The 127,500-nt window shown below is 36.9% G+C and overlaps 2 protein-coding genes across 2 annotated transcripts; both read left to right on the forward strand.

Annotated features, from left to right (window-relative positions):
- The first annotated feature begins 8,984 nt into the window (after positions 1 to 8,984).
- On the forward strand, positions 8,985 to 64,822 carry MS3_00004172 (uncharacterized protein). The gene is made up of 2 exons (XM_051212072.1): positions 8,985 to 9,609; positions 60,326 to 64,822. The coding sequence occupies exon 2, from the start codon at positions 60,382 to 60,384 to the stop codon at positions 61,303 to 61,305; it is 924 nt and encodes a 307-aa protein (XP_051072211.1). The 5' UTR covers positions 8,985 to 9,609; positions 60,326 to 60,381; the 3' UTR covers positions 61,306 to 64,822.
- Positions 64,823 to 75,899: 11,077 nt separating this feature from the next.
- Positions 75,900 to 84,249, forward strand: IAH1 (isoamyl acetate-hydrolyzing esterase). The gene is made up of 7 exons (XM_051212073.1): positions 75,900 to 75,937; positions 75,990 to 76,160; positions 76,337 to 76,392; positions 76,434 to 77,967; positions 78,606 to 78,693; positions 78,955 to 79,073; positions 79,932 to 84,249. The coding sequence occupies exons 4-7, from the start codon at positions 77,950 to 77,952 to the stop codon at positions 80,118 to 80,120; spliced, it is 414 nt and encodes a 137-aa protein (XP_051072212.1). The 5' UTR covers positions 75,900 to 75,937; positions 75,990 to 76,160; positions 76,337 to 76,392; positions 76,434 to 77,949; the 3' UTR covers positions 80,121 to 84,249.
- Positions 84,250 to 127,500: the final 43,251 nt, after the last annotated feature.

Raw genomic sequence — 127,500 nt, forward strand, 5'->3', positions numbered from 1 at the left:
TATTAGTGAAAAAGAAACCTCATTATGATCGTTTTTATTGAATCCGTTTTTATTATGTTGCATATTAATAACAGTTGAAAATTCTAAGTAGATAACTTCAATTGATTGATGTTACTGATTTGCATTGTATTTGTTTCAAGTCTAAAAGCATATCCTGAATAAATTGTTTATTAAATAGTGCATAAAAATAAATAAAAAGTTAACTCGTGAAGAAAGTGTATAAAATTCTTATTAAGTTTGTAGTGTCGGTTACTATGTTAAGCAAGTATAAGTTATTCGAGCATCTGGACAGGCCAATCTATTCATTCTTTCTGAGTCACATTTCGACCTTGTTAATTATTCGCTTATCAGCCTTGACTGTTTTCATATGAGCGTATGTGTGTATATCTTATCCTACTCATCACATATCTGTACCTTATTTTTGAGTGACTATAAATATGAATTCACGCTTAATTAAATGGTGTTGGCTCACACTCTTTCTCCACCGTGCGTCGTTTCGTTTCACTCTCTTCTCTTCGATTCGTTCCTCTGATTGTCTGTCCAGACCAATGAGCGTACAAAATATATGTATTCGAAAATCCATTCTTGTATTTGACTTATTTAATTCCGTTATTCACTAACGCCATTTAAGTCGATAATTATATATATATATATATATATATATATATATATATATATATATATATATATATATATATATATAACTCCGCCTGTAGCTCTTATAGGGTTGCTGCCGGTCCCAAGCCCGGGTAAAGGAGGAGGGTTGGGCATGGGGTTAGCGTCCCCATCCCGTAGAAAACTAACTCGCTAAAAAACGCTTACCAGAAAAAATAATCCAAACCATTTTAACTCTGCCCTGGGAGTTAGAAGGTCTTCATTTACAAGAATTATGACGCTTCATGGTGAAAGCCGAGTTCCTTCGGAAGCCACGAGGCCGATGCCCCTTCTAACAACCAGAGCAAAAATTTTTATAGGTACATGGAACGTTCGAACAATGTGGGAAACCGGGAAGACCAGTCAAATATCAATGGAAATGAGGAGATACAACTTAGCAGTACTGGGAATCAGCGAAACCCACTGGACCCAAGCTGGACAGAAAAGGCTAGCTGCGGGAGAGATGCTGCTATACTCCGGTCACGAAGAGGACAATGCTCCACACACTCAGGGAGTCGCTCTTATGCTGTCCAAAGTAGCACGAAATGCACTTGTAGGATGGGAATCTCACGGATCCAGAATCATCAAAGCATCATTCAAAACAAAGAAGGAGGGGATCTTAATGAATATTATCCAATGTTATGCACCCACCAATGATAGCAACGACGACATTAAAGATCAGTTCTACGAGCGGCTGCAGTCAATCATTGAGAAATGCCGAAGAAAGGACCTAACTATTCTGATGGGAGATCTAAATGCCAAAGTCGGAATAGACAACACTGGATATGAAGATATTATGGGATGACATAGACTGGGAGAAAGAAACGAAAATGGAGAAAGATTTGCAAATTTGTGTGCATTCAACAAATTAGTCATAGGAGGCACAATATTTCCACACAAGCGTATACACAAGGCTACATGGATCTCACCGGACCACACTACAGAGAACCAAATAGATCATATTTGCATCAACAAAAATTCCGAAGGACAATGGAAGATGTGAGAACCAGGAGAGGTGCTGACGTAGCTTCAGATCACCACCTAGTTGTAGCCAATTTAAAACTGAAGCTAAAAAAGAACTGGACAAGTGGACAAACAGCAATACAAAGGTTCAATACAGCCTTCCTTCGAGATACTGTCAAACTCAATGAATTCAAGATAGCTCTCAACAACAGGTTCCAAGCCTTACGAGATCTACTGAAAGAAGAAGAAACTACTATGGAGGACAACTGGAAAGGCATCAAGGAAGCATTAACTTCAACGTGTCAAGAGGTTCTGGGCCTCAAGAAGCATAATCATAAGGAATGGATCTCTACAGAAACACTGGACAAGATCAAAGAAAGGAAGAACAAGAAGGCAGCAATAAACAACAGTCGAACACGAGCAGAGAAAGTCCAAGCACAAGCTGAATACATAGAAGCAAACAAACAAGTGAAGAGGAGCATTAGAGCCGACAAGAAGAAATACGTGGAAGAACTAGCAACGACGGCAGAAAAAGCTGCTAGAGAAGGAAATATGAAACAGCTTTACGATACAACGAAGAAACTATCAGGGAAATACAGTAAACCAGAGAGGCCGGTCAAAGACAAAGAAGGCAAGCCAATCACCGAAATTCAACAACAGCGTAACAGATGGGTAGAATACTTCGAGGAACTACTGAATAGGCCGGCTCCAATGAATCCGCCGGACATCGAAGCAGCACACATAGATCTTCCTATAGATGTCAATCCACCAACTACGGAAGAAATCAGAATGGCCGTCAGACAAATCAAGAACGGGAAAGCAGCGGGACCCGACAACATACCAGCTGAAGCACTGAAATCAGACATCGAAACAACCACAAGCATGCTTTATCTTCTATTCAAAAAGATTTGGGAGGAGGAACAAGTGCCGATGGACTGGAAAGAAGGACACCTCGTCAAGATTCCAAAGAAAGGAGATCTGAGCAAATGTGAAAACTACAGAGGCATAACACTACTGTCAATACCAGGGAAAGTCTTCAACAGATTGTTGCTGAACCGGATGAAGGATGCAGTAGACGCCCAACTTCGAGATCAACAGGCTGGATTCCGTAAGGATCGGTCGTGCACAGACCAAATTGCAACACTACGGATCATCGTCGAACAATCAGTTGAGTGGAACTCATCACTATACATCAACTTCATTGATTATGAAAAGGCATTCGACAGTGTAGATAGGAGGACGTTATGGAAACTTCTTCGACACTACGGAGTTCCTGAGAAGATTGTCAATATTATCCGGAACTCATACGACGGACTACAGTGCAAAGTAGTGCATGGAGGACAGCTGACAGATGCATTCCAAGTACGGACCGGAGTCAGACAGGGCTGTTTACTCTCTCCCTTCCTCTTTCTTCTGGTGGTCGACTGGATTACGAGGACCTCGACATCTGAAGGAAAACACGGAATACAATGGACAGCTCAGAACCAATTAGACGATTTGGACTTCGCAGATGACCTAGCCCTCCTATCACGTACACACGAACAGATGCAGATGAAGACAGCCAGTGTAGCAGCAGTCTCTGCATCAGTAGGCCTCAGCATACACAAAGGGAAAACTAAGGTCCTCAAATTCAAAGCGGAAAACAGCATTCCAATCACACTTGATGGCGAAACTCTGGAAGATGTAGAGTCCTTCACATACCTGGGAAGCACCATCGATGAACAAGGAGGATCCGATGCAGACGTAAAGGCGAGGATCGGCAAAGCAAGGGTCGCATTCCTACAATTGAAGAACATATGGAACTCAAAACAACTTTCAACCAATATCAAAGTGAGAATCTTCAATACGAACGTCAAGGCAGTTCTACTGTATGGAGCTGAAACTTGGAGAACTACAACAACCACAATCAAGAAAGTACAAGTATTTATAAATAGCTGTCTACACAAGATACTCAACATCCATTGGCCGGATACCATCAGCAACAGCCTTCTGTGGGAGAGAACAAACCAACTTCCAGCTGAAGAAGAAATTAGGAAAAGACGATGGAAATGGATAGGACATACATTACGCAAATCGTCAAACTGCATCACGAAGCAAGCCCTAACTTGGAATCCTGAAGGGAAGCGAAAAAGAGGAAGGCCAAAGAACACATTGCGTCGGATAATAGAAGCAGATATGAAAAGGATGAATTACAACTGGACGGAGCTAGAAAGGATTGCCCAGGACAGGGTTGGATGGAGAATGCTGGTGAGCGGCCTATGCTCCTTCACGAGGAGTAACAGGCGTAAGTAAGTAAGTAAGTAATATATATATATATATATATTTCGACAGCAATCATTCATACGACATAACTGGAGTCAGATACTGAGCCACAAAAGTGGTGGGTCCGTTGACATCAAAATGAATGGTCACACAAAATGTTGTAGAAAGAATCCATGTATGGAAGAGGTAGAAAACAAAGAATTTATTTTTCAGAAAGTTTGGCGTATTTAATCTGTTTTTCTTAGTTTTAAAGAGTAATATTTAATTAGAAGTTGATAGACGAACGGTAAATGTGCACAACAATTAAACAACCAATTATATTAAATAATCAGAAATATAGGAATAATTATATTGTGTTTTTTAAGAAATCTTGGAATTTGTGCTTAACAATATATCAGAAGAGAAAACGGGGAAAGAATTTCCATTTCTTATTGTGATTATAGTCGACTCTGTTAACACTATTTTGTTAATGGCTTTTAACTAACTACTGAAAAACATATTCAGATTGAGCTTATGTTTCTGTTACCTTCAAGAAAACAGTCAGTCAATAATTCAAAATTTCCATCGTAAAATAAAACTTAAGGACTAAAAATTGATTAGTGTTAGGTAGTTGTTAGCAGTCGATAGGAAGTTAAACCCAAGCTTCGCGTCAGCTGGAATTCGTCAGTATACTTCTAACCCCGAGTAGTTTTTGATCTCTGTACGGTCCAAACTCGTGCCATATAGTTTTGCAGTCGAAGACTTTACAACTAAACTGTATAAGTAGCAAATGATCTCCGACGTCATGCCTTTTTAGTCCTTAATGCTGATCATATTCTACTGATTGGTTATTCTCTCAGTTGAACCAGTCTTGTGCAAAACATTTAAGTTTTAAATCTAATAAAGTGTCATTTTGCAAATTTTATAACCTTGAGATCATAATTTATGTAGTTACTTCTATTTCTTTGGTCATCAGAATTTAAATTTAAATAGATAACTTTTAACCTATTTTTCAGCGTAAAGCGTGTAGGGAATTACAATAATTGAAACCTAACAATTAAGTGATATAACATATTTGCCGCTCATAAAATATTTGACAGATGTTCTCCATAAGACCTTATTTTTATTATCTGAAGTTATCAAGTAGCAAACTCACTGGTAATACCTACATGAAGTCCAACGAGTTCAGAAGCTAATGACCCTAATATTTTCTTCCTTCTAAAAGGATTATTTAGAATATAATATACTGTTGTTTTTGATACTGCATTTTAGTCGCTACCTGGTTAGTTAATTTATGAAGCCTATTAGATGTCTTGTATTTCTTATATCATCTTAATCCCATCTTGTCTACAATTAGTCACAAAAGGTATACAGTTTCCGTTTATTATACTGACTAGATATACATTTTTTAAACTGTGTTATCAGCCAAAATTGTGTTAGCTTTCATTTCAAGGTGATTCACATATAATATCGAACGTTATAAATGTTTCTAATATTCTCCTTCCATATCTTTAAATATTCTCTAAGATCTATGGTTCAATTAATTAATATCGTAGTGAACGAGGGATAACCAAATGTATTTGATCACAGAATTACAGAATCTGTTAGTAAAATCTCAGAACCACACAATAAGTGCTTCATTTGTAAAATGTCAATCAATTGTCTCAAATTTCATTATTCTTTCGTTTCCATGCCAATCATTCTCTGTTCTCATTGTCTTTTCTTCTTCTATCTTCTTAACTTTCTGATATCAGGCATTTAATTTTCGACTGATAATACATACTACTTATAACGGTCGATATCAGTAGCATACACCGCATTATTACTCAGATAAATATACCTTGAAGGGAAATTTATATTATTTTAATCTCTATAAATAAAGAATTCAGATGATAGAAGAAATTAATTTATTCGATACATTAAACTCATTTTCATTATTTCCTCTCATAGTGATCTAAAGAGAAAAAAAGCACTAGTGTTCATGGTAAAAAAGGAAATTTGTTTTCTTCAATAAACGAAAAAAGTAACAAACACACACACACTTCTTTTACGATTAATTAAAAATAAACTAAAGAAAAAAAGAAGTTAAACGTATTAATTAGCCTCATTTGCTCATCTACAATTGTGTATTATAGAAAAATGTCCTATAGTTCACATTAATTTCCTAGAATAAGTATGTTACTACTTAATTGAAATCATTTTAAGGTCATTAATAAATTCTATTCTGTATTTTGTTTTCTTTATCCGTTTTTTTTTGCTTTTTTTTCTCTTCATATAAAACAAGAAGAATTATGAATAGATTTGAATTAAGAATGAAAAATTTAGTTGTTTTGGAGAGAAGACAAATGAAACAAACAAAAAAGTCATTACAAAATTGTACAATTAGATTTTATATTTTGTCAAATAATAAATTGCCATGTTTTTTTTGTTGTTTAAAATGTAATACATATAGAGAGAATTTTTATAGTTTCTTATTATTTACTATAAGATTAATATAATCATTTTTAGATACTACTGATTTGTGTAATATATTAGTATGATGGCTTGGATACTGTATATCATGTTAATTAATTAATTAATGAACTAAATTGTGACTTACCGTTTTAAAAGACTAGTATTTGAACGAAGAATATTCGTTTCGATAAATTCTATTCAGGTTCTACAATTATATATCCAAATTAATGATCTGAAAAATGATTAGGTTAAGGGAAAAGTGGATCGTTTAAAGTATGTGAATTTAGGATTCTTAAACAAAATACAAATATTGAAATCATGAGTCAATTGAAGTAATACCACCATGGAAAATCTGAAAGCACTGGACGGCCGTTTCGTCCTAGTATGGGATTCTTCAGTAGTACGCATTCACGATCCCGGCCCCAGCGAGATTCGAACTCAGGACCTACTAGTTTCGCGTGCGGGCGCTTAACCATTAGACTACTGAGCCGGCATCCAACGGTGTTAATGTCTAACTTCAACCAATCCACGAAATCGCGCCACCGTATACCATTGGGGGGCAGGATCGTGGATGCGCACTACTGAGGAGTCCCACACTTGGACGAAATGGCCGTCTGGTGTTTCCAGGTTTTTCATGGTGGTCTAGCTTCAATTGACTCATGATTTCAACTATTGAAAAGACAATAAAATTGTTAATGTTGATATAGATAGAGTTTTAACTTGAATCTGCGTATATGTTAAGTGAAATTTAAGATCCATGATCAGAATAAATGTGGGTCGGATAGGGTGAGAGAAATAATAGTGCAAGGCTATATTGTATGAAAACTTAGTAAGATGTATTAAGGAGGGATAAATGCGAAGTGGATGAATCATGTATAGGGGAGATTAATAATGATGTCTAACCATTAGTAATAATAATAATACGAAGATTTCTGAATAAAGATAACAGAGATAATTATAATTGACTACGAAAGGTCGCAGTCAAATTTGGTCATTCAATAGCTAAGATTACTATTGATTATCGTTTTGTCAAATAAACGTTTAGTAGAAAATCCGATTTACGCAAACTAATACGAATTCGAAATCATAAAGTCTTACGCGTTTATTAGAAGTATATCAACGTTTTGTATCCCGCGATACTAAACCGTTAAATCTCATTATTTACTTTAAAAAATGCATTTTATGTAGACAACTGTCAAGGTAATGTTTATTAACATTTAAAATTTTAGCCAAATAGTACCTTTTTCTTTCTATGCTACTTAATCAACAGCTTTTAAAACCTGATTTCATACAGTCAAAGTAATCTGGATGTGTTGAATTAACATTTAATGTAACTTAATCAAAGTACACTAAGTCAGCTAGCTTAAAGTAATAGGTTTACTGTCTTTCAGGAAAGAGATCCTATACAATAATATGTAATAATATTTGATTTTTTTCGACCACTTTCATTTGGATGGGAAAGCAGGTTTATACACTTATCACCACTCAATAAATTCTACTGGAGTAATTCAGACAGTATAAATGTATAAGTATCACCAAAATCCTACTCCATCTTGATCAACAATGAAGAAACTAAGAAAGCTTGCTTCTTGATATAATTATAAAGAATAAGTATTTTTATACTATTTTATGTAGTAAATAATGTTCTTTCAATATATGGAACATCTAATTACATTGTGTAAACGTTACAAACATTGTGCAAATTATTCGTTTTTGATTAGATTTTTTCAGATCAAAAATTGTAATTGCATGAAAAGTATTTATCAAGTAAAAAAAATGATAGTCATATATAAGTTTTCTAAAGAAAATAGCTATTGAATAAAATACTACCCTTCGAATAAAAATATCGATTATAGTTATTAATTCTTATTTATTCATTAATTGACATTCACAGTTATAAACAGGTTCACCAAAACTATTAACTTGTAACTGAATTAAATTCACTTGGTGCTGTTTACTTATATCTTCCTATTGTTATTTACGACTGAAACTGATCAGTCACTAGTTGACATATGTGCATCCTGTGCGGATTGCCTCGATATAGCCTCAAATCACAAGCTTCTTAAGCAAAGACGAGTTCCAAATAGGATGAAACATGCGTTGTGAACTTCAATTCTAACCACTATCCATCTTTGCTTATAAATCGTGTAACTGAATTATTCTATTACATACAATAAGGTAACATGAATACAACTTGTAATTACATAAAACATTGACTATTAAAGAAAGGTATAAAAAATAATCGATATTCATCATTTTTATCCCTTTTTTTAGTTTTAAACCTATAAATCCTTTTAACTAAAGATTATTCATATTGACACCATGTTAAATAAATGATTGAATGATTGGTTAATAATTGATAATACAACAACAAAAAATGAGTGAAATATTTTAAAAATCTTACATGGAAACATCATATCATATCATAAATAAAATTTAATATCTACCTATCTATCCAATCAGAATATAAATATTAGTTTATTGGGAAAGATTTATTACTAAAATAATTAACCAATCAAAAAGAATTGTTTATTCATATTAGAATAATATTTCTCTTTATGTTACAAAAATATATTTTTTAAAACAAGGAAATACAAACAAATTTGTTACTCAACAAAAAAATAAACAAAAAAACACGCAAATAGGTTAGATTGATTTCTTATTGATTTTTGGATTATTGTTATTTTAATGAAACAATATTGATTTTGGGAAAATATTTCTGTCAATAAATGTATCCAAGTAAGTGGATCAAATTTGTCATTTTTCTCTAATGAATACTGTCTATTACTTTTCTGAAAATATTTTAACTTACATACATTGATCAATTCCTGCTACATATTCTTTTTAATGCTTCAAATTACAAGAGTTAATCAATAAGATGGGGAACTGATTACAGAATTTATAAATTTTTATGGTTACATTATTTACTCTCATAAATTTAAACAAAAGATAAAAGACAATATTTACAGAATATTCGAACCTTGTATCTATTATATTATATTATATACTTGGAAATCTTTAGAAAAAAATGAGTTGTCCAACAACAAGTCTTTGAAAGATAAGTTATTCTTGTATTGAAGTTGTCGTGGTGAAACTATAATTTATGGACGACCTTTGAGTGATGCCAAAGTGACCTGGAGAGTGTCTATCTACTTAATAGTGCTAAATGAAGGTTATAAAGCAGTTTGAAGAATAAAGAATGATTTACAGTTGATGGTTACGGCTAGGATTTAGATTTATGGTTTTCATCACGAATTGACATCAGCTAAAATGCCAAGACTCTATTTGGAAGAATAGGTAAGTGAAATTCACGCCAAAATCCAAGATCTGTTATCCTAAATCTGACTGGTTCGTTCATAAATTATAGTCTCATCGTTGTCGCTTTTTAAAATTTAACATTTTACTATTTAAAATCGAGTTGTGCAATTTACACTTTGTTGTCGTTTTCCAATTTATTTGTATCTAAAATGAAAGTGAATAACTAGAATAAGTTAATCACATAATGGAATACTTTTTACACTTGTTTTGTTGTAATAAAAACAGTGACGTTTTATTTTTATCCAAAGATGTAACTAACTGACTTTCTAAGCACAGTAAAAATGAAATGTCATTTCAACACTTTAATTCAACCTATCACAGTACATTTAAACACGACACTTTTATAGTTTTTGTGTTTTATTATTAGTATATCTGTACGGTACTTGTTAAAGTAGTCAATTGATTATCGAAATTAAATTTCTTTCCTTGGAGAACAGTATATCATAAGTAGAGTCAAACTGTAAAGTATGCAAATTCTTCTTGAAAGAGATATATAGCGTGAAACTTCAAGTTAGTTAAACAATATAAAGTAGTAATATCAAGATTACTTTATACGTCATATTATTTTGATATCGTTTATTATTACTGTATGTATCCAGAAAATACTATGGTACACTTTAATAATGCCACTTCCATTTATACTTGCATTTCATGTTTCAAATTATTATCAGCTCTATGATAAATGTTCAGTTAAAACAATTTATGAATCTCTTTATTCTACTAATGCATATTTACAGAATGGCTTTTGTGGAGATTTTAGAAATCTCACTGATTGAAATCATGAGTCAATTGAAGCTAGGTTTGTTGTGAGATATCAACTTACTGTCGACCAGCTCAGTGGTCTAAAGGTTAAGCGTTAGCGCGCGAGAGCGATAGGTCCCGGGTTCGAACCTCGCGGAGTGCGGGATCGTGGATGCGCACTGCTGAGGAGTCCCATACTAGGATGAAATGGCCGTCTAGTGCTTTCAGGTTTTCCATGGTGGTCTAGCTTCAATTGACACATGATTTCAATCAGTGTAATGTATAATTAATTTTTTAAATTTCTCTATTGGTTTATATCAATCTCACTATCTCTGCAGACTAGTATGTTTCATCTTACTGTATTAAGATTATATATATGGATAATTCTTCTTGTTTTCTCTATGTAATTTTGTTAATAGATTTTGCTGTATTTCACTACCACTTAGTAGATTTACTATCATGTTTCATCCTTACTTACTAAAATTAAGAAAGTGTATGTGTAACAGTAAACAAATTAGTTCTTAAACATCACGTCATTAGATATATACAAATAAACAAAGTGGTTATTCTTCTATGTGATTTGTAAGTTGGATAACGTATAAAACATTAAGTAACGATAAGATCAAATTTGAAGAAATGTTTTATTTTTTAGATTATCATATTGAAAGTCATTATATGTGAAAATCATATTTGAAATAATCTTAGCGATTGAAATTTAAATAATTCCAACGTTTCGTCCAGCTAACTTGTCTGGACTTCTTAAGGGTAATAATCAAAATCAAAATCATCAAAGAAGTTCAGACAAGTTAGCTGGACGAAACGTTGGAATTATTTAAATTTCAATCACTAAGATTATTTCAAATATAATTTTCACATATAACGACTTCTCTTTACTCGGCGCCCAATTTCTGTCAAACTATTCGTTCTCATCTTGACGAATATTCACATATCATATTTAAGTTGTATAGATAAGTTAGACTATGTATATCATCAATATATATTATCATATTGCTAAAACAGTCATTAAATCTTATTCAATTTAAATCGACTTGTTTATTCTCTATACAGAAATAGGTCATTCACTTATTATTTCATGCTATGAATCATTTAGGCTTAAATTTCAATGTTATTTATATGAGGTAAATCTAATCATAAACTCTATTATTTTTCTATTTTCACTTTTCTACTAATAAACTAAACACCACTTAGAGCAACAACATATTACTTAATTACAGAATATCTTAGTAAAATCTGTGAACAGTACAGTAAATACTTCATTTGTAACATGTCAATCAATCGACTTAGACTTGATTGCTTCTTCGTTTCCACCTCAATCATTTTCTGTTATCATTCTCTTCTCTTCGATCTTCTTAACCTTCTGCTGTTAGGCATTTCACTTTCGATTGATGATACATACTAATTATATCTATCAAGATCAGTAGTGCAAACCACAATACCAGTTGAATAAACGCGAGATTAAATGGTAGTTGAATAATTAAGTACTTACAAGCATATTTAGTTTTATTTACCTGATGAGAAATTCATATGTACACTTACTTGTGATTATATTTTACCAACTAAATCAAAGTACATTTTCATTTCAGTAAACCAATTGAGATGCATTTTGTTCAATTTAACGACTCACTGTAATAAGCGTTCATTCATTCTTATCTTAACATAGTTGTTTAAGTGTCATTTGCGCATAGTAAACCCATTCAACATTTTAAAGATCAAGAAATAGTTACGTAAATAAATATATTCAAACAGATAAGTGCTAGAGATTGGTTTAACCTGGAGATTATTTTCATTACAGAATAAACTCCATCGTAAAATTTCTAAACACTACAGAATATCAAACAACTTATCAGGGCCCACATCTATTGTGTACAACACAACCTCGTTTGAAAGTCAACTTAAATATATGAACGGTCAATTATCAGAGTAGTTTATGTGATCAGACCTTTTATTGATACAGTATGAGTAATAATATTCTTTAGTATGTTTTATCATCATAACCTCTTTTAGTATTACGCTCGTTATTGTATATTCGAGAGTAGAAATAACATTTTATTTTTCTATATAATTTATATACATATAGTGATAAAAGTTGGAATTATTGACTTGAAAATATAGTGAATACCATTTAAAAGAATCGCCAGATGGCAACTGAATAAATATTCTAGTTATTTTCGATAGTTATCCTGAATAAAGTAGAAATACATAATTATAAAAGTATTTACGTAACAATTAATGTAACTATGCACATATGTTCATCCAAAGAATTCACTTTTTTTTGTTGTTGTTATTATCGTTGTTGTTGTTAGATTGATAAGACTCATAAAATGATTTTCTTAACTATGCAAATACCTTCAATATTGATCGAGAAATGACTACTACAACATTTGAATGTTGTTCAATGTTATTTGAAAGTTATCAATTGTTTCCCCATTTTTCTTTTCTTTTCATAATAAACAACTGGTTTTCTTCATTGTTATGTTTCCGCTGAATGTTTCCTGTATTTTTCTTTAATACAATTCGAAATAAAATGTAGAACTGAAAATCACCAAAGAAATTATGGTCTACTGAATTTTTCAAGATTTTAAATTCTTCAAAAGTTACAATTAAATTTCACTCTCAACATATTTCATCTTGATAATGTAAAGAAAAATGGACAGTTGTTTAGTCTGCTAATGCAACTGTATTTTTTTTAAGCTTTTATTGTTTTTCTTCTTTGTCATTTCGTGGTTTCCATAATGTTTAAAATCCAACTTCAAAATTCAAGCTCACAGAGAATGCTTACTTATTTCTGAATAAGAATGAGAAGAAAAACATTTTACAGCTAATCATAGTGAAATTTGAGGTTAGAGATAGCGGAACACCTGTAATGAATTTGCTTGATGGTATTTTGGTAATAATAAGAACTAATCATCGTGATGTGTTGCTTTCACTAAAAATAAACTGAAGAATTATGAAAATAATATTTCGTAAGTAGAACTATACATTTCTAATACATTTGTATGTTTAATGTTTGGGATTTTATTATCACTTAAAGAAGTTCGAACTAATTTCCATATAAATAATAGTCCTCAAGCTGTCCCCAAATCCCCTGCTATGGCTGAGGGTGGGGGAGAGTCCGTTCTCCCTCTCGAAATGCTTTCATATGGCTACGCGTATACAGCCTCTGTCAGGGAAGTCCTACTCACTGCCTTCTCGTGTCGACGGTGTTTTTTACATAATCAACAGGACGAAAAGCGAATGTCCGGTGTTTTAACCGGGCCGGTGGACACGGAGAGTTTACTTAGGGGAGTTGGAAAACCCTGACTCTAAAACAATGATGTACATGGGCTCCAGTATCCTGAAGGAACAAATGGCGTATGAACCAATTATTGGTCACCGGCTACCGTGGAACTGCATCTCCGGATGTTGTCCCATTGCCTTGTGGATCAGACCTTTAGGTCGAAGGCTCCGAGTGTGGCTCCCTAAGAAGACTACCTGTTTTGGTCTGGGTACCCTTGGAGTATCACAGCCCACACAAAAATCAAATGACATGCGTGGCGCATATGTATTGGGTGGCCCTCTGGACCAGTATTTATGTGTTCAAGTAAATAAATAATTATTAACAAGAGGATGGATCATAATTTCTGATTATAGCTATAGCTAAATATATATTCACAAGGTTGATTATTTACAACAAGAAGTTATGAAATGTTACATGTTGAAATGGTTTGTGTTATTTGATTGACAGATCAACTATTTGAGTATTAACCACTTGTCATTATCTAAATATTGATTGGTAGACCTATTCAGGCTTAAATTTAATTTATAGCCAATTGTTTAAGAAAAAATTTGACATAACAGGATAAATTGGTGATATTACGTTTTTTTCTTAATTCAATTTAGTTGTTGCAAAATGTTATTTTCCTTTTTAATTCAGAATGATAACTGATAAGAATAATTTTTCCTTCCATTTTTAGTGTAATTATTAACTAGACAAAATTGATTTCATTCACTTGGTATTGTTTTACTTGAATCTTTCCATTGATATTTAGGACTGCAATTGAACAATCTCTTATTGGCATATGTGCATACTATGTGTATTGCCTCGACATTGCCTTAATTTACAAGCATTATAAGGAAGAACGGATAGTGGCTAGCACTGGAATCCGAAACTTGCGTTTCATCCAATTTAGGACTCGTCAGTTGGATATACCTGCATCCCAGAGTTGATGTTCACTCCGGACTCGAATGCAGTTTTATTCAGTATAATATGCCGCATGTTATTCTGTTATAGTTCTGAGCATTTTTGTGACTTTATTTTTTTACAATTAATAACCAAATTGGTTTGCATACCGGTATATAAATGAGTATGTGCGTGTTTTCGCCTACAATCATAGATGTTTGAGGGAATAATCCTTCACTTGTACTAGTCTTTGGTATTCCTAATTACTATCACGGGAATTGTAGTGGGTTCCCTATTTCAAGTACAAGTATTAAGCGTTGCGGACATATCAGAATTTTTAGAAATTTAGATCGTATATTTCTATGTTAAATTATTTGAGTTAAGTATTTGTTGTCTAGTTAAAATGTACCAGCATAAAACATGACAATTAAGATTTAGATGGTGGTTGGAGGTAGTCAACAGAAAACCCTGGACCCGGGTTTCGTGCTACTTGGCACTCGTCAGCAAGGTGTACCTGTAATATTGAGGGAACTGGTGCTCCCTGGGTCCAGGGTTTCCTGTCGACTACCTCCAACCACCATCTAAATCTCAATATATAGTGCCCGCAGTGTTGAGCCACCTAGACTGGTGGCCACATTGCAACATGATCGATAGCATTCGATCTGCACTAATAAGGACTAGACAAGCATGACATTGATCACCACCCAGTGATCAATCAATTGTGATGAATTAATTAAACTCTTTTAAACTTACATTTATCTTCATGTTAACTAAAACAAAATGGAAATGAAAAGAGTTCGTTAATGGTCTACATTGCATAAGAATAAAAACAATGAAAAAAGCTAAATATTATTAAACTATCATTAACTGAGGTGTATAACAAATTCCCTATAGAAACTAATTGATTTGATATTATATTTATACATAAAAAATACTTGAAATTGACAGAATTTTGGAGAGGTACCTTATATTTAAACTTTTTAATGTTCAAATATACACGTTAATATTCAAATAGTACATCAATAAAGTATGATTTATCATTCAAAATATAACTTATAAAGAATCATCACAAAGATTTCACTCTTGGACTATCATTCCGATGGTGAACATTTCTTCGAAACGTAAGAGTGTTCTGTCAATTTTTTCCCGAAAAAAATATTTTATGTAACACCTTCCATGTGAATTTTTGTGTAAATTTATCTATATTTTTTTGGGATAATGATTATCGTCCAAAACAGTTACATAATTCGAAGAATTATTTAGAAGTACAAATATTAGATTACTGTCCTAACACAAAAATTCAATGATTCGAACGATTATGTATGTGATCTTTTACTGTAGTTTTACAAAGTTTTCATGTATTCGACATTGATTCACAATAGATATTATTTCATATCTAGTAAAAATGTATTTAACTCAGCTTTTGTTTTACAAAAAAGATGATTTTATATTATTTGACCATTGTCTCAAAAACATAAATTAATGTAAATAAATTTCATTGATTGAAATCATGAGTCAATTGAAGCTAGACCACCATGGAAAACCTGGATGCAGTGAAATCAGTGAAATTTCTAAGATCGCCACAAAACCCGTTCTGATAATAATCATCTGCTCACTAGTGACTGACTTCAAGAGATATTCCTGGAGTTCTAGTGAGAAGCTGTTACCAGTGGGGTTCAACCAGGTCTGTTGTGAGATATCAATTCACTGAAGACAATGATGTAAGGTGGCGCAATTTTGTGGATTAGTTGAAGTTAGACATTAACACCATTGGATGTCGACCAGCTCAGTGGTCTAGAGGTTAGGCGTTAGTGCGCGAGAGCGAGAGGTCCTGGGTTTGAATCTCACGGAGTGCGGGATCGTGTATGCGCACTACTGAGGAGCCCCACAATAATACGAAACGGTCATCCAGTGCTTCCAGGTTTTCCATGTTGGTCTAGCTTCAATTGACTCATGATTTCAGCTATTGAAATTACTAAAATCTCCACAAAACCCCTTCTGATAATGTAAATAAACCGTTATTCATACTTAAGATCCGATCCAAATTGAAATCATCTAATGGAAACTAAACAAAGTGGTGATCATAAAAGAAATTAACTATGTAATATGATAAAATAAATTCTTTAAATGTATTTCATGTATTCGAGAAGCTATATTAGGGCTCTTAATTTGTTATCAGTTCAACAATTTTCATATCTTAATAAGTGAGATCATGAGTCAATTGAAGCTAAACCACCTGGAAGCACTAGACGACCATTACATTCTAGTGTGGGACACCTCAATAGTGCGCATCCACGACCTTACCTCGTGAGATTCGAATCCAAGACCTTTTCATATCGTCGACGCTCATAGGTTTCTTATTAATTCCTTATTTTGCAACAAATTGTTACATATTCTGTTTAAAGATGATGAATTTACAAAATCTGTAAACGGGCTAGACATTTTCTCCTTTTATTTGAATTGTGTTTTATTGCCTGTTAAGTGATTATTATGATTTATGTAAATAAAAATAATTTCTTAGATTACGTATGCCAGATTATCTATGCAGCTTGGCTGACAGCATATATATTCATACTTATAGATAGTTTAAAAGTTCAAAAACCTTATCTTAACAGTATAGTCCCATATGTTTTATAAACAATCTTCACTTCAAAATAATACTCAAAGAAAATCCATATAAATATTTTTGACCAACTGATGCAAACGTTGTATAACTTAGTTTATAAAATTGAAAGCAAAATTAATGCTTTTTACTGTAAGTTAACGAATTACTACAGAGGATATGCTGAAACATAAATATAAGATATTCCTTATTTTAAAGGAATACTAATCGAAAGATCACTGAAATCAATTGTATTGGAAAACTATTTAGTCAGGGTTTTCTACACTTTATAATTCAATAATCATTAGGATCTATTAAAAATGAATTTTATATGAACCTCACAAACCGAGTCAGATTTCAGTAGTCTACCTTTTTAGAGCTCAGTCGTAAACGTATCCATCATTTAATGTCATCATTGACCAATCAGAGTCTTCTTGCGTTTAAATGGTTAATATTTAGACAATAAGACGATATTTTAGTATAAGTCTGGAAACGAAAGAGAACAAGCTTCTGTCGGTCAGCAATAACTCTACCTTCGAATTACTTAATCACACTGATTTAATTAGACAACGAACGTAATTATGGGATTTTATAATAAATTATCTTGTGAAAAAATTAGTCAGTTACCTTCTTCAGTATTTTTAACAGTCCAAACAAAGTTAATATTACTTGGGCCATTGATTGTTGAATAAGGAACAACACGGAATATTTATTGTGCTTTCATTTTACTTGTACAGTGTAGTATAAAATCAGAGTAATGTTTGCTAATTGTACTGAAGACTGTCCATTTCACATTGGATAACATCAAACAACTGAGTTATATTAAGAGCAATCTTGTTGGAGACGTTAGATCCTCATAACTCATATTTTGTAATTTTATCTTTGTGGAGCTTGTATAAAGATGTATGCTTAGGCATTTCTTACCACCCACGCACATAGTCGATTGACGAACTTATCGATTAAATGTTTAAAAACTTCTATGGCAATATCGATTATATATATTTGTATAAATACGCTTGATTTGTGTGCCTGATTGACCTGGTATCTTCTGGTTGCCTGTAGAATACACTTTCTACATCTTACCAAGACTTCTGGATCGAGTTAGCTGAGTTGGGGATAATGGACCAGTATAGCCTATCGAGTCTCTGGTTGCTTAATTCTTCGTTCCGTTCTGAGTAAGACGAATTAGTAGTAGCATTGAAGCTTGACGAACATAACAAATCTATCGATTGAATTAATAAATCATTTAAGAGAATTATTGAATAAAATAAATAATTCTGACATTTATTCATTTCATAATTACCCTTTCATTATCTCTTTGATTATATCATTAAAGAATATCACAATTATTTTCTCTAGTATAATATAATATTAACCTAATTAGAAAAAAAGCAATCCCATTTTCTTTTAATAAGCAACATTGAATCAAAAACATATTTATTCACTTCACCTTAGAAATGAAACAAATCGTTTTTTTTTTCAAATCTAGGTCAACTATTTAAGTTGTAAATTGATGCATCGGACAACTTTGGATATAATTAGTCTAAAATACATTAACCTTTATCTTATAGAGTTAAAACATTTAGGCTTTAATATGTCATATTTATTTGTAAAGTCTACTAAATTGAATAAATTGTTGAATTCGATAAAACAATTGCTTACCATTAAATCTAAAGTTTTTTCATTCTCTTGATCAAATACAAGGTTATGGAAGTACACTACAATAGATTTCCTAAACTAGGACAAAACAGTTTTTGAGTATTTACTAACTTTCAATTACAAATAAATATATTGATATCATACTGTGATGAGTAGAATGAAAAGATTTTCTAGATAAGTATAAGGCGGCCTGTTTGAATATCTGGGCTACCTGTTCCCACCATTTGGATATTTCAACAAGTTATCTGTTTTCTTGTTTGTTTTAACACATTATTGTGCCTATTAGTCTCATAACCTATTCACATGCGTTTGTGTAAAGTTTATGACATTTCACCGTACAAAATACAAAAGAACCCAGAGACATCATGGTTGCTAACGATATGCATCGAAAAGAATATACATTATTCAGATGTTAATTCCTGAACTGCTAACATTCAACTGGCGACCATTCAATATTTATCGTCAGGATCGACCAATAAATAAGAAACGGAAACTTGTTGAAATACTTTGTGCTGAGAATTCTGTTGTACCAAAAATAAAATATCGAATAAAGCCACTAATAATAATAATAAACTATGGATTTAGTTATATAAAACAGCGAATTTGACTCAATAATTTCAGCAACTTAAATATTTTTATTCAAATGCTAAGTGTATTAAATTTCTATAAAATCATATTGAAATACAAGCAGATTGATCGTTCTTTATTCAACTAATTATATTGATCCGTCTCCAAAATTACTTTGATGACCATTATTCCTTCCCATTTAAACGCCTTCTAAACAAACATCACCATATTTAAATATTAAATAAATAAATTTATTAAAAAAAAACAAAATTGTAATGTAAATTAGATAAAGCAGTAGTTATTAATTTTATTTCAATACCACGACAGGTCTATTTTGAATGATTATAATCAGAGAAGGGTTATTGTGGATACTATAGTAATTTAATAGTTGGATCGATGAATCAATTGAAGCTAGACGACCATTGAAAACCTGGAAGCATTAGATGGCCGCTTCGTTCTAGTATGGAACTCCTCACCTGTACGCATCCATGATCCCGCCTCGCGGGATTCGAACCAAGCGCGAACGTTTAACCAAATTAGAACGAAACGGCCGTTCAGTGCTTTCAAATTTTACATGGTGATCTAGCTTCAACTGACTAATGAATTCAACTATCAAATTATTTTGAATGAACTACTTATTAGATCATTTAATCCTGATAAATAAAATATGTTCGAGTTTTATTATTGAAAAAAATTATGTACTTTAGTAAGATAACCAAAGAAGGTTAAACAAAGATACACTTACCTAAATATCATTTCCATACTGTAGCCTATTCTTTAAACAATATAATAAAGCATAAATGGATAGTACAATTTCAATTATTTTTTATTAAAAATAACTGGTTTTTAAAATTCTTTTTCAAAAACAAAATATACTATTTACACTGATTGGAATTATACTCAGAACAATTGAAGTTCTGCTTCAAAGTAAACCTTAGAATAAACATTTTCAAATTGTTTAACATTTGAATCTTATAAAAATTAACTTAATTATTTGAGAAAATGGGATTAACAACCTTTTCTAGGAAGTTTTCATCTTGAAACAGTTCATTAATATATCGGATTTAGATACTCGAATGTTTACATGAACTGTCAGGATAAAATATTCAGACTGTTAGTTTTTATTAAAGAAAATGAATTATAAAATAAGTATCAGAAGGGGCTTTGTGGAGATTTTGGTAAGTTCAATAAGTGAAATCATGGGTTAATTGAAGCTAGACCACCATGGAAAACCTGGAAGCAATGGACGGCCGTTTCGTCCTAGTATGGGACTCTTCAGTAGTGCGCATCCACGATCCCGCCCCCACCAAGCGAGATTTGAGCGCTTAAACATTAGACCACTGAGCTAGCATCGAACGGTGTTAATATCCAACTCCACCTGCTGAGAAGTCCCAAACTAGGACGAAACGGCCATCCAGTGCTTCCAGATTTTCCATGGTGGTCTAGCTTCAATTCACTCATGATTCCAACTACTGAAATAAAAATAAGTGTCAAATTAGTCACGTACGTGAAATTCTTTTTAACAAATTTTTAAACACTCAATTTTAAGATTGAAAAACGTGTAACTTTATCCAGAATAGAGTTGAACTTGAGAAACTTCACTAAAATGAGTAATTTTGTTTAGAAGATCAAATTCTTAAGTGAAAAGAAGTGCATAAATATGACCGATTCGAAGTAACCATTAAAGTTCACTTACACATCTTCCTTATTGTCATGGCGATTATTCAGATGTGGCTAATATGAAATCTGAAAAAGTTCTCCAAAGCAACTATCTGTAATGCTAAAACATGTTGGTTGTTTGGATTTTCTCATCAATGTTTAAGACTTCACTCGATCAGTCTCTTTCAGCAAATATATTTAGCTAATAACTTTTGAATAAGACGGAACACGAATACTCGGTTTCATTACTCACCAACATCCACCTCTACTTACAATGCGTACAAATTTGGTCGCCCTTAGAAAAGTCTTGGATTTGGCTTTACTTTCATATTCGTTTTGAGGCCTAATAAAATTCAGAAAATATGAATGTTTGAAATAGACAATTTGTTGTACTATTGAACAAGTACATCAAAATCATACACTTTCCCAGATTTCTTTCCTAATATTTTAATGTTTTATCTCAATACATATGACACAAGTATTGATTATACATTTGGTAATCTGAGTTTGATTTTCATTCAATTTCATACCAATATGTAAACAACTTTTGTGTTTGTTACTGTGTCTGTTATTTACCAAACTGATTTTTGTTTTTATGGTTAGTTTTTTTATTTAAATGCAAAATAAAAACCTATTGAAAATAGTTTGACCTTCAAATATGACATCAAAACAATCCAAATTTAAAAAGGCCATTAACGTAAATAAACAACTGTAGGTGTTACTTTCATGTCTTTTTTCCTAAAGACATTAGTGTCACACATATGTTGTTTAGTAGATTGTAGAGATCTTGAAATGAAAAAAATATGCATTGTGAGAATTAAGTATATTTTACCAATAATTATTGCTTCAGTCAGACAAAAATTTCAAAGTACTTAATACCCCAACTAAAACAAAATGTGCAAGACTTAATTTCATCTTTGATTTCGTCCAAACTTTGTAGACTTTTCATTAAACTTAAATCCTGTATTTATATATGCCCCATTTGTGTTTATATTATTTCAGAGATGATGTAGATTCAAAACCGAACATGTAGTAAGGATATGGTTTACCGAATTCTTAGAAGAAATAGTCATTAAAATGACTATTATTATTATTATTAGAAGTGGAAGAAAAACTAAACTAGAATGTATATCGAAAGATTGGAAGTCTACCATGGTCATCTCATACCGTAGTTAGACATCGGAATAAATTAAGAGGCTTCTAAACAACTATGATATAAGAGTGTATTTTTGGGCTTGTGACACCATAAGGTCGGCATTAGTCAAGGTTAAGGATGGATTTTAAAAGGAAGAACAATAGAATATTGTCTATGATATCAACTGTCATCATTGTAATGCAGTTTATGTGGGAGAAACTTCAAGACAATCGAATGTGAGGTTGAAGGAACAGAAACAGTGTTCGAAAAATGTTCCTAAATTCTCGTTTGATCTAAAGAATCTTGAGAATAAGTCGGTTATAGCGTTACATGCATTGGAATCAGGACACAACATCAATTTTGAATGGACCAATATACTTCAGAAACGTTTTGACACACATAAAGAATGATTGACAGCGAAGCGCTGTATATATGGGCGAATAAGATCAGCCTGAACAGAAGGATGGTATTCAACTAGCAACTACTTGACAAGTATTCGTTAACATGTAATTGGACCCTTTTACTATCTAACCTGTTGATTTCACATACATCGTTATCCTGACTGAAATTAGTGTGGGTTATTTTAGCAATACAATTATGTATTCGATGATTCTCACTTTACATACACATCGATGATTCAGAAACAATTTTTCAACCTTTAACTTGCACTTTTATTTTTCCTTCATATAAAAACAAAATTAACATCTAATACCAACTACTAATAATTCAATCTAACACATACATACACACAATTCGTTCAATCATTTATATTCACATCGTGAACTTTTCACATGATTCACATTTAACCGACTCATGTTAAAAGACTAATATTTGAACGAAGAATATTCTTTTCGATAAATTCCCTTCCGAAAAATGGCCAGGTTAAGGGCAAAGTGCATCGTTTAAAGCGTGTGAATTTAGGATTTAAAGCAATTAGTCCCCTTGATAAATTTCGATAGTGTAATAAGAAGACGATTATCAGAACTATATGATATATTAGCGCAATACATTTCAAACAATCTCATACATAAACGTGTTAAGAACATTTATATATAACTTCCACAGGTTGAAATCACCAGTCAATTGAAGCTAGACCACCATGGAGAATCTGGAAGCAATGGACGGCCGTTTCGTCCTAGTGTGGGACTCCTCAGCAGTGCGCATCCACGATATATAAAATTAAAGGTCAGCTAGACTAGAAATGAACGGTAAGAGGAGACAAGGATAATAAAGAAATAATGTGAAAACAATATGAAACCTCATCACGTGGTTAAAAGTTTGCAGCATCTGTAGGCATAGTACAAGGTTGTACAAGAACTTTGACTTCACCGACGGCCTGTTCTTTCCAGGCTTTATCGACATGACGGTAGGCACGGCAACGTCGAAGGAAAATACAAAGCTCCTCTTCTTTTCCAGTCTTAATCTCCGAACTATGCAAATTGAACGAGATCAAGCTTTATTACGTCTATTTTCTAATCAAAAATTACCTGTTATTTATCCGTCAGAACTTAATCCATCCATTTTACCCGAAGGTGAAACTGTCAAAGACCAAAGCCAATCATTTTCCGATGTGTAGTCAGCAACATTAAATCTTTCAAAGATGAAAACTACCTCGTCTCCTGGAAATATGAAGAATTCCAAATTAGAACAGTTACTTGTTGTCTCAGCAGAAATTGCCCCTAACACAGAAGTCTCCATTGTTCCCGAAACCCCTTCTAAGCCATCGACTGAGAAAAGTGTGAAAGTTGTCAATAAAAATGAAGCTGTTCCATCATCATTATCTACACCTCTTTCTTCTAATAATCCTACTTCTATCATTAGTAGTAAACCATCAAATATAGCTTTTAATTTGACAAGAAATCAGATTGCTATCAGTTCAACTGTATCATCATTAGTAAATTCTACATCAGTTTCAAATGTCAAAGAAGATTATCCAAACACTACTACGTTCCAACAATCTTTCTCACTAGGGATGAACCCAATTCAATAGCCCTTATTCACTCAACCAAATATCACGTCAGCTTTCACTGTATCTTTAACTGCCAATGATAGTGGTAATCTATTCGTAAAATCTACTTTATTTAAACCGCAAACACCATCATAATTGCTGATCGTGAGTACATCTAGTGGCGGTGCTTCTATAGCTCAATCGTCTGCACTATTCGACCTAAACAGTTCTAAAGTCACTAATCCAGTTTTTCAAAATACTGAACCTACTATCACTACGACTAATAATTCTATTATAACATCTGTCACAACAATCAATGAAACAAGTTTCATCAATTCTAATCCAGTTATTCCTACTATCAGTTCATTGTTCAATCCTTTAGTTATTCCTAAACCTATTGTCACCAATCCATCGAATGATTTCAATAATGCTTCACCATGTAAAGAAACAGATGAAATTTAGAAAGAAAATCTTGTTCCAAACATCTCTTCAGTTAACTTGCCTCAAACTACTACTGTTTCTTCTAAATCACCTGGACTATCCTCACTTTTACTAGCTCCAGTATGTGGTAGTTCAGGTATAATGTTTGGGTCTGGACAAAGTCAAGTTATCAGTACTGTCACTACCAATACTGCGATAAGTTCTTCATTAAGTTCTCTTTACACTGGTATACCATTGAACACTACAAGTACAATAATTACAAATTCAAATACTACAACAAAGTCCAATGTTACATTCAACAGTAGACCATTATTCGGTGCACCAAATTTGGTTACAGCCACTACTGTTGTTTCATCAACCTGCAGCACTGGTACAAATATCTTTTTGTTTGGCAATGCAAATCAGTTGTCTTTCTTCGATTAATACGGAATATGTAACCACCGTTTCACATGCGAATACTGTGATTTGTCTCACTGGAATTCCTATTTCGAAAAGTGAGGCTTTCAATAAAACACTGACTAAATCCGTCTCTTCAGTTTTCGGTGGTCTTTTTGCGGAAGCGGCGACCGTCAATTCTCAACAGATTACATCTAATTCAGCTAATTGGGGTGCTGGCCTCTTAGGCTCACCTATGGGATCCGATACACAACCTACAAATAATTTATTCTCTGTGTCAAGCTGAAGTCTTGGTGGAAATTCAACACCTCAAAATTCTGCACAAAGTGCTTTTGGCAAAGCATTTAGTAATACAGCTTTTGCAAATCAAGCTACCTCTACTTTATTTCGCTCACCTAATTCAAGTACCCAGAATAACATTATTTCTGGAGCGAGTCCATCATTGTCAAATCCTCAATCTAGTCTTTTCAGCAGTTCAATTTTAGGTTCATTTTTGTTTGGTTCTCCTACAGCTGACATGTTTTGTACTCAGTTCTGGATTCGTTTAATTGACCTTAAAATCCAAACCATTGTCACTTATTTCCTGTCACCTTTTGTGTGAAAAGAATATGTGTGGTTTCGTTTGAATCAATGAATTTTTAATCAAAAATAAAACGTTATATTTTCGATAGCCTTGAAAGATAAAACGTGACCAAACACCTCATAACAATCAATACAAACATAAATTGATGAGGAATTTTATTTTCGTGTACTATAATGTCAGTTATCTCCCCTTTTCAGAGACAAACATTGTTTAATGGTCTCACTGGTAAAAAGTTAATCTAATCTCATCAAGGATGAAAAGTCACATTTCTAAACTTAATTACTTGCAAACTGAATTATTATTATTATTATTATTATCATTATTGCTACACTAGTTGTATAATGTTCATTCATAGCAATTTTTCAGGTACTCTGCTGTACTTAATCGTAAGACCAGTTTACCAATTATATTTTAACCAGTTAGTATTTCATTATTAATTTTCACCCAAATCTACTTTATTCTATAACATAGTATCTAAATGTAAAATGATAACTGTAATCCTAATTCAGTTTCAAGAGCTGAGGATTAAACAGTAATATAATGACTTGCATAAAATCCATGTAATAAACTAAGCTATTCTGATTTAGATGGTGGTTGGAGGTAGTCAACAGGAAACCCTGGACCCGGGTTTCGTGCTACTTGGCACTCGTCAGCAAGGTGTGCCTGTAATCTTGAGGGAACTGATGCTCCCTGGCCGATTCGATCTCGTGTCACCCAGCTTCACAGTCAGAGACGTTACCACTGAGCTATCCGAACCGCGACTGACCTCCTGTAGGACTGAGATGTAATCACAATTGATTGATCACTGGGTGGTGATCAATGTCATGCTTGTCTAGTCCTTATTAGTGCAGGGTTTCCTGTTGACTACCTCCAACCACCATCTAAATCTCAATATATAGTGCCCGCAGTGTCGAGTCACCTAGACTGGTGACCACATTGCAACATGATCGATAGCATTCGATCTGCACTAATAAAGACTAGACAAGCATGACATTGATCACCACCCAGTGATCAATCAATTGTGACTAAGCTATTCTTCTATTTATGTGAAATGCGAAGGATGATTTATGAAATATTTAACAGGTATTATGGTTACTATCTAATTCGAAATCAATGATTATTTTACCATGATGATGATTTACATGAAAGCTTAGTTATATACACTTGAAAAATTGAGAATAATTTTCAATCGTACATTAGTCTTGATTTAAGTGTAACATAAATCTACTAAACATTAAGTTTATTTTATAATGTTTTTTTGTTGCTGCTAATATTAACTCTATAAATAAGTGTTGACCGAATTAAAACTTCAAATTTTAAAAATCCTTTAGTTTTAGCGTAGATCCATGTTCTTCACATGTGATTTTTTCTCATTTAATAAAACAGTATTTAGAGCAATAAGCTCTTTACACTAAATACTATTTATTCATCCAACAACTAAGGTCATTAAGATAAAATCTAGGTTAATAATCAGGCTACAATTAAAAAAGAAAAAGATTTAACTCTAATCGACAAGAAAATTATGTGAATGCCAATTAACCTCATTTTGGGATTTAGTTTATTATTTGGGTTTATTACTAATTCTATTGTATTGAAATGTGAATAGTATCATTAAGGTTATGAAATAAATGTTTCAATTAAAAATGCTTTGATAATGAGTAGAAACTTCATATAATTTTTCATAAAACGTTCATCCTGTTTCGTGTTATACCTTTTGATCATAGGCAGTATTGTTTAATCGTGCAACAATATAGGACTTTGAAAGTAGTGTTTAGATAAAAAGCAAAACAATATAGAACAAAAATTTTCTTATCAAGTTAAAGGTATCCCGATGCTCGAATAACTTATACGTGCTTAACATAGTAACCGACACTGCACAGGTATAAAGTCCTTAATAGGACGAAATGAGTGTTTTAGTTTCCAATACTAACCTCAAATCAAATATTATTAGTATTTCTTCATATTTATGTGGATTAAAACAAAATGTTACACTAGTAAATTCAAACCTATTGCAATGTTATTTAATTAGATAATTTGTGAAGATAAGTTCATTTTAGAAAAAAAATTGTCTCGAAATGAATTGATGCAATAGTAAAAATCAAATAAAACTAGAATATTATCAGAAGTTAGTTATGTGGAGATTTTAGTAATTCTAAAGTTGAATTCATTAGTCAATCGAAGCTAGACAACCATGAAAAACCTGGCAGCACTGGACGGTCGTTTCATCTTATTATGCTTAATCGTTCGTGTACGAGACCGATAGGTCCTAAGTTCGAATCTCAGAAAGCGTGATCGTGAATATACACTCCTGATGAGTCCCATACGATGACCTAAATGTCTGTCTAGTTCTTTCAGGTTTCTCATAGTCGGCTAGTTTCAATTGACTCATGAATTCAAGTATAAAACTAAAATATATTTTGAAAGACACATTTCTATATATTTTGTATTTACTTATCAAAATATTTAAACATTGATTTTACACATCATTTTTGTTTTGATAGAACAATTCTTTTTTAATCAATATACCAAAAGAGATTTATTTTAGTGAGTAAGATGGTTATAAAATGAAATTACATTAAGAAAAGCATTTATGTTTGTTTGTATTTAGGGGTAATTGTTTTTAATGTATATTCATAAGCCTAAGAGTACAATCATAATATCAGTAAATTGGTTTAAAATGATCTAAATATTACTTTGTTATGATATATATACTCATAAATAGAAGTTCACTGAAATCAATTTTTTTTCCTTAGTTGAGGTCATTCAAAAAATGTTATTAGTCAAACGTTTATCTTTTCATCTTCTTTAGAATATTCATTCAATAATACAAAGAACCTCATACGATGTTATAACTCTTGAGAGGGTTCTAAACGTTTTTATTCAATTAGTTCATTTTACTATGGATATCAAAATTTAGCTTACCAAGTTATTATTAGGAAATTCAAAATGATATTCTACCCAACTACTCATGTTTTACAAGTCATTGATAGTTACTTACAATTAAAACACATAATGTATCCATCGAAACACCCCCACCCAAAAAAAAAATTAATACATACTTCATAATAAAATAAAAGAACAATAATCTTGGATTCCATTGATGACCACTATCCATTTCTGCTTATAGTAATCTTATATGCCTATCGAACACTAAAAGTATAGCAAAAATGAAAAAAAAAACATTATTTCAAACTACTCAATAAACCAGTATGTTTGTACTGAAGGGCATGTGATTATTGCTGACATTCTAGCCTATTGTAAAATAAGTTATTAGACTATAAATAAAACGAAATGTATATGAAGATAACTAATTTGGATATGTCCACCAGGTTAGTATGTTAAAAAGAAAAACAATTCAACAATTAAACTCAGTAGACATTTGTTTAAAGGAGATTGAGTTACTAAGTATTGTTTTCTCTTCACATTAATTTATATGATATACGTAATAAGATCTACTGACATTCAGTAATATGTAACGACAATTAAGAATAGTCATATAAATGTATATGTACTATGAATTAATAGAAAAGATTTTTAACAAATGCTTTTGTTAGTATTCCACTCTTTGAGCTGGATGATTTACTTGCAAAGCAATCATTGTCATTAAAGCAAACAACATAGGGGTCTACTTTAAACTTGAACTCTGGATAATTATTCTTAAACGTTTTGAAAATTAGCAGAATTATTACTTCAAAATGAGAACAAATTATTAGATTGATAGATCAATAGATAGATAGGTAGACGGAAATAAATTACATATGCCTTGGTTTAATCATCGCACAGCATACCAACACATGAGATAAATAGAGGTGATTACATTAATGTTTTTGGGAACACTGACGTCAGGAATGTAATCGAAAAATAAAAATATTCCGAAATGAACACTAAAAGTGGAGGATAAATAATGGACATTGCTAAGCTACTGGTTTCGAGTTTTGTTACATAATTTGAAGAAATACAGATTATACTAATCTGATATATCTTGACCATAATTTTTCATTTTGCACAGTATATCAGTCCAACTGGCAATGAATTTAAGAATCGGTCCCATAACTTGCCAACTCATGATGTACTGATGACATTTAAGAAAATAAATACCCAAAGTACTTGAAATAAATTGTTTCAATATCCTCAATAAACTAGCTACAATACACACACTGTATCAATGATTGTTACTGAGTTGATGAATATTCTTAAAGAATTTTACGAAAAGATTGAATTTTATGCACATTCACCCCTAATATACGAATATAAAACTTTAAAAGTTGTCAACATGGCACTTTTTCCTCTTTTTGATGATTTATTCAATGACATCGATATCACTATGGCACTGACATTATGATTTTCAATTTTACTAGATCTAGCTTACAATAAAACTGGTGGAAAAAAAGTTAAATTTTATTGACATTGAACTTAAATCTTTCTAATAGCTGTTTACGCTAAAATATGCTTATGTTTTTCATGTTCTTTTATTACTTATTGTACATTTTGATATATTATGACAACCGTTTGACATTACTTTTAGTTAAGTAAGGATATGAATAGTTTAGAAAACGTTATTAGTCTAATTCCTCTAGTTTTAGGTGCTTTTTCACTAGTACACAAGCTAAAAATGAGAATTGTTAGGATATATGAGTTTCTTTCTTTTATCTCATCACTGTCTTAATAATGAGGAATTCTTGTCCTTCATAGTGTCTAGCTGAACCATTGTATACCGATAACATTACACTGGGTGACTTGAATCTAGTAAACTGAGAAAGTCAACCTTACGGCTATGATGATGACCTTAACTAAAGCTAACGAAAAGGTTATTATACTTCAAAAGTAAGGATTTGAAGACTAATAAATCTTTGTTAATCTGTTTATATTTATACTGAAAAAGATGATAGTATTGTAACATAACTTGAACTGTACTGACTACCGATCGAACAGCAAATGAAATACAAATTATATATGAATCGTGTGACCATATATATGCAATTGGTTAATATTTTTCCACTTGAATAAATAAATCAGATTTACATATATATTTCTGATCAGTATGCTTCTAGAAATTATGCGACATTTCAGGAAATTTTTAGACTCTCGATTTTGATATATTTTAAATCAAATTTGTGTTGTATTTGTCTATTTGAACTGATATAAGTGTGTGCATGTCAAACCATTCACAGCCTGTTTGTATTCATGCACACGTCAGTGAAGGAGGCGTCAAATTTATTCAATACACTGTTACAAGTGGTTGACATAAATTCAGTTGTAAATGATGTTAGGATATATTTTGCTATTATGTCTGTCAGTCAGCGCTGAATAAAATGAAATGATTTCATTTGCTTGGAAGATTCTGAAACATTTGGAAATCCAAGTCCTCGTTTCTGGAATTTTATTAAGTGGCAAAGTGACACGAGTTTCGCTTTTTTATGATGATTTTATAGTGATATGTCGATATACTGGACATTTTTTGTTGAACAACCAGTTTCATAAGAAGCAGATATGAAATTAATTTTTCTCAGTTTTTTCGCGGTGCAGTGAGTTTGGACTCTTCTACATGGTATTTATAAAGACTCTATTATGCGCTAATTTGTTGATAATATTTCAACTTATTATCTCATCTAAGTGGCCGGGATTATTTTATGCTTGAGTTTCCAATGTTCTTGTATTTGTCCTGCTAGTTAAGTTATCTAAAAACGTGATCTCATCTTCAATTCTCTATTTCTTGTGAATTTAGTCATGGAATATATTTTTGATCGACTCATGAGTATTTTCCATTTCATTTCCTTTGACAATAACAAATATTTCATCTACAAAACTTACACAAATCTATGGTTCAATTTTTTTAAGAACTGTAACATCAACTATATGAGTAATTCAACAGCAGTTTCGTTTTTCTGTTTATTAAAAAATGTGCTATGAGCCCCACAAAGCTGACCCATTTGATTTCGCCATATATTATTGAGCAGTTGTACTGGAATGAAAACCAATGACATCAAAGGGCACACTTATTTCATCATCGTTAGCCTAATAGAAATCCTTTTAACTTTCCTTAGAATTGTGTTAGAGAATCAGTGAACTTGTCAAAGATTTTAGTTAAATCCTTCCAGTATCTGTTAAGTTGTAGTCTTAAGTGTTAACATAATTGGGGTGAAAATCTGACCCACCTTAGAGTCGAGAAAATAAAACAGGTCCATTTGGATCTAATTCGTCATTAATTTTCAATATATATATACACCTCCCATTTCAGTGCTGAATGAGTGAAGACATAACTTAGCAAATTAACAGTAGTTAATTTATACAAAACTGATCATTGCTTTGAAAACGGAAATAGTTTATTTAATAATATTTCGATAGGTCTATTTGACTTTAACACGTCATTTTCTTAATATAATCTTTTTTTCATCAGTAATAAAAGCTATTAAAATAATCAAAAAATGATTTATTATTCAAGCAATTGAAGTGATTAAGCGGATAATCAACTAATGGAGGAAATCTTAAATTTTATACTACTGAATCATTGTCTGAGTACATTCTACTAAAATAATTGAATTATCAAGGATACCAATTAGCATTCACATAGTATAAAATAGTTCGATACTTTTCCTAGTACAACACTTATTAAACACAGTACTTTCATTTCTCTCATTTTTCTATCGTTCTTATTAATACGTTTTATTACATTTTCTCCAGCTATCGCATTTTGACACAGAACTAAAACTCTATAATTTCCATTGTTGAAAATATATATTCCAATAGTTGAGATCATGAGTCAATTGAAGCTAGACCACCATGGAAAACCTGGAAGCACCAAAAGGCCTGTAGTCCTGTCATGGGACTCCTCAGAAGTGCGCACCCACGATCCCGCCCCGCGAGACTCGAATCCAGGACCTATTGCTCTCGCGCGCTAACGCTTAACTTCTAGACCACTGAGCTGGTTGACATCCAATGGTGTTAATGTCTAACTTCAACTAATCCACGAAACTGAGCGACACATACACCATTGTCTTCAGTGAGTTTCTATCTCACGACAGACCCGGTTGAACTTCACTGGTCATTACTTCTCACTAGAGCTCCAGGAAATACCTCTTGAAGCCAGTCACTAGTGAGCATATGCTGGTTAGTATCAGTGCTTCCAGGTTTTCTATAGTGGTCTAGCTTCAATTGACTGATGATCTCAACTACTGAAATTACTATAATATCCACAAAAACCCCTTTTGATACTAAATATATATATGTTCAAATTTTTCTTGACAGACCTCCTACTAACTAAAGGTGAAAAATAGACAGGAAATGACATAGAAATTATTTTTCTGTTAAATTATATTGACTATTGTATTAATTTCATTCCATTTTTTATGCTAACATGATTCAAAATAAACATTACTGAAGAATTATTCTCTGATTTGATATCTCCTCACATTATGAGAATATGTATGAGGAATGCAACTGTATGTATATTTTCACGAGATTTATGAGTAGACATCTGCATTCAACAGTAATGTTGACATTCATTAGTATTATAAGAAATTAAATATAATTTTAATCATTTCGGTTGATTTAAAAACTCCTCCTGTAGCTCTTCTAGGGATACTACCGGTCCCAAACCCGAGTAAAGAAGGAATCATTGGGCGTGAGGTCCGCATTCTTATCCCGTAGAAAACAACCTTGCTAAAAACTTTAACCAATTGATTTAAAAACTATTGCCGTGTCGTGATCAAATTTCAATAACATGTATTCATCAAATAATGTTAGCTCGATAAATCGTAACTCTTGATTATTCAGTGATCAGTCTTCATTTTCATTGTTTGTCAGATGACATGTCTCCAAAGTATTCGTTTATGTTGACTGTACAGTGATTTTGATATCAAGACTAATGACAGAGTAAATGCAAGACTTCGAAACTCATCGTAACTAGTGTAGGATGAATATTTCACCAAATAAAGTGTTATAGTTTATTTAAAAGCAAATTGAAAAATGATAGAATTTCCAGCAAACAGTGTTTAAGTATTTATTTTGTTTTTCCAGTCAAGAAGAACATAAAGCTATCAATGTTTATTTATTTAAATAATTATGTTGTTCAATATATCTAATCCAAGCAAAGACTTGCATAATGTATGATAAACCAGTAGAATTATTAGTTTTAATTATACCTTCTATGTCCGTTAATCTTCATCTTTTTAAGAATCTTACTAGTAATTTAGGTATATTAACAATGCCAAATAAACATATATCTGCCTTTTGAGATTTTATTGTTGGCGTGTAATTTCTAAGCACAAACAAAACCTAATTGCCATGATTTGGGATAAGCCTAATTTCCCGTGTGTTAAATTGAATAAATTATGTTTTCATTTATAGTCGATTACTAAGTAACAGTATCAATACATCAAATGAAGTCCTTTTTGTGTTTTTATTAAACACTATGTAGTTACATCAACTCGCCTATATTGTTTTCATAACTGTTCAATTACTACTCAAATAAGTTAGAATTTAAGGATTCATTTTCGCTATAAAAAACTTTGTTAGTGTTTTCTCACTACCGATATCACAGTTTGTATAAATTAATGTTAAACATTTTCAAAAAGTATTTAAATCATGCTACTTATTTTTAAAAAATGTTATTGCGAAAAACGATTGTTTTGAAATCAAATTCCCCAAGGAGCATAAGCTTTTTTAAGATAACAACCATACCTTGTGAACGAGTGCTAAATAGAAAGAAACCTAAAGAAATGAGCGTAGAATAATTTTAGTATATTTGGATTGCGACTAACAATGAAATCTAAGTCTTGTGCTTTTTCCTATTTATGATTTATTGATTGGATTTACCTATATCCCAGAATTAAAATGAGACTGCCAAGACTATGATCTAGTGCCTTTCTTTCTGAACACTAAGGTATATACTGTGATACATAGGCGAATTGTAAAACTTGCTTTGTGTTTGAGGGCGAAGACACAATGCAGCACAAAAAAATGAAGAAAAATACCCGAAGACAATCTTTCAGAAGAACGGCTACCCAATCAACTTAATCAAAAAACACCAACCGTACACATCATCAGAAAAAAAGTCAAGTATAGAAACCAACAAACGGATCACTCTACCATGCAAATCAACGAAATCACTACAATGAGTCCTATGCAAACCAAACGACAAAATGACAAAAGAAGAAAAATCGACAATCATCTACAAAATAAATTGTGACAACTGCTAAAAACACTACATCGGACAAAGCGGACTCCCTCTTCATGTTAACCTGCATGAACATCAATTAGCGGTCAAACGCCACGACATATCCTCACTTATATCAATGCACGTGGACAACTGCGGACACACATTCGACTGGAAAAATGTAAACATCTTGGATAGAGGCAATTTTAAAAGCACCAAACAATTTTTAGAAGCTTGGCACTCAGGTCAATCGGCAATCAACAAGCACATTGAAATCGATCCAATTTATCAACCAATCAGGAAAATTATGGACAAACATAGGACCAAAAATCAAACCAGTGGGAGATACAACCAAAAGAATGAAGTAAACAGTGACAGGTTTAAGGTCAACAAGAACTAATCAACATCGAGGTCTACAGGACAAGCTGTGAACCATATGTGTAGAAATTCGAACACTTTTTGATAGAGTTTTGTTCTCTGAGCTCCGTCAAAATCATCCGCCTGAGCTACAAATCTTCTCCACCATCTCAAATTCGAACACTTCACTTCACTTCTACCTGAATTTGGTGCTGATTATGTCTTTCAGAAGAACGATAGAAGCTCCATGATCAAATCATCGAGTTCAGAGGACAAAACTCCATCAAAATCATCCACCTGAGCTACAAACCTTCTCCACCATCTCAACGAGCATATCTTTTGCAATCACCATGATAAATTAACAGTTTATGCCGATTCGCAACTAACATGCAGAAAAAGCTTTCAATTATTTATTACAAAGCTATCATTTCTTAAGTTATTCATACTAAATAGAGATATTTTTTGCAAATATAACTGCATGAAAAAAAGCTTCATATTGTAATTCAATTTGAGATGTGAGCCATTGTATTCCTGACAATCGGTATTTAGATATCGTGCTTACCATAACATATTCAGCTGCTAGGCATAATCGAGCAACGAGATATCCAATTACAAAGTTGAAATACCTTATATTAGAAGAAAATGTATGTTTTATGCACATTGGTTTGAAATTGTTTACCAAATGACTTGTAATTGTTATCATGTTTATCATGAAAGTAAAAATCATATCGTGAAATAATTCACATGAGTGTCAACATATATATAGAAATGTTTGATTCCTAACATTCATTGTTTCACATTGTTTAACAATTAACGTATTTTATATGTTATTAAAGACAAAATGGACATTCATTGTGCATTTCAAAAGTAATTCTTTGAGACTAACTTCAGGAATTCCAATATTGATTTGTTTTTCCTGTAGTTGTTGGCACACAAAATCAAGTCTCCGTTAAATAGGAAACGGATGATATCTTTAGATGTTGCTTCCCTGTCCACCAATGTACCGTTAACGAAGACTCCTGATTTTGTGTGCCAAGAACTACAGGAAAAACAAATCAATATTGGAATTCCTGAGGTTAGTCTTAAAGAATTACTTTTGAAATTAACGTATTTGTCTGATAGAATATTAGAAATAAGGTATTACATAGTTTTATTACAATCAAGTTAGAATTAAAATTTTGAACGTTCTGAATTTTCTCAAGCTAGAATATAATTTTATCCGGTTTCATTTAATTCAATCACTTTAGTAATATATGATTTAGTTTCTTAATAAGTTCATAAATAAACATGATAAATTTTTCTGTAAAGTTATGAAAGCTGTAATAATGTGTATATAAAGTAAGATTTATGGATTGCATACATTTACTAAACTGTACTGATATATGTTTATACAGTAAACAATCCTCAGTTAAAAGAATTGAATAGCAAAGACATATTACAATACATAGGAGAAAGCCCTTTATATGTTCATTATCATATAAAATAAAATTACACTTAATAATTATAATCTGAAATGACAAGTTGAAAGTCGTATAATTACCTTACATACAATCAATTGTTATCTGTCATTAATTTATTTACTAAAGTCATGCGAACATATTTTGTCTTTTGTAAGGATTGAAACATATGGAATACCCACAAATATGTATTATAAATTGTATTCTAACCTGAAATATCTCTACTGATTATTTAAAAAAGTACTATTGTGGTGAACGAGAACACAAGTGGGGACAATCAAATGTATTTGAATAGAAAATTACAGAACATCTTAGAACTATACAGTAAATACTTCATTTGCAACATGTCAATCAATTGTCTCAGATTTCATTGGTTTTTCGTTTCCACATCAATCATTCTCTGTTCTCGTTCTATTTTGTTCTTCTATCTTCTTAACCTTCTGCCTCCAGGCATTTCACATTTGATTGATGATACATACTACTTATATCTGTTGACATCAGTAACACACACCACAATACTATATTTGATGAATTGTTAAAATCAGTTATTAACTCATCGTTCATAATGTGGCATATGCAACTGATGCCGACAGATATAAAAACAGTATGTATCATCAATCCAAAGTGAAATGCCTGAAGGCAGAAGGTTAAGAAGATAGAAGAAGTAGAAGAAGAAGAAGAAGAAGAAGAAGAAAAGAGAACAGAAACAGAACGATTGGTTCGGAAATGAAAGAGTTCAAATCCATTCGATTGTCCCCATTTATGTTCTTATTCATGATTGTATTATATTCTAAAAGTTTAGTTCAACAAGAAATCAATTTACAATTAAATAATATAGTTCAATGATTAGTTTTATAAAACAAAAGATTAAAAATGATCAATATTTTAATGATCTATTATCATTATTATTATGAATATAAATGAAGAAATGATTTCATTTCCGGTCACGCAATTGAATTATTTGAATGGATTGAATTTTCGAAGTTATTCATTATAATGGTATGACGTAGTATTAAGAAACAAATTCTACTATTATTCAATTTATGATAATATAAAGAATAATTTACATAAATAGATTTTTCTTCTTAGAATAGCCTGATAAAATTGTTTGTTTAGTTTGTTTTTTTCCCCTTTTTTTAGTAGTATCCATCTATAAATTAAAATTTCTTTTCTTTTATTTGATATTTAATATGTAGATCATTTATGTCAATCTATAAGCTAAATCTATCCAAAAAATAAGCGTTCATATTCATGTTTATGGCAAGATATCAAAAAGCAACATACTGTGATATTAAATATGAAAATTTAATCGATTAATTCAAAGAGTAAATATTTGTTCAACCAATAAAAATGTGTATTTGAAAGTGAAGTTCATCTTCATATGATAAAGTAGAGTAAAGTTACGCCTGTTATTCCTTGTGAAGGAGCATAGGCCGTTCACCAGCATTCTCTATCTAACCCTGTCCTCGATAATCCTTTCCAGCTCTTTTCAGTTGTTATTTATCTTTTTCATATCTGATTCTATTCCTCGACGTAATGTGTTCTTTGGCCTTCTTCTTTTCCGCTTCCCGTCAGGATTCCAAGTTAGGGCTTGCCTCTTGATGCAGTTTGATGATTTGCGTAATGTATGTCCTATCCATTTCCATGGTTTGTTCTCTCTCACAGAAGGTTGTTGCTGATAGTATCCGGCCAATGGATGTTGAGTATCTTGCCTAGACAACCATTTATAAATACTTGTACCTTCTTGATTGTGGTTGTTGTAGTTCTCCAAGTTTCAGCTCCATACAGTAGAACTGCCTTGACGTTCGTATTGAAGATTCTCACTTTGATATTGGTTGAAAGTTGTTTTGAGTTCCATATGTTCTTCAATTGTAGGAATGCGACCCTTGCTTTGCCGATCCTCGCCTTTACGTCTGCATCAGATCCTCCTTGTTCATTGATGATGCTCAGGTATGTGAAGGATTCTACATCTTCCATTGAGTGTAACTGGATCACTGTTCTCCGTAATGTATTTGAGGACCTTGGTTTTCCTTTTGTGTATGCTGAAGCCTACTGATGCAGAGACTGCTGCTACACTGGCTGCCTTTATCTGCATTTGTTCGTGTGTATGCGATAGGAGGACTAAGTCATCTGCAAAGTCCAAATCGTCTAATTGGTTCTGATATGATACTGGCCACATAAAAAAACTCAATGATTAAGCGTATTCCTAACAAGTTTATTATTATGAAAGATAACTTTGATGCCCATTTAAGAAACGTTTAAACCATCAAGTGTCAATTTTTTTTTCTTTTATTATCTCCTGTCCTATTTTTTGCATTACTTAACTTTTTAAAACATAATTAAGTAGTGCCATATTGCTCTGTATTATTTATAACATGTATTGAACCGATTTGGTCATAATTCTGTTACCTATAAGTAGGTAATGAATTATTATATTTATCCTATTCAACTTTCTAAGTTTACAACACATAATTTTTAGAAATATTTTTCATTGTGGAACACATCATTCAATATTTAAAGACAATTGATAAGTAGTTCTTCATTCAGGCTTCCTTATCAATCGGTGGTGATGATTAAACCATAAATGTAAATTCCAACGTTTTTTTGAATAATACGTGCTGATATGTTCAACAAAATAATTAGTCTGTTTCATATGTTTTATCTAAAATAATTAGAATGTTTTCATTCAAGTCATTTGAAAAATTACACAACTATTGTGTGTGATGTGCTACTTATATTGATATAAGTAGTATATGACACGAGTTAAAAACGTAATGTTTGGTAGCAGAAGATGGGAGTAGATCAAGAAAGGAAGAGCGGGAACACAGTGCAATTTGTAAGAAAACGCATAAACAATGAAATGTGAGACAATGGATTGATGTTTGCAACATAAACAGTCCGGTTTGATCTGATGGATTAATATTTTGCAAATTAACGATCTATTATATGGTTTTTTCTATTTTACCGAGTAACTCTGTAATGGTGTGTTAAGTACATTCGGTTGTTTACACCCGTGTTCTGTTCACTACAATATACATAATTTTATAATAAATATTAACTCCCACTAAACTGGATATTGAACCAAATATGTATTTAATGAGTGATATTCAATAATTATAAAACAATGACTATTACCTATATATACATCGAGAACATTTTACATTATTCATACCCTTAACTAAAGAAAGATAATTGTTTTATTGACAACTACGGATAACACTAATTAAAAGTTATTTCCTTTTATACTGACTAAAATTTCTAGATGTATTCTGGCATATATTAACATAAATGTTAACTTTGTACTAAGTATCTATGAATATCTATGGACATTATAGTAACCTAATAGTTGAATTTATGAGTCAATTAAAACTAGACATTAACACCATTGGATGCCAGCCAGCTCAGTGGTCTAGAAGTCAAGCGTTCGAATCTCGCAAGGTGGGATCATAGATGTACACTGTTGAGGAGTCCCATACTAGGATGAAATAGTCGTCCATTGCTTCCAGGTTTTCCATAATTTTCTAGTTTTAATTGACTCATGAATTCAACTATTAAATTATTAGTGAATTGATGAATAATTATTAAGTTAATTAAATAAACCTGTCCATAAATGACATAATGGAATTGTAAATAAAACACTTTTGATGACGTTTGTATAAATAAAATCAATAGTAGACAAAATGTATAGATAAGAAAATAATAAACGGAATGTGACAATTGAAAATACAAACTTATTGTATACAATAAAAAAGGGAATATTTTCATACATGGTATCTATGTCGAGAGGATGAGAATCTAAAGTTAAAATATATTGTACACTTCAGCAAATTCTAATATGAAAGAATTAAAAATAGTCATAGTATTTACGGAATTATTTTAACTTACATATTTATTTAGGATGATGATATATGCTTGTCATAAAAGCTATAATTAATTATTGTTATTGTTATAGTTTATACTATTTATTCATTTTGTTCTATGTCCAGATATTTCTGTCAAAGATAGTAAATAAGAGAACATAGAGATAATTGGTCTTTGGATTGTTGGATATTTATATTAAGAATATTAAGCTTCCTATTTTGTATGGGAGAAAGCTTTCTGTCATAATCATATTGTTTTTATTTATTTATTTATTTGAACACATAAATATTGGTACAAGGGGGCACCAAATATATATGCACCACACAAAACGATGAAAATGGGAAGAGAAAAAAAGGAGGGTAAGGAGCGTAAAAGAAAAAAAAGAAGAACAATAACGACCACAGATTAGTGTAAGGTAGTGTAATAATAATAATAATAATAACAATAATGGGGGAAACGAAAAGGTACAACCAGAAGAAATCTTTCAGTTAAAGAAGATATAACCACTTTTTACGAAGAAAGTAAAAGAAGGTTACAGTAAGATCGCCACTGGCTTCTATTCTGAGTCATATCTGATAACGTCTCTAGCCACTGTGTCGCACCATCTCTCAGACCCCAAACAGGGAGTCGTGAAGGACTAACACGACCCAGCTTTCTTTCATACCACGACACCATGTCATACACTGACCACCTCTCCGCTTTTCCCAACCAGTCCCAGCGTTGGCAAATAATGCAGGACGTGGAATTCTTTGGGACGACATTCGTAGAACATGTCCAAGCCACCGAAGTCGGTGTTTCAAGATGGTGACACCAATTAGATTATCGTCTCTGCTCCCGAACACACGATGCCAAACCTCTGCATTACTAACATGGTGTTGCCACTGGATGTCAGCAATCCTTCTCGGACAACGATGATCAACCACAGAGAGTCGTTTAACATCCTCAAATCGAAGAGGCCAGCTTTCACAAGCATAGAGAAAGACTGCTTTCACCGACGCGTTGTAGATCCGACATTTTACAGCCAGACTAAAATCACGAAGGCGCCAAAGATGACCCAGATTGGCATAAGCCACTCTGGCTCTCACTATACGTGCATTGATCTCATCATTCACGCCACCACCAGCACTTATGCAGCTACCTAGATACACGAACTTCTCGACTATTCCTATCTGTTCACCATCCAGAGTAAGTACAGGATTAGGATCCTGCCAGTCTTGTAGAAGTACTTTGCACTTGGAAGGTGCAAATCACATACTGTACCTATAAACATTGATTGCCAACTGATTAAGTGCGAATCGCATGGCTTGGATATCATCGCACAGTAAGACAATATCATCCGCATACTCAAGGTCGAGGTCATATTGTTTTAATCGTACACAAACTACGGATGACAATAGATTCGAAGTACTTTAACTTTAAGTTTTATATATTGAGTATCTATGATAACAGGTAAATAAAGACAAATTTAATATTAGGTTCTTGAAACTAAGTAAGGTCATCCACAAGTGTTATAGATTAGCGATAAATCAAAAAAAATTCGAATGGTCATAAACATTAAAATTTACCAAATTTCATACTATAAACGACTGGTTAGTATTAGTGACTTGAACACTAAGTTTACTAACTTTCTACAACTACAAGGTGAGCTATATAAACGTCTGTTTATTCAAAATCGCATGTACTGTAGAGAATTCTCTTTCTTTCAATTTATGAGTATAAAACACGGTATTTGCTGGTAAAATAATTAAATATTATCCATAGAAATGTTTTGAAAAATACTAACGGGAAATGCTAATTCTGAAATTTTGTATTATATCAAATTTCACACGCTTCTATATGTATATTTTATAAACCTTGCAAAATCCGTTCATTGGCAAGTGCTGTTTCAATCTGATAGAATGCATTCTACATTTATATTTATATTTTATTGAATGAATAGTCACTAAACCACACTCCAGGAAGCCATATTACTGAAAAGATTTTTCAAATGTATATTACTCTCATTTATTCTGAATTTTATCAAACGTTCTAGTATCAAGAACTTTAGGCTGTTTGGTCTTTTCCAATTTATATTCTTTATCTACATAACATAAATGACTTTCGGGAAAGTTGAACCACAACTTCAATTATCCTACTAACCGACTGTTACAACAAATGTACCACATATTTTGGCCTCCGGCATTGATCAAATAGGGATGTCTTTACTTTCAATGAACAGGAAGTGTGATTCGATTTACATCCATTACATTTAGTAAAATACTGTACTTATGCTTACCTCTCACGATATGTACATCTTATGTGGAGCCTATACTGTTATCTAAGTGGTTTATAAGAGGTTTATGGAACCTACAGGTACTTACTTTGCTCAAATAATTTTAGACACAGAATCACTAAAGATCAAAAAGCATTAGATATCTGTTTCGTCATCGTCTGTATATATTATTCTGTTTTACAATTCTCAGCCCTCTTTTCCACAATATTTCTCAAACTGAATACGATAGAAATAATTTTAAATGCTAAACATTGAATAACGTAAATCAAAAGTTGCAATAACCTAAATTTTTAACAAATTATATAGCGATATTGTTTAGCTGTTCTATACGTTTCTCATTTATTAATGTCAATAATTTATTTGGCTTATTTAAAGTGAATAACTTATAAAAATTAATTGTTGAATTCATGAGTCAATTAAAGTTAGATCACTATAGGAAACCTGAGAACACTAAACGACCGTTTCGTCCTAGTATGAGATTCCTCAGCAGTGCACATCCACGATCCCGCCCATGGGATTTGAACCCAGGACCTATCGGTCTTTACAGTACAGTAATTTGATCATCTAATATTGTTCATAAAATGTTTGTTTAAATTCCGTTTTATAGTTGCTTATTTCTTTTCTTTTTAAACTCAAAAGAATCTATTTGTCTAAATCGCATGATTGAATGAAATTCATGACTTCATGAATTAAATCTCTTCACAAATAGGATTATTTTCCAAATATAGTAATATAAAAACAATGGTATATTTATTGTCAGCTAAGATCAAATTGTTTTGTCATTAAAATCTCATTGTAAATTATTATTTATTATTTTCTCTCTCTTTTTCAAATCATAATAATATAAATATTATAATTATAGTTATAAGCAATCTTAAACAGAATCTCTCTATGACGAATTCTTTCTAAATTCGTTCAATGAAATCTACTGTTGTACATTCATTTATATTTATATCGGATAGTTTTAAAATAAAACACGGAATTGAGAACGATCGATATGATTCGAATATTGAAATTATGAATTGTTAATGAGATGTAGGTAGAAATTGAGTTATTCACTAAGAGTATCATGTTGAGAGATTCACAACAAATGATGACAGTTTGTCTGTCTCCGTTTAAGAGATCAGTAGGTGTTATTATTAGTAGTATGTAAAAGAAACAATCACTATTTATTACAACTAAACTATTAGTATAACTATGGATTTCAAATTGTTTTGAGAGAAATTTATATCCTTAAAAGCATTTGTTCCACTCTATTGTAAATTGACTAAATTTACAAAAAGGATAACTTTAAGACAATAACTAAATGATCTAAGATAATTTTATCCTTTCCAAAACTTTGATGTCATAGATTCGAACCGATGTAAGCTATTCAACAGTTCACTGATGCAGATCTGGAGAAAAGTCATTGCACTGCCTTATATAGTTAATGAATTGATGATTAGATATCATGGTTACTGACATTAACTAATAGTAATGGTAATGAGTAGAATATGAATGTGTTTATCAGTCCACTAAAATCAATGTTGATCTATTCTTGATTGGCTAAACCCCAACCAATCATAACATGCCACTGGCTATATGATATCAACATTTAACTATTTCAGATATTCCGGCAACTTAGGTACTGTGACAGTAAAAATCTTCCACTAAATTTTATAGAATTATTATTCTGACAATTAATCCTGTTTATTCCATACATCTGAGTACAGAATCATAACAATCCAGATAGTAACAGGTTATATGGGGTTATTCATACCTTAGATCACTAGATCTACTTAATTATCCATGAGGTTTTGTTTGATATTCAAGTTATTCTATGGTTATTATAAAAACTTTTAATTTCACAAACAGTAAAAACTTATATTTTATGTTGTTGTGGCTTACTGACTTTGCAAAAGTCTGAAATGAAACTTTAACTCATTCATCATCTTGATTTGGAATGTTCACATAAAATGTGGAAAAAAATGGTATTGAAAGAATGTTTAAATATTAGATACATTAGTGTTTTCTTTGCAACAATAACATTAAACAATACAGTATAGTGTTCAAAAGCTTGAATATTTTGTTCACCTAATACCTGATACTTTTATTTGCAATCTTCAGAGCTGATTTATAATAACTAATATTGTTTACAAATTAATTGTAAAAAGTTGATGCCAAATGTTAAGTGACTATTATATGGGTAATTTGTTTCAATCTCCTTAAGTCATACATCAAAATAACTCATGCTTAGATGAATTGCCTAAATGTTAAAACTATTATTCTACCACATTTTACATAAATGATCATCAATATTTACTTATTTCAAAATACTAGAATGTTTCAACAGGACTGTTTCCCTGACTAACTGTAAGCATTTTGATCAAAGTAGAAATACTGACTTTTAACTCACCAGTCTTTAGTTTCAAAAATTTTCTGGAATATTTTCCTTCAAATAATATATGTACTTAGAATTTAGGAAATTGTTTGATAGAAATTCAAAATGCTTCCATTAAGCTAATCACTGAGTAACAAATAGTTATGTTTACCAATAATTTCAGTTGTTTATAATTTTTGCAAAAATATAAGCAAGTGTTAGTTTCAAATGCATCGTCATCAACCAGTTAATTTATCAGATTAATTTACCGGAATAGACTGAATGTTATGAGTTAAGACAATAATTTAGGGTTATTAGTATTACTCTGGTTGAAATCATGAGTCAATTGAAGCTAGACCAACATGGAAAACCTGGAAGCACTGAACGGCCGTTTCGTCCTAATATGGGGCTCATCAGCAGTGCGCATCCACGATCCCGAACCCCGCGAGATTCGAACCCAGGACCTATCAGTCTCGCGTCAGGTGCTTAACCTCTAGACCACTGAGCTGGCATCCGACGGTGTTAATGTCTAACTTCAACCAATCCACGAAGTTGTGCCACCGTACACCATTGTCTTCAGTGAGCTGATATCTCACAACAGACATGGTTGAACTCCACTGGTAACGACTTCTCACTAGAACTCCAGGAGTATCTTCTGAAGTCAGTCACTAGTGGGCTGGTGATTATTATCAGAATAGGTTTTGTGGAGATTTCAGAAATTTCACTGATTGAAATCATGAGTCAATTGAAGCGGGGGGCGGGATCGTAGATGCTCACTGCTGAAGAGTCTTATACTAGGACGAAACGGCCGTCCAGTGCTTCCAGGTTTTCCATGGTAGTCTAGCTTCAACTGACTCATGATTTCAACCAGTGAAATTTCTAAAAATCTCCACAAAACCCATTCTGATAATTATTAGTATTAGACAATTTTATATAGTTTGTATAAGCTAAAAGCAATTTTTTGTTATAGGTTTAAAACAGATTAAACCACCTGATACATATCTGTTTCGTTTGCTAGTAGGAAAACGTTGTTCAAAATCGAAGAGATACATAAGTTACATTCGAAATCAGTTGCCTATACGTTTAGAATCTAGCTGAAAAGAAAACCGGATCTTAGTTGTGATTTTTTTATCGATTTTTGTTCAATCGGTTTATTCACTAACTGATTAGTTTATTAAATCTACAAATATTGTCACCTAAATAAATAACCTCATTTTTTAAAGGTTGATTAACACAATCGATAACTAGTTGCTAATTGTAACTTAATAATCTTTAAAAACAAAACGGTCCTTTCAACATCAAGATTGATAATTATTATATAAAAAAGAAAAGTGACTAGAAGATTCAAACATGACCTTGAGAAAATGTCAATAGTGTATCCTTAGAACATAAATGACTGAATAATGGAATTTCTAATCTTGACTTTCATAATGACCACCATAATTATATTAGTTTAATTCAGATTATACTTTTTCACAATAAAAACATATTCCTAGATGTTTCCTTACCGTATAACGTAATAAGACTGTACTTCCATTCACGTCGAAAAAGCCTTATTAAAATATTTTACATCATGTTTTTGCTAACGAATTTTTTCCTTGATTATTTATCTGTAATAATATATATGTAACATAAGATATACTAAACCTCTTATATTCTGTAATCATGAATGTTTTCAATTCAGTTTAAAATCTTGACTATCAACCAACATCTTACAAACAAAACTGATGGTTGATATAAAATCGAGATTCATATCTGAATTAATTGTTGAGAATATATAACTATAAAAATGGTTAATGGATTACAATCAAATGGTCTAAGGCTATTATTCCATGCTGTTTATAGAGAAAAACAAATCTCAATGTTTTGAATTACTCGGATTACTCTTTCCTAGCGTTTGTACTCATTTCATATCAAATATGAAAACAAAGCATTTTATTAGAGAAAACTGATTTTTTATTTAACAGGTAATTAGATTAAGATAAATAGAGTTGCTATTGATTAAATTTTGATCAATCTGCTTCTAAATTAAACCACTTTCCTTCCATAAAATTGGACAGATTAATAACAACCAGTTTAAAACAATATAACAGAATTGTCAGATTATTTATTATAACAAAGAAGAAGCGAATCACAATGAATGTTATCCAGTGTTATGCACCCATCAATCACAACAATGAAGATATTAAAAAACAGTTTTATGAAAGGCCGTGGACGACAGTAAGGAAGCACTCAGAGAAATACCTGACCCTCCTAATGGGAGAATTAAAAACCAAGGTTTAAATGAACAGCAACGGGTATGAATATATTATGGGACAACATGTACTGACTGAGAGAAAAGAATGAAAATGGGGAGAGATTTGCAAATCTACGTGCATTTAACAAGGTGGTTATAGGTGGCACAATATTTCCTACAAATGCATACACAAAACTATATCGGTCTCACCGGATCACACTACAGAGAAGCATACTGATCATATCAGTACCACTGAAAAATTTAAAAGGACAGTGGAAGATGTACAAACAAAAAGCGGAGCTGACATAGCTTCAGATCAACACTACCTGATGGTTACCAAGACGAAATTGAAGCTAAAGGGCATTGGACAATCTCTTAAATTAATTTTACATTTTCTGAGCTTTTTTATACAAAATTAATTATCATATTTTGCCTGTTTATCGAATTCACAGTACATTGTTAGGTAGTTTGATAGCTACAGCAAATTGAAGGTATATGGGCTTAAGTGTTGCTTACTGGCAATCAAACATATTCCAATCTCTGGAGTAGCATCTAAAATCTTCAAAACTTTATGCATTTAACTACGAAACTTCAAATACTATTTCAATGAACATTCCAAGTTTTCAAAAAAAAATTGTATTTGTTGCTTTAGCTTTAAATATTCATCTTGAGATCTTAAGGAAATGAAAAAATGTAACCATGGAAGCCAGATGAATAAATTACCTTGAAATCAATCTAGTGTGTTTCAATTTTAAAAACTGAATTATTCATTATTTTTTATTTGTATAAATGATCATTCATTCTAGAACTTTATAATTCATTCAACAGTAAAACAAATAGCTTGAATTGAGATTGATTGAGTCACTTTGTATATTATTTAGGTAATCAAATATTGTTGCAAAAGCTTACTCAACAAGTCATATTTTAATTAAATTTAGAATATGTATGTATTAAATAATGTCTAATAGTTAATCCACCATCTAAGATAAAAACCAATCCTCCAAGGGAATAAGAATTCTGTTACAAAGAAAAAAAGAGTTAAAGTCAATAGATTGTAATGAAAATCCATAATAGCAGATAATGAAGATCTAAATATTTTGCCAAGGTCCTTATCATTCAATCAGAAATCATTTTATTTCTGAAAACAGAATATCATGATTAATGAATTCTTTACTGTGATCGATGTGTATTTTTTCCGATTTCATTAAAACAATCGACGTATAATCTGTGATTCATGGGTTGTCATATAGCTAGTTAAAAAAAAAGTAGAATAATACAATTTGAAATGAGATGTTTCAATGAGCGCTTAATCTTGAATACATTCAGGAAAAAATGGAATTTTCCACTATACATTTTACAAAAATGATACTTTGTCCAATACTGAAGGTGCTTATAAATATTTTGTTTCTTTTTTTGATAATATATCAAGTTTTCTAAAATTTCACACAAATCAGACATTTCATAGCAATATACAATTATTATATGATTTGAGCGATAGACCTATCTTCACTAGGTGGAAAGTACCTCCAGCCTGAGCATGTTTCCATAAGTGCTCATTGATAACTATCTTTAAGGTAAAATTCTTAAAGCGAATCGTATCGCAAAAAAGAAGAAATTACTTACCTATGACATCTGTTAAGAACAACCAAGAGTTGATTCAAAATGAAATAATAAGTATCTTTGAACCCATAATATTGAAACATACCTCTTGTGCTTAAAGTCTGCATATAAATTTATAAAGGTTTCGTATTATTAAATAATTTTGAAAGACGTCGTAAACGATTCGCTCAATGGTAAGTGATACAAGTAAATTTTAATTATGTTGCATGTTTATAAAAGTCCCAAAACCTTCGGTAAAAATTATTATTATTAATGGCTTTATTCAATATGATATTTTAGGTGCAATATAGAATTTTTAGCACAAGATATTTCCGCATATTCCCTTTCCTTATTTCTTGATCGATCCTGACGATAAATATTGAGTGATCGCCAATTAGATGTTAGCAGTTCAGGAATCAACATCTGAATAATGTATATTCTTTTCGATGCATATTGCCATATTGCAACCACGATATCTCTGATTGGGTTTTTCTGTATTTTGTACAGCGAAATGTTGTAAACTTTTTACAAACACACCGGAATAGGTTATGAGACTAATAGGTATAATGATGTGTTAAAATAAACAAAAAACAGATAACTTGATGAAAAATTCAGATGCTAGGAACAGGTAGCCCAGATATTCAAGGAGGCCGCCTCATATCAAACAAATTTCTAATCAGTTGTTAAAATCTTGTGACTTTGATCTGTAGCGATAGTTTCCCAGTTACAATATAATGTACATATGTTATTCCGAATAGACTTATCTGCAAGTAATATGAATTTACTAAGAACTGATTGGTGGTTTAAGAATTACGGATTACCGTCATGATATATATGAAACTAGCTTAATATCCAGTGAGCAACTGAATACACTTGTGACAACTGAAAAGACCCTTTAAATGATTATCTATTTTCATCCCTTTGTATCTTGCAATTTTTTGGGTACTGATGTACATTTTGAGTAAGATTTTTGTTAATTCTTCATCAAAGACCACATCAAGCGATACATAAAATATGTGATAAGCAATTTTAGTTTGATGAACTAATTCAATGAAGCTATGGTATAAATAACTAATATGACAACCAACAATAACAATACAACCGATTCCTACCACCCTGATTTAAGCTATTGTTTGGAATAATTAGTTCTTAAATCAATATAATTCAGAATTTCCACTGGTAGTAATCCAGTCTAAATTCTTTGGTTGCTGTATATTTTTTAATGTGAGGAATGTATTCAACTTATTAAAATGTTAGATACTTTTATTTTTATAGCTAAGATATGTATTCGATTGAGGTCATAGGCCGATTGACGTTAGACCACCATTGAAAACCTGGAAGCACTGGACGGCCATTTCGTCTTACTCTAGGACTCCTCAGCAGTGCGCATCCACAATCCCGCTCGCGGGATTCGAACCCAGGGCCTTCAGTCTCGCGCGTGAACGCTTAACCTCTTGACAACTGAGTTGGCCGTCATCCAACGGTGTTAATGTCTAACCTCAAACCATCCACAAAATTGCACCACCATCTTTCGTTGTACTGAGGCAGATACCTGTCTTTACCCGACACGGATTAGCTTCAATGGTCACAGTTTCTCACCAGAACTTCGAGAATTCCCTCACGAAGTTATTCACTAGTGAACACATGATAATTATCAGTATACGATTGTGGAAATTATTAAGCTTTTGATTGTGATCGTAAATTAATTGATGTTAGACCATCATTGAAAACCTGGAAGCACTGGACGGCCATTTCGTCCCATTGTGAAACTCCCTAATAGTGCGCATCCACGATCCAGCTCGCGGGATTCAATCGGTTCATGATCTTAATCAAAAACTTAATAATCTCCACAACCCTATACTGATAAGATAAGTATTCTAATTCATTTTACCTATATTATTTGAATCGTTTATTCTTTTCGAATGAGACCACAGTTTCATTTTTTTTAAGTTTTTATCTCATGTCCCATTTGACACTGATTCATTTTCTATGAGAATAATCTTGTTTATAAAGAATTACTTGTCTATAAAATATCATTTTAATAACATTGATCATTTTTCTTATGTCAGAGAATTCATCTATCATACAAACACAAGCTACATTTCTTTAGGTAAATAAGTTCACTTTTTGATCAGAATATTCTTGTAATCAAAATATAGAAACGTTTTTTAAGCAATCATTGATTGAAGCTAAAAATACAAATTATTATGATCCAATAGTTTAATGTATCATCCTCTTTACTCTAATCTAAATTCTAGGTATATTTATAGTTCATTAGTATGAACATATAAAACAAAATAGAGTAAGATATTTGTCCAGAACTTATTGTTTATATCAGTTATTATTATTATTATCAGCTTTATTCAATATTATATTTTTGGTACAATATAGAATTCTCAGCGTAAAGTATTTCAACAAGTTTCCGTTTCTTTCTTGTTGATCGGTCCTGGCGATAAATATCGAGTGATCGCCAGTTGGATGGTAGTAGTTCACTAAATGAACATCTATATAATGTACATTCTTTTCGTTGTATATTACCAGCAACCACATTGTCTCTTATTGAGTTTTTTGTAACTTTGACAGCGAAAGGTTGTACACATTTCAGAAACGCAGCAGAATAGGTTATGTGATTAATAAACATAATGATATATTAAAACAAACAAAAATAGATAACTTGCTGAAATATCTAGATGGCAGGAACAGGTAGCCCAGATGCTCAAGCAGGCCGCCCTTTATCAATTTAGAATCTTTTCTTTTAAAACCTTCAAATTGTTTAAATCTTCTCATTAAATTATTTGACTTACAATATATAATGTATGTGCAAATCACTCATTAGTTTACTGTTAAGCTATGAACCAAATTAGGGTTGATTGACGTACTAAAGTTAAACAAGAAGGAATAAATTCTCTTTTTAGTTGATTCTTTGTTAAAACAAGAAGGAAGTATGATATTATTCATCTCTTGTTAATAATTTCGTAATAATATTATCATTAATGAATTATCAGAAGGGGTTTGTGGAGATTTTAGAAATTTCACAGATTGAAATCATGAGTCAATTGAAGCGCAACTTCATGGATTGGTTGAAGTTAGACATTAACACCGTTGGATGCCGGCTCAGTGGTCCAGTTGGTTAAGCCCTGAGTTCGAATCCCGCGGGGTGCGGGATCGTGGATGTGCACTGCTGAGGTGTCCCATACTAGGACGAAACGGCCGTCCAATGCTTCCAGGTTTTCCATGTTGGTCTAACTTCAATTGACTCATGATTTCAATCTGTGAAATTAATGAATTAAACAAACATTAATTTTCTAAATAAGCTATTTACTGACAAATCACAAGTAAATCATTGTTTGTTCATTATTCTTTTAAATTTGTCGTGAACTTTAGAATAGTTCTCATTAAGTGTCAGATTTCAATAATTTTACCTTCCTAATCTCTGTTGACAATTCGGTGTAAATTTGTGTACACTCGCTTATTGCAGTAATTAAACATTAATTTAATCGGAATTTTTTATTATTATAAGATAGAAGCTTGGATTCGATTATAATGAATCTACAGATGATGCAATAATACCACTTAAAAATTATGTAAGAAACCTTTCTGATGAGTTACTGAAAAATAGATTCATTATCACCTCAACCTCCGGTGATCTCAAAAACTCAGTATTTATATATGATACGACTAAAAGTCGCTAACCCAATATGCCATGGGAAAGTATTTTATCAGGAATGAATTTATCATTTTACCAGTTATGTTGCTGAAATGTACACACCTGCAACCTATCTAGAGAAAGTTATGAACTCGAAATTTCAAAATTTTACTAAGGTTCCTTTTAGTAAAATCTACTGTCCTTATTATAGACAAAACTACCAGCATAGGTGACTGTTTACGAGCATAGTTGTAATGATTTTTGATGCAAATGGTTTGAATGTCACCCCATCTTTTATTTTAACAATTATTTAGCATCAGTGCTGTCTAACAAAGTTAATAGCATGTGACCTGTTTATGAATTTCAAGATTAATTATTGGTAATTTGATAGCTCTTTACGTCAAACATATATCAACGAAGCATGTTTTGACAAATACAGAAAATGTAACTACGTGAATAAGAGTAAAATTTACTCCAAGATACAAAGAGCAATATGATAAACAATACGATATGTGTACAATTAAATGATACTTGGTTACACAAAACTCATAATAAAGTTGATTTCATTGTTTCATTAGGTTTGTTTATCGGTGCGAAGTTACTAATCATCACTAAATCAAACAAAAAAAAACTCATCTAAAGGTCGTGGATATAATTGAAAGACGTTGCCTCTCTGGCAATAGAATATTTTCATTTGATTTACTAGGTGAAGAATAGCAGACAGTTTAGCTGAAAGATTTCAAAATATTGAACAGACAAAAGACTCCATTCATTTTCCAGTACGATAGGATTGCTTAATTTTTAAAAAAAAAAAACTTGAAACTGCAGTTCATTGTTCGAAAGGAAACAATCATTTACCCTTAATTATTTTTTCAAGTCATTTTTAAACTCATATGTCATTCATTTCCATTATCTTTACAGTTTTAATGTTTGACAACTGAATCTATTTTGCTTTACTGAAGACATTTTACTTTTTAACCACTCTTAACCCAACAATTTATTGAATGACTCAAAATGACGTCTTTTTTTTTAGGATATATCCGGTTTTACCGTTATTTCTAATGAGGCAGCTTGAGTAATTACAGAAAACTGGGATGTATTTGAATTTTACGCACCATTGTCTACTTCTTCACTGAGATGTTAATTTTGCAATAATCAAGTCAAATATTCATGTTTTTGAGCGATTGATAAAAGAACTTTAGTCATTATTCGACATTTGTCATTATTTTCAACTTCATCGGGTTAAACGTAAACTACTCTAACTATTCTATGAATTTAAGTACAGTTTAGGAAATATTCATATCTGTATCATGATCACTACAACAGCTGGAGGTCATAGGTTTGTAGGTACAAGCCACTTTCAATAAAGGCTTCTACAAACTTTTCTGAGGATATTCCTTAAACCTTGACCCTGAAAGAAAATGAGTGGAAATACAAAATATGTAATGGATACACTATATACAATTATGATCTACTTAGTTTACATAATAAATATCCATAGAACATTTTTACTGTCAGTTCATGTGACCTGATTTCTGTATAAAGAATTTTGTAAAGATTTGGGAACTTTAATTTGACTTTCCTAGATCATTGCATTTTTAGAAACCTACTAATTTTGAAAATTTTCGGTTACTTTCACTATGTCATCATACTGACCTGCGATGTTTTCTGTCAAAACGAATATAAATCTTAGCATTTTTCTTAATTTTATTGTTTTCTTGGGGTTTAAATTTTTCACTTATAGTGATTTACGCATAAGTATTCTTTTTTATTATATCAAGATGAACTGGATTTCTGTAAACCATCTATTTACTGATGTAACGTAAGTTCAGTTAAAGTATTTCTTTGATTTTTTAATATCATGACTAAACCTTGTGACGTAATAATATTTGTAACCGACTCAATGTCACAGTATACGATGAATTAGGTCAATTTTGTTGATCATGTCATGTTCAAAATTAGTAGTTTTTAAAAACTGGCCGTTTTTTTTTCTATCAAAAGTGAAGTTATACCCGTTGTCCTGTTTTATACTACAACTAGTTAATGATACTTTAATTAATACAAGGTTTCATAATTGATCATTGATTTAACTCACATAATATCAATCAATAAATTGAAAGACATTGTTCACTGTAAGATACACAGTGGGTTTACCAAAATATTGAAGAGAATTAGGGTCTCACATATCAAAAAATATAGTATAATGCATTTTTGAGCACTTACTTGATAGAAGGTTTATAATCGTATAATTTTTCTTTCTTCATTGTACTTCACTGTACGTAATCGTCCAAATAACTACCATTTATAGAGTTTTAAATAATGTGAATAGTTGGAAGCCTGATAAGAGTACTTGTGAAACGTTAATAGGGTGACTTACTTTCCTGCAGGTAATAATAGAGCTTCCAGAAACCTGAGAATTGTCAACAAACAGAGTAAACCTCAGGCAAGAATAAACTTAGGTAGTAACTCCATGAACTAAATCTCAGTAGTATTTACAGACATATTGTTTACAAGTATCCGTAATCCTATTCCATTCAACTAGTGTAGTAGGAAGAAAATATTATTAAACTTAGATTGCTCTAAATTTTTACTAGATTTTGCAACTAAACTGGAAATTATTCTTGGTTTCAATTATCCTGTCCATGAAATCTGATTTTCCTATTATGTCATCTTTCAATGCTGTGTTTGGAAAACCAGGTTGTTTGTTCTTTTTTATTAATCATAGACAAATAAATGACTTAATTAGTTTTTAATTCTAAAAGGATTAGTAAAATTACGTTCATAATTTCTCCTTATCAGTCCATCTTCTTCACTGACATTTTGCCTCAATGCTATTTGATCAAATTAGGTTGCAACCGCTTACCTACTTTGGTAACCTTGTGTTCAGTTTCCGTGTATAATATTTTGATGTATCTGTGTTGCACTTTTGTGATGATTATTTGCTAAAGGATACTTTACGTAGTACATAGCTAAACAAAAGATTAACAAAGAGGAACACCTAAAAGGTTACAAATTTTAAATGTTTGAGTACGATTACAAATTATGACATAGTATTATTTAACAATAGATCTTAAGATTTTCAACCAATCTATCGTCAGTTTTTATTTTTAAAATTGTATGAGAATAGAGATGTAACACAAAATGAGTGACGAGATTTCTATCATATGATTTAGCTAGATTCAAATACTTTTAACCTTTGCTAACTACCTTGATTATGCAACCAAATATTTTACGTGTTCTATATAATGTTTGAATAATTTGTTAGATTTTAGTTTATATTTCATAGATGTAATAGTAGTTATTCTGGTTACAAATACTCCTACATTTGCTTCATCTAAATATACAGTTTTTCTACACATTAGGATAAAACAAAAAATATATTTATTATTAACTCTCTATCCAATGCTCAATTTATTTTAAACTATCAAGTTCAACATTGACCTTGATACCTATAAACTCATTAATAATCAAATCAAATTATCCAAGTGCAAACGTAACTGATACAATCATCGAATATTTAATAAACGTTGTCTAAACAGTAACATTATTCCCAGATCATTGATTGTTAAACTACTAGAACGTTCGTATCAACCTATTCCTACTGTTCAGCGTGCATCACGAATCGTTTTGCAATACCTTCTGGTTAACATGCCAGTACCCAACAATGTTTTCTTAATTATATCCAGTCATTTTTCTTTAGCCCGTAAGAATTAACACTTTCATAGGTTCAAACTGATTTAATGAATGTATGAGATTCCGATATCTTTTTTGAATGTAATACAATATATTTCAGTGTCTTCAAATTACTTTTTATGTTTTAAACTTGATTGGTTATTAGCAGTGTAATTTGTTATCAATTAATTAGTTTCTTTTATATTACATTGTAGAAAACCAGTTTGACATTTACTTATTCTTACCAAAAGAATTTGCCAATGCATATACATATTAAAAAGAATGGAATAGTAAATATAATTAGATATTTACCCTTTGGGAATGCGATGCTACGAATCATAACTTAATCGAATTGTGAGTTATTCATATAAGTATATCAAATTAAAAGTTATATATTCAACTTCTAAGTATCTCATTTTTTTGGCTGAATGTTATGTATAAAATAATTTGGTTAAATAAAACCGAAAAACTTAGGGATGGATTTTCCTATGGGAACTATGAACAAATGAATGTTAAAGCAATAAGTCCACGATGAGTCAGTAAAGCAAATAATACATTTGAGACAAGTTATTTTAATAATATGTGTAATAAAGCCTCCACTTGGAACACAAATCTATTTAAAGGAAAAGAACGATTATATCTTTTACACCAAGTAAAATAATATTAATAATGAATGTTGTCATAATCTCTCAAACGGAAGATTACAGGTTATTAATTATAGATTCATGCAAATAACTTATAAACACAATATTAGTGAGGGTAAATATCGATACAATTTAGTATCTAACTATAATCAAATAATCTAAGTTCACTTTTTATGTCCATTTAGATATCGAAAAGTGACCTTCAAGTCATAAATAACAAAATAATAATTCATTTTTTAGCTCAATTCATCATATTTAACCATCTGGTCAGAAAAAATTGTTTTTATTATATGAGCATTATTGTATATCACTTCTATTGGGAAATGAATTATCTTATATACTACATTTCAGCTTAATTTGTAATAAAATGTCATCAAATATTTTTTTGCAGTATAGAATATTGGAGATTATTGAGTTTTAATTGAGATCTTTAATAGATTAATGATCCCGGCTCAGTGGTCTAGATGTCAAGCGTTCACGTGCAAGACCGAAAGTCCTGGGTTCAAGTCACACGTGCGGGATGCGCATTGCTATAGAGTCTCATACTAGGACGAAACGGCCGTTCAATGCTTTCAGGTTTTCAATAGTAATCTATCATTGATCAGTTCATGATCTTAATTAAATACTTTTCTAATCGAGTGCTACTTTGGAATATGATAATGTTCAATCAGTAATTATTGTCTTTGTGCCAACCTCACTAAATAACCTATAATAATTCTAGAAGAATAATAAAATCCATGGGCAAGACATTGATAAAAAGTTAAAAGTGAAATACTTTAAAAACTGATGCATAAATGTCTGTTTGTATAAATTAGAAAGCTAAAAGTAAATAAATAATATCTGCTTTTAAGTACCCGTGTAGTGACAGTAAAATAAACAGTTTTGCAACTAAAGTAATCAAGTTATATTCCGTTTTCTTATCGGGTTGCCTCTGTATTCATCCTTTAGTACTTCTGAATTTCTGAAGCACAATAAATCGACTGAAATCAAACCTTCTATATGAAAGTAGGATTCAGCACTGATGTAAAAAACTCATGAGTTACTTTGTTTGAATCCTGTGAATTCTATTTCATTAAATTTGAACATATAAATGAATCAGATGACAATAATCTGACTGTAAGATATAATTTATTTATGCCATTTGAATTTCATTCAATACACACAAAAAAGTTGAACTTCTATGATAGAAATATATCCAGTTTTTATCAGTACTTTTATTATAACTTTCCTAAAATTTATTTATCTTTATTCATTAATTGAAATCATGAGTCATTTGAAGCCAGACCACCATGTAAAACCTGGAAGCACTGGACGGCCTTTTCGTCCCAGTACGGGACTTCTCAGTATTGCGCACCTACGATCACATTCACAGGATTCGAACCCAGGACTTTTTGTCTCGTGCGCGAAAACTTAACCTCTAGACAACTGAACTAGCCGGGACCCAACGATGTTAATGTCTAACTTCAACAAATTACCGAAATTACGCAACCGTCTACTACAATCTCCACAGAATCCCTTTTCTGATAATAGTCATTATGTGCTCACTAGTAACTGGTTTCAGGAGGTGTTTCCTGAAATTCTAGTAAGAAGCTGTGGTCAGTGGATTTCAATCGTGTCTGTTGCGAGGCAACAACTTACTGATCATGCGAACGGGATCATGATTGCGCAATACTGAAGAGTCCCATAAGGGGACGAAACAGGTGTTCAGTGCTTCCAAACTTACCACGGTGGTCTAGCTTTAATCGACTCATGAATTCAACTATTAAACTCATAAAATCGTTATTTGTTTCTCATAATTTTTTATTTCTACTAATAGTTTTACATGTTAATAGAGATAAGAAGAGATCATTCTAATTAGCTTTATAATTAATTTTGTATTTTTATTGATCATATATAGTCTCTTTACTGATAGTCTACTTAATACCTATACATAATTTCATTTAATTTTTAATAAATATACTCTTTTCAGAATACATATTGAATAACTTCATTTATTATTGATTTGAACTAATCACTGAAATTATTCTAAGAATCAATGAAAACTCTAATTTGAAACTCCTTAGGTTTATGAACCTGTAATTCCACTAGAGATTAGGCTCTGTACTCTTAATTCTTTTAAATAACACAATACTTTTGGACTATTTCACTGAAAGACAATGGTTATGTATTCACAAATCAATAAATAGTCTCTGATGTAAAGAAATGAGATATTCAGTAGTTTTTTTCTTTTTCAAAGGTTCTTTGACTAAAATAGCTCTGTAATGAAAATTTCCTGTAAAATATATAAACATTTCTATAATATCAATTTAATGAGTTAGTATTTCACTTATTAATTGTAATTTGTTTTATATTACATAATTTTGAAGTATATATGTCGTAACAGATGCAATCGTTCACCTTTTTTAACATATAACATTTTCAAATTCTTTATTTCATGGTTTATTTTGACCATTGTAAAATATCACAATAATTATGAATTTATAACTGTAGATCCTGATAATAAAGTTATTGGAAACAATTGTTCACTCAAATATTCTTCATTTTTGAATATTCTATGGGGATTTTTAAAGAGCCAAAACTTTCCGATAAGCTATAAATAACAATTATGTAGTGAACAGAACACTAGCTGGGACAATCGAATGTATTTGACACGAAATTACAGAACAACTCACTAAAATCTGAGAACCATATAGTAAATAGTTAATTTGCTGAATATCAATCCATCGTCTCAAACTTCACTGTTCCTTTTGCAAATATCAGCCCATTGTCTCAGATTTCATTGTTCATGTATTTTGATGTCGATTGCGTTCCGTTTCTGTTCTTTCGTCATCGATCTTCTGCTGAAATACATTCTGTGCCTCACCACAGTTATATACTACTTATATGGATATAAGTAATCTACATCACAATTATAGTAAGATTCCGTATAAATAATTTGAAAATTATAGAATTTGTGATAAAATTCCACTTACAGATCAAACATACTTCTTGACTTTTCTGGTAAAACAATGTGTTTCACAATTAGCAATTGAATAGGCTTTAAAAAATATGTAAGTCATAGGATTACTTATCTTAAAGAATCAATGAAAATAGTTAAACATGAATTATTTTCTTTTTTTTTGAATAGTCTTTAGTATTAACACTATTAGTAGAGAATCTTTATTTCAGGGTGATAAACAGTACAGTAGTTACTTAATTTTACTGGTTTCATAATTGTAGTACAAGTTTCCCATAAGCCTTTTTATTACTCAAATTTATTTTTTTTATTCTTGAGTGCTACTGTTATAGATTATAGTATCTTATAAGCTATTACAATGTACTCTCATTTATAATTTATTCCAATTAATTATTGGATAAATGCAAGTTTTACACATATTAATTAGTCAATGAATAATGAAAAGAAATTCTTAGGCATTTTTAAAATCTCATTTTCTAAAATATAATACAAATTGATAAATTGAAATTTGTTTTTCTGTTTTATTTCTGTTTCACCCTTATTATTTTCCCTTTTTGTTTCATACTTTCAGAAAACATTTGATCAAAAAAACTGTGAAAATTTATACATCAAGTCAATGTCGCAATAATGATTACTCTAACTGATATACAGAAAACAGGTACACAAAATATCTCGATAAATAATTCGGTAAATATTAACAATTCTATGGTATTCATTATTAGTCCAGAAAAAGTAGAACTTCAACCTGGTTTAATTGCCTTAGTATCACTGATGGCCTTAATATTATTAATTATGACTGCTATACTATTATTACCTAAATCAATTCAAGATAACGTTTTTCAACTTGTATTACATCAGACACCAGATCAAACTTTTAATTATATCGATGTAGGTCTGTACAAAACTAGACATTCGATATATCGTAAAGAAGTATATTCATTAGCTATGCAAGGCAATCAATCTAAAAAGAAATTTGAAGCGCATACATTACTTAGTAGTAATAATAATATCAATTCAAGTAGATCCAAACATAACAATCAATCAAAAGAAACATCTACAAAACCTATCATTTCATCAGTTTCAGTTTCAGAAAATTACAATAGACCTAATCAGTGTTCGTCTTCAAGTTTAATAAGTAAACACTTATTTCCTTTGGATGATTGGCATCTTCATAACCAAAGTTCACAAATGAAAAACACAAAATCAGTAATGTTTACTGAAAATTGCTGTTCTGATGTTAATAATAATGATGATAGCAGTTGTACAAATTATCGTGAAAATAGTGATAGTAATATTTTTGCAAGCACTCGACGTAATTCAACTCCAAATGTAATAAATGATACCTCTGTTTATGCTTCAATGGACATAACAGCTTCTTTATCACACATAAGATATTCTCTGCCTTCATGTTTCACTCAAAGTAATCAAAGCATCAATTCTCCAAGGTCACTAACGTCACTAGCAATTTCACCGAATTCAAAACAGTTATTATCACTCAATAAACGTGTACGGCTTCAACTTTCAGATACTTTTATTAACGGATTCAAGTAGTGTTCACAGACGGCGATTACAATCCATATTTAGACTATGTAGCCATCTGGTTAGGCACCTGGTGTGATCATCTATGTGCAAATATGTACATCTTATTAATCTGTAGACTAATTCAGCAGCTCACACTTTGATAGAAAAGTGTAATTTGATTAACTTTCAGGTATTTCGACTTGACTGACAGGGGAATTGTGGAACGATGTCTTAAATTTGGCCGTAACCCAGGTACTTTTCAGCATAATTCGTCATTTCTAGACTTATATTTTTTTTGTTAAGTCATTAATTATTTGATTCTTTGTAAATTATCCCCCTTTTGTTCTTACAACATGCGTAAAACACACTTTTTATGTAAGAATCAGTTTTACTTATTGATTTCCAGACTAGAACACTGGTATTACGTAGTAGGTTCATTTTTCAAAAGTTGGAAAACAATGAAAGCTTCACGATCAAACTATCCAACTCAGAAGACAAAGCTCCACCTAAATCAAGCTTGATCTTCACTGTGATGAAACGAGTTCAAACTTTTCAAAGTATTATTCAATGCGTCTATAATATTTATAGATCAGAATCACAATGAGATGGAAATAGTACACAGAAAAACATACAGACGACCAAGCAAAATAATATTATAAAAACAGAAATACAAGTCATTCGATTTACAATTGGTCAGTCACTGAGTGGTATAAAATATCAATGTTTCCCAAGTCCATCTTTTGTGCTGATCTAGTTATATCAGTGAAGTTGTAATGTGATCACTAATCTAGGTGATTTGATATCATGTGAACTATGTTGAGACTCAAGGCAATGGTCAGAGGTAGTGGACAGAAAACCCTCGACTTGATTGATAAAATTAGACAGACGCTTAAAAAATATGACTTGAAACACATGACGTCAGCTACTAATAAGTGATCGGGCGATTTTAGATACATTCCAATCCTGTGGGAGGTCAGATATGGCTCATAACGTAGTGGTAACATCTTAAACTATAAATCTGGATGAGATGGGATCGAGTCGACGAGGAAGCATTGACTCTGTCGTAGATTACAGACACACCTTTTTGATGAGTTTCGAATAGCATGAAACCTAAATCTAGAACAAAATATTTATCAAAACTATCTACTCAAATGAGTCTAACTCCTACATTGAAAGAGCAGTGTAGTTACTTAGAAGCAAATCTGATGGTAGGGGAAATAACTCCAAATCAGACCTACTAAATAACTTGATGTTGTATTGTAGGGATGAAGATTCTCTTAGTATTGCAAACTCTGTAAGGTTTTCTAATTAATGGCCGCAATCTAATATAGCTAAACGACAATGATGGAACATCTTAAGTCGCGTAATCATAATTCGAACTCATTCCATTTAATGACCCTCTAAACAGACTCAACCTAAGTTGGTGGCCAGGTGGTATTGGGTGGTGTTTGTATGAACTAACGATTCCTTTGTACTTGATGACTGCTTGATTTCAAAGTCCAAATACAATACGTTCATTTGTGCTCATCTAATACTTTTTGGTTAAATTGCGTTATTTCTGGGATTCCTAGTTTGTACCATAATTCAAATATTTCAAACTATCACAAATGATGCCTTAGATTTCTAAAATCAACTTGTCGCAACATTATCTCGATGGTGAACTACGTGTTGTCCGCCAAGGTTCACTATGTAAATGAGGAACTAATAAATTCTTGTTGAAAATGGTGAAAATTAGAGGCACTTTCGACCTGCCTTTCAAAGCTTATTGCTAGATGACAACTTCCAGGACAGATGTGATCTTAGGTATTAGGCCCGTTATCTCTTCATACTAGTGATGTTCAGATAAAAAGATATACTGTTGTGGAAATAATATTCAGGACTCTGAACGGATGAATCGAAATATCACCAGAAGTTTTCTACAGTGGATTAATGAAATTTGACACTGAAAGGCTCTTGTAGGGTCAGTGAAATTTCACTGAGCCCAAGCCAAATCATACGGCGGTTGGATCATTGAATATCGAACGAATCATCGATCCTCGTCAAGGTCAAGGACAACCAACGCGCATCAGTTATTCGTACGCCGTGGACTGACTCATTCAGCGGTGGTCTCGCTTTCGCTTGTATCTACTTTAACCAATATATTTCTGTAATGAAGTCCTCTGTGTTGTACAGTCTTTAAGGCAGCTATGGTACTTAGATGCGTCAGTGGGGTGGTTCACGTAAGTTGCCGACCACGAGGTGTGACTTCGATGTTAGCTGGTTCGTCACACCATTCCCGTATAACTCGAGTAGGCCTCCGATCACTCGACATAGACCATCTACGTTGGTGATCTACACTGTTGAGCAAGACTTCGAATAACGCAACCTATCACTATAATCTTTATTATTGCGATCTATACTTATTCTTCTTCATTTTTATCATTGCCCATGTTGATCTATTAGTGTGAACTTTCGTTGCTTCATGTCAATATTGATTAGTATTTAAACTTAAATAACTAGTTTAATAGATAGAACCTACCAATCAACTTCGATTATAATCATTTATCATGGTTCGTTAACAAGCATTAGCAGCATGTAAATGCTCCTGTGTAATGTGTCTGTTAAAATATCGACCACTCGTGAGTGTAGCCACAAGAAAACACGAACGCACATCTGTTTGTAACTTATCCACTGGTATAAGCGAGACAAGATTAACTGTCGACTATAAATTCATCTTTCTATTTAACCACTATCCACGTGAATGTTTTAATTTTTTTAACACCGCCTGCCTAATTTCCAACTGCTGAGTTCCATGGCCAAACAGAGGATACGAATGCTAGAAATTTATGGTGAGTTTGAACAATACATTTTCTGCAACCTTAGATCACGTTTAGACTGTTCGTCAGGTAATGCTACGTATTTGGCTTAAATTAATTTTGGACTTATACAAATTCAGTCTACAACGCTGTGTTAATCCAAGAATTTAATCAACAGTACCTCGTATATGATCCAGATTCAAACTACCGTCTACTTCATATCTCCATTACTTTGAAGTAAGAGTAACCCAGGCGAGTTTCATAATTTTATTAAATTACTTCGTGCTATATTTATGATGCGTAATAACATTTCGTAGTTTCTTTCACGTGGAATACTTATATATTCTATCACTGCCGTCGTTTTAATCAAAATCATGTGCATTTATGACTCGCAAGTCGACATACTGTGGTAAAACATATTACATGTACACGGGGAATCTTAGTCCATGTCTTCAGTAGACACTTTGTTGTACTTAATCTCACTTAACGCTAGGTAATAAGCTCTTTGTATCAGCCTTTTACGAAATGGTCACGTTACCTGAACCATCTAAACTTTAGTTACATTGGTTACGATTTTAATTAATGTTTACTATACTCCTTGTATTTCACACGGTAAATCATGGCTCGATTTCCTTATTACACGACAGTCATTTTAATTCTATTTTCGGTTTATTTGTATACAATACGGGTTTGAAAAATATCTAAACGTCCTCGAAAATTCTCCACGAACCCAACCATAGTTTTCGTATATGTCTTCATTCACACATCCAGCTGTTACGCTAATGATACCTAAACGAACCTTCGGTGCAACTGTCAGTATACGTGAGAACGACGTAATTTAGATTTAACTTTGTAGCATATCTGAACTATTGTAGTTATTCTTCTTCGATGTCGTACTTTATTTTATGAAGTATTGTTTCCTTGTGACTTTTATCTAACAGATGATTTCGGTACATCAATCGGCTGTTCAACCACTACTTATAACAATTTCCGGATGGACACAAATCTGTGAATCCACGTTCCTTTCTCCCAGTCAGTCCGTATTGTCACATAAAATATTCATACCCGGTGATTTCCATCCGATATTATTGTTTAGACCTCTCTTAAGAATTGTCAGGTCTTTTTTGGGCACTTCACCTCAATCGACTGCAGCCTCTCATAAAACTAATCCTTTCCGTCTTCGGTGCCATCATTGGTGTGTGCATAACATTCATAGTAATTCCCTCTTTCTTTGTTTTGAAGGATGCTTTGATGATTCAGGGTCCATGAGATTCTCATCCTATGAGTGTTTTACGTGCTTCTTTAGGCATCATGAGAGCAACACCCAGTGTGTGTAGCATTTTACTCTTCGTGATCATAATACAGCAGCATCTTCCCCGTACGTAACATTTGCTATCCAGCTTTGGTCCAATGGATTTGCCTGATTCCAAGAACCGCCAAGTTGTATCTTCTCATTTCCATTGCAGAGTTTAAATGTTTGGATTTGTTTATTCTGGTCAACTTTTTTTCAGCAAGGTTGTTTTCCACGGGATGAGGTCGCTGACCCCATACCCAACTTTTCTCCTTTACCCAAGCTTGGGATCTACAGTAACCCTTGAAGAGCTACAAGTGAAGTTGGTTATGTGATCAAGAGACGTAATAGGGTAGAAGATTGACTTACAGTCACACCCAGAAAAAGAAAATTAAGAAAACAGAGTTAAATCTCTGCGTCTGACGCCAAATCGGAATGCTGTTAAAACTCCACAGAGATTTAAGACAGACCTCGATGATAAGTCAGTCACTTTTCATAAGTTAAGAAAATCTTCAGAAAATGAACAAAATGGTAGATTTCATGATAACCTCAGGCAAATTAGGTATTTATTAGGCAAGGTCCTTCCAGAAATAGCATCAGGAGTTGGCATCTGTAAGCTTTACAGAATGGTACAAAAAATGGATTGTGAATGTACTCAAAAGAACTGCCTCTTAAAAGTTGCTTTTGCTTCGTCCGATGAAAGAAACCTAATACTGAGAAACCCACGCAAACTGATTGGATCCAGAAAACACATCCGTGAGGATCTCAGCCTGTTTGACCGCATTAAGAGATGAGCTGCAGAAGTATAAGTAAATGAGCGCCGCCGAAACAGCAAAAACCCCCGTACTTTAGTGTTTTTGAAGTGTAAATGTTCGGAGTAAAACGATCCCCAAACCACTCTGTTGGTAAGGGAAAGTTCTCCACAGAATTAGAGGTGTGCTACACAAATGCTCCCGACCTACTTAATCAAATGGGGGGGGCTCAGGACATGTGTGTATATAGAAAAGCCGGATATCACTACCGTCTAAGATACATGGTTAACGTCAGATTGTTTGATAGTGAAATCCAGTTGACTAGTCTTTATCCAGTAGGGTCGATAGACTAAGCCGTAGGTGAGCTGAGGCTATCCTGTACGCGAAAATTGCCTTAATCATACGAGCTGTCGAGACAGTGGTATATGATCTAGGGACATGTAAACTGGTGCGCTACAGGCTGAAATGTATACCGCAAGAAATTGAATTATTTATAGTATACCGCAGTCATGAATGTGTGGTAGATGACTTCCTCCCAAGCAAACTTAAGTCCTGGTGTAATAGAGGTGAATGTCATAAAGTAGGCGGCTTTAGGGCACCGAGTATAAACTGTGGAGACTTAGAAGTAGGGTTATCAAAAACATCATTTGATTAAAAATTGTTAAAAACCACATTTGCACTAGCTTTATTCCAGAACATTAGAGATCACACCAGATATGACTTATGAAGCTCCTCGTCTCTCTTGGAGTTAGTCTTTGCGCACGGTGATGATGTCGATAAAACGACTTTCCTCCCACCCCTAGAGAGAAGTGGTCGTGATCTTATTTAACTTCGTGTCTGAGATCGCCTGTCAAACAGTTGTACCGGCTCGTCCGAACGTATGAAAGGCAGACATGAATGAAACCAACCCCGCAGCATCGGTTGAAAGCTGGATAATTGACTCAGGGGCATCAGTAGAAGAGACATAGACTCATTCCAAGCGGTTATACGTTCAGACAACTCAACCACCTATACTCTGGACAGTTCTGAAGAAACAAAACGGCCACCCTTGGACAGACCGGTATATTTGACGTTTGCTAAGATAAAAGAAGAAATGTTGGAGTGTTGCTATCAGCCTTGGCACAGGAAGTACAATGAAACGCTGCAGGCCGATAAGAAATAACTGTATAACTACAGTTCGGGAAGCTCGGAGAAAATATGAAATGCAGTTGGCACAATCTGCAATTAAGCGGCCTGAGAGACTATTCTCGTACATAAATTGCAGAACAAGGAAGCAGCAACGGATTCCCAACTCAACCAAAGAAGGGAGTAGATCTGAAATGGTGGGGTGATCAGAAAACAGCAGAGGCCATGGCAAACTATTTCGGGGCAGTTTTCACTCATGAGCCTCTTCCAGACGAAGAACTAGACTCAAATACCAAGTCAACAAACCCCCTGCTCGCCGTAAACTTTGATCGAGACGATGTAATTAAGGCCCTGAACACATTAGACACGGAAAAATCAACAGCACCAAATGAAATATACACCGAAATCCTGAAACAAATGGCACAATACATTGCAGCCCCACTGACTGCGATATTCAATATCACCTGGCTAAGGTGAGTTACCTATGGACTGGAAGGATTCAGTCGTCACTTCAATACATAAAACAAAATCAAGACAACTTCCATCAAACTACAGATCTGTCAGCCTCATTAGTGTCGTAGTTTAAATACTGGAAAGACATTCGTGTAGATCAATAACTTGTTAAACAGAGAACAACATGTTTTCAGAAAAGGTTTACCTTGCAAGGAAGCGATAGACAAAGGCACTAGACAATGGAAAATCAGTGTCTACATAAACTTCCGCAAAGCGTGCGACAATGTGCCAACAAAAAGCTGGGAAATCATGGCATTGTTGGACCCCACCTAAAATGGATTAAGGATTTCATGGTAGGTTGTGGACGAACAGTGAGAGTAAATTCAAATCGCTCCACCCGGAGAACAGTACTTTATGGAGTACCGCAAGGTTCTGTTCTAGGTCCTTTACTGCTATACTGCATGTGAATGAACTTCCAAATACAGCTGAGTCCATAATGCTTCTATACGTTTATAATGTAAAAATCTTGCGAGAAATAACAGGAGACGCATATGTATACACACTTCAGGCAGACTTAAATATTGTGATTGGCTGGTCTAAAGAGTAGCTGATGCCTTTCAAAGCGGCAAAGTGTGTCTACAGGCACTTTAGAGATACAAAGGCACATAGGTACACCATAGTGGAAGTACTTGTACCCATGGTCCAGTTTCTCAAGGATCTTTAGGTACCAGTGAGTTATGAACCTGCTACCCGAAGAACTATTGTCCGCACTTTTAATTGACCCACTCGAGAAAAGACTATACACTCACAGAAGCACACCTGAAAGGGAATAGTATAGGCCGTAGGCCTTCTGTCTTTACTACACAAATCTGAATCTGAGTATGAATCTCTATCCTGGACTTATTAACCCCTTAATTAACTGTCAGGTCCATAGGAATCGATTCAATAGATTGACTAAAGTATACAGTGGATGATAACGGAGACTTGGAACCATACCATAACATCCAGAAAATGGAGTAAGCAAAACACGTAGTTAAATAGATATTGGACACTGAGGTGGCCTTGCACGACCTTGAGCGTATGACTTTTCCGAAGGCTGTTTTCTTCGGAGATTCTCTAACCCAGGTGATAATGGTTTGAGCTTTTTTTTCATCTATCCTCCAAAGTGGTAATATTGTGACTTATATTCACATTATCCGTCAAAATTAGCTTAAATATTTATATTGCCAATGTCTTTGAACCGTATCTTTACACCACCCAATCTCCCGATTTTGGGGAAGCCGCTATAGAAATTCTGGGGAAATGGCATCAAAACCCCTAAATCTCCCTCCAAACCTTGGGTAAGGTCATTTGGCTCCAGGGATTTCCCCAAACTTGGGAGATTATTGATAAGTCTGTGGGTTTTAGGTCTATCTAATGAGAGCTTGGAGTTAGGTGGCTAAAGTATCGTACTAATGAGCCTGTCAAAGTCGAACACCAGTTAGTAGCTCCTTAGCCTAAATGTTACAGGTATCACGTCAAAAGTTCAGATCTGCATGAAGGTCGTTTGGCATTGATCAACGTCAAATATATTTATTGTCGCAAATATTACTTTATGAACTGGTCCATTATCGTAAGAACTTCTTTTTCAGCTGCAAAACAGCCCCTAATTGCTTGCTAATCCGCATTACTACCGTAAACTGCTCGGAGCTATGATGAGACGATTCGACTAAACCCAGTTTTATTTCAATTGTGCTTCCACCGTATATAGGCTGGTCATATATGTCTCCCAAAATAAGAACTTGAATTCCAAACGTCTTGATCAAAAACGTCCGCAATCATGTCGTGCATACAATAATTTGTATTTATTTTATATCTCGATTCCAAACAAGCACATCGTCCAAACTTTAGAAACTTTGTTATACCTTAGTCCTGAATGGACTAGTTTACTTATTTTTACCATTTATATGGTATCAAATACCTTGTGCTAGATATGATAGGTTGAAGTTTTAAACCTTAGAATTTTGACTTTCCTCCTAAATTAGTATTTTGCTCCCAATAGATATTAATTGGTTGAATGTATCATAATACACTTAACTACTATCATGTTACCTTCGACGTTTCATATTATATAACACATAAAGTCACAGTAAGTCTTTAAAATACTCGAGTTTACTGTGACATTAGTGATCGTTTACTGTAAATGACGATATAATCGGTCAAAAAGTTTCATGAACTGATATATATACTGAGAAACTATAATTATGTTACTGTAACGTCAGTGTTATTCAGAATAGCAACCGGAAATTGAAGTGTGAGGTTAAAACTCTCAGTTGTTTACTAGTAGACAAAATAGTGATAATTATCAAATTAGAATTGTTCTTCCCCCTAAATAGAACAAAATTTCATTGCAGACTAAGAGTGTCTTACGAAGAGATAATCCAATCAAACAGGGGGTAATATTGAGAACCTCACTTGGCCATAGATGCAGCTTTAATACGACAATCAGTTTCGCATATCGTGATGACGCAGTCAAACAATATTTGCTAAAATACTTGTTACTATGGATCGTATTATAGCATCCTGGTTAGTTCTAGTGTGGTAGAACTAACCAGGATGCTATAATACGTTCTAGTGTGGTACCCGACCGAAGCTGCTACCTTGACGCGGTGATCGGGCTTGCCTATCGTGATGACCCAACCGAGCTATATTGGCTGGAACATATGTTCCTGTAGGTTCTACCATGCCAGGCAGGTCGATTGGAGAGCGGTAAGACTAAAAGCAGCAACTCAAGGTCTGAGGGCGAAGCCGTACTGCTGACTGTACAGAGGTGTGACAGCAGTAAGGTGTTCCCCTCAAACAACCAGCATCTGCAACGATGCTGCCTTCCCACAAGGAAGGAAGGGGTTAGAAAAGGTCGACCCTAAAAACGTCACACCTCACCTTACCTCACGGATTTCCGTCTCCGGTGGTAAGGCTCTTTGAAGAACGGAGCTAACACGTCAAAAACCTTCCACAAAAGGCCGTGCGCGACCGGCCTCAAGCAGTTGTCCCTTGGGCTCTGCGGTCACGCTCCCAGGTCGTTAAGACCAACACTAATCCGACTTCTTTTTCAGGTTCCTCAAGAAATACCCTTCCACGGTGTGGGCAGTCGGGAAGTGATATCAGCCCTCATACCCGTAACAGCACACGAGACCAAGTTGGTCACATTCAAATCCTTCCTACATCTCCTAATACCTCTCTTATCTCCCCGACTAACCCTCCTCACGTCTCTTTATCACCTCGCACCGCTAGGACAAACGATTCGAGTACGTGGAACGCTATTCCTGGTCTCCTGAAACCACGCTCTAAACTACACGTAGGAGCTTTTAACGTACGAACACTTTGCCAAATAGGACAGCAGGCTTCCTTAGCTAGGACTTTAGAATCTCGTGCTATCGATGTGTGCTGCGTCTCCGAAACGCGCATAGAGGATCCGAATAGCGTCATTCATTTGACATCACCATGCCGAAATAAAGAACCGACTCGATTTACGCTTCGTATATCTGGAAGCCCTGATTCTGTTTCCCGTGGCCTCGCCGGCGTAGGTATAGCATTGAGTCTTAGGGCAGAACTAGCTCTCTTAGACTGGATCCCAGTAGACAGTCGTTTGTGCGCTGTCCGACTAAACGGAACAATAAGGACTCGGAAAGATAGGGACACTCGTCGTTGCCTCTTCGTCGTCTCTGCCTATTCTCCCACTGACTGCAACGCAGATGATGTAAAAGATGAGTTTTACAGAAAGTTCTCCGACCTTCTCCGAAAAGCTAGGCGCTCTGATGTAGTAATGGTGGCTGGTGACTTTAATGCTCAAGTAGGTAAACTAAGCGAAAGGGAAAGACACCTAGGTGGATCTTATAGCGTCGTGGCTCAAAGAACAGATAATGGCGACCGTCTGTTGCAGCTATGCTCAGATAACCGCCTGTCCCTTGCAAATACTAACTTTAAGCATAAGCAAAAACATCTTTTAACATGGCGACCCCCTAATTCGTCCCAACGTTGGACCCAAATAGATCACACCACCGATGGAGGGGCTCGATAGAAGACTGTCGCTCATTCTGGAGCACATGCTTAGATTCAGATCATGCTCTAGTGCGAGCGCGTATTTGCTTGCGTCTTACTGGACGTAGGAAAGACGCTGCAAGGAAACCTCTTAGGGCCCTACTTAATGATAGTCAAGCTAAGAGTATATTTCAGGAACAACTAGGAAAACAGTTAGGCAGCCATGTATGTGATGCCCACCCTGAGGCAGCATGGAATGATATCCGGAAAGCTGTGGAAACAGCAGTGATATCTGCTAGTAAGATAAACCAGAAGGTTAAGGAGCAACACTGGATCTCAGCAGCATCTATCGCACTGATAGATGCTCGGAAACTCATTCCACCTGGCTCTGAACATAACGAAGAGCGGAGTCAGCTTAAGCACAAGCTGAAAAGAAGCCTACGCAATGATCGTGAACAGTGGTGGGTAGCGAAAGCAAGAGAGATGGAAAAGGCAGCGGCAATAGGTAATATCAGACAATTGTTCAGACTCGTTAAGGAAACCGGAATTAGGAACCCGACCGTTAGCGAAACAATCTCAGAGGAAGATGGACATATTATTCATTCTCAATCCAGGAGATTGGATCGATGGGCAGAACACTTTAGGGATCAGTTCAACTGGCCTTCAGCCACACTTCGGTTTTCCACGATCTCCAGTCGACCTAATTGGCAAGTTGGTGTAAGTCCCCCAACTCTACGAAGTTGAAAAAGCTATGGGAATTCTGTAGCGTGCGAGAGCAGCAGGCCCTGACAGGTTTACTCCTGAGATTTTTAAGGATTGAGGTCCAGTATTAGCAGTGAGATTAACTGAGGTCTTGGGTAGAATTTGGGAACTGGACGTAATCCAATCTGACTGGTCTCAATCACTGATTGTGCCAGTCTATAAGAAAGGACAAAAGTCCTCTTGTGACAATCGCAGAGGAATCAGTTTGACTAATATAGTGTCTAGAATATTAGCCTCAATAATACTTCGACGCCTAACTAAAGCTCGTAAAGAGCAGACTAGAGAAAACCAGGCCGGTTTTCGACCTGGACGTGGTTGTATAGACCAGATATTCACACTACGTCAGGTCCTAGAACACAGACACACATTCAGACACCCCACAATCGTAGTATTTCTCGACCTTAAGGCAGCATTCGACTCTGTTGATCGTGAGGTTCTATGACAGTGTTTGTCACTGAAAGGAGTACCAAAGAAGTACACTAACCTTACAAAAGCTCTTTACTCGAACACAACTAGCCGAGCCAAAGCTTATGGCGAACTGTTGTCAGAATTGATTACCTCAGGTGGTGTTCGTCAGGGCTGTCCACTCTCTCCATTCTTGTTTAACTTTTTCGTTGACGTGCTTTCAGAGATGACACTTTCCTCATCTAAATTTCCAGGGGTTGAACTTTCACCGGAAGATTCACTTGTTGGCTTGGAATATGCTGATGACGTAGTTCTGTTTGGTGAAGACGCTGACAAAATGCAAAGTCTTCTGACCACTGTAAGCAACAATACAAGCATGGTCGGGATGAGATCCTCTCCCTCGAAATGCAAAATGTTACTTCAGGATTGGGTTGCATTGACACCCGAACTAGTGATAGGGAGTGAAGTAGTTGAGTGTGTCGACCGCTTCATTTATCTTGGAAGTCTCATCAGCCCTTATGGTCTGGTGTGTGACGAAATCTCAGCACGGATACAGAAGGCTCAACTAGCTTTTACCAACTTGCGTCATTTATGGCGTAGGCGAGATATCCGTCTATCAACCAAAGGACGGGTTTACTGCGCAGCAGTTCATCCCGTCCTACTTTATGGCAGTGAAACATGGCCGGTAAGAGTAGAGGATGTTCGTAGGTTACTAGTATTTGATCATAGGTGTCTTCGAAATATTGTTCATATATCCTGTGACCATCGAGTAAGTAACGCAGTTGTTAGGAAACGGGTACTAGGTAAGGATGGCAAATCCATTGATGACGTAGTGAAAGTTCATCAGTTGAGATGGCTGGGACACGTATTACGTATGTCCAACGACCGACTGCCCCGACGTGCGATGTTTTCTGGTACAGGAGTAGGTTGGAAGAAAGCAAGGGGTGGCCAGACCAAAACATGACACAAGTCCATGAAGTCACTGACAAGTGGTCTGAGCCATGTCGCTAGGTGTAGACTACCTGGTTTGGGACCGCGAGATGATAGCAACCGATGGTTAGAGATCCTGAATGACACGGCTCAAAATCGTTTGCAATGGCGCAGGTGCATACACTCTTTGTGTTCTCCCAAATTCTAACCTCCTGATTCCTCCTTGTCTCTTTTTCTTTCTCTTCCCAAATTTATTTCACTGGTTTATACTCCTTGAATAACATCTTCGAACCTTAGTGTTTTCGACTACTGCTTATACTCTTACTACCTCTACCACTACGGGATTTGAATCGACAACTGCATCTCTGTGCTAATGTGGTGTGGCGACTCGAACTGATGTACGTACGTACGAAGTTGTACGTTGTTACTGACTGACTGACTGACTCTAGTGTGGTAATACTGAAAGCCGCAAGTTTAAAGCCATAGTCCGTACTACCGACTGCCCACGAGTGTGACTGCAGTAAAATGTCTTCCCCAGACAACGTAGATATTCAGCAATGTCATCTCACAACAGGTAGGAAGTAAAAGACGTCTGGACCAAAAATGTCGAATCTCACGCGCCCTACGAACTTCCATCTCGGGTTTGAAAAGCTAATGCTAGAAACTAAAAACGAAAAAGTCGTGTGTGGCTAGGCTTAAGCAATCGTTAAAACCACTACTAATTCAGTTCCCTCTTCTGGTATTTTAAGGAGTAACATCACTCAAGATCACCTCAACATTTCCATTTTTTAACCCTCATCTTCGGATTCATCCATACTTACTACTAATGCCGACAATTCAAGTTCGCGAAATTCTATCTCAGTATGATGATTAAAAGTAATCGAATTGATGTTTTCCCAGAATAGTCTTACTTAGGGTAAATAAAACTCATCGAATGTAACTGAACTTATTGTATTTGAAATTCGAATTAACTGCGAAATCAAGTACAAGGGAATCATCAAGTAGTACAAATACCACACCTAAGTTTCCCAAAACCCCATTCCGAACTGCATGATGGAGCTATCAGCACATGAACTCTGTTAATTCCAGCAACAGATGTCACTATCTAAGATTTCGTACCATCGACATAAGCTGTTTTCCAAACCCCCATGCAGGATCACAACATGGTCAACTACTTGGCCAAAGGAATATACCCTTCTTGTATCTGGAGACGCGACTAAAATTCCTCGTGGTCTAGTAGATGCAGGTATAAGACTAGGTTCTACATTAGAACGAGTACCCCTTCATTTGATTTTTGTCGACAACCGCTTATATGCTGTACGACCAAGTGGAAAATTTGGAACTCTGAAGGTTAGGGACACACTGTTGGTTTTTTGTCGTTGCTGTCTGTACGCAACTAAGTGAAGCTCGGACGAAATGACCGATAAGTTGTACAAAGATTAGGTTTAGAAATCGGTTAGTCATGGAAAGTAATTCTCTGTTTATTTACTCAACTTTTTAATGGGTTAAATCATTGTTTTTCTGTGCTCATGTATTAGCTATGCACATAAGATATATGTACCACGTATTAGGTCGTTTCTGGTGACAGTAAAAGCTCTTATAACGGACAGCACTTTTTCTCTGTTGTGTGGGTCGGTGCGACCTCTATAAAAGTGGTTGTCACGTGGCAATAACAGATATTAGACCCCTCTTAGTGATTTCAAGTGTCACCCTGACTTGAACGAAATATAATCCCATTACCGCAGCGTTTCAAATGTTTTGAATAAATATTTGTATATTGTTACAAAGCTTTGTGGGAAAATATCGTAAATACATTACCGCTTAAATTATTTTCTTTACAAGTAATCGAATCACTTACGTATCAATTTTACAGAACAAAATGAATTTTATTGCGGTCCCTAAACCATTTGCGACAGTTTGCTCTTGGATTGTTTAGAGGACAGTTGTGTCGACATAAGTAGTATATGACACTAACCACAAGTGAAATGCCTGGTAGCAGAAGGTTAAAAAGATCGAATTGAAGAGAACAGGAATGCAAATAGAGAGTAGTTGTAATAATAACAGGAATGGAAGGACGATTAAGTTTGTAAGAGACAGTTGATGGGAGATGTGCAAATGAAGTATTTATTGTAAGGTTTTCATATTTTACGAAGACATTCTGTAATTTGTATTAAACAATAGATTGGCTTTCTCCGTTTGAGTTCTCGTTCACTGTACAATGTCTTGAAAATCGAGCTTTTGTTTTACTGCAACATGATGTAATGCTCTTCAAGCAAATTTATAATGTAGGATAAATGATAACAAAGTGATTTGTTACATTTGCATTGGAGAAAATAGGTTTAATGAAATACCGTAAGTGCTGTGCAAACAAGTGTTGAAACTATAAATTGAAATATTCTGCTTCTCGATATCGTGGAGTTCCAATCGCCATGTGTCTTTGTTGCCTTGGATATGCCACCAAATGTTTGTTGTGGTTAATAAGTTATTTTATCTCATGACTCTTCCTGATTGTGTTCATTTTGTTTCAGTTTGGTTGGACTCATGAAGGTGGTTGGCTATCAATCCTGGCATCAACTTTTGTCAGGTAGGTTGTGTATATTTAATCACTGACTTTCGCCCTTACAGTCTTAATATGCAATTATATTCACTAACTACAAGGAAATCGACTGTGGTTTATCTAGAGCGACAATTGTTTAAATATCGCATGTGGTCATTACAGTTTTTTGTCGATTCGCAAGTTAACCTTGGTAATTTTGTAGGAACCGTCAAAGAGTACACGCTCGTTTACAATATCGTGTCTGCAATTTCTTAGTAAAGTTTAGGTTGACTCCTCATCAGTTGATTTGTCATATTGAGTAGTGGATTAGTGGCAAATCCTACGACCAAAAATCATTCTGGATTCAAAAAAGCTAAGGTTACTCGAAGTCAGTTACACTAGAGCAGATGTATTCATTATTTATCTTACAAATCTAAAACCTGGTACTTCATACTCCATTGACTTTTCTGTTCTAACTCGTTAACATCGAGTTTCTTCCAACTATATTGTTTTTTGCACACTCATATGCAATCTGCTTTACTTGGAGATGTTTATTTGTGACCGATTTAAAAGGTTGTTATGTAATCGACCATTTGAATCGAGTTGTTCTGTATGCTAAGATGCGTTTCTCCCTTTTCAACAGTACTTAGCTTAGTTGTTTAATATTTAAATACAAAATGAGTAGTAAAGTTTTCGACTGATGGCCTGTATAATACCAAAGATAATATCTTCAATTATATGAAGCAATATGTTTGTGAATAAAGGACTAAATTTAAAACGATTAGATTCCAGGTTCGTCCCACGTCCTATCTACTTTGAATTGATCAGATGGGTAGTCTGTCTATTTCCCAGCAATCCAGACTTCAACTGAGTGTTGGATCTCGTATTTGGTTAGTATCGTGAATTATTACTATCATATTTATATCATTAATGTGAAAACTCTTGATGTTTATTCTGTGGTTATAAAATAAATAAACTGAAGTTAAACATCCAATTTACGCCACTTAAACATAAAAAATTCACCCGAGTTAATACGTAGCTCTAAATTTTAGGTACATAAATCTAACTCAGTAAACAAGTAGATATCCGTCTATCGCACTATAAATCAAAAATAATTTGCAGGACTTAATGCCTGGAATTAATTTGAACGTCCCAATCCAGTGGTCAAAGCTTAAATGCTTACATCGCTATAAAATCACATCAAACAGGGATACGAAAAGTCAAATCCAAGGACAATTAATCAGCAAATCGTAGTTGGAAATCATGTTTTTTTCTTCAGAAATCCCTTATCACTCAAAATGGAGGTTGTGTGGACTAGTTTTGATAAAGAACTGATTATGAGGAAGTAAATTAAATCAGTCAGCAACACTTAAATCATACCGATAATTAATTCTTAACTAGATTTGTTATTAATTTCAGGAAGATAGATATTGTTGGGAGAGGTTATTCTGGTTATAACACTCGTTTGTGCAAACCATTACTTCCAATCCTCTATCTAAATAAGGACTCACTAAAGGATTGTAAATTTTTCTCGGAGCTAATGATGCTTGTGCCACTCCACAACAGCATGTACCAGTTGAAGAATACAAAAGTAATCTAAGTTGGATGATTGAATATATTCATGTATGTTTTATGAGGTTTAATAAAGAATTATAAAAGTAGTTTCTATCAGATTTTTTTATGATTTGTGTGAAACCTATGAAGTAGGCTTCTATAAACGGGCTTTTTGGATTATTAATTGGGTGCAAAGAATGTTAATCAACAGACTGTATGCTTGATCGAGTGATGGCTGCTCACGAGATCAAATAATTGATGTAAGTCTCTAAATGACTTAAGGTCGAAAACAAGCCAGAACAATAGATTTTCTATATAATAAAATGTTTATATGCGAAATCTTAGCACAAAAATAGCATGATAAAATGTCATAAGCGTTTGGAAGAAGTGAATGTGCACGTCACCCACCTTCAATTAGCATATCAGATAAGTGGACTACCGGTAACATTTTCGCTTACACGAAGTAAATATATATAACGAAAAGTTTCTTAACACAGAATTGAGACCTTTTTTTGAATTCAACTCACCTTTCAGCTTAACATAAAAACAAGAAGTGTTGCAACTTTGAGAGAGGAGTAAATGTTCTCAATTTCAAACGTCTCTAAAATAGTATATCACTAAATGTTGTTTCGCCAAGTGTAATTATTATTTGTCACTAACTTTTGTCCTCTAATCTGTTACTCAATTGATTTTCTTTCCAATAATAGAAATTGGACGTGCCTACGGATCACATTTCACTAATCAGTTTACCTCCTATTGATGAGAATAAATGGGGTGCTATTGAAATAGCTAAAGGTGACTCAGAAATTTAGTTTTTTATATTATATTATATTACATTATATATATAATGATTGAAAGCATTGGCTAAACTAAAAATACTTCGTAAAACGGTTATGAAAGCAAAGATAACGAATTGTATACACGAAAGTGTCATAAAGAATACTTATCTTAAACTTCTGTGTCTGTACCCATTAATTTGGTATCTCTTTCAACCGCATTTTAATAAAATTAACGTTGAAAGTCATTTGTATAAGGAATTTACACTTGGTTTTTTAGGAAGGGCAATTACACGAAGACTAGATACTTGTGCGACCTATGCAGTTGCATGTCAAGAGGTTGCCAACGTCAATGAAGTTAGTTTTGTGAATTTATATGAAGCTATGTTAATGCAAAAGGTAAGTTCCTCTTCTAATAAGTTCGATATTTTTGAATAATGGAAGCATAAATCTTTGCGTACACAATTTATAAAAAACTTTTCGGCAAATAAGATATACCGACCATTGTCCCAAATGTTTCTGTTTAGTAGTTGTATATCAGTGAATTGAAAGGTTACTCTGTGAGAATATCCTGAATATTGGGCGACTGTGTCTGGACTGCTTATGTTTACTAGTCGAAGGTTACTGGTTGATTTTTGACGGCTCATTCTACTACTACCCGGTCTTGTTTACGATAAAAGCAGACAGCTAATAAGTGATGGTACGTTACAAAGGCTAAAGTATTCAACAAAACATATTACATAACTAAAGTATTTCAAAACCTGCTCGAGGAATTTCTCTTCACGACCTAGTTCAATAAAAAGGGAATTAAAGCAGACTGGATCAAGTATATAAGTGAAATGTCTTTTCAAGACTAAATTCAAGATTCAATAAAGGAAGTACTCATTATTCAAGAAATCATTTGCCTTAGTGCTATTTTTAATCATTAAAATGGTTTTTAATCTTCTATTTGTCTACTTTCAGTGATACATGTCCAGCCAAAATAGAAAACAACTTGTAAAGTCGTTTAAAAATGTAGGTAGTAATGAGGTTCCAAGTCGTCAGGTGTTATAAGCCACTAATCCTAGCTTTTGGTGTTTTGATCAATGGCTTTTGCATGCTTATCTGAAAGCAAAACCCTTTTTATTTGTCTAGATGTCAGCAAGTGTTTGACTTCGGTTATTCACATAATATATTCATCCAAAGATACCATTTTAATAATGTTATTTAGTTGTAAATCAAACTCCTCAAAAATTAAATGAGTCTTTTCCTTTTCAGAATTGGGAGTCTTTTCTTTCAGACGGTTTACACTTTTCTAGAAAAGGATCTGAGTTTTTGGCAAGGATCTTAGAAAACTTACTTACGGATAAATTAAGTGACTTAAAGTGGTGGTTTCCGGATTGGAAAGTTATAAACCCGAACGATCCAGCGGAGTTTATCAGTCACTATCTTCAGTCCCAAATGTGATGTTTTCTAAATGACGAAAGACTTCTACGTGGCTTCGCTAACTATACTTATTTAGATACATTGTGATTGTTTCAATTGTCTTCATTTGTTAGTTCTTATGTAGAGTTTAAACTTATTTGGAACATAGATAAATGTAAACTTGAATGTTCTATTACAACTAAGAATATGGTTACTGTCCCTATTACTCTACGATTTTCCATGACATTTCCATGTCGCTGTGTGGCATGTTAAATCAATGTACACTGTTATGTTTGAAGATATTACGAGTTCGCCTAATCTAAAAACGGAACGAAGACTATGTGATACAATGACAGATAGGCTAGCTATTCCGACGCGTCCCAACCCCGCGAACTAGAGAGAGAAGTCCAAGTTCGGAAGAGGCAAATATATTCCACAAACAGCCAGAAGCACGAACAACCACGACAAGACTAGTCGGAAATACACTCATTTATATATTGATTCATAGACCCGTTCTTGATTAATAATTAGAATAAAATCATATATATGAAAAATACTTAGTTGTAACAAATCATATGCTGAGTATTGTTCATGTTAACTTAATACAAGTATATCGTATGTTAAACAGAATAAAATGCAATATGGGAAAACGAAACAAATACTATACTGAGTAGTCATCACATTGGATTAAAACGGAATTAATGTTAAACGAAAATCATAATGAGTAAATCAACCTAATTTTGACTTTTCATCCCAAGTTCTACGTTGTATAAGACTAACGAGCATGCCTTACATATCCCGAACCACTGCCTTTGTTGACATACAATGTTGGCTGTAGTAAAAATACGTTAAAACAAGGGTAGGTGTAGCCAAACTATGATATAGTATCAGTTCATGAAACAAAGAACTGCCAGCCTAAGCCATGTTGTTAAGTGCAGATTACTATAACAACGATCAATGATTGAAAATATTTGGTGATATGTCCCAAATACATCCACTCTTTTATCCTTCCTTAGATCTTCAGTCCCTACAGTTCTTTATTATTTATTTGAACACAAATATTGGTACAAAGGGGCACCGATTACATATGCGCCGCACATTCACTTGATTTGTGTGTGGGCTGTGACACTGCCCGAGTGCCCAAACCTGAGTAGGTGGTTTCCTTAGGGGGCCTTCGACCTAAAAGTCTAATCCACAAGACAGTTTAGCAACGTCGGAAAATGCAGTTCCATGGTAGCCGGTGGTCGGCAATTGGTTCATACACCATTTGTTCCCTCAGGGTCCTGGACCCCGTGTGGGCCACTGGTTCGGAATCAGGGCTTTCCAACTCCAATAGGTGGACCCTCCGCGTCCACCAACCCGGTTAAAGCGCCGGAAATTTGCTTTTCATCCTCTCGATTTTGTAAACAACACCCCCACGCGATAAGGTAGTGAGTAGGACTTTCCTGACCGTGGCTATATATGCGTAGCCATATGAGAGTATTTCGAGAGGGAGAGCCTACTCTCCCCACCCTAGGCCGCACCAGGGCATTTGGGGGCACAGTCCTTCACAAATACACTTTATTGAACCATTTTTCTCGATGACTACTCTTTCTCACATTTATTGATACTAGTACTTCATTGGCATTCATCTTTTTAATTTAATATGGCTGTGCGGATGTTTTATGAGAACTTACTTTTGCGACTTTAGCCCGCCTAATTATCACATGACTTATTCGCCAACCAGAATAGATTTATACAATCTTAGCACTATGCTAAACCAATAACGTACCGACCGGTATGAACAGCCTAACGTCCTTATTGCTCCTTTTCCCTCCTAGCCTGCCAGTTGGGAACAGAACACCAATACCAGCTCACATCATACGAATCATTTATTTCAAACATGTCTGGTTTATATACAAGTCAAACAGACCATATCACATCACAAAATAGAAAATAAAAATTGTACAAAATCAAGCCAAAAAGTGGCTATGATTGTGGGTGACGGTAAGTAATAAACTAAGCATAATTTAAGAACAGTAAATCGTATCGTCTATAGGTCAAAATAAAGCTTATAATAACAGGAATATAGATATACATAATTTAGTTACTGAATATATATATATATATAATATTGGTCCATTAATAGTTCTCAGAAGTTACCTATAATTTAATCTTCACTAGGATCTAACACTTACGCATACCCACATTTGTGTTAGGGTTTATGCTGAATATGACCGATTGTTAATCCAATTTTCATCAAAATTATGTCCGTAAAGAAGATTCCTACTACTTACCAGCCATGTAAATTTTGATTTATTATAAACTATGCCTAGTGTTTATGAATTCAGTCATATGCAAAGTAGAACCTAACACATATTTGCATCAATTCGAGTTATAACAACACAGCGAAATGCTGGAAAAGTCGAAGTAGTAAGAGTATCATCGTTAGCAGTAAAGACAAGGCTTAAATGACATGACCTGAGAATATATGGGTTTTTGGAACATAAAAGGACACGATAATTCCGAGATCAATGATCTAAGGAAAGACAGTGATATTACCCGGGCCATTGTGATCTATTTCGAACCGCGTTATCCAATATCATTAATCACTGATCCCAGTTATCGTATGGACCCTAACCATGTAATCCGCATCTACCAACATGGCTCGGATCAACAGACAATAACTTCATGGACTAATTGTTAGGTCTTAGTTTGGCCATCCTTACCTTTCTTTCAGCGTACTCTTACACCAGATATTACCGGTCGAGACAAGCAGTGGCCAGACATATATAACACATGCCACAACCACCTCAGTCGATGAAGATTCACTATTTCATCAACCAGTTTGTCATCTTGAACTAGTGTTCTACATCTAACTTCAACATTACTCACTCAGTTGACCCGAAGCACACGAGCAATGCTTTGGAGGCACATGTGACTGAATACTAGTAAATTAAAAATATCCTCTATTCTTAATGACCATAGTAAAGGACTACAATCCTTTTGTGAAATCAGTTGCCGGAGTTGATCTGATCGACCAGAAGTATACATCACAGAAGTAGGTAGAATCAAACATAGCAAAGAACTCAGGTCAGCCACTCAACAATGTAAACTGTACGTACGTACATCAGTTCGAGTCGCCATATCATATTGGCACAGAGATACAGTCGTCAGTTCAAATCCCATAGTGATAGAGGTAGTAAGAGTATTGATAAGTCTTATCGATCGAACGCTATATTAGTTTCCTAAGCTATTCTGGTAACCCGCAAGCTAGAACTACACAGCGACTTGAACACCAGAGAGAAGACGCACGTATGAGGGAAAATACTTTACTCCAAGGTTCATTCTATTACAGAAAATATAGGGCTTTTATAATACTTTAAGTGTCCTTGGGTCGCTGGAATGCTACAAAGTATAGTAGCACTGTAGTAACCAACCAATGAGAGCTTCGCATGTGACGTTTCGCTACCTTGATGTTTCTGGCCAAAACTCCAAGCAAACGCTGATTGGACAAGACACTTCTAAGTGCTTCTTCATGCTTGCTCGTCTTTCGCAAGCGATTTCTCGATCACCCCAACAAGTATAAGCAGTAGTCGAAAACACTAAGGTTCGAAGATGTTATTCAAGGAGTATAAACCAGTGAAATAAATTTGGGAAGAGAAAGAAAAAGAGACAAGGAGGAATCAGGAGGTTAGAATTTGGGAGAACACAAAGAGTGTATGCACCTGCGCCATTGCAAACGATTTTGAGCCATGTCATTCAGGATCTCTAACCATCGGTTGCTATCATCTCGCGGTCCCAAACCAGGTAGTCTACACCTAGCGACATGGCTCAGACCACTTGTCAGTGACTTCATGGACTTGTGCCATGTTTTGGTCTGGCCACCCCTTGCTTTCTTCCAACCTACTCCTGTACCAGAAAACATCGCACGTCGGGGCAGTCGGTCGTTGGACATACGTAATACGTGTCCCAGCCATCTCAACTGATGAACTTTCACTACGTCATCAATGGATTTGCCATCCTTACCTAGTACCCGTTTCCTAACAACTGCGTTACTTACTCGATGGTCACAGGATATACGAACAATATTTCGAAGACACCTATGATCAAATACTAGTAACCTACGAACATCCTCTACTCTTACTGGCCATATTTCACTGCCATAAGTGGCTGAAGGTCACTTGAACTGATCCCTTACCTCACTACAGTCAGCAGTACGACTTCATCCTCAGACCTTGAGTTGCTGCTCTTAGTCTTACCGTTCTCCAATCGACCTGCCTGATATGGTAGAACCTATAGGAACATAAATTCCAGCCAACATAGCTTGGTCGAGTCATCACGACAGGCAAGCCCGACTACCACATCAAGGTAGCAGCTACGGTCGGGAAAGAACTCATGTAGCAACAAAACACGGTGCTAGTAGGTACTAACCAGGTTCATTTCTTAGTTTCAGTTAGTCTCAACGTAGGACCTGGTACGTACGTACATCGGTTCAAGTTGCCATACCGTCTTAGATACGATTCAAGAAAATATAAGTTAGTAGGATAAAACTTATGACGAACTCAGAATTTGGGGGAAGGCAGAGAACGGATGCACCTGAGCCGTTGCAAACGATTTTGAGCCACGTCATTCAATGTCTCTAACCATTGGTTACGATAATCATGCGCATTCCAATCAGGTAGTCTACACCTATTAACATGGCTAAGTCCAACTACCAGTGACTTCACAGACTGATGTCGTATTTCGGTTTGGTCGCCCCTAGGCTTTTTTTCCAGCCTACCCCTAAACCAGAATACAGACTTTGTCCGAGTAGGTAGTTGCTGAGCTCATGTAACACGTGTCCCAACCATCTTAACTGATGAATAATTGCCATCCTTAACTAGTATCCTACCCCTAACTTCAGCATTGCTCACTCAGTGGTCCCAAAATACACGAGCAGTACTTGTAGGACACCTAACACCGAATACTAGCGACCTACAAACATCCTCTATTCCTAATGGTCAGGTTTTGCACTCGTAAAGTAGGATGGAGAAAACTGCCGTGTAATGAACTCACCCTTTGATTGAGAGGCATATCATACCTACACCACAAGTGAAGTTGGCAAAAGCCAATTGAGCTTTCTGAATCCATACCATCTCGTCAGACTGCCAATATAAGTGAAGCGGTCGATACACTTAACCACTTCACTCTTTATCGTTAATTCAGATGCTGAAACAACATTTTTCATTTGAAGGGATGGAACCGCATCCCAAACATGCTCGCATTGTTGGTTAAGGTGATCAAAACTGCATGTTTTCGATGTCTTCACCAAACAGAACTATATCATCTGCCTATTCTAAGTGAACAAGTGAATATACTAAAAGAAGATCAACTCCTAAAACGTCAGACGATGAAACTATCATCTCTAAAAACATGTCAGTCCATCAGGCCCTGCTGCTCTTCATTGCTATAGATTACTTATAGCCTCCTCAACCTCAATAAGAGTTGGAGGACTTACATCAGTTTGCCATTCAGGTTGCTTGGAGATCATGGGTAGCTGATGTGTGCCTGGAGGCCAGTTGAACTGTTCCCTAAAGTGTTCCACTCATCGATCTAATCACTTGAGTTGGGGGTGAATAATAGTCCCATCTTTATCTGGAATAGTTTTGCTAACAGAGGAATCTTTAATACCTGTTTCTTTGATAGGCTTGGATAGTTGTCTACTGTTACCTATCGCTGCTGCCCTTTCCATTTCTTCTGTTTTTGCTACTCACCACTACTCACAATCATTACATAGGCTTTTTATCAGCCTACGTCTAAGCTGCCTCTGGTCGTAATCATGTTCGGAGCCAGATGGGTTGAGTTTCCGGGCATCTGTCAGTCCGTAGACGCCGCCGAAATCCACTGTGTTTCCGAACCTTTTGGTTTAAGTTTCCATGAAGTATGATTGCTGTTCTCATCGATTTTTGGATACCATGCCAAGCTACCTAAAGGTGGATATAACCTTCAAGGTTGACTAACTTCTCTAGTTGTTCCTGAAATATATCCCTAACATTTTCATCATGAAGTTGGAGTCTAAGGGGTTTGCTTGCTGTGACTTTCATACATCCGGAAAGATACAGACAAATACGTGCTCGAACTAGAGCATGATCCAAGTCAAAGATGTACTTCAAAGTGGGCGACAGACTTCTATCGAGCCCCTCAACAATGACTAACGGTAATGTGGTCTATTTGAGTCCATCGATGAGTAGATCGTGGAGGTCGCCATGTCAGACGACGTTTCTCCTTATATTTAAAGTTGGCGTTTGCCGGAAATAGATGGTTATCTGAGCACAGTGGCAACAGACAGTCGCCACTATCTGTTCGCTGAGCCGCAACACCGTAAGATCAGTCAGTAGTCAGTCAGTAACAACGTACAACTTCGTACGTACGTACATCAGTTCGAGTCGCCATACCACATTAGCACAGAGATGCAGTTGTCGATTCAAATCCCGTAGTGGTAGAGGTAGTAAGAGTATAAGCAGTAGTCGAAAACACTAAGGTTCGAAGATGTTATTCAAGGAGTATAAACCAGTGAAATAAATTTGGGAAGAGAAAGAAAAAGAGACAAGGAGGAATCAGGAGGTTAGAATTTGGGAGAACACAAAGAGTGTATGCACCTGCGCCATTGCAAACGATTTTGAGCCATGTCATTCAGGATCTCTAACCATCGGTTGCTATCATCTCGCGGTCCCAAACCAGGTAGTCTACACCTAGCGACATGGCTCAGACCACTTGTCAGTGACTTCATGGACTTGTGCCATGTTTTGGTCTGGCCACCCCTTGCTTTCTTCCAACCTACTCCTGTACCAGAAAACATCGCACGTCGGGGCAGTCGGTCGTTGGACATACGTAATACGTGTCCCAGCCATCTCAACTGATGAACTTTCACTACGTCATCAATGGATTTGCCATCCTTACCTAGTACCCGTTTCCTAACAACTGCGTTACTTACTCGATGGTCACAGGATATACGAACAATATTTCGAAGACACCTATGATCAAATACTAGTAACCTACGAACATCCTCTACTCTTACTGGCCATATTTCACTGCCATAAGTGGCTGAAGGTCACTTGAACTGATCCCTTACCTCACTACAGTCAGCAGTACGACTTCATCCTCAGACCTTGAGTTGCTGCTCTTAGTCTTACCGTTCTCCAATCGACCTGCCTGATATGGTAGAACCTATAGGAACATAAATTCCAGCCAACATAGCTTGGTCGAGTCATCACGACAGGCAAGCCCGACTACCACATCAAGGTAGCAGCTACGGTCGGGAAAGAACTCATGTAGCAACAAAACACGGTGCTAGTAGGTACTAACCAGGTTCATTTCTTAGTTTCAGTTAGTCTCAACGTAGGACCTGGTACGTACGTACATCGGTTCAAGTTGCCATACCGTCTTAGATACGATTCAAGAAAATATAAGTTAGTAGGATAAAACTTATGACGAACTCAGAATTTGGGGAAGGCAGAGAACGGATGCACCTGAGCCGTTGCAAACGATTTTGAGCCACGTCATTCAATGTCTCTAACCATTGGTTACGATAATCATGCGCATTCCAATCAGGTAGTCTACACCTATTAACATGGCTAAGTCCAACTACCAGTGACTTCACAGACTGATGTCGTATTTCGGTTTGGTCGCCCCTAGGCTTTTTTTCCAGCCTACCCCTAAACCAGAATACAGACTTCGTCCGAGTAGGTAGTTGCTGAGCTCATGTAACACGTGTCCCAACCATCTTAACTGATGAATAATTGCCATCCTTAACTAGTATCCTACCCCTAACTTCAGCATTGCTCACTCAGTGGTCCCAAAATACACGAGCAGTACTTGTAGGACACCTAACACCGAATACTAGCGACCTACAAACATCCTCTATTCCTAATGGTCAGGTTTTGCACTCGTAAAGTAGGATGGAGAAAACTGCCGTGTAATGAACTCACCCTTTGATTGAGAGGCATATCATACCTACACCACAAGTGAAGTTGGCAAAAGCCAATTGAGCTTTCTGAATCCATACCATCTCGTCAGACTGCCAATATAAGTGAAGCGGTCGATACACTTAACCACTTCACTCTTTATCGTTAATTCAGATGCTGAAACAACATTTTTCATTTGAAGGGATGGAACCGCATCCCAAACATGCTCGCATTGTTGGTTAAGGTGATCAAAACTGCATGTTTTCGATGTCTTCACCAAACAGAACTATATCATCTGCCTATTCTAAGTGAACAAGTGAATATACTAAAAGAAGATCAACTCCTAAAACGTCAGACGATGAAACTATCATCTCTAAAAACATGTCAGTCCATCAGGCCCTGCTGCTCTTCATTGCTATAGATTACTTATAGCCTCCTCAACCTCAATAAGAGTTGGAGGACTTACATCAGTTTGCCATTCAGGTTGCTTGGAGATCATGGGTAGCTGATGTGTGCCTGGAGGCCAGTTGAACTGTTCCCTAAAGTGTTCCACTCATCGATCTAATCACTTGAGTTGGGGGTGAATAATAGTCCCATCTTTATCTGGAATAGTTTTGCTAACAGAGGAATCTTTAATACCTGTTTCTTTGATAGGCTTGGATAGTTGTCTACTGTTACCTATCGCTGCTGCCCTTTCCATTTCTTCTGTTTTTGCTACTCACCACTACTCACAATCATTACATAGGCTTTTTATCAGCCTACGTCTAAGCTGCCTCTGGTCGTAATCATGTTCGGAGCCAGATGGGTTGAGTTTCCGGGCATCTGTCAGTCCGTAGACGCCGCCGAAATCCACTGTGTTTCCGAACCTTTTGGTTTAAGTTTCCATGAAGTATGATTGCTGTCCTCATCGATTTTTGGATACCATGCCAAGCTACCTAAAGGTGGGTATAACCTTCAAGGTTGACTAACTTCTCTAGTTGTTCCTGAAATATATCCCTAACATTTTCATCATGAAGTTGGAGTCTAAGGGGTTTGCTTGCTGTGACTTTCATACATCCGGAAAGATACAGACAAATACGTGCTCGAACTAGAGCATGATCCAAGTCAAAGATGTACTTCAAAGTGGGCGACAGACTTCTATCGAGCCCCTCAACAATGACTAACGGTAATGTGGTCTATTTGAGTCCATCGATGAGTAGATCGTGGAGGTCGCCATGTCAGACGACGTTTCTCCTTATATTTAAAGTTGGCGTTTGCCGGAAATAGATGGTTATCTGAGCACAGTGGCAACAGACAGTCGCCACTATCTGTTCGCTGAGCCGCAACACCGTAAGATCAGTCAGTAGTCAGTCAGTAACAACGTACAACTTCGTACGTACGTACATCAGTTCGAGTCGCCATACCACATTAGCACAGAGATGCAGTTGTCGATTCAAATCCCGTAGTGGTAGAGGTAGTAAGAGTATAAGCAGTAGTCGAAAACACTAAGGTTCGAAGATGTTATTCAAGGAGTATAAACCAGTGAAATAAATTTGGGAAGAGAAAGAAAAAGAGACAAGGAGGAATCAGGAGGTTAGAATTTGGGAGAACACAAAGAGTGTATGCACCTGCGCCATTGCAAACGATTTTGAGCCATGTCATTCAGGATCTCTAACCATCGGTTGCTATCATCTCGCGGTCCCAAACCAGGTAGTCTACACCTAGCGACATGGCTCAGACCACTTGTCAGTGACTTCATGGACTTGTGCCATGTTTTGGTCTGGCCACCCCTTGCTTTCTTCCAACCTACTCCTGTACCAGAAAACATCGCACGTCGGGGCAGTCGGTCGTTGGACATACGTAATACGTGTCCCAGCCATCTCAACTGATGAACTTTCACTACGTCATCAATGGATTTGCCATCCTTACCTAGTACCCGTTTCCTAACAACTGCGTTACTTACTCGATGGTCACAGGATATACGAACAATATTTCGAAGACACCTATGATCAAATACTAGTAACCTACGAACATCCTCTACTCTTACTGGCCATATTTCACTGCCATAAGTGGCTGAAGGTCACTTGAACTGATCCCTTACCTCACTACAGTCAGCAGTACGACTTCATCCTCAGACCTTGAGTTGCTGCTCTTAGTCTTACCGTTCTCCAATCGACCTGCCTGATATGGTAGAACCTATAGGAACATAAATTCCAGCCAACATAGCTTGGTCGAGTCATCACGACAGGCAAGCCCGACTACCACATCAAGGTAGCAGCTACGGTCGGGAAAGAACTCATGTAGCAACAAAACACGGTGCTAGTAGGTACTAACCAGGTTCATTTCTTAGTTTCAGTTAGTCTCAACGTAGGACCTGGTACGTACGTACATCGGTTCAAGTTGCCATACCGTCTTAGATACGATTCAAGAAAATATAAGTTAGTAGGATAAAACTTATGACGAACTCAGAATTTGGGGAAGGCAGAGAACGGATGCACCTGAGCCGTTGCAAACGATTTTGAGCCACGTCATTCAATGTCTCTAACCATTGGTTACGATAATCATGCGCATTCCAATCAGGTAGTCTACACCTATTAACATGGCTAAGTCCAACTACCAGTGACTTCACAGACTGATGTCGTATTTCGGTTTGGTCGCCCCTAGGCTTTTTCCAGCCTACCCCTAAACCAGAATACAGACTTTGTCCGAGTAGGTAGTTGCTGAGCTCATGTAACACGTGTCCCAACCATCTTAACTGATGAATAATTGCCATCCTTAACTAGTATCCTACCCCTAACTTCAGCATTGCTCACTCAGTGGTCCCAAAATACACGAGCAGTACTTGTAGGACACCTAACACCGAATACTAGCGACCTACAAACATCCTCTATTCCTAATGGTCAGGTTTTGCACTCGTAAAGTAGGATGGAGAAAACTGCCGTGTAATGAACTCACCCTTTGATTGAGAGGCATATCATACCTACACCACAAGTGAAGTTGGCAAAAGCCAATTGAGCTTTCTGAATCCATACCATCTCGTCAGACTGCCAATATAAGTGAAGCGGTCGATACACTTAACCACTTCACTCTTTATCGTTAATTCAGATGCTGAAACAACATTTTTCATTTGAAGGGATGGAACCGCATCCCAAACATGCTCGCATTGTTGGTTAAGGTGATCAAAACTGCATGTTTTCGATGTCTTCACCAAACAGAACTATATCATCTGCCTATTCTAAGTGAACAAGTGAATATACTAAAAGAAGATCAACTCCTAAAACGTCAGACGATGAAACTATCATCTCTAAAAACATGTCAGTCCATCAGGCCCTGCTGCTCTTCATTGCTATAGATTACTTATAGCCTCCTCAACCTCAATAAGAGTTGGAGGACTTACATCAGTTTGCCATTCAGGTTGCTTGGAGATCATGGGTAGCTGATGTGTGCCTGGAGGCCAGTTGAACTGTTCCCTAAAGTGTTCCACTCATCGATCTAATCACTTGAGTTGGGGGTGAATAATAGTCCCATCTTTATCTGGAATAGTTTTGCTAACAGAGGAATCTTTAATACCTGTTTCTTTGATAGGCTTGGATAGTTGTCTACTGTTACCTATCGCTGCTGCCCTTTCCATTTCTTCTGTTTTTGCTACTCACCACTACTCACAATCATTACATAGGCTTTTTATCAGCCTACGTCTAAGCTGCCTCTGGTCGTAATCATGTTCGGAGCCAGATGGGTTGAGTTTCCGGGCATCTGTCAGTCCGTAGACGCCGCCGAAATCCACTGTGTTTCCGAACCTTTTGGTTTAAGTTTCCATGAAGTATGATTGCTGTTCTCATCGATTTTTGGATACCATGCCAAGCTACCTAAAGGTGGATATAACCTTCAAGGTTGACTAACTTCTCTAGTTGTTCCTGAAATATATCCCTAACATTTTCATCATGAAGTTGGAGTCTAAGGGGTTTGCTTGCTGTGACTTTCATACATCCGGAAAGATACAGACAAATACGTGCTCGAACTAGAGCATGATCCAAGTCAAAGATGTACTTCAAAGTGGGCGACAGACTTCTATCGAGCCCCTCAACAATGACTAACGGTAATGTGGTCTATTTGAGTCCATCGATGAGTAGATCGTGGAGGTCGCCATGTCAGACGACGTTTCTCCTTATATTTAAAGTTGGCGTTTGCCGGAAATAGATGGTTATCTGAGCACAGTGGCAACAGACAGTCGCCACTATCTGTTCGCTGAGCCGCAACACCGTAAGATCAGTCAGTAGTCAGTCAGTAACAACGTACAACTTCGTACGTACGTACATCAGTTCGAGTCGCCATACCACATTAGCACAGAGATGCAGTTGTCGATTCAAATCCCGTAGTGGTAGAGGTAGTAAGAGTATAAGCAGTAGTCGAAAACACTAAGGTTCGAAGATGTTATTCAAGGAGTATAAACCAGTGAAATAAATTTGGGAAGAGAAAGAAAAAGAGACAAGGAGGAATCAGGAGGTTAGAATTTGGGAGAACACAAAGAGTGTATGCACCTGCGCCATTGCAAACGATTTTGAGCCATGTCATTCAGGATCTCTAACCATCGGTTGCTATTGTAGATCACCAGCGTAGATGATCTATGTCGAAATGATTGGAGGCCGACTCGAGTTAGACGTGAATAGTGTGACGAACCAACTAACGTCGAAGTCACACCTCGTGGTCAGCACCTTACGTGGACTACCCCCATTGACGTAACAAGGTACTATAGATGCTTTGAAGACTGTACAACACAAAGGACGTTATTACAGAAATATATTAGTTAAGGTAGATACAGGCGAAAGTAAGACCACTGCTGCATGGGCCATTCCATGGCATACGATTAACTAATGCGCGTCGGTTGTACATGACCTTGGCAGGGAGCGACGATCTGTTCGACATTCAGTGATCCAACTGCCGGATGATTTGGCTAGGGCTCAGTGACATTTCACTGGCCCTACAATACTCCCCACCAGATTCAGCGGCCGTTTGAATCGGTACCAAACATGTTGGGAGCAGTCGCGCGCCGGAGAGTGCCAGACGAATATTATAAATCCTCCAGGTATTGCTTATCTGTAAAAGAAATGGAAAGGAGGCGGCAGAAACTGGTCGCGAAACAGCGAGTCATAATATGTTATTAGGACGTTGGTTAAACGTAAAGCGATTAACCATAGAAATAATGAAAAGAACAAAACGTTTTATTGTTCTATCAAGTCGCGCTGAAATATATAGCCTTGAAAAGTAATTCAGTTCCTCCGATGACAAACGTTAAGTCTGCCGCAAGAGTAATGATGCTATAGCGATAGTAGGATAAGTGTATTATCAATCGATATCCATATTTGTACTGTCATTAGTTTAAAGTTGTAAGTCGGACAGTGTCGTTGACAGCTATTAATTAGTGTCAAATTCTAGTTATACCTATATCTAACAGACTAACCGTAAGTACAGAAGTATAACAGTGAAGAGTGGTCGTGATTTCGTTGTGCGAAGCTATTGACCAACTTGTAGTCACAGTTTGAAAAGTCGATGACTGCTGTTACAGTCAGTAAGGGTTGAAGGCTACAAATCGACAGCAAAAGGTGGCACGATGAAGTCTCTAAAAGATGATAAACGGTGAATGCTGCGTGTTTGTTCGATTAGTGAACAGAAAAATATCGAAAAGAACATAAGAAACCAAGAGTGTCACTCTGGACTCATGTCAATGATACCCGTGAAAAACGCTGTCAGTGTTGGGATAGAGGCGACAATATCGTTTTCAGTTTGCAGGAGATTCGCTCGACTGCATAAACTGATGATTCGCGCGAATGATATTGTCGTCAGACCACCAATTGAACTGGACAGGTTGTAAATCGTCGAGTAGTTGAACAGCCGATTGATGTACCGGAATCATCTGTTAAATAACAGCCACGAGGAAACAATACTTCATAAAATGAAGTACGACATCGAAGTAGAACAACTACAATAGTTCAGATGTGTTACAATGTCAAGTCTAAATAACATCGTTCTTACGTATATTGACAGTTGCACTGAACGTTCGCTTAGGTATGATTAGCGTAACAGTTGGATGTGTGAATAAAAACATATACGAAAACTATGGTTGGGTTCGTGGAGAATTTTCGAGGACGTTTAGATATTTTCTAAACCCATATCGCATGTAAATAAACCGAAAATAGAATTAAAATGACTGCTGTGTAATAAGGAAATCGAGCCATGATTTACCGTGTGAATTATTAGCAAATACAAGGGGTATAATAAACATTAATTAAAATGGTAACCACCAATGTAACTAAGGTTTAGAGGGTCCAGGTAACGTGGCCATTTCGTAAAAGGATGATACAAAGAGCTTATTACCTAGCATTAAGTGACATATTAAGTACGACAACATGTGTACTTGGGACATGGACTAAGCGTGCTCGTGTACATGCAATATGTTTTACCACAGTATGTCGACTAACGAGTCATAAATGTACATGATTTCGACTAAAACTTGACGGCAGTGACAGAATATATGACTAGTTTACGTGAAAGAAACTACGAAATGTTATCACGCATCATAAATATAGTACGAAATAATCTAATGAAATTATGAAACTCGCCTGGGTTACTCTTGCCTCTCAGTAATGAAGATATGAAGTAGGCAGCAGTTTGAATCTGGATTATGTACGAGGTACTGTTGATTAAATTTTTCGATTAACACAGCATTGTAGACTGACGAACAGTCTAAACGAGATCTAAGATCGCAGGAAATTTATAGTTCAAACTCACCGTGAATTTCTAGCATTCGTATCCTCTGTTTGGCCATGGAACTCAGCAATTGGAAATTAGGCAGGCAGTGGTAAAAAAAAGCAGAACATTCTAGTGGATAGTGGTTAAGCAGAAAGATGAATTTATAGTCGATAGTTTATCTTGTCTTATTTATACCAGTGGATAAGGTACAAAGAGATATGCGTTCGTGTTGCCTTGTGGCTATACTCACGAGTGGTTGATATTTTAACAGACATATTACACAGGAGCATTTACATGCTGCTAATGCTTGTTAAAGAACCACGATAGCGGATTATAATCGTAGTTGATTGGTTAGTTCTGTCGATTGAACTAAGTATTTAAGTTTAAATACTAATCAACATTGACATGAAGCAACGAAAGTTCACAGTGATAGATTAACATAGACGATGATAAAAATGAAAAAGAATAAGTATAGAATGCAAAAATAAAGATCATAGTGATAGACTGCGTTATTCGAAGTCTTGCTCACCAGTGTAGATCACCAACGTAGATGATCTATGTCGAAATGATTGGAGGCCGACTCGAGTTAGACGTGAATAGTGTGACGAACCAACTAACGTCGAAGTCACACCTCGTGGTCAGCACCTTACGTGGACTACCCCCATTGACGTAACAAGGTACTATAGATGCTTTGAAGACTGTACAACACAAAGGACGTTATTACAGAAATATATTAGTTAAGGTAGATACAGGCGAAAGTAAGACCACTGCTGCATGGGCCAGTCCATGGCATACGATTAACTAATGCGCGTCGGTTGTACATGACCTTGGCAGGGAGCGACGATCTGTTCGACATTCAGTGATCCAACTGCCGGATGATTTGGCTAGGGCTCAGTGACATTTCACTGCCCTTCACTATCATCTCGCGGTCCCAAACCAGGTAGTCTACACCTAGCGACATGGCTCAGACCACTTGTCAGTGACTTCATGGACTTGTGCCATGTTTTGGTCTGGCCACCCCTTGCTTTCTTCCAACCTACTCCTGTATCAGAAAACATCGCACGTCGGGGCAGTCGGTCGTTGGACATACGTAATACGTGTCCCAGCCATCTCAACTGATGAACTTTCACTACGTCATCAATGGATTTGCCATCCTTACCTAGTACCCGTTTCCTAACAACTGCGTTACTTACTCGATGGTCACAGGATATACGAACAATATTTCGAAGACACCTATGATCAAATACTAGTAACCTACGAACATCCTCTACTCTTACTGGCCATATTTCACTGCCATAAGTGGCTGAAGGTCACTTGAACTGATCCCTTACCTCACTACAGTCAGCAGTACGACTTCATCCTCAGACCTTGAGTTGCTGCTCTTAGTCTTACCGTTCTCCAATCGACCTGCCTGATATGGTAGAACCTATAGGAACATAAATTCCAGCCAACATAGCTTGGTCGAGTCATCACGACAGGCAAGCCCGACTACCACATCAAGGTAGCAGCTACGGTCGGGAAAGAACTCATGTAGCAACAAAACACGGTGCTAGTAGGTACTAACCAGGTTCATTTCTTAGTTTCAGTTAGTCTCAACGTAGGACCTGGTACGTACGTACATCGGTTCAAGTTGCCATACCGTCTTAGATACGATTCAAGAAAATATAAGTTAGTAGGATAAAACTTATGACGAACTCAGAATTTGGGGAAGGCAGAGAACGGATGCACCTGAGCCGTTGCAAACGATTTTGAGCCACGTCATTCAATGTCTCTAACCATTGGTTACGATAATCATGCGCATTCCAATCAGGTAGTCTACACCTATTAACATGGCTAAGTCCAACTACCAGTGACTTCACAGACTGATGTCGTATTTCGGTTTGGTCGCCCCTAGGCTTTTTTTCCAGCCTACCCCTAAACCAGAATACAGACTTCGTCCGAGTAGGTAGTTGCTGAGCTCATGTAACACGTGTCCCAACCATCTTAACTGATGAATAATTGCCATCCTTAACTAGTATCCTACCCCTAACTTCAGCATTGCTCACTCAGTGGTCCCAAAATACACGAGCAGTACTTGTAGGACACCTAACACCGAATACTAGCGACCTACAAACATCCTCTATTCCTAATGGTCAGGTTTTGCACTCGTAAAGTAGGATGGAGAAAACTGCCGTGTAATGAACTCACCCTTTGATTGAGAGGCATATCATACCTACACCACAAGTGAAGTTGGCAAAAGCCAATTGAGCTTTCTGAATCCATACCATCTCGTCAGACTGCCAATATAAGTGAAGCGGTCGATACACTTAACCACTTCACTCTTTATCGTTAATTCAGATGCTGAAACAACATTTTTCATTTGAAGGGATGGAACCGCATCCCAAACATGCTCGCATTGTTGGTTAAGGTGATCAAAACTGCATGTTTTCGATGTCTTCACCAAACAGAACTATATCATCTGCCTATTCTAAGTGAACAAGTGAATATACTAAAAGAAGATCAACTCCTAAAACGTCAGACGATGAAACTATCATCTCTAAAAACATGTCAGTCCATCAGGCCCTGCTGCTCTTCATTGCTATAGATTACTTATAGCCTCCTCAACCTCAATAAGAGTTGGAGGACTTACATCAGTTTGCCATTCAGGTTGCTTGGAGATCATGGGTAGCTGATGTGTGCCTGGAGGCCAGTTGAACTGTTCCCTAAAGTGTTCCACTCATCGATCTAATCACTTGAGTTGGGGGTGAATAATAGTCCCATCTTTATCTGGAATAGTTTTGCTAACAGAGGAATCTTTAATACCTGTTTCTTTGATAGGCTTGGATAGTTGTCTACTGTTACCTATCGCTGCTGCCCTTTCCATTTCTTCTGTTTTTGCTACTCACCACTACTCACAATCATTACATAGGCTTTTTATCAGCCTACGTCTAAGCTGCCTCTGGTCGTAATCATGTTCGGAGCCAGATGGGTTGAGTTTCCGGGCATCTGTCAGTCCGTAGACGCCGCCGAAATCCACTGTGTTTCCGAACCTTTTGGTTTAAGTTTCCATGAAGTATGATTGCTGTTCTCATCGATTTTTGGATACCATGCCAAGCTACCTAAAGGTGGATATAACCTTCAAGGTTGACTAACTTCTCTAGTTGTTCCTGAAATATATCCCTAACATTTTCATCATGAAGTTGGAGTCTAAGGGGTTTGTTTGCTGTGACTTTCATACATCCGGAAAGATACAGACAAATACGTGCTCGAACTAGAGCATGATCCAAGTCAAAGATGTACTTCAAAGTGGGCGACAGACTTCTATCGAGCCCCTCAACAATGACTAACGGTAATGTGGTCTATTTGAGTCCATCGATGAGTAGATCGTGGAGGTCGCCATGTCAGACGACGTTTCTCCTTATATTTAAAGTTGGCGTTTGCCGGAAATAGATGGTTATCTGAGCACAGTGGCAACAGACAGTCGCCACTATCTGTTCGCTGAGCCGCAACACCGTAAGATCAGTCAGTAGTCAGTCAGTAACAACGTACAACTTCGTACGTACGTACATCAGTTCGAGTCGCCATACCACATTAGCACAGAGATGCAGTTGTCGATTCAAATCCCGTAGTGGTAGAGGTAGTAAGAGTATAAGCAGTAGTCGAAAACACTAAGGTTCGAAGATGTTATTCAAGGAGTATAAACCAGTGAAATAAATTTGGGAAGAGAAAGAAAAAGAGACAAGGAGGAATCAGGAGGTTAGAATTTGGGAGAACACAAAGAGTGTATGCACCTGCGCCATTGCAAACGATTTTGAGCCATGTCATTCAGGATCTCTAACCATCGGTTGCTATCATCTCGCGGTCCCAAACCAGGTAGTCTACACCTAGCGACATGGCTCAGACCACTTGTCAGTGACTTCATGGACTTGTGCCATGTTTTGGTCTGGCCACCCCTTGCTTTCTTCCAACCTACTCCTGTACCAGAAAACATCGCACGTCGGGGCAGTCGGTCGTTGGACATACGTAATACGTGTCCCAGCCATCTCAACTGATGAACTTTCACTACGTCATCAATGGATTTGCCATCCTTACCTAGTACCCGTTTCCTAACAACTGCGTTACTTACTCGATGGTCACAGGATATACGAACAATATTTCGAAGACACCTATGATCAAATACTAGTAACCTACGAACATCCTCTACTCTTACTGGCCATATTTCACTGCCATAAGTGGCTGAAGGTCACTTGAACTGATCCCTTACCTCACTACAGTCAGCAGTACGACTTCATCCTCAGACCTTGAGTTGCTGCTCTTAGTCTTACCGTTCTCCAATCGACCTGCCTGATATGGTAGAACCTATAGGAACATAAATTCCAGCCAACATAGCTTGGTCGAGTCATCACGACAGGCAAGCCCGACTACCACATCAAGGTAGCAGCTACGGTCGGGAAAGAACTCATGTAGCAACAAAACACGGTGCTAGTAGGTACTAACCAGGTTCATTTCTTAGTTTCAGTTAGTCTCAACGTAGGACCTGATACGTACGTACATCGGTTCAAGTTGCCATACCGTCTTAGATACGATTCAAGAAAATATAAGTTAGTAGGATAAAACTTATGACGAACTCAGAATTTGGGGAAGGCAGAGAACGGATGCACCTGAGCCGTTGCAAACGATTTTGAGCCACGTCATTCAATGTCTCTAACCATTGGTTACGATAATCATGCGCATTCCAATCAGGTAGTCTACACCTATTAACATGGCTAAGTCCAACTACCAGTGACTTCACAGACTGATGTCGTATTTCGGTTTGGTCGCCCCTAGGCTTTTTTTCCAGCCTACCCCTAAACCAGAATACAGACTTTGTCCGAGTAGGTAGTTGCTGAGCTCATGTAACACGTGTCCCAACCATCTTAACTGATGAATAATTGCCATCCTTAACTAGTATCCTACCCCTAACTTCAGCATTGCTCACTCAGTGGTCCCAAAATACACGAGCAGTACTTGTAGGACACCTAACACCGAATACTAGCGACCTACAAACATCCTCTATTCCTAATGGTCAGGTTTTGCACTCGTAAAGTAGGATGGAGAAAACTGCCGTGTAATGAACTCACCCTTTGATTGAGAGGCATATCATACCTACACCACAAGTGAAGTTGGCAAAAGCCAATTGAGCTTTCTGAATCCATACCATCTCGTCAGACTGCCAATATAAGTGAAGCGGTCGATACACTTAACCACTTCACTCTTTATCGTTAATTCAGATGCTGAAACAACATTTTTCATTTGAAGGGATGGAACCGCATCCCAAACATGCTCGCATTGTTGGTTAAGGTGATCAAAACTGCATGTTTTCGATGTCTTCACCAAACAGAACTATATCATCTGCCTATTCTAAGTGAACAAGTGAATATACTAAAAGAAGATCAACTCCTAAAACGTCAGACGATGAAACTATCATCTCTAAAAACATGTCAGTCCATCAGGCCCTGCTGCTCTTCATTGCTATAGATTACTTATAGCCTCCTCAACCTCAATAAGAGTTGGAGGACTTACATCAGTTTGCCATTCAGGTTGCTTGGAGATCATGGGTAGCTGATGTGTGCCTGGAGGCCAGTTGAACTGTTCCCTAAAGTGTTCCACTCATCGATCTAATCACTTGAGTTGGGGGTGAATAATAGTCCCATCTTTATCTGGAATAGTTTTGCTAACAGAGGAATCTTTAATACCTGTTTCTTTGATAGGCTTGGATAGTTGTCTACTGTTACCTATCGCTGCTGCCCTTTCCATTTCTTCTGTTTTTGCTACTCACCACTACTCACAATCATTACATAGGCTTTTTATCAGCCTACGTCTAAGCTGCCTCTGGTCGTAATCATGTTCGGAGCCAGATGGGTTGAGTTTCCGGGCATCTGTCAGTCCGTAGACGCCGCCGAAATCCACTGTGTTTCCGAACCTTTTGGTTTAAGTTTCCATGAAGTATGATTGCTGTTCTCATCGATTTTTGGATACCATGCCAAGCTACCTAAAGGTGGATATAACCTTCAAGGTTGACTAACTTCTCTAGTTGTTCCTGAAATATATCCCTAACATTTTCATCATGAAGTTGGAGTCTAAGGGGTTTGCTTGCTGTGACTTTCATACATCCGGAAAGATACAGACAAATACGTGCTCGAACTAGAGCATGATCCAAGTCAAAGATGTACTTCAAAGTGGGCGACAGACTTCTATCGAGCCCCTCAACAATGACTAACGGTAATGTGGTCTATTTGAGTCCATCGATGAGTAGATCGTGGAGGTCGCCATGTCAGACGACGTTTCTCCTTATATTTAAAGTTGGCGTTTGCCGGAAATAGATGGTTATCTGAGCACAGTGGCAACAGACAGTCGCCACTATCTGTTCGCTGAGCCGCAACACCGTAAGATCAGTCAGTAGTCAGTCAGTAACAACGTACAACTTCGTACGTACGTACATCAGTTCGAGTCGCCATACCACATTAGCACAGAGATGCAGTTGTCGATTCAAATCCCGTAGTGGTAGAGGTAGTAAGAGTATAAGCAGTAGTCGAAAACACTAAGGTTCGAAGATGTTATTCAAGGAGTATAAACCAGTGAAATAAATTTGGGAAGAGAAAGAAAAAGAGACAAGGAGGAATCAGGAGGTTAGAATTTGGGAGAACACAAAGAGTGTATGCACCTGCGCCATTGCAAACGATTTTGAGCCATGTCATTCAGGATCTCTAACCATCGGTTGCTATCATCTCGCGGTCCCAAACCAGGTAGTCTACACCTAGCGACATGGCTCAGACCACTTGTCAGTGACTTCATGGACTTGTGCCATGTTTTGGTCTGGCCACCCCTTGCTTTCTTCCAACCTACTCCTGTACCAGAAAACATCGCACGTCGGGGCAGTCGGTCGTTGGACATACGTAATACGTGTCCCAGCCATCTCAACTGATGAACTTTCACTACGTCATCAATGGATTTGCCATCCTTACCTAGTACCCGTTTCCTAACAACTGCGTTACTTACTCGATGGTCACAGGATATACGAACAATATTTCGAAGACACCTATGATCAAATACTAGTAACCTACGAACATCCTCTACTCTTACTGGCCATATTTCACTGCCATAAGTGGCTGAAGGTCACTTGAACTGATCCCTTACCTCACTACAGTCAGCAGTACGACTTCATCCTCAGACCTTGAGTTGCTGCTCTTAGTCTTACCGTTCTCCAATCGACCTGCCTGATATGGTAGAACCTATAGGAACATAAATTCCAGCCAACATAGCTTGGTCGAGTCATCACGACAGGCAAGCCCGACTACCACATCAAGGTAGCAGCTACGGTCGGGAAAGAACTCATGTAGCAACAAAACACGGTGCTAGTAGGTACTAACCAGGTTCATTTCTTAGTTTCAGTTAGTCTCAACGTAGGACCTGGTACGTACGTACATCGGTTCAAGTTGCCATACCGTCTTAGATACGATTCAAGAAAATATAAGTTAGTAGGATAAAACTTATGACGAACTCAGAATTTGGGGGAAGGCAGAGAACGGATGCACCTGAGCCGTTGCAAACGATTTTGAGCCACGTCATTCAATGTCTCTAACCATTGGTTACGATAATCATGCGCATTCCAATCAGGTAGTCTACACCTATTAACATGGCTAAGTCCAACTACCAGTGACTTCACAGACTGATGTCGTATTTCGGTTTGGTCGCCCCTAGGCTTTTTTTCCAGCCTACCCCTAAACCAGAATACAGACTTCGTCCGAGTAGGTAGTTGCTGGGCTCATGTAACACGTGTCCCAACCATCTTAACTGATGAATAATTGCCATCCTTAACTAGTATCCTACCCCTAACTTCAGCATTGCTCACTCAGTGGTCCCAAAATACACGAGCAGTACTTGTAGGACACCTAACACCGAATACTAGCGACCTACAAACATCCTCTATTCCTAATGGTCAGGTTTTGCACTCGTAAAGTAGGATGGAGAAAACTGCCGTGTAATGAACTCACCCTTTGATTGAGAGGCATATCATACCTACACCACAAGTGAAGTTGGCAAAAGCCAATTGAGCTTTCTGAATCCATACCATCTCGTCAGACTGCCAATATAAGTGAAGCGGTCGATACACTTAACCACTTCACTCTTTATCGTTAATTCAGATGCTGAAACAACATTTTTCATTTGAAGGGATGGAACCGCATCCCAAACATGCTCGCATTGTTGGTTAAGGTGATCAAAACTGCATGTTTTCGATGTCTTCACCAAACAGAACTATATCATCTGCCTATTCTAAGTGAACAAGTGAATATACTAAAAGAAGATCAACTCCTAAAACGTCAGACGATGAAACTATCATCTCTAAAAACATGTCAGTCCATCAGGCCCTGCTGCTCTTCATTGCTATAGATTACTTATAGCCTCCTCAACCTCAATAAGAGTTGGAGGACTTACATCAGTTTGCCATTCAGGTTGCTTGGAGATCATGGGTAGCTGATGTGTGCCTGGAGGCCAGTTGAACTGTTCCCTAAAGTGTTCCACTCATCGATCTAATCACTTGAGTTGGGGGTGAATAATAGTCCCATCTTTATCTGGAATAGTTTTGCTAACAGAGGAATCTTTAATACCTGTTTCTTTGATAGGCTTGGATAGTTGTCTACTGTTACCTATCGCTGCTGCCCTTTCCATTTCTTCTGTTTTTGCTACTCACCACTACTCACAATCATTACATAGGCTTTTTATCAGCCTACATCTAAGCTGCCTCTGGTCGTAATCATGTTCGGAGCCAGATGGGTTGAGTTTCCGGGCATCTGTCAGTCCGTAGACGCCGCCGAAATCCACTGTGTTTCCGAACCTTTTGGTTTAAGTTTCCATGAAGTATGATTGCTGTTCTCATCGATTTTTGGATACCATGCCAAGCTACCTAAAGGTGGATATAACCTTCAAGGTTGACTAACTTCTCTAGTTGTTCCTGAAATATATCCCTAACATTTTCATCATGAAGTTGGAGTCTAAGGGGTTTGCTTGCTGTGACTTTCATACATCCGGAAAGATACAGACAAATACGTGCTCGAACTAGAGCATGATCCAAGTCAAAGATGTACTTCAAAGTGGGCGACAGACTTCTATCGAGCCCCTCAACAATGACTAACGGTAATGTGGTCTATTTGAGTCCATCGATGAGTAGATCGTGGAGGTCGCCATGTCAGACGACGTTTCTCCTTATATTTAAAGTTGGCGTTTGCCGGAAATAGATGGTTATCTGAGCACAGTGGCAACAGACAGTCGCCACTATCTGTTCGCTGAGCCGCAACACCGTAAGATCAGTCAGTAGTCAGTCAGTAACAACGTACAACTTCGTACGTACGTACATCAGTTCGAGTCGCCATACCACATTAGCACAGAGATGCAGTTGTCGATTCAAATCCCGTAGTGGTAGAGGTAGTAAGAGTATAAGCAGTAGTCGAAAACACTAAGGTTCGAAGATGTTATTCAAGGAGTATAAACCAGTGAAATAAATTTGGGAAGAGAAAGAAAAAGAGACAAGGAGGAATCAGGAGGTTAGAATTTGGGAGAACACAAAGAGTGTATGCACCTGCGCCATTGCAAACGATTTTGAGCCATGTCATTCAGGATCTCTAACCATCGGTTGCTATCATCTCGCGGTCCCAAACCAGGTAGTCTACACCTAGCGACATGGCTCAGACCACTTGTCAGTGACTTCATGGACTTGTGCCATGTTTTGGTCTGGCCACCCCTTGCTTTCTTCCAACCTACTCCTGTACCAGAAAACATCGCACGTCGGGGCAGTCGGTCGTTGGACATACGTAATACGTGTCCCAGCCATCTCAACTGATGAACTTTCACTACGTCATCAATGGATTTGCCATCCTTACCTAGTACCCGTTTCCTAACAACTGCGTTACTTACTCGATGGTCACAGGATATACGAACAATATTTCGAAGACACCTATGATCAAATACTAGTAACCTACGAACATCCTCTACTCTTACTGGCCATATTTCACTGCCATAAGTGGCTGAAGGTCACTTGAACTGATCCCTTACCTCACTACAGTCAGCAGTACGACTTCATCCTCAGACCTTGAGTTGCTGCTCTTAGTCTTACCGTTCTCCAATCGACCTGCCTGATATGGTAGAACCTATAGGAACATAAATTCCAGCCAACATAGCTTGGTCGAGTCATCACGACAGGCAAGCCCGACTACCACATCAAGGTAGCAGCTACGGTCGGGAAAGAACTCATGTAGCAACAAAACACGGTGCTAGTAGGTACTAACCAGGTTCATTTCTTAGTTTCAGTTAGTCTCAACGTAGGACCTGGTACGTACGTACATCGGTTCAAGTTGCCATACCGTCTTAGATACGATTCAAGAAAATATAAGTTAGTAGGATAAAACTTATGACGAACTCAGAATTTGGGGGAAGGCAGAGAACGGATGCACCTGAGCCGTTGCAAACGATTTTGAGCCACGTCATTCAATGTCTCTAACCATTGGTTACGATAATCATGCGCATTCCAATCAGGTAGTCTACACCTATTAACATGGCTAAGTCCAACTACCAGTGACTTCACAGACTGATGTCGTATTTCGGTTTGGTCGCCCCTAGGCTTTTTTTCCAGCCTACCCCTAAACCAGAATACAGACTTCGTCCGAGTAGGTAGTTGCTGAGCTCATGTAACACGTGTCCCAACCATCTTAACTGATGAATAATTGCCATCCTTAACTAGTATCCTACCCCTAACTTCAGCATTGCTCACTCAGTGGTCCCAAAATACACGAGCAGTACTTGTAGGACACCTAACACCGAATACTAGCGACCTACAAACATCCTCTATTCCTAATGGTCAGGTTTTGCACTCGTAAAGTAGGATGGAGAAAACTGCCGTGTAATGAACTCACCCTTTGATTGAGAGGCATATCATACCTACACCACAAGTGAAGTTGGCAAAAGCCAATTGAGCTTTCTGAATCCATACCATCTCGTCAGACTGCCAATATAAGTGAAGCGGTCGATACACTTAACCACTTCACTCTTTATCGTTAATTCAGATGCTGAAACAACATTTTTCATTTGAAGGGATGGAACCGCATCCCAAACATGCTCGCATTGTTGGTTAAGGTGATCAAAACTGCATGTTTTCGATGTCTTCACCAAACAGAACTATATCATCTGCCTATTCTAAGTGAACAAGTGAATATACTAAAAGAAGATCAACTCCTAAAACGTCAGACGATGAAACTATCATCTCTAAAAACATGTCAGTCCATCAGGCCCTGCTGCTCTTCATTGCTATAGATTACTTATAGCCTCCTCAACCTCAATAAGAGTTGGAGGACTTACATCAGTTTGCCATTCAGGTTGCTTGGAGATCATGGGTAGCTGATGTGTGCCTGGAGGCCAGTTGAACTGTTCCCTAAAGTGTTCCACTCATCGATCTAATCACTTGAGTTGGGGGTGAATAATAGTCCCATCTTTATCTGGAATAGTTTTGCTAACAGAGGAATCTTTAATACCTGTTTCTTTGATAGGCTTGGATAGTTGTCTACTGTTACCTATCGCTGCTGCCCTTTCCATTTCTTCTGTTTTTGCTACTCACCACTACTCACAATCATTACATAGGCTTTTTATCAGCCTACGTCTAAGCTGCCTCTGGTCGTAATCATGTTCGGAGCCAGATGGGTTGAGTTTCCGGGCATCTGTCAGTCCGTAGACGCCGCCGAAATCCACTGTGTTTCCGAACCTTTTGGTTTAAGTTTCCATGAAGTATGATTGCTGTTCTCATCGATTTTTGGATACCATGCCAAGCTACCTAAAGGTGGATATAACCTTCAAGGTTGACTAACTTCTCTAGTTGTTCCTGAAATATATCCCTAACATTTTCATCATGAAGTTGGAGTCTAAGGGGTTTGCTTGCTGTGACTTTCATACATCCGGAAAGATACAGACAAATACGTGCTCGAACTAGAGCATGATCCAAGTCAAAGATGTACTTCAAAGTGGGCGACAGACTTCTATCGAGCCCCTCAACAATGACTAACGGTAATGTGGTCTATTTGAGTCCATCGATGAGTAGATCGTGGAGGTCGCCATGTCAGACGACGTTTCTCCTTATATTTAAAGTTGGCGTTTGCCGGAAATAGATGGTTATCTGAGCACAGTGGCAACAGACAGTCGCCACTATCTGTTCGCTGAGCCGCAACACCGTAAGATCAGTCAGTAGTCAGTCAGTAACAACGTACAACTTCGTACGTACGTACATCAGTTCGAGTCGCCATACCACATTAGCACAGAGATGCAGTTGTCGATTCAAATCCCGTAGTGGTAGAGGTAGTAAGAGTATAAGCAGTAGTCGAAAACACTAAGGTTCGAAGATGTTATTCAAGGAGTATAAACCAGTGAAATAAATTTGGGAAGAGAAAGAAAAAGAGACAAGGAGGAATCAGGAGGTTAGAATTTGGGAGAACACAAAGAGTGTATGCACCTGCGCCATCGCAAACGATTTTGAGCCATGTCATTCAGGATCTCTAACCATCGGTTGCTATCATCTCGCGGTCCCAAACCAGGTAGTCTACACCTAGCGACATGGCTCAGACCACTTGTCAGTGACTTCATGGACTTGTGCCATGTTTTGGTCTGGCCACCCCTTGCTTTCTTCCAACCTACTCCTGTACCAGAAAACATCGCACGTCGGGGCAGTCGGTCGTTGGACATACGTAATACGTGTCCCAGCCATCTCAACTGATGAACTTTCACTACGTCATCAATGGATTTGCCATCCTTACCTAGTACCCGTTTCCTAACAACTGCGTTACTTACTCGATGGTCACAGGATATACGAACAATATTTCGAAGACACCTATGATCAAATACTAGTAACCTACGAACATCCTCTACTCTTACTGGCCATATTTCACTGCCATAATTGGCTGAAGGTCACTTGAACTGATCCCTTACCTCACTACAGTCAGCAGTACGACTTCATCCTCAGACCTTGAGTTGCTGCTCTTAGTCTTACCGTTCTCCAATCGACCTGCCTGATATGGTAGAACCTATAGGAACATAAATTCCAGCCAACATAGCTTGGTCGAGTCATCACGACAGGCAAGCCCGACTACCACATCAAGGTAGCAGCTACGGTCGGGAAAGAACTCATGTAGCAACAAAACACGGTGCTAGTAGGTACTAACCAGGTTCATTTCTTAGTTTCAGTTAGTCTCAACGTAGGACCTGGTACGTACGTACATCGGTTCAAGTTGCCATACCGTCTTAGATACGATTCAAGAAAATATAAGTTAGTAGGATAAAACTTATGACGAACTCAGAATTTGGGGGAAGGCAGAGAACGGATGCACCTGAGCCGTTGCAAACGATTTTGAGCCACGTCATTCAATGTCTCTAACCATTGGTTACGATAATCATGCGCATTCCAATCAGGTAGTCTACACCTATTAACATGGCTAAGTCCAACTACCAGTGACTTCACAGACTGATGTCGTATTTCGGTTTGGTCGCCCCTAGGCTTTTTTTCCAGCCTACCCCTAAACCAGAATACAGACTTCGTCCGAGTAGGTAGTTGCTGAGCTCATGTAACACGTGTCCCAACCATCTTAACTGATGAATAATTGCCATCCTTAACTAGTATCCTACCCCTAACTTCAGCATTGCTCACTCAGTGGTCCCAAAATACACGAGCAGTACTTGTAGGACACCTAACACCGAATACTAGCGACCTACAAACATCCTCTATTCCTAATGGTCAGGTTTTGCACTCGTAAAGTAGGATGGAGAAAACTGCCGTGTAATGAACTCACCCTTTGATTGAGAGGCATATCATACCTACACCACAAGTGAAGTTGGCAAAAGCCAATTGAGCTTTCTGAATCCATACCATCTCGTCAGACTGCCAATATAAGTGAAGCGGTCGATACACTTAACCACTTCACTCTTTATCGTTAATTCAGATGCTGAAACAACATTTTTCATTTGAAGGGATGGAACCGCATCCCAAACATGCTCGCATTGTTGGTTAAGGTGATCAAAACTGCATGTTTTCGATGTCTTCACCAAACAGAACTATATCATCTGCCTATTCTAAGTGAACAAGTGAATATACTAAAAGAAGATCAACTCCTAAAACGTCAGACGATGAAACTATCATCTCTAAAAACATGTCAGTCCATCAGGCCCTGCTGCTCTTCATTGCTATAGATTACTTATAGCCTCCTCAACCTCAATAAGAGTTGGAGGACTTACATCAGTTTGCCATTCAGGTTGCTTGGAGATCATGGGTAGCTGATGTGTGCCTGGAGGCCAGTTGAACTGTTCCCTAAAGTGTTCCACTCATCGATCTAATCACTTGAGTTGGGGGTGAATAATAGTCCCATCTTTATCTGGAATAGTTTTGCTAACAGAGGAATCTTTAATACCTGTTTCTTTGATAGGCTTGGATAGTTGTCTACTGTTACCTATCGCTGCTGCCCTTTCCATTTCTTCTGTTTTTGCTACTCACCACTACTCACAATCATTACATAGGCTTTTTATCAGCCTACGTCTAAGCTGCCTCTGGTCGTAATCATGTTCGGAGCCAGATGGGTTGAGTTTCCGGGCATCTGTCAGTCCGTAGACGCCGCCGAAATCCACTGTGTTTCCGAACCTTTTGGTTTAAGTTTCCATGAAGTATGATTGCTGTCCTCATCGATTTTTGGATACCATGCCAAGCTACCTAAAGGTGGATATAACCTTCAAGGTTGACTAACTTCTCTAGTTGTTCCTGAAATATATCCCTAACATTTTCATCATGAAGTTGGAGTCTAAGGGGTTTGCTTGCTGTGACTTTCATACATCCGGAAAGATACAGACAAATACGTGCTCGAACTAGAGCATGATCCAAGTCAAAGATGTACTTCAAAGTGGGCGACAGACTTCTATCGAGCCCCTCAACAATGACTAACGGTAATGTGGTCTATTTGAGTCCATCGATGAGTAGATCGTGGAGGTCGCCATGTCAGACGACGTTTCTCCTTATATTTAAAGTTGGCGTTTGCCGGAAATAGATGGTTATCTGAGCACAGTGGCAACAGACAGTCGCCACTATCTGTTCGCTGAGCCGCAACACCGTAAGATCAGTCAGTAGTCAGTCAGTAACAACGTACAACTTCGTACGTACGTACATCAGTTCGAGTCGCCACACCACATTAGCACAGAGATGCAGTTGTCGATTCAAATCCCGTAGTGGTAGAGGTAGTAAGAGTATAAGCAGTAGTCGAAAACACTAAGGTTCGAAGATGTTATTCAAGGAGTATAAACCAGTGAAATAAATTTGGGAAGAGAAAGAAAAAGAGACAAGGAGGAATCAGGAGGTTAGAATTTGGGAGAACACAAAGAGTGTATGCACCTGCGCCATTGCAAACGATTTTGAGCCATGTCATTCAGGATCTCTAACCATCGGTTGCTATCATCTCGCGGTCCCAAACCAGGTAGTCTACACCTAGCGACATGGCTCAGACCACTTGTCAGTGACTTCATGGACTTGTGCCATGTTTTGGTCTGGCCACCCCTTGCTTTCTTCCAACCTACTCCTGTACCAGAAAACATCGCACGTCGGGGCAGTCGGTCGTTGGACATACGTAATACGTGTCCCAGCCATCTCAACTGATGAACTTTCACTACGTCATCAATGGATTTGCCATCCTTACCTAGTACCCGTTTCCTAACAACTGCGTTACTTACTCGATGGTCACAGGATATACGAACAATATTTCGAAGACACCTATGATCAAATACTAGTAACCTACGAACATCCTCTACTCTTACTGGCCATATTTCACTGCCATAAGTGGCTGAAGGTCACTTGAACTGATCCCTTACCTCACTACAGTCAGCAGTACGACTTCATCCTCAGACCTTGAGTTGCTGCTCTTAGTCTTACCGTTCTCCAATCGACCTGCCTGATATGGTAGAACCTATAGGAACATAAATTCCAGCCAACATAGCTTGGTCGAGTCATCACGACAGGCAAGCCCGACTACCACATCAAGGTAGCAGCTACGGTCGGGAAAGAACTCATGTAGCAACAAAACACGGTGCTAGTAGGTACTAACCAGGTTCATTTCTTAGTTTCAGTTAGTCTCAACGTAGGACCTGGTACGTACGTACATCGGTTCAAGTTGCCATACCGTCTTAGATACGATTCAAGAAAATATAAGTTAGTAGGATAAAACTTATGACGAACTCAGAATTTGGGGGAAGGCAGAGAACGGATGCACCTGAGCCGTTGCAAACGATTTTGAGCCACGTCATTCAATGTCTCTAACCATTGGTTACGATAATCATGCGCATTCCAATCAGGTAGTCTACACCTATTAACATGGCTAAGTCCAACTACCAGTGACTTCACAGACTGATGTCGTATTTCGGTTTGGTCGCCCCTAGGCTTTTTTTCCAGCCTACCCCTAAACCAGAATACAGACTTCGTCCGAGTAGGTAGTTGCTGGGCTCATGTAACACGTGTCCCAACCATCTTAACGGATGAATAATTGCCATCCTTAACTAGTATCCTACCCCTAACTTCAGCATTGCTCACTCAGTGGTCCCAAAATACACGAGCAGTACTTGTAGGACACCTAACACCGAATACTAGCGACCTACAAACATCCTCTATTCCTAATGGTCAGGTTTTGCACTCGTAAAGTAGGATGGAGAAAACTGCCGTGTAATGAACTCACCCTTTGATTGAGAGGCATATCATACCTACACCACAAGTGAAGTTGGCAAAAGCCAATTGAGCTTTCTGAATCCATACCATCTCGTCAGACTGCCAATATAAGTGAAGCGGTCGATACACTTAACCACTTCACTCTTTATCGTTAATTCAGATGCTGAAACAACATTTTTCATTTGAAGGGATGGAACCGCATCCCAAACATGCTCGCATTGTTGGTTAAGGTGATCAAAACTGCATGTTTTCGATGTCTTCACCAAACAGAACTATATCATCTGCCTATTCTAAGTGAACAAGTGAATATACTAAAAGAAGATCAACTCCTAAAACGTCAGACGATGAAACTATCATCTCTAAAAACATGTCAGTCCATCAGGCCCTGCTGCTCTTCATTGCTATAGATTACTTATAGCCTCCTCAACCTCAATAAGAGTTGGAGGACTTACATCAGTTTGCCATTCAGGTTGCTTGGAGATCATGGGTAGCTGATGTGTGCCTGGAGGCCAGTTGAACTGTTCCCTAAAGTGTTCCACTCATCGATCTAATCACTTGAGTTGGGGGTGAATAATAGTCCCATCTTTATCTGGAATAGTTTTGCTAACAGAGGAATCTTTAATACCTGTTTCTTTGATAGGCTTGGATAGTTGTCTACTGTTACCTATCGCTGCTGCCCTTTCCATTTCTTCTGTTTTTGCTACTCACCACTACTCACAATCATTACATAGGCTTTTTATCAGCCTACGTCTAAGCTGCCTCTGGTCGTAATCATGTTCGGAGCCAGATGGGTTGAGTTTCCGGGCATCTGTCAGTCCGTAGACGCCGCCGAAATCCACTGTGTTTCCGAACCTTTTGGTTTAAGTTTCCATGAAGTATGATTGCTGTCCTCATCGATTTTTGGATACCATGCCAAGCTACCTAAAGGTGGATATAACCTTCAAGGTTGACTAACTTCTCTAGTTGTTCCTGAAATATATCCCTAACATTTTCATCATGAAGTTGGAGTCTAAGGGGTTTGCTTGCTGTGACTTTCATACATCCGGAAAGATACAGACAAATACGTGCTCGAACTAGAGCATGATCCAAGTCAAAGATGTACTTCAAAGTGGGCGACAGACTTCTATCGAGCCCCTCAACAATGACTAACGGTAATGTGGTCTATTTGAGTCCATCGATGAGTAGATCGTGGAGGTCGCCATGTCAGACGACGTTTCTCCTTATATTTAAAGTTGGCGTTTGCCGGAAATAGATGGTTATCTGAGCACAGTGGCAACAGACAGTCGCCACTATCTGTTCGCTGAGCCGCAACACCGTAAGATCAGTCAGTAGTCAGTCAGTAACAACGTACAACTTCGTACGTACGTACATCAGTTCGAGTCGCCACACCACATTAGCACAGAGATGCAGTTGTCGATTCAAATCCCGTAGTGGTAGAGGTAGTAAGAGTATAAGCAGTAGTCGAAAACACTAAGGTTCGAAGATGTTATTCAAGGAGTATAAACCAGTGAAATAAATTTGGGAAGAGAAAGAAAAAGAGACAAGGAGGAATCAGGAGGTTAGAATTTGGGAGAACACAAAGAGTGTATGCACCTGCGCCATTGCAAACGATTTTGAGCCATGTCATTCAGGATCTCTAACCATCGGTTGCTATCATCTCGCGGTCCCAAACCAGGTAGTCTACACCTAGCGACATGGCTCAGACCACTTGTCAGTGACTTCATGGACTTGTGCCATGTTTTGGTCTGGCCACCCCTTGCTTTCTTCCAACCTACTCCTGTACCAGAAAACATCGCACGTCGGGGCAGTCGGTCGTTGGACATACGTAATACGTGTCCCAGCCATCTCAACTGATGAACTTTCACTACGTCATCAATGGATTTGCCATCCTTACCTAGTACCCGTTTCCTAACAACTGCGTTACTTACTCGATGGTCACAGGATATACGAACAATATTTCGAAGACACCTATGATCAAATACTAGTAACCTACGAACATCCTCTACTCTTACTGGCCATATTTCACTGCCATAAGTGGCTGAAGGTCACTTGAACTGATCCCTTACCTCACTACAGTCAGCAGTACGACTTCATCCTCAGACCTTGAGTTGCTGCTCTTAGTCTTACCGTTCTCCAATCGACCTGCCTGATATGGTAGAACCTATAGGAACATAAATTCCAGCCAACATAGCTTGGTCGAGTCATCACGACAGGCAAGCCCGACTACCACATCAAGGTAGCAGCTACGGTCGGGAAAGAACTCATGTAGCAACAAAACACGGTGCTAGTAGGTACTAACCAGGTTCATTTCTTAGTTTCAGTTAGTCTCAACGTAGGACCTGGTACGTACGTACATCGGTTCAAGTTGCCATACCGTCTTAGATACGATTCAAGAAAATATAAGTTAGTAGGATAAAACTTATGACGAACTCAGAATTTGGGGGAAGGCAGAGAACGGATGCACCTGAGCCGTTGCAAACGATTTTGAGCCACGTCATTCAATGTCTCTAACCATTGGTTACGATAATCATGCGCATTCCAATCAGGTAGTCTACACCTATTAACATGGCTAAGTCCAACTACCAGTGACTTCACAGACTGATGTCGTATTTCGGTTTGGTCGCCCCTAGGCTTTTTTTCCAGCCTACCCCTAAACCAGAATACAGACTTCGTCCGAGTAGGTAGTTGCTGGGCTCATGTAACACGTGTCCCAACCATCTTAACTGATGAATAATTGCCATCCTTAACTAGTATCCTACCCCTAACTTCAGCATTGCTCACTCAGTGGTCCCAAAATACACGAGCAGTACTTGTAGGACACCTAACACCGAATACTAGCGACCTACAAACATCCTCTATTCCTAATGGTCAGGTTTTGCACTCGTAAAGTAGGATGGAGAAAACTGCCGTGTAATGAACTCACCCTTTGATTGAGAGGCATATCATACCTACACCACAAGTGAAGTTGGCAAAAGCCAATTGAGCTTTCTGAATCCATACCATCTCGTCAGACTGCCAATATAAGTGAAGCGGTCGATACACTTAACCACTTCACTCTTTATCGTTAATTCAGATGCTGAAACAACATTTTTCATTTGAAGGGATGGAACCGCATCCCAAACATGCTCGCATTGTTGGTTAAGGTGATCAAAACTGCATGTTTTCGATGTCTTCACCAAACAGAACTATATCATCTGCCTATTCTAAGTGAACAAGTGAATATACTAAAAGAAGATCAACTCCTAAAACGTCAGACGATGAAACTATCATCTCTAAAAACATGTCAGTCCATCAGGCCCTGCTGCTCTTCATTGCTATAGATTACTTATAGCCTCCTCAACCTCAATAAGAGTTGGAGGACTTACATCAGTTTGCCATTCAGGTTGCTTGGAGATCATGGGTAGCTGATGTGTGCCTGGAGGCCAGTTGAACTGTTCCCTAAAGTGTTCCACTCATCGATCTAATCACTTGAGTTGGGGGTGAATAATAGTCCCATCTTTATCTGGAATAGTTTTGCTAACAGAGGAATCTTTAATACCTGTTTCTTTGATAGGCTTGGATAGTTGTCTACTGTTACCTATCGCTGCTGCCCTTTCCATTTCTTCTGTTTTTGCTACTCACCACTACTCACAATCATTACATAGGCTTTTTATCAGCCTACGTCTAAGCTGCCTCTGGTCGTAATCATGTTCGGAGCCAGATGGGTTGAGTTTCCGGGCATCTGTCAGTCCGTAGACGCCGCCGAAATCCACTGTGTTTCCGAACCTTTTGGTTTAAGTTTCCATGAAGTATGATTGCTGTCCTCATCGATTTTTGGATACCATGCCAAGCTACCTAAAGGTGGATATAACCTTCAAGGTTGACTAACTTCTCTAGTTGTTCCTGAAATATATCCCTAACATTTTCATCATGAAGTTGGAGTCTAAGGGGTTTGCTTGCTGTGACTTTCATACATCCGGAAAGATACAGACAAATACGTGCTCGAACTAGAGCATGATCCAAGTCAAAGATGTACTTCAAAGTGGGCGACAGACTTCTATCGAGCCCCCTCAACAATGACTAACGGTAATGTGGTCTATTTGAGTCCATCGATGAGTAGATCGTGGAGGTCGCCATGTCAGACGACGTTTCTCCTTATATTTAAAGTTGGCGTTTGCCGGAAATAGATGGTTATCTGAGCACAGTGGCAACAGACAGTCGCCACTATCTGTTCGCTGAGCCGCAACACCGTAAGATCAGTCAGTAGTCAGTCAGTAACAACGTACAACTTCGTACGTACGTACATCAGTTCGAGTCGCCACACCACATTAGCACAGAGATGCAGTTGTCGATTCAAATCCCGTAGTGGTAGAGGTAGTAAGAGTATAAGCAGTAGTCGAAAACACTAAGGTTCGAAGATGTTATTCAAGGAGTATAAACCAGTGAAATAAATTTGGGAAGAGAAAGAAAAAGAGACAAGGAGGAATCAGGAGGTTAGAATTTGGGAGAACACAAAGAGTGTATGCACCTGCGCCATTGCAAACGATTTTGAGCCATGTCATTCAGGATCTCTAACCATCGGTTGCTATCATCTCGCGGTCCCAAACCAGGTAGTCTACACCTAGCGACATGGCTCAGACCACTTGTCAGTGACTTCATGGACTTGTGCCATGTTTTGGTCTGGCCACCCCTTGCTTTCTTCCAACCTACTCCTGTACCAGAAAACATCGCACGTCGGGGCAGTCGGTCGTTGGACATACGTAATACGTGTCCCAGCCATCTCAACTGATGAACTTTCACTACGTCATCAATGGATTTGCCATCCTTACCTAGTACCCGTTTCCTAACAACTGCGTTACTTACTCGATGGTCACAGGATATACGAACAATATTTCGAAGACACCTATGATCAAATACTAGTAACCTACGAACATCCTCTACTCTTACTGGCCATATTTCACTGCCATAAGTGGCTGAAGGTCACTTGAACTGATCCCTTACCTCACTACAGTCAGCAGTACGACTTCATCCTCAGACCTTGAGTTGCTGCTCTTAGTCTTACCGTTCTCCAATCGACCTGCCTGATATGGTAGAACCTATAGGAACATAAATTCCAGCCAACATAGCTTGGTCGAGTCATCACGACAGGCAAGCCCGACTACCACATCAAGGTAGCAGCTACGGTCGGGAAAGAACTCATGTAGCAACAAAACACGGTGCTAGTAGGTACTAACCAGGTTCATTTCTTAGTTTCAGTTAGTCTCAACGTAGGACCTGGTACGTACGTACATCGGTTCAAGTTGCCATACCGTCTTAGATACGATTCAAGAAAATATAAGTTAGTAGGATAAAACTTATGACGAACTCAGAATTTGGGGGAAGGCAGAGAACGGATGCACCTGAGCCGTTGCAAACGATTTTGAGCCACGTCATTCAATGTCTCTAACCATTGGTTACGATAATCATGCGCATTCCAATCAGGTAGTCTACACCTATTAACATGGCTAAGTCCAACTACCAGTGACTTCACAGACTGATGTCGTATTTCGGTTTGGTCGCCCCTAGGCTTTTTTTCCAGCCTACCCCTAAACCAGAATACAGACTTCGTCCGAGTAGGTAGTTGCTGGGCTCATGTAACACGTGTCCCAACCATCTTAACTGATGAATAATTGCCATCCTTAACTAGTATCCTACCCCTAACTTCAGCATTGCTCACTCAGTGGTCCCAAAATACACGAGCAGTACTTGTAGGACACCTAACACCGAATACTAGCGACCTACAAACATCCTCTATTCCTAATGGTCAGGTTTTGCACTCGTAAAGTAGGATGGAGAAAACTGCCGTGTAATGAACTCACCCTTTGATTGAGAGGCATATCATACCTACACCACAAGTGAAGTTGGCAAAAGCCAATTGAGCTTTCTGAATCCATACCATCTCGTCAGACTGCCAATATAAGTGAAGCGGTCGATACACTTAACCACTTCACTCTTTATCGTTAATTCAGATGCTGAAACAACATTTTTCATTTGAAGGGATGGAACCGCATCCCAAACATGCTCGCATTGTTGGTTAAGGTGATCAAAACTGCATGTTTTCGATGTCTTCACCAAACAGAACTATATCATCTGCCTATTCTAAGTGAACAAGTGAATATACTAAAAGAAGATCAACTCCTAAAACGTCAGACGATGAAACTATCATCTCTAAAAACATGTCAGTCCATCAGGCCCTGCTGCTCTTCATTGCTATAGATTACTTATAGCCTCCTCAACCTCAATAAGAGTTGGAGGACTTACATCAGTTTGCCATTCAGGTTGCTTGGAGATCATGGGTAGCTGATGTGTGCCTGGAGGCCAGTTGAACTGTTCCCTAAAGTGTTCCACTCATCGATCTAATCACTTGAGTTGGGGGTGAATAATAGTCCCATCTTTATCTGGAATAGTTTTGCTAACAGAGGAATCTTTAATACCTGTTTCTTTGATAGGCTTGGATAGTTGTCTACTGTTACCTATCGCTGCTGCCCTTTCCATTTCTTCTGTTTTTGCTACTCACCACTACTCACAATCATTACATAGGCTTTTTATCAGCCTACGTCTAAGCTGCCTCTGGTCGTAATCATGTTCGGAGCCAGATGGGTTGAGTTTCCGGGCATCTGTCAGTCCGTAGACGCCGCCGAAATCCACTGTGTTTCCGAACCTTTTGGTTTAAGTTTCCATGAAGTATGATTGCTGTCCTCATCGATTTTTGGATACCATGCCAAGCTACCTAAAGGTGGATATAACCTTCAAGGTTGACTAACTTCTCTAGTTGTTCCTGAAATATATCCCTAACATTTTCATCATGAAGTTGGAGTCTAAGGGGTTTGCTTGCTGTGACTTTCATACATCCGGAAAGATACAGACAAATACGTGCTCGAACTAGAGCATGATCCAAGTCAAAGATGTACTTCAAAGTGGGCGACAGACTTCTATCGAGCCCCCTCAACAATGACTAACGGTAATGTGGTCTATTTGAGTCCATCGATGAGTAGATCGTGGAGGTCGCCATGTCAGACGACGTTTCTCCTTATATTTAAAGTTGGCGTTTGCCGGAAATAGATGGTTATCTGAGCACAGTGGCAACAGACAGTCGCCACTATCTGTTCGCTGAGCCGCAACACCGTAAGATCAGTCAGTAGTCAGTCAGTAACAACGTACAACTTCGTACGTACGTACATCAGTTCGAGTCGCCACACCACATTAGCACAGAGATGCAGTTGTCGATTCAAATCCCGTAGTGGTAGAGGTAGTAAGAGTATAAGCAGTAGTCGAAAACACTAAGGTTCGAAGATGTTATTCAAGGAGTATAAACCAGTGAAATAAATTTGGGAAGAGAAAGAAAAAGAGACAAGGAGGAATCAGGAGGTTAGAATTTGGGAGAACACAAAGAGTGTATGCACCTGCGCCATTGCAAACGATTTTGAGCCATGTCATTCAGGATCTCTAACCATCGGTTGCTATCATCTCGCGGTCCCAAACCAGGTAGTCTACACCTAGCGACATGGCTCAGACCACTTGTCAGTGACTTCATGGACTTGTGCCATGTTTTGGTCTGGCCACCCCTTGCTTTCTTCCAACCTACTCCTGTACCAGAAAACATCGCACGTCGGGGCAGTCGGTCGTTGGACATACGTAATACGTGTCCCAGCCATCTCAACTGATGAACTTTCACTACGTCATCAATGGATTTGCCATCCTTACCTAGTACCCGTTTCCTAACAACTGCGTTACTTACTCGATGGTCACAGGATATACGAACAATATTTCGAAGACACCTATGATCAAATACTAGTAACCTACGAACATCCTCTACTCTTACTGGCCATATTTCACTGCCATAAGTGGCTGAAGGTCACTTGAACTGATCCCTTACCTCACTACAGTCAGCAGTACGACTTCATCCTCAGACCTTGAGTTGCTGCTCTTAGTCTTACCGTTCTCCAATCGACCTGCCTGATATGGTAGAACCTATAGGAACATAAATTCCAGCCAACATAGCTTGGTCGAGTCATCACGACAGGCAAGCCCGACTACCACATCAAGGTAGCAGCTACGGTCGGGAAAGAACTCATGTAGCAACAAAACACGGTGCTAGTAGGTACTAACCAGGTTCATTTCTTAGTTTCAGTTAGTCTCAACGTAGGACCTGGTACGTACGTACATCGGTTCAAGTTGCCATACCGTCTTAGATACGATTCAAGAAAATATAAGTTAGTAGGATAAAACTTATGACGAACTCAGAATTTGGGGAAGGCAGAGAACGGATGCACCTGAGCCGTTGCAAACGATTTTGAGCCACGTCATTCAATGTCTCTAACCATTGGTTACGATAATCATGCGCATTCCAATCAGGTAGTCTACACCTATTAACATGGCTAAGTCCAACTACCAGTGACTTCACAGACTGATGTCGTATTTCGGTTTGGTCGCCCCTAGGCTTTTTTTCCAGCCTACCCCTAAACCAGAATACAGACTTCGTCCGAGTAGGTAGTTGCTGGGCTCATGTAACACGTGTCCCAACCATCTTAACTGATGAATAATTGCCATCCTTAACTAGTATCCTACCCCTAACTTCAGCATTGCTCACTCAGTGGTCCCAAAATACACGAGCAGTACTTGTAGGACACCTAACACCGAATACTAGCGACCTACAAACATCCTCTATTCCTAATGGTCAGGTTTTGCACTCGTAAAGTAGGATGGAGAAAACTGCCGTGTAATGAACTCACCCTTTGATTGAGAGGCATATCATACCTACACCACAAGTGAAGTTGGCAAAAGCCAATTGAGCTTTCTGAATCCATACCATCTCGTCAGACTGCCAATATAAGTGAAGCGGTCGATACACTTAACCACTTCACTCTTTATCGTTAATTCAGATGCTGAAACAACATTTTTCATTTGAAGGGATGGAACCGCATCCCAAACATGCTCGCATTGTTGGTTAAGGTGATCAAAACTGCATGTTTTCGATGTCTTCACCAAACAGAACTATATCATCTGCCTATTCTAAGTGAACAAGTGAATATACTAAAAGAAGATCAACTCCTAAAACGTCAGACGATGAAACTATCATCTCTAAAAACATGTCAGTCCATCAGGCCCTGCTGCTCTTCATTGCTATAGATTACTTATAGCCTCCTCAACCTCAATAAGAGTTGGAGGACTTACATCAGTTTGCCATTCAGGTTGCTTGGAGATCATGGGTAGCTGATGTGTGCCTGGAGGCCAGTTGAACTGTTCCCTAAAGTGTTCCACTCATCGATCTAATCACTTGAGTTGGGGGTGAATAATAGTCCCATCTTTATCTGGAATAGTTTTGCTAACAGAGGAATCTTTAATACCTGTTTCTTTGATAGGCTTGGATAGTTGTCTACTGTTACCTATCGCTGCTGCCCTTTCCATTTCTTCTGTTTTTGCTACTCACCACTACTCACAATCATTACATAGGCTTTTTATCAGCCTACGTCTAAGCTGCCTCTGGTCGTAATCATGTTCGGAGCCAGATGGGTTGAGTTTCCGGGCATCTGTCAGTCCGTAGACGCCGCCGAAATCCACTGTGTTTCCGAACCTTTTGGTTTAAGTTTCCATGAAGTATGATTGCTGTCCTCATCGATTTTTGGATACCATGCCAAGCTACCTAAAGGTGGATATAACCTTCAAGGTTGACTAACTTCTCTAGTTGTTCCTGAAATATATCCCTAACATTTTCATCATGAAGTTGGAGTCTAAGGGGTTTGCTTGCTGTGACTTTCATACATCCGGAAAGATACAGACAAATACGTGCTCGAACTAGAGCATGATCCAAGTCAAAGATGTACTTCAAAGTGGGCGACAGACTTCTATCGAGCCCCCTCAACAATGACTAACGGTAATGTGGTCTATTTGAGTCCATCGATGAGTAGATCGTGGAGGTCGCCATGTCAGACGACGTTTCTCCTTATATTTAAAGTTGGCGTTTGCCGGAAATAGATGGTTATCTGAGCACAGTGGCAACAGACAGTCGCCACTATCTGTTCGCTGAGCCGCAACACCGTAAGATCAGTCAGTAGTCAGTCAGTAACAACGTACAACTTCGTACGTACGTACATCAGTTCGAGTCGCCACACCACATTAGCACAGAGATGCAGTTGTCGATTCAAATCCCGTAGTGGTAGAGGTAGTAAGAGTATAAGCAGTAGTCGAAAACACTAAGGTTCGAAGATGTTATTCAAGGAGTATAAACCAGTGAAATAAATTTGGGAAGAGAAAGAAAAAGAGACAAGGAGGAATCAGGAGGTTAGAATTTGGGAGAACACAAAGAGTGTATGCACCTGCGCCATTGCAAACGATTTTGAGCCATGTCATTCAGGATCTCTAACCATCGGTTGCTATCATCTCGCGGTCCCAAACCAGGTAGTCTACACCTAGCGACATGGCTCAGACCACTTGTCAGTGACTTCATGGACTTGTGCCATGTTTTGGTCTGGCCACCCCTTGCTTTCTTCCAACCTACTCCTGTACCAGAAAACATCGCACGTCGGGGCAGTCGGTCGTTGGACATACGTAATACGTGTCCCAGCCATCTCAACTGATGAACTTTCACTACGTCATCAATGGATTTGCCATCCTTACCTAGTACCCGTTTCCTAACAACTGCGTTACTTACTCGATGGTCACAGGATATACGAACAATATTTCGAAGACACCTATGATCAAATACTAGTAACCTACGAACATCCTCTACTCTTACTGGCCATATTTCACTGCCATAAGTGGCTGAAGGTCACTTGAACTGATCCCTTACCTCACTACAGTCAGCAGTACGACTTCATCCTCAGACCTTGAGTTGCTGCTCTTAGTCTTACCGTTCTCCAATCGACCTGCCTGATATGGTAGAACCTATAGGAACATAAATTCCAGCCAACATAGCTTGGTCGAGTCATCACGACAGGCAAGCCCGACTACCACATCAAGGTAGCAGCTACGGTCGGGAAAGAACTCATGTAGCAACAAAACACGGTGCTAGTAGGTACTAACCAGGTTCATTTCTTAGTTTCAGTTAGTCTCAACGTAGGACCTGGTACGTACGTACATCGGTTCAAGTTGCCATACCGTCTTAGATACGATTCAAGAAAATATAAGTTAGTAGGATAAAACTTATGACGAACTCAGAATTTGGGGGAAGGCAGAGAACGGATGCACCTGAGCCGTTGCAAACGATTTTGAGCCACGTCATTCAATGTCTCTAACCATTGGTTACGATAATCATGCGCATTCCAATCAGGTAGTCTACACCTATTAACATGGCTAAGTCCAACTACCAGTGACTTCACAGACTGATGTCGTATTTCGGTTTGGTCGCCCCTAGGCTTTTTTCCAGCCTACCCCTAAACCAGAATACAGACTTCGTCCGAGTAGGTAGTTGCTGGGCTCATGTAACACGTGTCCCAACCATCTTAACTGATGAATAATTGCCATCCTTAACTAGTATCCTACCCCTAACTTCAGCATTGCTCACTCAGTGGTCCCAAAATACACGAGCAGTACTTGTAGGACACCTAACACCGAATACTAGCGACCTACAAACATCCTCTATTCCTAATGGTCAGGTTTTGCACTCGTAAAGTAGGATGGAGAAAACTGCCGTGTAATGAACTCACCCTTTGATTGAGAGGCATATCATACCTACACCACAAGTGAAGTTGGCAAAAGCCAATTGAGCTTTCTGAATCCATACCATCTCGTCAGACTGCCAATATAAGTGAAGCGGTCGATACACTTAACCACTTCACTCTTTATCGTTAATTCAGATGCTGAAACAACATTTTTCATTTGAAGGGATGGAACCGCATCCCAAACATGCTCGCATTGTTGGTTAAGGTGATCAAAACTGCATGTTTTCGATGTCTTCACCAAACAGAACTATATCATCTGCCTATTCTAAGTGAACAAGTGAATATACTAAAAGAAGATCAACTCCTAAAACGTCAGACGATGAAACTATCATCTCTAAAAACATGTCAGTCCATCAGGCCCTGCTGCTCTTCATTGCTATAGATTACTTATAGCCTCCTCAACCTCAATAAGAGTTGGAGGACTTACATCAGTTTGCCATTCAGGTTGCTTGGAGATCATGGGTAGCTGATGTGTGCCTGGAGGCCAGTTGAACTGTTCCCTAAAGTGTTCCACTCATCGATCTAATCACTTGAGTTGGGGGTGAATAATAGTCCCATCTTTATCTGGAATAGTTTTGCTAACAGAGGAATCTTTAATACCTGTTTCTTTGATAGGCTTGGATAGTTGTCTACTGTTACCTATCGCTGCTGCCCTTTCCATTTCTTCTGTTTTTGCTACTCACCACTACTCACAATCATTACATAGGCTTTTTATCAGCCTACGTCTAAGCTGCCTCTGGTCGTAATCATGTTCGGAGCCAGATGGGTTGAGTTTCCGGGCATCTGTCAGTCCGTAGACGCCGCCGAAATCCACTGTGTTTCCGAACCTTTTGGTTTAAGTTTCCATGAAGTATGATTGCTGTCCTCATCGATTTTTGGATACCATGCCAAGCTACCTAAAGGTGGATATAACCTTCAAGGTTGACTAACTTCTCTAGTTGTTCCTGAAATATATCCCTAACATTTTCATCATGAAGTTGGAGTCTAAGGGGTTTGCTTGCTGTGACTTTCATACATCCGGAAAGATACAGACAAATACGTGCTCGAACTAGAGCATGATCCAAGTCAAAGATGTACTTCAAAGTGGGCGACAGACTTCTATCGAGCCCCTCAACAATGACTAACGGTAATGTGGTCTATTTGAGTCCATCGATGAGTAGATCGTGGAGGTCGCCATGTCAGACGACGTTTCTCCTTATATTTAAAGTTGGCGTTTGCCGGAAATAGATGGTTATCTGAGCACAGTGGCAACAGACAGTCGCCACTATCTGTTCGCTGAGCCGCAACACCGTAAGATCAGTCAGTAGTCAGTCAGTAACAACGTACAACTTCGTACGTACGTACATCAGTTCGAGTCGCCACACCACATTAGCACAGAGATGCAGTTGTCGATTCAAATCCCGTAGTGGTAGAGGTAGTAAGAGTATAAGCAGTAGTCGAAAACACTAAGGTTCGAAGATGTTATTCAAGGAGTATAAACCAGTGAAATAAATTTGGGAAGAGAAAGAAAAAGAGACAAGGAGGAATCAGGAGGTTAGAATTTGGGAGAACACAAAGAGTGTATGCACCTGCGCCATTGCAAACGATTTTGAGCCATGTCATTCAGGATCTCTAACCATCGGTTGCTATCATCTCGCGGTCCCAAACCAGGTAGTCTACACCTAGCGACATGGCTCAGACCACTTGTCAGTGACTTCATGGACTTGTGCCATGTTTTGGTCTGGCCACCCCTTGCTTTCTTCCAACCTACTCCTGTACCAGAAAACATCGCACGTCGGGGCAGTCGGTCGTTGGACATACGTAATACGTGTCCCAGCCATCTCAACTGATGAACTTTCACTACGTCATCAATGGATTTGCCATCCTTACCTAGTACCCGTTTCCTAACAACTGCGTTACTTACTCGATGGTCACAGGATATACGAACAATATTTCGAAGACACCTATGATCAAATACTAGTAACCTACGAACATCCTCTACTCTTACTGGCCATATTTCACTGCCATAAGTGGCTGAAGGTCACTTGAACTGATCCCTTACCTCACTACAGTCAGCAGTACGACTTCATCCTCAGACCTTGAGTTGCTGCTCTTAGTCTTACCGTTCTCCAATCGACCTGCCTGATATGGTAGAACCTATAGGAACATAAATTCCAGCCAACATAGCTTGGTCGAGTCATCACGACAGGCAAGCCCGACTACCACATCAAGGTAGCAGCTACGGTCGGGAAAGAACTCATGTAGCAACAAAACACGGTGCTAGTAGGTACTAACCAGGTTCATTTCTTAGTTTCAGTTAGTCTCAACGTAGGACCTGGTACGTACGTACATCGGTTCAAGTTGCCATACCGTCTTAGATACGATTCAAGAAAATATAAGTTAGTAGGATAAAACTTATGACGAACTCAGAATTTGGGGAAGGCAGAGAACGGATGCACCTGAGCCGTTGCAAACGATTTTGAGCCACGTCATTCAATGTCTCTAACCATTGGTTACGATAATCATGCGCATTCCAATCAGGTAGTCTACACCTATTAACATGGCTAAGTCCAACTACCAGTGACTTCACAGACTGATGTCGTATTTCGGTTTGGTCGCCCCTAGGCTTTTTTTCCAGCCTACCCCTAAACCAGAATACAGACTTCGTCCGAGTAGGTAGTTGCTGGGCTCATGTAACACGTGTCCCAACCATCTTAACTGATGAATAATTGCCATCCTTAACTAGTATCCTACCCCTAACTTCAGCATTGCTCACTCAGTGGTCCCAAAATACACGAGCAGTACTTGTAGGACACCTAACACCGAATACTAGCGACCTACAAACATCCTCTATTCCTAATGGTCAGGTTTTGCACTCGTAAAGTAGGATGGAGAAAACTGCCGTGTAATGAACTCACCCTTTGATTGAGAGGCATATCATACCTACACCACAAGTGAAGTTGGCAAAAGCCAATTGAGCTTTCTGAATCCATACCATCTCGTCAGACTGCCAATATAAGTGAAGCGGTCGATACACTTAACCACTTCACTCTTTATCGTTAATTCAGATGCTGAAACAACATTTTTCATTTGAAGGGATGGAACCGCATCCCAAACATGCTCGCATTGTTGGTTAAGGTGATCAAAACTGCATGTTTTCGATGTCTTCACCAAACAGAACTATATCATCTGCCTATTCTAAGTGAACAAGTGAATATACTAAAAGAAGATCAACTCCTAAAACGTCAGACGATGAAACTATCATCTCTAAAAACATGTCAGTCCATCAGGCCCTGCTGCTCTTCATTGCTATAGATTACTTATAGCCTCCTCAACCTCAATAAGAGTTGGAGGACTTACATCAGTTTGCCATTCAGGTTGCTTGGAGATCATGGGTAGCTGATGTGTGCCTGGAGGCCAGTTGAACTGTTCCCTAAAGTGTTCCACTCATCGATCTAATCACTTGAGTTGGGGGTGAATAATAGTCCCATCTTTATCTGGAATAGTTTTGCTAACAGAGGAATCTTTAATACCTGTTTCTTTGATAGGCTTGGATAGTTGTCTACTGTTACCTATCGCTGCTGCCCTTTCCATTTCTTCTGTTTTTGCTACTCACCACTACTCACAATCATTACATAGGCTTTTTATCAGCCTACGTCTAAGCTGCCTCTGGTCGTAATCATGTTCGGAGCCAGATGGGTTGAGTTTCCGGGCATCTGTCAGTCCGTAGACGCCGCCGAAATCCACTGTGTTTCCGAACCTTTTGGTTTAAGTTTCCATGAAGTATGATTGCTGTCCTCATCGATTTTTGGATACCATGCCAAGCTACCTAAAGGTGGATATAACCTTCAAGGTTGACTAACTTCTCTAGTTGTTCCTGAAATATATCCCTAACATTTTCATCATGAAGTTGGAGTCTAAGGGGTTTGCTTGCTGTGACTTTCATACATCCGGAAAGATACAGACAAATACGTGCTCGAACTAGAGCATGATCCAAGTCAAAGATGTACTTCAAAGTGGGCGACAGACTTCTATCGAGCCCCCTCAACAATGACTAACGGTAATGTGGTCTATTTGAGTCCATCGATGAGTAGATCGTGGAGGTCGCCATGTCAGACGACGTTTCTCCTTATATTTAAAGTTGGCGTTTGCCGGAAATAGATGGTTATCTGAGCACAGTGGCAACAGACAGTCGCCACTATCTGTTCGCTGAGCCGCAACACCGTAAGATCAGTCAGTAGTCAGTCAGTAACAACGTACAACTTCGTACGTACGTACATCAGTTCGAGTCGCCACACCACATTAGCACAGAGATGCAGTTGTCGATTCAAATCCCGTAGTGGTAGAGGTAGTAAGAGTATAAGCAGTAGTCG

Source organism: Schistosoma haematobium, chromosome ZW, assembly GCF_000699445.3.
Source record: "Schistosoma haematobium chromosome ZW, whole genome shotgun sequence".
NCBI lineage: Eukaryota > Metazoa > Platyhelminthes > Trematoda > Strigeidida > Schistosomatidae > Schistosoma > Schistosoma haematobium.

What these genes read in the sequence shown, in the direction of transcription:
- IAH1 (XM_051212073.1), top strand. An exon ending in TGCTATTGAAATAGCTAAAG is followed by an intron (nt 78,694 to 78,954) that starts GTGACTCAGAAA and finishes TTGGTTTTTTAG; the next exon opens with GAAGGGCAATTACACGAAGA. An exon ending in AAGCTATGTTAATGCAAAAG is followed by an intron (nt 79,074 to 79,931) that starts GTAAGTTCCTCT and finishes TTTCCTTTTCAG; the next exon opens with AATTGGGAGTCTTTTCTTTC.
- MS3_00004172 (XM_051212072.1), top strand. Translation starts at nt 60,382, where the DNA reads ATGATTACTCTAACTGATATACAGAAAACAGGTACACAAAATATCTCG.